At 53.4% G+C, this 131,074-nt stretch overlaps 33 protein-coding genes across 33 annotated transcripts; 14 read left to right on the top strand and 19 right to left on the bottom strand.

Moving 5' to 3' along the window:
• Window positions 1-9,623: 9,623 nt before the first annotated feature.
• Window positions 9,624-10,731, top strand: CkaCkLH20_04640 (uncharacterized protein; the record flags this gene model as incomplete). Its single annotated transcript, XM_038887359.1, has 2 exons — window positions 9,624-9,764; window positions 9,889-10,731. 2 exons carry the CDS (start codon window positions 9,624-9,626, stop codon window positions 10,729-10,731), a joined length of 984 nt encoding a protein of 327 aa, XP_038747525.1.
• A 3,626-nt stretch (window positions 10,732-14,357) lies between these two features.
• Window positions 14,358-16,549, top strand: CkaCkLH20_04639 (dihydroxy-acid dehydratase; the record flags this gene model as incomplete). The annotated part of the gene is made up of 5 exons (XM_038887358.1): window positions 14,358-14,516; window positions 14,707-14,804; window positions 14,856-14,863; window positions 14,914-15,021; window positions 15,078-16,549. The coding sequence occupies 5 exons, from the start codon at window positions 14,358-14,360 to the stop codon at window positions 16,547-16,549; spliced, it is 1,845 nt and encodes a 614-aa protein (XP_038747524.1).
• A 1,346-nt stretch (window positions 16,550-17,895) lies between these two features.
• CkaCkLH20_04638 (glycolipid 2-alpha-mannosyltransferase) lies at window positions 17,896-19,626 on the bottom strand (the record flags this gene model as incomplete). Its single annotated transcript, XM_038887357.1, has 5 exons — window positions 17,896-18,237; window positions 18,288-18,690; window positions 18,743-18,829; window positions 18,883-19,281; window positions 19,337-19,626. 5 exons carry the CDS (start codon window positions 19,624-19,626, stop codon window positions 17,896-17,898), a joined length of 1,521 nt encoding a protein of 506 aa, XP_038747523.1.
• A 2,125-nt stretch (window positions 19,627-21,751) lies between these two features.
• CkaCkLH20_04637 (uncharacterized protein) lies at window positions 21,752-22,702 on the bottom strand (the record flags this gene model as incomplete). Its single annotated transcript, XM_038887356.1, has 1 exon — window positions 21,752-22,702. The coding sequence occupies one exon, from the start codon at window positions 22,700-22,702 to the stop codon at window positions 21,752-21,754; it is 951 nt and encodes a 316-aa protein (XP_038747522.1).
• A 599-nt stretch (window positions 22,703-23,301) lies between these two features.
• Window positions 23,302-24,289, bottom strand: CkaCkLH20_04636 (uncharacterized protein; the record flags this gene model as incomplete). The annotated part of the gene is made up of 2 exons (XM_038887355.1): window positions 23,302-23,881; window positions 23,967-24,289. The coding sequence occupies 2 exons, from the start codon at window positions 24,287-24,289 to the stop codon at window positions 23,302-23,304; spliced, it is 903 nt and encodes a 300-aa protein (XP_038747521.1).
• A 956-nt stretch (window positions 24,290-25,245) lies between these two features.
• Window positions 25,246-27,755, top strand: CkaCkLH20_04635 (uncharacterized protein; the record flags this gene model as incomplete). The annotated part of the gene is made up of 5 exons (XM_038887354.1): window positions 25,246-25,738; window positions 25,874-26,668; window positions 26,715-26,854; window positions 26,902-27,495; window positions 27,546-27,755. The coding sequence occupies 5 exons, from the start codon at window positions 25,246-25,248 to the stop codon at window positions 27,753-27,755; spliced, it is 2,232 nt and encodes a 743-aa protein (XP_038747520.1).
• A 469-nt stretch (window positions 27,756-28,224) lies between these two features.
• CkaCkLH20_04634 (uncharacterized protein) lies at window positions 28,225-31,626 on the bottom strand (the record flags this gene model as incomplete). The annotated part of the gene is made up of 2 exons (XM_038887353.1): window positions 28,225-28,875; window positions 31,579-31,626. The coding sequence occupies 2 exons, from the start codon at window positions 31,624-31,626 to the stop codon at window positions 28,225-28,227; spliced, it is 699 nt and encodes a 232-aa protein (XP_038747519.1).
• Window positions 31,627-33,081: 1,455 nt separating this feature from the next.
• CkaCkLH20_04633 (nucleotide sugar dehydrogenase) lies at window positions 33,082-34,455 on the bottom strand (the record flags this gene model as incomplete). Its single annotated transcript, XM_038887352.1, has 1 exon — window positions 33,082-34,455. The coding sequence occupies one exon, from the start codon at window positions 34,453-34,455 to the stop codon at window positions 33,082-33,084; it is 1,374 nt and encodes a 457-aa protein (XP_038747518.1).
• A 5,191-nt stretch (window positions 34,456-39,646) lies between these two features.
• On the top strand, window positions 39,647-41,336 carry CkaCkLH20_04632 (polysaccharide deacetylase; the record flags this gene model as incomplete). The annotated part of the gene is made up of 5 exons (XM_038887351.1): window positions 39,647-39,858; window positions 39,926-39,990; window positions 40,042-40,906; window positions 40,974-41,141; window positions 41,276-41,336. The coding sequence occupies 5 exons, from the start codon at window positions 39,647-39,649 to the stop codon at window positions 41,334-41,336; spliced, it is 1,371 nt and encodes a 456-aa protein (XP_038747517.1).
• Window positions 41,337-46,681: 5,345 nt separating this feature from the next.
• On the top strand, window positions 46,682-48,778 carry CkaCkLH20_04631 (chitin synthase; the record flags this gene model as incomplete). The annotated part of the gene is made up of 3 exons (XM_038887350.1): window positions 46,682-46,852; window positions 46,900-48,477; window positions 48,554-48,778. The coding sequence occupies 3 exons, from the start codon at window positions 46,682-46,684 to the stop codon at window positions 48,776-48,778; spliced, it is 1,974 nt and encodes a 657-aa protein (XP_038747516.1).
• A 5,059-nt stretch (window positions 48,779-53,837) lies between these two features.
• Window positions 53,838-55,640, top strand: CkaCkLH20_04630 (uncharacterized protein; the record flags this gene model as incomplete). Its single annotated transcript, XM_038887349.1, has 5 exons — window positions 53,838-54,109; window positions 54,170-54,407; window positions 54,459-54,554; window positions 54,605-54,753; window positions 54,803-55,640. 5 exons carry the CDS (start codon window positions 53,838-53,840, stop codon window positions 55,638-55,640), a joined length of 1,593 nt encoding a protein of 530 aa, XP_038747515.1.
• A 2,536-nt stretch (window positions 55,641-58,176) lies between these two features.
• Window positions 58,177-59,446, top strand: CkaCkLH20_04629 (uncharacterized protein; the record flags this gene model as incomplete). The annotated part of the gene is made up of 2 exons (XM_038887348.1): window positions 58,177-58,412; window positions 58,471-59,446. The coding sequence occupies 2 exons, from the start codon at window positions 58,177-58,179 to the stop codon at window positions 59,444-59,446; spliced, it is 1,212 nt and encodes a 403-aa protein (XP_038747514.1).
• A 694-nt stretch (window positions 59,447-60,140) lies between these two features.
• On the bottom strand, window positions 60,141-60,821 carry CkaCkLH20_04628 (uncharacterized protein; the record flags this gene model as incomplete). The annotated part of the gene is made up of 1 exon (XM_038887347.1): window positions 60,141-60,821. The coding sequence occupies one exon, from the start codon at window positions 60,819-60,821 to the stop codon at window positions 60,141-60,143; it is 681 nt and encodes a 226-aa protein (XP_038747513.1).
• Window positions 60,822-65,777: 4,956 nt separating this feature from the next.
• CkaCkLH20_04627 (amino acid permease) lies at window positions 65,778-66,917 on the top strand (the record flags this gene model as incomplete). The annotated part of the gene is made up of 6 exons (XM_038887346.1): window positions 65,778-65,920; window positions 65,985-66,199; window positions 66,259-66,500; window positions 66,554-66,584; window positions 66,639-66,751; window positions 66,822-66,917. 6 exons carry the CDS (start codon window positions 65,778-65,780, stop codon window positions 66,915-66,917), a joined length of 840 nt encoding a protein of 279 aa, XP_038747512.1.
• A 795-nt stretch (window positions 66,918-67,712) lies between these two features.
• Window positions 67,713-69,422, bottom strand: CkaCkLH20_04626 (MFS quinate transporter; the record flags this gene model as incomplete). Its single annotated transcript, XM_038887345.1, has 3 exons — window positions 67,713-68,393; window positions 68,447-69,240; window positions 69,296-69,422. The coding sequence occupies 3 exons, from the start codon at window positions 69,420-69,422 to the stop codon at window positions 67,713-67,715; spliced, it is 1,602 nt and encodes a 533-aa protein (XP_038747511.1).
• A 1,058-nt stretch (window positions 69,423-70,480) lies between these two features.
• On the bottom strand, window positions 70,481-71,452 carry CkaCkLH20_04625 (acylthioesterase ii; the record flags this gene model as incomplete). The annotated part of the gene is made up of 1 exon (XM_038887344.1): window positions 70,481-71,452. One exon carries the CDS (start codon window positions 71,450-71,452, stop codon window positions 70,481-70,483), a length of 972 nt encoding a protein of 323 aa, XP_038747510.1.
• Window positions 71,453-72,166: 714 nt separating this feature from the next.
• Window positions 72,167-73,447, bottom strand: CkaCkLH20_04624 (uncharacterized protein; the record flags this gene model as incomplete). Its single annotated transcript, XM_038887343.1, has 1 exon — window positions 72,167-73,447. One exon carries the CDS (start codon window positions 73,445-73,447, stop codon window positions 72,167-72,169), a length of 1,281 nt encoding a protein of 426 aa, XP_038747509.1.
• Window positions 73,448-74,701: 1,254 nt separating this feature from the next.
• CkaCkLH20_04623 (uncharacterized protein) lies at window positions 74,702-75,775 on the top strand (the record flags this gene model as incomplete). The annotated part of the gene is made up of 1 exon (XM_038887342.1): window positions 74,702-75,775. The coding sequence occupies one exon, from the start codon at window positions 74,702-74,704 to the stop codon at window positions 75,773-75,775; it is 1,074 nt and encodes a 357-aa protein (XP_038747508.1).
• Window positions 75,776-76,251: 476 nt separating this feature from the next.
• Window positions 76,252-77,753, bottom strand: CkaCkLH20_04622 (transmembrane amino acid transporter; the record flags this gene model as incomplete). Its single annotated transcript, XM_038887341.1, has 2 exons — window positions 76,252-76,308; window positions 76,362-77,753. The coding sequence occupies 2 exons, from the start codon at window positions 77,751-77,753 to the stop codon at window positions 76,252-76,254; spliced, it is 1,449 nt and encodes a 482-aa protein (XP_038747507.1).
• Window positions 77,754-79,352: 1,599 nt separating this feature from the next.
• CkaCkLH20_04621 (uncharacterized protein) lies at window positions 79,353-80,836 on the bottom strand (the record flags this gene model as incomplete). Its single annotated transcript, XM_038887340.1, has 4 exons — window positions 79,353-79,776; window positions 79,839-80,255; window positions 80,325-80,491; window positions 80,765-80,836. 4 exons carry the CDS (start codon window positions 80,834-80,836, stop codon window positions 79,353-79,355), a joined length of 1,080 nt encoding a protein of 359 aa, XP_038747506.1.
• Window positions 80,837-82,006: 1,170 nt separating this feature from the next.
• Window positions 82,007-82,912, bottom strand: CkaCkLH20_04620 (uncharacterized protein; the record flags this gene model as incomplete). Its single annotated transcript, XM_038887339.1, has 1 exon — window positions 82,007-82,912. The coding sequence occupies one exon, from the start codon at window positions 82,910-82,912 to the stop codon at window positions 82,007-82,009; it is 906 nt and encodes a 301-aa protein (XP_038747505.1).
• A 3,422-nt stretch (window positions 82,913-86,334) lies between these two features.
• On the bottom strand, window positions 86,335-87,174 carry CkaCkLH20_04619 (uncharacterized protein; the record flags this gene model as incomplete). The annotated part of the gene is made up of 1 exon (XM_038887338.1): window positions 86,335-87,174. The coding sequence occupies one exon, from the start codon at window positions 87,172-87,174 to the stop codon at window positions 86,335-86,337; it is 840 nt and encodes a 279-aa protein (XP_038747504.1).
• A 6,965-nt stretch (window positions 87,175-94,139) lies between these two features.
• On the bottom strand, window positions 94,140-96,933 carry CkaCkLH20_04618 (uncharacterized protein; the record flags this gene model as incomplete). Its single annotated transcript, XM_038887337.1, has 4 exons — window positions 94,140-94,396; window positions 95,774-96,065; window positions 96,135-96,685; window positions 96,756-96,933. 4 exons carry the CDS (start codon window positions 96,931-96,933, stop codon window positions 94,140-94,142), a joined length of 1,278 nt encoding a protein of 425 aa, XP_038747503.1.
• Window positions 96,934-99,898: 2,965 nt separating this feature from the next.
• CkaCkLH20_04617 (cellulose-binding protein) lies at window positions 99,899-101,510 on the top strand (the record flags this gene model as incomplete). Its single annotated transcript, XM_038887336.1, has 2 exons — window positions 99,899-100,315; window positions 100,389-101,510. 2 exons carry the CDS (start codon window positions 99,899-99,901, stop codon window positions 101,508-101,510), a joined length of 1,539 nt encoding a protein of 512 aa, XP_038747502.1.
• A 4,014-nt stretch (window positions 101,511-105,524) lies between these two features.
• CkaCkLH20_04616 (uncharacterized protein) lies at window positions 105,525-107,036 on the bottom strand (the record flags this gene model as incomplete). The annotated part of the gene is made up of 1 exon (XM_038887335.1): window positions 105,525-107,036. The coding sequence occupies one exon, from the start codon at window positions 107,034-107,036 to the stop codon at window positions 105,525-105,527; it is 1,512 nt and encodes a 503-aa protein (XP_038747501.1).
• A 2,009-nt stretch (window positions 107,037-109,045) lies between these two features.
• CkaCkLH20_04615 (uncharacterized protein) lies at window positions 109,046-109,513 on the top strand (the record flags this gene model as incomplete). Its single annotated transcript, XM_038887334.1, has 1 exon — window positions 109,046-109,513. One exon carries the CDS (start codon window positions 109,046-109,048, stop codon window positions 109,511-109,513), a length of 468 nt encoding a protein of 155 aa, XP_038747500.1.
• A 702-nt stretch (window positions 109,514-110,215) lies between these two features.
• CkaCkLH20_04614 (uncharacterized protein) lies at window positions 110,216-110,452 on the top strand (the record flags this gene model as incomplete). The annotated part of the gene is made up of 1 exon (XM_038887333.1): window positions 110,216-110,452. One exon carries the CDS (start codon window positions 110,216-110,218, stop codon window positions 110,450-110,452), a length of 237 nt encoding a protein of 78 aa, XP_038747499.1.
• A 1,045-nt stretch (window positions 110,453-111,497) lies between these two features.
• CkaCkLH20_04613 (uncharacterized protein) lies at window positions 111,498-112,328 on the bottom strand (the record flags this gene model as incomplete). The annotated part of the gene is made up of 1 exon (XM_038887332.1): window positions 111,498-112,328. The coding sequence occupies one exon, from the start codon at window positions 112,326-112,328 to the stop codon at window positions 111,498-111,500; it is 831 nt and encodes a 276-aa protein (XP_038747498.1).
• Window positions 112,329-113,413: 1,085 nt separating this feature from the next.
• Window positions 113,414-116,932, bottom strand: CkaCkLH20_04612 (uncharacterized protein; the record flags this gene model as incomplete). Its single annotated transcript, XM_038887331.1, has 2 exons — window positions 113,414-113,492; window positions 113,544-116,932. The coding sequence occupies 2 exons, from the start codon at window positions 116,930-116,932 to the stop codon at window positions 113,414-113,416; spliced, it is 3,468 nt and encodes a 1,155-aa protein (XP_038747497.1).
• A 356-nt stretch (window positions 116,933-117,288) lies between these two features.
• On the top strand, window positions 117,289-119,351 carry CkaCkLH20_04611 (phytoene synthetase/ ribosomal protein S6; the record flags this gene model as incomplete). The annotated part of the gene is made up of 4 exons (XM_038887330.1): window positions 117,289-117,416; window positions 117,479-118,385; window positions 118,945-118,976; window positions 119,066-119,351. The coding sequence occupies 4 exons, from the start codon at window positions 117,289-117,291 to the stop codon at window positions 119,349-119,351; spliced, it is 1,353 nt and encodes a 450-aa protein (XP_038747496.1).
• Window positions 119,352-120,107: 756 nt separating this feature from the next.
• On the bottom strand, window positions 120,108-122,580 carry CkaCkLH20_04610 (uncharacterized protein; the record flags this gene model as incomplete). The annotated part of the gene is made up of 5 exons (XM_038887329.1): window positions 120,108-120,540; window positions 120,593-120,767; window positions 120,818-120,903; window positions 122,086-122,129; window positions 122,500-122,580. The coding sequence occupies 5 exons, from the start codon at window positions 122,578-122,580 to the stop codon at window positions 120,108-120,110; spliced, it is 819 nt and encodes a 272-aa protein (XP_038747495.1).
• A 2,208-nt stretch (window positions 122,581-124,788) lies between these two features.
• Window positions 124,789-127,747, top strand: CkaCkLH20_04609 (BRCA1 C Terminus domain-containing protein; the record flags this gene model as incomplete). Its single annotated transcript, XM_038887328.1, has 3 exons — window positions 124,789-124,893; window positions 124,984-125,311; window positions 125,361-127,747. The coding sequence occupies 3 exons, from the start codon at window positions 124,789-124,791 to the stop codon at window positions 127,745-127,747; spliced, it is 2,820 nt and encodes a 939-aa protein (XP_038747494.1).
• A 603-nt stretch (window positions 127,748-128,350) lies between these two features.
• CkaCkLH20_04608 (uncharacterized protein) lies at window positions 128,351-130,346 on the bottom strand (the record flags this gene model as incomplete). Its single annotated transcript, XM_038887327.1, has 2 exons — window positions 128,351-129,667; window positions 129,756-130,346. The coding sequence occupies 2 exons, from the start codon at window positions 130,344-130,346 to the stop codon at window positions 128,351-128,353; spliced, it is 1,908 nt and encodes a 635-aa protein (XP_038747493.1).
• Window positions 130,347-131,074: the final 728 nt, after the last annotated feature.

Here is a 131,074-nt window from a genome sequence, read left to right as displayed (position 1 = left end):
ATCTCCCCCTCCTCCTGCCCGGGCAAGTCCACGGTACGTACCGCCGTAGTCCGTACCTTCCCTTGGTTCCATGCGCAGCTGGGAGTGGGGGCATCTGTCAGGCAGCAGGTATTTCATGCAGCCCGACTATTACCCGGGAAGCCTGGCTTGCCACCCGATATTGCTGCACCGGGAATGGCTGGTGCTATCTGCCCAGGACGACCGAAAACCTCGTGATCACCGCACAGACCAAGAACCCTCGTACTGCACAGACCATCTCGCTTGTCACTCGTCACCTCGTCATTGCTCAATGCTCAGTGGCTGCCCCGTGCCCTGACCCTTTCCCTTCCTTCTCAGTCCGCCTTTTGGCCATCATCTTGACACATCAATCATCAGTCTGCAGTCAGTGCCAATTCCCTTCGGTGCGGTTGACAGTTGGTCCGTCAGTGCAATCGTTTGGTGCCATCTTTGCTGCTAAAAATTGACAGCTGCTGTTGGCTGAACGTGCTGCGTAGCTCTTCCTTCACCTAACTAATTCACCACTCGGCCACCTTGGATGACTGAGGCCGCGTTTCCTTCTGCGGGGAAAGTCCAGCCACGTTCATCATCCAACCCAACCAAAATCCCGAACCAAGCAATCGCACAATCAATCCGCGCCACTTTAATTCCTGCTTGCCTGGCCCGGGCATAAACGTCCTGGACCGCAAGGCACCAAAAAAAGACGACAAAACAACACGAGACCAGAAGGCGCGTGGAAGAAAAAGAGAGTTTATCACAGCCTCGTCCCCCGCAAATCCCTTGGTGTTGAAGCCTTTCCATTTCCACGATATCCTGTTGTCATGTGCCCTGTGCTGCGATTTTCCTTGGCACCGCCCGTACTTGTATCCATGTACCGTCTGCATCGCCAAAGTACCCGATCCTCCCTTCATGTACCTCCTGTTAGCGGTACGGCTGGTGGACACCGACCAAAACATCGGACCTCGGACGGTACGTACAGTACCTCTGCTCTCGACAGGTACATCTGCCTTGTGAACTGCATGTATCTTTCCGCCGGTCGAGGTCGACCTCATCCTCACCGACGACATCGCGAAACCCTCAATGGCATTGTATGTCCCTTGCGTGACGGAAATATCCAACGGAGCCAGCAATGCTTGCCTGCGTTGTCTACTTGTCACATGTGATGCTGTCGTGTTTCGGATGCTTGACTATGACTTGTCGAGTAGCTCAGCGTTACTGACGCCTCCATCGTGATGAGAGATTTGCATCATCGAGATGGACCAGCTCAATACCGCTGGAAAGTGCCAACGACGCCTCGGGTATCTCAGCCTCATATCACTGTCGTGGCCGGCTGAGGTTTACCAGTTCATATGATTCCTCGACCACTTTGATCGCATTCCACCTGTCTCTGTCAATCCTTCGGACTCGGCATGTCAGTACCTAGAAACCCCCGGTCGGAAAGATGACGGAGCCGAGGCATCACAGCAACAACTATCATTTTATTCCTTCGGGATCACACATGCAAACCGTTAATGTGACGCCGTCCATCCGACGATTCCGTAAGGCGGAACCCGCGGGTCTGTCTGCTTCCATAATCACGGGACACGGGGGAAACCCACCGGCCACGGCAACGGACCGAAGGCCCGATATTTCCCAGGTCACATCGGGCGTCCGGCGACACAGCCGTCCCGTGGGGCTGCAACCCCCGGCCTCCAGGGTGCACGGTTGTGTCGGGTTCCGGTCGGCGGATCCACTCTTGCCGAGGCTACGCTGAACCAGATCGCAGCGTACCGAGAAACGTGCCGAGACAAGCGGGTCCGGCAAGGCCCCTTCCAGTCCAGCCGATGCGGAACTCCGCTCCCGCCCTCAGCACCATCAGACACCGTCGCACCGGGTCCGGCCGCAACGAGAACGAACGAGAGACCGACCGTCAACCCGACCATCACGCCATCTCAGCCGCGATTCCCGCATGCAACTCGAGCCAAGTATGGAAAACAACAGAAAAACAAAGGCCACTCACCAAGAAAGCGCCCCAAGACAAAAATTGTTTCAAACACCGAAAGAGAGGTCGACGAAACAAGGTGGCTCTCCCGACCCCGGCGCCGCTGCCCCAGATCGTACCAGGCTGCAAGACACATCAAGAAAAAAAAAAAGAGCCCCATGACATGCCGAAATGGGCAGAACACCCCGGGTTGATTGTTCGCCAAGCTCATTTGATGGCGAGCATCAAGCGGTCAGCGAGTGCGGCAGACATCAGATTTTGGCACCTAAAACGGCCTCACAAACCCTGACCTGGCCCAGTTTGTCTACTGCCATCCGGTCTCTCGTCTTCATGCGGGCGTCCGCACACGTACTGAAAGCAGCGGGCAAGCAAGGCTCTGTGACGCCATGCACCTCTTTTTTCTTCCTGCTTGCCAGACCAACCATGCACGTTCGTTCCGAACATGGACAGAGTTTATGCCTCCTCGGCTGGTTCGCGATGATGCACCCCGGCACTGAAACGGTGCAGGTCGCAGGGTTCCGGCACCAGGCGTTTGAGACTCGCGGCTCTTCAGCGAGAGGGACACGAAGAACCTCAACGACTGTGCGCATGGTGACCCTGGTCTCGGCCAAGCCGTGAATCGGAACGCTGGCCAGTGCCCGTCGCGGCTCGTTTTGTCGAGGTTCTGTCGGTTCTGTGTGCGTGTTGTTTTTGGCTTTTCCAAAGTTCACTCAAAAACATGGGATGATGGGACTTTCATGCGAAAGCTGTGAGACAGCCGACGACCAGATGATCCAGCGTCGATCTCGTGGCAAGAGAAGCGCAGGGACAGAGGCGGTTCCAGAGATAGAACAACCAACGACTTGGAAGTTTCCGTCGCAACTATCTTCTTTCGCGCTCAGCCCCCTTTTTCCTGTTTTTCGGAATCCGTGGGATAACGAAATAAGGGAGCATCGCAAGGTACGCCCTGACGCAGGACAGAGTCGAACCCCACAAGGCTGGAGTTGGTTCACATCCACACTCGGCCGAGCGAGATGCCTCTTGCGGACACCGTATCTCCGGTCCTCCGGACATTGGCGACCAGAGAAAGTCGTTCAAAGGTTCACCGTTATTAGGCGACGATCGTCACATGCAGCCTCAAAATCCATCAGCCGTGGTTTCGAAGTCTTGGACGGCGTCTGCAGCGGGCTCTGTCGATGCCGGGACCTGTAATTTCGCAGTGCATCGCCTACCCGTTCTCTGCGAGCGGGCGGGCGCGCTTTGCAGGACAGGACCGTTGCATGTGGAGTCGCCCGAATCCATCGGTCGAGAGATCAGACGAAAGTTAGCGTCGCCAAGCTTCTGTCAGGGAACCAGGCGTGACGGTTCATCTAGTCGAGTCCGGTACGGTCCCAGCACCAGGTTTGGCGGGCGGATCTTTGACGCGAATCCGAACCAGACGATACGATTAATGCCGTGGTATCTTGTTTTCGCCTCACAGGCATCCCAATTCCACCAACCACATGCAACTCGAGCCACCGTTGGCATTTCGGTTGATGGGCGTTCCGAAGATCATCACCACCATCAACGGCGGGGAGATGAGATGGCAGAGCGGTAGGCAGGGGCCGTGACATTTGACGACACTTCTCACAACGGGGTCAGGATCGAGCCCCAGAGGCAAAGAAACTTGACATGCAGGCTGTCGGACAGATCTGGCAGCGGGCGGTGATTCGTGACGGTGTGCTCGTTTTCGCGGGTTGTGGGCGATCCCTTCGATCCCCCAGGTGTTCCGGAGGCGAGTTGCCATCGTTGGCGAAGAGCTTATTGCCCGCTGATGGCCCGGATCACGAAGTTCCCGCCCCGTGATGTGTTACTCTCCGTCTTGGTGGTTTGGAGGGGCGAGGTCCTTTGTTTCTGGCCGTTCTTGGCCGGAGGCTCTCACAGTCTGGGGTGATCGGGTAGCTCGATTGGTAAGGCGGCCCATGTTGGTTGCGACTTGGGTCTTGGATGTCGTTTGACCCCGACTGGCGGAACCAAATTGGTGCCGGGATGTTGGCGGCTGGCGCTTCGGGCTCTCGAGGACAATCAATTACGGTTTGTCGCTGAGTTGAGTGCTGTGTGGCTTCGCAGACGAGTATGACGGCACCAGAGTCGGGATTGGGCTTGGCCAGCGGCGGCCGGACGGGCGGGCGGGCAAATCATGGGCGCGCAATATCCGCAGTGGACGCCGCAAGTCAGGGAGTTTGGCCACGGGAAATTGGGGGCCGCGAAGTGCCGTTAGGCTGTGCAAAGTGTTTGGATCTTGATTGCCCGTTGGAGATTTTGGCGTATTTTGAGTGAAGCCACTCAAGGGACGGCCTGTTTCTATCGGGCGCCGTGGCGTGGCGCGGCGGCCAACAATGTTTCTGCGGTTGTAGGAAATATAGTATCGGAGGCGAGATCTGTGATGGATGGCGGCCAATATCCGCATCGTAGGCTGTACAGCACGGAACGGACGTAGTCTGACTCGGGCGACCCGTCCGTCAGGTTAGGCAGCGCACCATCAGACTGGTTTGACAGGCATGGCAAAAAAGGTCAGACGAATTTTGAGTGAGGACGAGCCAGGTCGAGGGTTGTGGAGGAGGCCCGAGACCGAGGGTTGGCTCAGACTTTGTTGGCGGTTGACTTTTTGGTGACTTTGAGACTCGTCCCGTCGACCCAAACTCTCGGCCGCGAGTGTCGGGTCCAGGAGCTGAGGTGACTTTGACTGGCACCCGTAAACCGTGACCGAAATGTGATAGGCGGCTGACGACTGAAGGCTCACGACGGGGGCACCTGAGAGAGAGGGGCAGTCGACGACGATGATGCAGTGTTCCAGTGGTCCAGCGGTCCAGCGTTCCAGTGTTCCAGTAGGAGGGGAAGGGGGATGCCTGGCAGGCCAAAGAAGGGGGAAAAAATGACCCCGTCAGACAATGGAAGTCCGAGCCAGATTCAGATTCAGCAGAGATCTCTCGAGAAACAAATAAGGTTTCCTGCATTAGGCCCCTCTGTTGTTTCTCAGAATCCATGTTCGTCCCGTCGAATGAGGAGGGGCGGTCGGCTGTCTGTTCGCATTTGGGTTGAAGTGAAGAAAATGTGTGGTTTTGGTTGTGCTGACTGCGAGGACTCGGGAAAAGGAGGGGTGTGGGCAGAAAAAACAGGAAGAGAAGAAGAGAGAAGAATGAGGTGAAGCAATTTGCTCATTGGCTGCCTTGGGCGGTGTGTGTGATGTTTGAGTGGCTCATGTCTACCCCACACTGCCTGAGAGCCCAGGTGGAGTGTCCACAGGCAGTACGTACCGAAGGCGGTCAGGGGCAGTCGCTGCAAGTGCGCACCTCAGAAAAAGGGCGACCAAGAGGGAAAGGGCTGATACGTGGGTGAAATTGCGCCTGCTTGCTAGCGAGTTTCAAGGGACGTGGACCCAGGACCGCATCACGCTGAGGAACGAGCCTGGGGATCCCTGAAGTTTTAAACAACCAGCCAGAAAAAGCCCCTTCTTGGGGGCCCTGGAGATTTTTTTTCTTACTCTGTACACTACCTAGGCAGGTGGTCCGTAGACAGGTGGGAAGGGGGAGGGGGACGAGAAACCGACTATCCTTTAATTGTGCTGCTGTTACGAAAACAGGTGAAGCGATTTTATTGCTCTCTCCACATCTTGGCGGCAAAGTGGTGTGTTCTCAATCTATCGGCGTTGATGACCGATGTCTGAAGGCTCGCTGGCCGGAAAGGCGGGGGGACGTTTCCAGCGGTCGAGCAGGGAATCATCGCATCTGTTTCCTGTCACTATATCGGTAATATGGGCGCAGTACTGCTGCATGTGTGAGATGAATGAAATGTTTACAGACAGGCGCGCATATTAAAAGACGTTATGAATAGCATCCGTGTGTTTATTCCTTGGGCGTTGGGCCCCTCTTCACTGCAAGTTGCGGCTGTCATGATAGGGCCTCACATAAGGTACGGAGACTTAATGACACCCGAATGCTATGTATGGATGCATATCGCATACGGTCCAAGGTTGAATGCTGGCAGGTGGACGTCGTAAGGTAGGGCAGCTAATATCGAGAAACATGCCGCCATGCCGTATGCCGTACGCCGCCGCCGCCCTAGGTGCTTGCCTACCTGGCCAGTAATCAGCCCGATAATTGTTAGTCTCAGAGCGCAGGTGCCGAGGCGTCGTCAGAGAGGGACGAACAAGAAACAGCCTCATGTTTCGATGCCGCTGCCAACGCCAATGCCAGTGACCGGTGCCATGCTCAGGGCGTCACTGACGGGCGGCGGCCAGGCAGATCATACACGCATCTCACCCTCCCTGACCGAAGTCTGAAGGTACCATACTGCGCGTAAGGTGACTTTCGGATACCTGGCCTTATCCGACCGTGTCTACGGATACGGATACCGCACCGTACCTGTCTTACCGCACAGAGGAAGAAGGGGCCAGACTTCAAACCAAATCGCTGGGTTGAGTGATAATGACCTTCTGTTAAGCAGCATCGTCTCTGGAGACTGGAGAGGCGCCTGTGCAGAATCTTGTGCTAACATCTGGCGGCTCAGGCGCTGATTATGGGTAGCGTTGCCCGTTTAGGAGGCTCTGTCCAGTACGGTGCTACGGATAGAGACAACGGACAGGGGTTCTCGGCCCCGCCGCACCGGTGTTCATCGTTTTGTGGTTCTGTGGCTCAACTGTGGGGCGGTTTCCTCGGGAGATACGTACCTCCTGCGGTCGCGAGGCTGACCGGGGCCACCGCGCTAGGCCGTTCCTGACTAGACCCGATATGGACTAGCCTTCCTACTCAGGTACGTACCCGGACAGGAGGGGTGTGGCTCTCAGGGGCGGCCGCGAAAACGGGCCAATGGCAGCGTCTGGCGCGCTTCTGTAACACGTACCGTCCATCGCTCGACCCCGCCGTCAAACGTCAGACAGACATCCTCACACAACCTTCAGACACGAGCGAGCAACCATGCGGAAAGACAGACGACACGAACAAACCACCTCACCTTGACCGACAACCTAAACCAAACCACATTAACAGATGATGATGACGACCGCACCGCCGCCCTGGACTGGGCTCACGGTTCACCATACCGTCCGTCATGACCAACAGGTTGACGACGACGACTACTGCACGGCCGTTGCGAAGTTGCCGTATCGTCCGCTCGCCGCCCGCACCATCACCACGTCTTTCCAAAGAAACCCGCGCAGTACCCCGTCCTTTGCTTGAACGGGCATATGCCGCGAATGTATGCAACCCGTACCCGCCCTCTCTCTACTCTCCGCTCTCATCAGCCTCCCATGGCCGACAAGACGCCGCTACGGCACCGCTGACGGTAGACCTCGGTTTCTCGATGCCATGATCCATCAACCGTCCAACCCTACGCGGCACCGACAAGCCCTTCCCTCCTCGCCAAACCTCTCCCCGTCCCCGTCCCCGTCCGCGAGATCGACACCGACAAGACGTATGCTTATCTGTATCGTGACTTGAGACCAGACGTCCACCGCAAATAGTAACACCCTCTTCCTTGTTGCGAAAACCACCCGACCCAGCCTGGCGGTGTCGACTTGTGTCGTGCTGCACTCCGAGATGGTTTGTCCTCGAGTCAAGAAGGCCCTGCCAGAAACTCTTCGGCCATGCTCGGCCATGCCATGCCATGCCACGCCACGCCATCCTATATGCCCCCATCTACCTTATACAATGCGCTTGCGGCTGAGCCGTCTGCCACGCGCTCGGCAACGCAAAGAATGGGAGCAAAACGAGACTGAATCTGTCCTTACCAGTCATGAACAGATCCACCGGCCATGTGCCGTGACCGAAACCAAAACCGGCCGGTGGGTAATCATGATGCTTGCAAACCTGACTTTTGGATACCAGAGCCCGTTGAGGCTCTTGCGAGTCTGCCCTGGAATGGAGTCTCGGCGGGTTCAAACCAGGTTTGCAAGGCCGCAGGAGAAACTAGGAGTCGACCAAATAAGGGAAAAGGAAGAAACAAACCGGAGGCGAGACACCGCTCTTTTCGGTACGCGGACGCTACGCTACGCGGCTCTCTTCGCTCTTTTCCCATGTTCCAGGTTCACAAGAGCCTCCTCTACTGTTGTCTGTTCTCGGTTGAGCCCCAGCTGGTTTTCGGTTTCCTGTCCTGTCCTGCCTCGGGATCTAGGAGGCTAGAGAAAGACTAGGGACTTTGTTCATCTTCAACGGGCCCTCGGTAAACTTGGTCCATGCTTTATTCGCCTTGCTTTGGTTTCCTTTCCCACTTCCCAGCTTGTCAACCCGAGCCTCCGGAGGGCTACATCTCGTTGCGGGCAATCGTCCACGTATTGGCCCGGTCGAGGTGGCTGCTCACTTCTCAATCCATCACCACCGCCGCCAATTTGAGACGCACGTTCGTCTCTCACCGGATCCATAATCTCGCACCTTTGCCCGGTCCTGGTCCTGGTCTGGGTTTCTCGTCTCCTCTTTCTGCCTCGAACAGGGGTGTGGCCCGGACAGGGTGTGGCTTGCACAAGCGTGCTGGGCGTGTCTTGTCTGGTCTTCTTCCCACTCCTCTCTCTCACTCTCTGTGTGTGTGTGTCTCTCTCTGTCTCTTACCCTCACCCTCGACAGAGAAATGGGATAATGGGGATGGCAGCAGGCCGGCGGATCAGACCAAACGTTATGCTCTGCTAATTCTGTCACATCCACCCCATCTTCTCCAGGGTCTGCTAGCATCACTGCTGAATATCTGCAACAGGGCTAGACTTGACGGTGTGCTACACCCCTGCCCTGGATGTACCAGCGCCCGAACATCATGAGGCAATGTTTGCCATGCCATGCCCGCCCGCTTCTTCTCGTCTCTTTTCGTGCGTGTGCGTGTGGGTAAGGCCAGGCCTGCTACGGATACCTTACCTCGTACCTTGACCTTGTTCTCTGCTGCTCCAGAGTGCCCTGGGCCAGAGGGAAAAAAAAGTGTGTGATGCTTGTCTCTTTTCTGCCAGTTGCCAGACCGGACGGGGACTAGTAGAGCTGGTAGACCTAGACCACCACCACCAACGGCTGAGAGGCTGCATTATTACTTTAGCCTCCCCTCTCCCCCGTCTCGATTGCTTCCCATTCTTCCTGTTTACTTTCTCTCCCTACTTGGGTTCATCATCAACATCCCTTTTTTTCGTCTTCTTGAAGCGCAGTTGCGTGTCCTTCTTTTCTTCTCCCGCAGCTAGGGTTTTACTTTCCTTCATTGTCCAACTGGCTTGGCTGCACACACTCATTTGACTACGCTTCTTGAACACCACCTTTTTTGTCAATATACTTGACCTATCCGGTTTATTCAAACGAACGACTTCACTTCTTTGGGTCCCTTTTTCTTCAACGCCACCTCTTCAACCAACAAACCGCTTATCCGTTTCCTCTCCTTGACGGATCTGCAGAAAGCCGACTTCGTTGTTGCGAGCTTCCGGCCTGGGAATCCCTCCTTTTACGAACAACCGATTTATACAACCTTCGATTCTTCAGCAGCAAGCTTCTGCTCCCCCTTTCTTACAAACCCAGCTTCCAGGACGACGCGAAGACGCGCGAAGATTTCAACAGATTCATTCCCAAGGGGCGAAACCAAAAACAAGCCTTCAGAGCTTCACGCACTTTTTTACACCAGATCACCCCATCGATTCACTGAACGGAAACGATTTTACGAGGAAAACATGTCTCCCACGATGCAACTCGCGCCCCACACCACCACCTACACTCCCACTTCTGATGCCATGGATCGTCACGAGTACGGCGTTACCAAGAACCGCAAGGCGGCTTCGACTGGAGGAGGCCGAGCATGGAGCGAGGACGAGGTACGTGTCACCGATATATGGCAGCTCGCACAACCACCTCCCGCATGGATGCGGTGGCTGTGTGTGTGCTCCAAGCGTCCCGTCGTCCCGGCTTTGAATCAAATGTCTCTAACACCCAAGACAGGAAGTTTATCTCCTCCAGACCCGTCTCCAGAAGATGCCCTACAAGCACATCGCCGCTCACTTGAAGAAGACCGAGCTGGCCTGCCGCCTGCACTACCACCAGCTTAGCCACGGCTCCAACCGCCGCAAGCAGCGCACGACTTCGGTCTCGTCCGGTTCCTCCGCGAACCACTCTCCCGTCATGCAGGCGACGATGCCCTCTCCGATCCGAGAGTCGACTCCTCGCTCCGTCTCGCCCCCGGGCAGCTCGGGAAGCTTCGCGCCCCACTCGCCCGCTCCCATGCAACTGCCCAGCATCATGGGCCACGGCGCCTCGCCGCGTCTCCCCGCCATCCTCCCCAAGCCGGTCTGCATGAACCTGCCGCCCCGTACGTCCTCGCCTTCGCGAGGATATCCCACCCCCCTCCCGGAGCCTCACAGCGCGGCCCTCCCCTCCGCCTCCTTCCAGTCCATGTCCGGCAGCCTCCCCATGACGCCCCCGCTGCGTCTGGAGTGCGTGCTGCCCCAACCCCAGCAACAACCCGTCAACCATCAGCACGTTGATATGAACCGCCTCAGCTCCGTCTACACTGCCCACCGTGCCTCCTTCTGGGCCGCCGTCGCCAACGACTACGGCCCGGGCGCCAATCCCGTCGTCCTCGAGTCCGCTTGGAAGAACGGCTCCTGCTGCAACCAGGCCAGCACGCCCATCACCCCGACGTCCAGCCCGGACAACATGGACCGTGACACCTACAACAAGCCCCAGGACAAGACCCGCATTTCTGCCATTCTCGGCATCGACGCCAACCCGCGGTCTCCCCGCGAGCGCGAGTTGGTGAGGCGCATGGAGGAAGAGAGAGTCTGAAGAGCTTACCGAAGCCTCAGACTTGCGTCTCTCTCTTTTCACTTCTATCAGTGTATTACTTCACACCTTTTTGTGTGTCTGATTCTTGCTTGAGGTTCTGCTTCTTCCTGATGTGAGCACAAGAAGACTACAGCATCGAGCCACAGCCCTGTTTATTCACTTCTGTCGGCTGCTCTTCCGGGAGCCCTTTTCGTTTTCTTTGTTTTTTTGTGGCTTCTTTTTTTTTCGATTTGACTGGTTCTTGTTTATCTCGCCATTTTCTCGAATTTTCACACATCGTACACGAACACAAACACGACCGGGGTGGTTGTTGGAAGGGGGGGCGGGTTGATATCCGGCGCAGGAAAGGCGGTGGTCTGCGAATTGGGGGAAAAGAAGTCTTCATTTCTTTTTTGACGTCCTGTTTTACGGACATTCGAGTCTCAACGGCGACTCATGCGAGGGATCTTACGAGCCAGCGGTATCTCGACGACGCTGTCGGGATACGGGGGAACGGCTGGCATGGCGGGGGTGAAGAGGCATCAATCTTGCCCTTCAATCATCTTCTCGAGGGAGGCATCTTTTCAACAACACCCATTGCAGAAATGAAGTGATGACACACACACACACACGCACACAACCACACCTCGCATACATGGCTTTTGTCTGACCATTCGTATGGCACGCGTTTTTTGTACATTAGAGCGACCCACCCGGGGTCCGGAGAGGGAACTATCATGCAGACGACGATATTGCGCATCTTTTTTTTTCTTCTTTTTCAAAACGGCGAATCGAAAGGAAATCAGAGTTTTGAGAAACAAATCTCATCGTGCCCATCCCTTGCAACAGTGATGCTACGCCCTACGGTAAGCCGTGGCGGGTGAGATGATGAAGATCATCACATAGTTGTCATTCCGTCTAAGCGTGGCGTTTGACACTTTGATCCTTTGATCCTGACGACACTGGATGATGAGCTGTCACTATATTAAGATCCAAGACGCGAGAGAGATCTGTGCCGAAGTTGACTTTTGTTGCTTTGATCGAGTTCCAGGACTTGCTTCAGAGGAAACGTCCATACATCATCGAACGGGATTGATGAGAATAGGCATGCGGGAAACATCGGCAATTATTCCTCCTCCAAAGGCAGCAAGCTACGTACTCTGTGCTTTCGTGTATGAGGTTCACCGTGAGTTCGACTGACGGGAAACAAACTCCATTATGGGGGGTGTGTGTGACACAGAGTTGCGAGATTCAGGACGAAAAAAGTACGTATCTGTGGCTGATGACCTTACTGACCGGTACCGAGGCGATTCAGGGCGTGTATCCTTTTTCTTCCTTCTCTTGCAATCCTGCATCCTGATCGCCGCCTCGGTTACAACCCGTCCCAAAGGTGTCCGTCCAACCCACCACACCACCACCCCCAAAACCTTCTTTTCTCCAATCTTGTGAAGCATAAACAGTTTTGGCCTTGTTGGAACACACACCCGCCAAGCATCGTCCCTGGAGACGGTTTGTCAACGACAAGAGGGAGGGGGAGGATGATGAGGGGCTTCGTAATGGGCTGCGCCATCCGTCTGGACTCCGAAACGTGGGAAGGGAAGAATGAGAGAGGGAGAGAGAGAGTTGCGCGGATAGCTCGGATGACGGCGTGCTCTTCCACTCAAGATTTCGGGAGAGACGAACCACCCCTCTTTCTTTGTTTTTCTCACGCTCAGCGCGCTTATGACTTTTTACATCGCCAGCCAAAAAGCGTATCTAGTTGTCGATCCAAACACAGATTCAAAACAGCGTGTCATCCCATCTCTCGCCGCTGGTAGGTTCTGAAGAAGTGGCTGCCTTCGACGTCAGGGAGATGGCCCGTTCGTCGTCATGGCACTCACTCAACTGCGGTGTCCAACTCCAACCCGAGCCCATGTCTTACGCAACACGACAAGGTCTTGGCGCGGATTGTGTTTCTTCTTGACCTTGGGATGGAGGTTACAGAGGGTTGCGTTGGTGTTGACGACGACGACGAGCGGCGTGAGCACAACACGGCATGCACGCATGGCGATGCTCAGTTGCTCACACCATCTGTACGTGAGGTGGTTGCGAGCAAGTCGTCCATTGACGTTGCGTTGGTCTCCACGCCCAGACAATCCCGCTTGATTCTTGGATGCGGGGAACGGGGAAGATTCCAAGAGGGCAGAGCCAGGTCGAGATGATGCACTTAGTCGGCAAGTCGCTCGTATGAATGAGCCCCGAAGATCGGACTGCCAATCACCGAGTCACGAACCGATCCGAGTTGCGTCTTGCCTCGGGTTCGATCTGGAATCCGGATTCTTTCCGCCCTCGGGCGGGACGATTGCGTTTCTCCGTCTCGGTTTCAACGAATAGCAGAAATGCCACCATCTGTTCACAACTTACTTGATAGCGCTGGCCGGCTTTCCGGGGTTAAAGAGAACATTAACAACACACGCAGCTGCCAACGCAAATACCTTTGCCGTGATTGGACCACGGCTGAGTGGGGGGAGAACTACATTGCTTCGCGAATCCCACAATTTACAGACGACAGACTGCATGCCCTCATGCACTTCGCTCAAGAATGAGCTTCAGCACAAGTCCATAACATATATCTACTGGCGCTCAGCGGCTCAGCGAACGGCACTAGTGCGAGGAGAGCCGGTTATGTTAGACACGCTGAACGGAAGATTTATGGCCATCTCTCTACGTCTATCGAGTATCGTCTCAGATCAATTTCATCCAAGTACGATACTTCCAATTTCCGGCTGAGCTCTTCCACTAGCAACGAGTAAGCGGAACAATATCACTAAACATAGTTGGCCTAAAAAAGCATTGGTGCCGGGGAGAATACCGTGGCTGTGATGCCGTAGTGAGTCTGGTTCCGTTAAAGGAATGGCAATGTCTTCTTCACTTAAGCTGTTTACCATTGTGAGAGAAATGACAGCATTTCCGGATTTCAACTTCCATAATTCCAATCTTTTTCCGTCATCTTAGTCTATGGCCTACTTCTGGCCATTAATTACCCCTCCACATCAACGACTCCCACCAAGAAAAAGTCAATTGACTCCGGCTTTTCTCCACTCAAACCGAGCGGCCAGCACCCCGATTCCCCTCCGATCCAAGCTGGGGTTACCCGACTTTCAGAGCCGCCTCACGGAAATCGCAGCGCTCTTCCAATGAAATCACTCACAATAAGCAGCACTCCGGGTTCCAGGGAAGGGCTCGTCCCGAGCGGATCTCTCCCCGAGGTTCGCAGCGGAGCGACGATTCCCCCCGTCCATAGCTTTGACGAATGTGAGAGGGAGGGAAGGTCAACCAGCAGCAAATAGCTACTGCCACCTGTGTTTCTCCCCCGCCCTTTTTGCCCGCATTTTCCTCCTCTTTCGGGAAGACAGCTCTAGAAACAAGACAAGGTTCAAAAAAAGTCATCGTCCCATTCGTTTCTTCCTCCGCCACATAACAGATCCCCTTCTTCGTCTCTACCGTGTCGACCAACGTCCTTCAAACCTCACGACGGGATTGCTCAGCCACAGCTCGTCAAGGCCAAAGATCATTCTGTCCTCCAGCCGAACCTACGCAACCAATTCCAACTGAAACACCCTTTCACAAGCTTACCACGAGACCGCCACCGAGAATCAACCTTCGCGATGAGCGCCGAGCAAGCAGGCCAGGTCCCCAGCGACCACGACGACACCGCCTACAAGGACAGCCACGACTACCTCCAGTTCAAGACACTGCCACCCGGAGGCCCGTTGAACCGCTGGTCGCACACCATCACGAGGGAACATGACTTCCCCGGCGCACAGGTACGCGAGACAGAAAGAACAATTATTCACACACAACACAACAGATTGAAGTCGTCATCTGTTCTTGTTGGGCTCTCTCTCCGAAGTTGGGGAATGCGGGGTTCTGGCCGGCTCCATATGCGGGGGGAGGGGATCGCGGGGTACTCTCAGAGCGATAGTTTGAGCGAGAAGGGCTCACCAGTTCGTGTAGGCCATGTTGTACGGCGCGGGCGTGCCCAACCGGGACATGATGAAGAATGCGCCTCACGTCGGCATCGCGACGGTGTGGTGGGAGGGTAACCCGTGCAAGTAAGTGCCTCTGTGAGAGCTGCGGTGGTGTCATCGACTAACACGACGCAGTACACATCGTGAGATGCCCCTTGAAGCAGTACTGGGGGTTCAGAGCTAATGAACACAGTCCTTGAGTTTGGAAGAATTGTGAAAAAGGCCGTGGAGAAGCAGGGCATGCTCGGATGGCAATTCAACACCGTGGGCGTATCGGATGCCATCACAATGGGAGGAGAAGGTGAGCCCTCTCTCTCTCACTACTTCGTTTCCAAAATCCCTTACTAAACCTCAAAGGCATGCGATACTCCCTCCAGACCCGCGAAATCATCGCCGATAGCATCGAGTCCGTCACCTGCGCCCAGCACCACGACGCCAACATCTCCATCCCGGGCTGCGACAAGAACATGCCCGGCACCATCATGGCCGCGGCCCGCCACAACCGCCCCTTCATCATGATCTACGGCGGCACCATCATGAAGGGCCACTCCGAGCTCCTCGAGAAGCCCATCAACATCAGCACCTGCTACGAGGCCCGCGGCGCCTTCACCTACAACCGGCTGCACGCCAAATGCAACCCCGGCGCCGAGGGACGCACCCCCTCCGACGTCATGGAGGACATCGAGCGCCACGCCTGTCCCGGCGCCGGCGCCTGCGGTGGCATGTACACGGCCAACACCATGGCCACCGCCATCGAGGCCATGGGCCTCTCGCTGCCGGGTTCGTCGTCCTACCCGGCCCTGTCTCCCGAGAAGTCCCGCGAGTGCGAGCGCGCGGCGGAGGCCATCAAGATCGTCATGGAGAAGAACATCCGCCCGCGGGATCTCATGACCCGCGCCGCGTTCGAGAACGCCCTCGTGCTGACCATGATCCTTGGCGGCTCGACGAACGGCGTGCTTCACTTCCTGGCCATGGCCAACACCGCAGACGTGCCCCTGACCCTCGATGATATCGACCGCACCAGCAACCGCATCCCCTTCATCGCAGACCTGGCGCCTTCAGGGAAGTACTACATGGAAGACCTCTACAGAGTCGGCGGGACACCGTCGGTTATCAAAATGCTCGTGGCCGCCAACCTGATCGACGGCTCCATCATGACCGTGACAGGCAAAACCCTCGGTGAGAACGTCGCAGACTGGCCTTCCCTAGACCCCAACCAGAAGATCATCCGCCCTCTCTCCGACCCGATCAAAAAGACAGGCCACCTGCGCATCCTCCGCGGAAACCTCGCCCCCGGCGGCGCCGTCGCGAAAATCACCGGCAAAGAAGGCCTCTCCTTCACCGGCGCGGCCCGCGTCTTCGACAAGGAGCACGAGCTCGACGTCGCTTTGTCCGAGGGCTCCATCCGGCGCGAGGACGGCAACCTCGTCCTCATCGTGCGGTACGAGGGACCCAAGGGCGGCCCGGGAATGCCGGAGCAGCTGCGCGCGAGCGCGGCCATCATGGGCGCCGGGCTGGACAACGTGGCTCTCGTGACGGACGGACGGTACAGCGGTGCGTCGCACGGCTTCATCGTCGGCCACGTCGTCCCTGAGGCGGCTGTAGGCGGGCCCATTGCTCTCGTGCGGAATGGCGACAGGGTGACGATTAATGCTGAGACGAACCGTATTGATGCGATTGACGTCGACGAGGCCGAGTTCGAGAGGAGGAGGGCGGAGTGGAAGGCTCCGTTGCCCCATGTGAGAAGGGGCGCGTTGGGCAAGTATGCTCGTCTGGTGGGTGATGCCAGCCACGGCGCGGTGACGGACCAGGCGGATCCCTCGTGGTAATATGACCGGAAATGAATAGGAGAGATTATACAACAATTGCCGCCTGTGAGGTGAACAGTCTGAAATGATCTAAGTATCGAGTTGCCAGTGAATGCATCCAAGGCGATGGTATGCCACAGCAAGCTGTCAAGATGCCAAAACGTGCGCCTTGAAGTTGATGCAAGAACACCTTGAGATGAGAACAAGTGCTACTTGTGAACCGTCTCCAGGAGAGTTTGCCATGCCTAGCCAAATATGAACTCGTCGCATGCACACGGCATCACGCGTCAAACCTAGACTAATACCTCACTGCCGAGAAACGATCTATGAAGAACTCCAGCTACGAGCCACAGCCTCAGCCAGACATTCCTGGTACTGAGACAGCACCATACAGGACGCAAGGAATTCCACCCCTCTGGTGACCGTCTTTGAACGCCGGCCGAATGTGAAGAGGCGCCCCTGACGTAGACATGAGTGCCGTGATAGTAATGCCATGAGAAGAATCGCAGATGCCTGTAAAAAAGAGCCTGGAAAACATGGGGATTCGCGAGGGCGTCGACCTCTGTGCTTGGTGCATTATTTGAGGCGGCAAGAGAAGCGAGTAGTTGTCTCGACGTCCGAAATCAAGTGTTCTGTTCTCTTGAGGCTGGACGTAGATGTGAGCATCCCGCTCAACCAAATCCGCCATGGAGGATGACGTGCGTCTTACCACACATTAACACAGGAAAAATAGACGGGTCGGCAGACAAAGCATATATACCATTCCGCTGGTCCGCCTTCGCGATCCAGCATGCTACTCTAACATTGAAACGTCTTCTCTCTGTCTCTCCAAAAAAACAAGAATCAAACATGTCCATGTTTGTTTGCGTCCCATTCAGCTGGTATCCTTTGCGCGTGTGAGAAGGGCCCTATCAACAGTCCCTGTCTCTCTCTTCTTGCTCTCGCATGCCCGCCGAAACAAAAACTCGCGATAAAAAAAAGATGTTTCTTTCTTGGGTCGAAAACTTATCCGAACCCAAAGCCGTTTCTGTAGCTTTCCCCCTCTCTATTTCATGCTTCGCAAGGTTCCCGTGCAGTGTAAAAACAAAAACTGATTATGGACAGAGGCCGGAATACGTTGTGAAACCCTCATAACTCCCAAAATAAGGCTTTGCAAGCAAAGACCGATACTGGCAATGCCGTTACACCCTCCCCGCGCGCGAACATTAATGAGACCACCTCTGAAGCCAAGGGGGGTCTGAGCGTCTCCGCTGTCATCAATATACAATTCCGTTTTGTTCTTCATTCCCACAACATTCGGCGCCAGTCTGTATGTGCGCTGGCCGTGACTCGTGACATCGTGAGCGATGTGTTTTCGTCGTTGTAGATTACGGGCTGGCCCATCCGCCGGCGACATCAACCCATTCGGCGAGGCAAGATCCTTCCTTTCCCTCGACGTCGACAATGTCTGTGTCGCATCTGCAACGGCATCCAACACCGTTCTCCTTCTCCGTGTCCCAGTGCTCCCAGTAGTCGTCTTCCTCGAATCGCTTCTTGTCGTCGAGCGTCGTCTTCTCGAGGTACGGTTCTCTGGGGAGCTGTCGGGCAGGGGCGTTGGCCGGGCAGTGCTGGATGGTCGTGTGTCGGTAGCCGAAGTCTCGGAAGTAGTGGATGTCGCGGGGAGACAGGAGGGCGCCGGCTGCCAAGGAGTGGATGGGTGCATCACCCCACTGACAACTGTTAGCTTAGGTCAGACGGTTATGCGAGCTGATGAACTTACGCGTTCCATCCAAAAGCCTCCACTGCGGTCCATCATCTCGAAGAAATCCTCGTATTCCTTGCTGCGGAACCAGCTAAGGCTGGCGATCTCGAAGTTGGACCAGAAATGACACATGTTGTAGGACTCGCCCTCCATGGCCTCGGGGTCGATCTCGGGCATGGCGTTATTTCTGGGATCGCTGCGGAGGACTTCCTCGGGAAGTGGAGTCTGGTCCGTAGGCTCCTCCTTCTTTTCGGGAACGGGGTCGACAAACATCTCCCAGAGGCCCTTGGACTTGAGACCCTTGAGGCGCTTGTAGGCAGAGGCATATCTGAAAATGTTGGGGACGGTTTCGCGGAGTTCCTTGACGGCGATGGTAAATCCGTAGGTCTTGTTGGCGTCAATCATGGCCAAGAACGGGTCGCTGTTTTTGTTTGTTAGCAACGGTAGTCGATATCGAAAGTGACGGGACATACTAAGTGATGTCACAGAAGTACTTGATCTCCGGCTCCAAGCGCCAGTACCACTCGTATTTCTGGAGGAGCTCGTGCTTGTAGAAGAATCTGTGATGTTTTAGCGAGAACCCCGGGTTTCTGCGAATATCGAGACCACGTACCCAGAGTAGAAACGGCACATGGCGTGGTAGCTCTCCAAACCGCCGTACATGACCGCGGCATCACCCTGCTTGGCAACGCCCTCCTTGGCGACCTTGTGGTCGATCCAGTCAGGGTAACCCCACATCTCGGGGCCGACCTTGCCAAACTCGACAGGAGCAGAAGTGTAGTTGGTGACGACCTCCTTGAAGGTCTCGTTGAAGTCGCCGTCGTTGAGGAAGACATAGGGGTAGTGGTACCATCGGTTGAAGTGACGCTCGATAGACTTGATGGACTGGATGACACCATCCAACTCCTTGTTGCGGGCCAGGACGACGAAGGCGCCGTTGGCCTTGGGCCTGCTCGTGTCAGGCTGGAGACATCCGGTGACGAAGACCTTGTCGTGCTCTTCACTGATTTTCCTGCGGGCGACCACGTCAGCTTTTGTCAATTGGTCACAGCGGGACGAGAACGTACCTGATGGCCGGAGGGGCGCCGGCGGGCATCAATATCCTCCCAGGAGAGCTGGGATGCCTGACGAAAAGGACCAGGATAAGGATGACGACAATCAGGGGGAAGAGAATAACGACGCCGAGAGGGACGGAAATGCTCGAGTTGCCCCGTAGGCGCAACGGTCTCCTGAAGAAAGCGAGGCGCGAGGTAAATCTGTTTTGGCGAGCATGCTTTGTGGTGGGCTTCTCGTCGGCGGTAGGAAGTTGGGGCGACGTCGAGGGAATGGCCTTCACGGCTCGCCTAAAGAGATCCATGGTTGCGGCGTATCGTCGCCGACAAGTGTGATGATCAGGAGGATAGGTTGGAGGGGAGGCGATAGCTGGAGGGATGTCGGGACGAGAGTTGGGATGGCTCCAAGGATGGCGTGGGCGGATTTGGCGCCGTGTCGATTACAGGGTGGTACCTTAGGATAAGGGGGCGGCGATCGAATCGAATGCGATGGACTTGATTACGCTTCTTGGACGAACACGCGAACCGCGGACAAAAGCAAAGCCGTGTCTAATGGAAGCAGCAAAACGGTGGGCGGCGGGCGATGCGAATTGCGAAGTAGACGTGAACGAGCGGCAGGGACGAAGTTTCCCTTGAGCGGTCGGGATGGACGAAGGTGTGACAGCGAAGACGAGCGGGCTGAACAGATTTCAGACTACCCTTACGCGTCGAAGGAAGCAGCTCTCTCGCACAGCGGCAGGACGGCGGCTGATTGGGGGGGCGGAGAGAAAGTCGCAGCGACAACGGTTCCGGTAATTCGGTGTCGTCTTTGTGCTTTGTTACGCTTCGCCGCGTCGAGGTGGTCGCAGAGACGGGAGCGAGACAGATCGTGTGGTGGTGGTACGGATAGGGACCGGAAAAGGACTCCCTCTCTCTGTATGTCTCTCTCTCCTGGGAGGTAAGATCTGACGGGTTGAGCCGAGTCGAATATCAATTGGGTCGGGTTGACGTCTCGGCAGGCGACATAGGTCAGCGGCGTTGGCAAGGCGGCCGAACGCTGGTGGTCGTCGTCAGATCGGAGGGGGTTCGAGCTCGAGGGTCGAATTCGAGGTCGGGAATCGGAGGGGGAGGAGGGGGTTCGTGGGAAAGGGAAGGGAGTTTTTAGTTGGTGAGGGAAAAGAACCAACTTTTTTTGGGGGGTGTGGGAGGGAAAAAAAAGCTGACAGATGTCACGGATGGGAGAGTAGGTGGAAGGGTAGAGGCGGGTAAAGTTAGGTTGGCATTTCCTGGTTGGTCTTTTTTTTTTTTTTTTTTTTTTTTTTGGGCGATAGGAGAGCACCTAGGGACAGGTAGCGAGATAGGGGACTGTCATGCAATTCACTTTTTGGAGAGGGCATTGGGCAGGCGGCAGACATTGGACACATTGGACACACTGGACAGGACAGGACAGATGGGATTAGTATTCCGTACCTTAGGGGCGCTGCCACGCTGGAGGACCAGTTGACCAAGAAAGAAGCACGACGAACGGGACTCCAGAGAGTCCAGACTGTTCGCGTCTGCAGACCGGGCAGTGGCTGTGGACTTCGCGGAGCAAACCAGGTTCACCAGGTGTCCCATAGGCCAAAAGGAAAGCAGAGTGGGGACGCGAGGGGCGTGAAGTGGACCCATGTTGGTCAAGAAACGACGTGTCATTGGAGGATGCATCCCGCCAAGACACGCGGAAAGGAGGAAGTGGGGCTTCTCCTTTCCTGGATGGAAGGCACTGTGGACAGTGGACACTGGACTGAGGCAATCTGGATTCGCAGTCTTCTCTGCATTTCTGCATTCTGGCATCTGCATTCTGGATTGCTGCGTGGAAGGTCCGAACTTGAGATTGAGAGCATGGAGCTTCCGTCCAATTTGCTTGCTTCCTGCCACGCATCGCATTGCGGCATAGAATTAGCAAGATTACCTACCCGACCTTCCTTCTTCTGCGCCACGCTTCCAACTTCCTGGTTCCTACCCTTCCATCTTTCCGTCCAATCGTTGCCAGCACCACTCCTGTTTATCCGATCATCCCCCGGCGGTGCTCTGGCATTTGAGCCAATCGCAACATGATGCAACATTTTAGCGCATGCAACACTCCCGCTCCCGTCATCTCCCAAGTTTTGAAAATAGAAACCCCGGATGACAGCTGGCACCGTCTGGGTCAGGAGCAGCTCCTTCCTTCGAGATCGACGTTGTCACGCGAGCAGGAGCTAGCATCGACATTGCTGAGATAACCGTGATTTCAACTTTGTGGATAACCATCATGTACACGTGTAAGCCTGGTGCACTCCCTTCTCCGATATCCGACAATGCCGCCGTGGATCTGGCGCCCCATCGGGCACTCCGGATGGCCCCCGTTCATGATCCTGCCCATGAAGCTCCGTTGCCATACATATTTGAAGAGAGGAGGAGGTACCTCGCACCTCACTGCAACTTGGAAGCTACTCTCCTCTCCTCGATTCTCAACCTGCGGAACAACATCTCCAACAATGGGTTTCTCAGTACGAGAGGTATCGAGTCCATGGCCAGCATCTGTACCAAGTGCGGCCAGTACGGGACCAGCACTGCACGCCCACAGCCGACTCGGTCCAAGATGGCTTTGGCGATGGTATCCGAGGACGGCCAGAACAGTCCCGGCGTCAGAAGTTCGGGTTTCGTGGCTACAGCCCCAATGCGGACCCCCATGACTTCCACGTTGATGCCGTCCATGCTCAGTTCCCTCGCCAAGGACGTCGAGATCGCACTGATATAGGCCTTGCTGCCCGCGTAGAACGACAGTAGAGGCCAGCCCCCGTCAGAGACCGAACCCACATTGATGATGAACCCGGGCTCCGAGCTACTCCGAAATCGCGGTATCATGATGGCGTTAAGTATCGTCGGGAAGAGCGCGTTCAGGTGGACGATGGATGCGATGTCCTCCATCGATGCCTCGTCCAGTCGCTTCATCATCGGCATTGGGCCACCTCCGCCCACATTGTTGACGAGGACCCTCAGGTTGAGTCCTTCCAGCGGCGCCAGCATCGTGTCCCACGGCTGGCTCCCTGAGCCCAGCACTCCCGCGTCTCCGACCATGATTCCGAACTCCCGTTTCGGATGCTTGCGCGCGAGGTCGTCCCTCACTCCCTCCAGCTTGGCCTCGTTGCGTCCATGTAGAACAACGTTGAAGCCTCTGCGGGCGAGCTCGTTGGCGAGTCCCCTGCCGATCCCGTCGCTCGCTCCCGTGACCAGCGCCCAAGCCGACTTTCCGTCGACGGACTTGAGGTAGCGATCAAGCGTCGACTTCCGAAAGAAAGGAATGGCATACCAGCTGATGTTGTAAGCTATGGCGAGAAGGGACGCCAGCCCTACAGTCCGAACAAAACTTTGATAATCCATACTGGGCCAAGAGAAGAAGAAAATGACTGCACGGGGGCCTCTGTACTCAAGTGTTCCACCCACCACCTTTTATCGTGTTTGATGGAAACGAAACACACGTGAAGGGCGCCATCAGGACGTCATATATTGACAGTTTCCGCTCGAATTGACTCTGTGACACAGGGATGGCTGAATGGGACCAAACCCTCGACTTCATGCTTTCCGGGTGGGAATTACCCATCCGAGAGTACGAAAGCGACTTGTCCGTAATACGGATACGCTTTCCACTCCGGACGACTGCGATCCCGGCGAGCTCCCACCCCCGGGCGGTCCGCAAGCTCTACCCGTGGCCTGGGCGGCACAATCCTCAGCAACGACGAGTTTGGCTGAACTTTGATTCAACACCCTTAAAGCATGCCCATGCCTGGATACTCAGGCGGAACTCCAAATACGCCGGAATCAGACGGAAACAGGAAAATGCAGCTTTCGCATCTTGAGAGAAGGTCCGGCGTAACTTTGCATGGGGGTAGTATACAATGTCCGTACATACATATCGCCGGGAAGTAGTATTGGTACAATCGTCTTTTGGCGCCTCATCCTCTCTCCTATCCTCGAGCCTCCTACCACAAGGTGTCCTCCTTGACGACCTCCTTCACCTCCTTCTTCGGCTTGTTCTGCTCCCGTTTCTTCGGAATGGGGACCTTGAAGTACAAACTGGGCGACTCGCCCTTCTCGAGAAGGTGGCTGAGGTATCCGCGGTGGGCGGGATCGCGGTAGTATTCGATATCGGAACGGCTCGTAGGGTCGGGCAGTCTGTATCTGTAGGGCCCGCTGCGATGTTTCGCGAGGATCGCGGCGACGTGTTCCTTGCCCTGAGGCAGCGGCTTGTCCGTGTTCTCGCTCTCGTCGCTCACGAGGCGCTTCATGGACAGCCTGGTGTAGAATCTCGTTATGACCTTGCCGCCGGCGGCTTCGACGGCTTCGATGGCCGAGCCGGAGGCGCGGGAGACCATAATGTCGACGGGCTGACGAAGGGACTCCTTGCCGCGTGCGAGAAGCTTGATACCGTCCTTGATGCTACCGATGAGACCAGAGTCGATGATCTCCTTGATAGAGATGCGCTTCGTGGGGTCCAGGCGACCTGCGTCGATCCACTCCTGGAGCTTGTCGAGGTTGACCTTGGACATGACGGGAGCACGCCTAGATCGATTAGCCAGCTGTACCGACGACTTCCGATACCAATTGCCGTTTGCCCAACAGCAATCGACGTGCGCAGAACACGTACTTGTTGTCGAAACCCTTTCTTCCCTTCTGCACAATCAAATGTGTTTGACCACCCTGGAACCATGGCTTGACGTGGCCATGCTGCTTCTGACCCTTGTGACCACGACCTGACGTCTTGCCCTTACCGGCAGAGGCACCTCGACCGACTCGGATGCGCTTGTTGTAAGCTCCCTTGTTGTCCCTCAAGTTAGCGAGGATGGAGGCATTGCGGGCGCCGATGGAGAGGCCGGCGAAGAGGGAGACGAGGCTCGTGGGGTTCGTCGCGGGTCTCAATAACCGGCTACAGCATGTCGACACATGCAAAGGGGTTAACCTTGGCGGCATTGTGAGTGGTGTTGTTTGGCGGCGGACGTGGGGAGTGGTGATGCTGCCGTCGGCCCAAGGTTCGAGCCTCCCAAAATTTCCAATGCCTGCGGACGCGGAATCATGCGAAGAAACGCCGACGTCAGCCACGGTTCACTTTTCGAGGTGTGGCTCAGTTTGAAGAGGTGTATTACATAAGACCTGATAGCCAGGTCAGCTCAAATGCAGCCCAACACTGAAGCAGCCCACTGTGGGGAGGTGCCTTGCTGGAAACAGTGCTCCACGGGTCCTGGTCTCGGAGCTGCCCCCCAGTTAGCGCCCCAGCCCCCCCTCTGATGCGCGTGTTCAGTACTTGCGACAGGCCCTGTTTGCTCCGCACCAGCGTGGTGGTCGCAGCCCAGGGCAGGGTCGCAAGTCAGGCACAGACCTGACCTGGGCGATTCGGGCTTCGGTTCTGTCGTCAGCGTTCCCTCGTCCACGGCCCGCCCGCCTTGAGGTTGTCTCAAGCTTTACAACATTTCTGCCCCCAGCTCCCCGAAGACGGAATACCAGCGAAAAAAAAGACATAGGCCATCCGTCAAGCTTTTTGCCTCTTGGATTGCTCGAAGACGACATCCGTTTCTCCTCGAGGAAAAGCTAATACTTGACAAGGCAGCTTGCTTTCCCCCATCATCAAACTTGATGTCGTAGCGATCGAATTGCGTCTCGGACTTTGCGATTGCTAATACCTTACCTTACCTGTACGCGCCGGCAAGCTTGACGTGCTTTCTTATCTGTCGCCCTGCACTACGCCTGTCGACTCCTATTACGCATCAATTACGAGGCCTGCAAGCTACTGAGCGTCCTCTGCTTCTCTCGACAGTAATTGGAGGGAATCCTATCGGCGTACAGCTCCTCAGTGCTACCTCGCCTCGCCCAAACCGATCGGCCGATACATACTGAATACCTCATAATACGAAGACCAATCCGTCGCCAACATGTCGCTCTTTGGATCATCACCACCGGCCGAAACGCCCTCACAAACTTCCGCCGCCCCCTCGCGATCTCTCTTTGACGAAGAGCCCATGTCCAAGTCCGGTTCCAATTCCTTGTTTACCGACGACGACTTCGCCGGCGCTCAAGGCTCGCCCTGGGACATGCCCACCCCGAGAAAGCAGCAATCCCGTGCCGACATGATCCGCAACCTGCTCCCGGCCTCCGACGTGCCCGACGCCTACATCGAGACCTTCGATACCGTCGTGCGCGAGGATGGCAGCGGAGGGCGCGTTCACGCTGGCGGCATAGCCAAGCTGTTCGCTGCGGCGCGCCTCGGAGCTGACCAGCAGGCGCAGATCATGTCCATGGTTGTGCCGGCTGCAGGTGGCGACATTGCTGTCGGACGCGGCGAGTTCAACGTCCTGCTTGCTCTCATCGCCTTGGCTCAGGAAAACGAGACAATCAGCCTCGACACTGTTGATGAACGACGAAGAAGTAAGTCTTGCCCATCAATTCTCTCGTTCCATCTATCCATGACGATACTCGGCCCCTGTTCGCCGAGCTATCGACTATCGACTTATCAGTGCGCAATCTGTGGGGTTCTCTGCTAATTGCCAATACACTAACCAGACCTTCCACTACCCAAGCTGGCCGGCCTGACTGCTGCTCCGGTGATGCCTCCCGTCTCCGAGCTTCCTCCCGCCAACCCTCCTCAGGCTTCCCAGACGCACACCCCCGAACCTCCTGCATCGCCGCCGAAGCCAAGCACCCTGCGCCGACCCCCGATGGACTTCCCCGAATCCGACGATCCATGGAACTCCCCCGACGTACACAAGGGCCATGCCCATGCCGCCGTTGAGTCTCCCAGCAGAACCAACGGCGCCAGCCCACAGCGCCCGGCCGCCAACGGCAACGGACATAGCAATGGTGGTTTTGGCACCTCCCCGAGTACTGCCATTGCTGGTCGCACCATGTCATCCTACACCGCTGGCAGCGCTGCCTCCGACACGGGTTCTGGCCGTCAGAATGTGAACACTGGCACATCGCCCGGTGGCTGGGGCGGTTATTTCGATGGCAACACTTCCGGCGGCGGCTTCAACGAACCCACCCCGAACCCGGTCACCAGTCCTTTCGGCAGTGCTGGCGGCGGGCGGGAGCCGACTGGGAACTCCCCAAGCGTGCCTACTCTGAGGAATTCTACAAGTGGACGCACGGGAAGCAGCGTCGAGGAGAGCATTGTCGTCAACCTGATGCCAGAGAAGGAGGGTCTGTTTATGTTCCAGCACCACAACTACGAGGTCGCAAGTATGCGTCGCGGCAGCAAGGTCATTCGCCGCTACAGTGACTTCGTATGGCTTCTGGACTGCTTGCACAAGCGGTATCCTTTCAGGGTGCTGCCTCTGCTGCCGCCGAAGCGCGTTGCTGGTAAGTGGTCATCTTGACATATTCCAGCTATCGCTAACAAGCATAGTCAACGGCAATCACCTCTCCAATGACGGCGCATTCATCGAGAAGCGTCGCCGAGGCCTGGCAAGATTCCTCAATGCCCTCATTCGCCACCCCGTGCTCAGCCAAGAGCAACTCATCATCATGTTCCTCACTGTGCCAACTGTAAGTCAGGACCATAAACCGACAGCGCCTTACACTGACAGATCCAGGAACTCTCCGTGTGGCGCAAGCAGGCCACAATCTCTGTGCAAGACGAGTTCAATGGCCGGGTTCTCCCGCCTGGACTCGAAGACTCGCTGCCACCTACCCTCGAGGCCTTGTTCGACAAGACTCGCTCTGGTGTGCGGCGTTCGGCCGAGATATACATTAACGTGTGCAACATCATGGATCGCCTTGTGAAGCGCACTGAGGGTGTGGCTGCTGACCATGCTCGCATCGCCTTGTCTCTTGCGTCCCTGACCGAGACGAGTGCCGACACGTACGCTACCGATACCAACGAGGTGCCCCTGCTCAATGACGGCCTGAACTCCATGAGTAGGCATCTGAGGACTGGTCAGAGTTTGATGGAAGATGAGAGCAAGGCCTGGGACGCGGGCGTGTTGGAGGACTTGAAGCGCCAGAGGGATGCCCTTGTCAGTGTTCGCGAACTTTTCGACCGAAGAGAGCGTCTCGATAAGGACAATATCCCGTACCTCGAGAGGAGGATCCAGACGAACGAGACGAAGCTTGCCAACCTCCGCAGCAAACCCGAAGGTATGGTCAAGCCCGGTGAGATCGAGAAGGTGGTGGAGGCCATCATCAAGGTATGTCAAGGTTCCCCTGTCTTCCCCACACCAGGACTGACAAGTCGCAGGACAAGGAATCCATCGTTAGCCAACACAACCGCTCCATCTTCGTCAAGGAGTGCATCCGCGACGAGCTCATCTACTTCCAAACCACCCAATTCCACATCTCCCGCTGGAACCAGGACTGGGCCCAGGAGCGCGTCAAGTACTCGGAGATGCTGGCCGATAATTGGCGCCGTCTCCTTGACGAGCTCGAAGGCATGCCTCTCGGCGACTAAGCTCGTGTCATCACATTTTTTTCTTTCCTGGCCGACTTTGCATATCAGCGATACTCACCCTCTGGCGTTCCGGTCTTTCTCTCCATCCGCCAGATCTGTTCAACACCTTCGTTGACTGTCAGCGGCAGTCCTTGGTCTTGTACGAAATTGTGTTGTTTCTTAGCGCAATGTTCCCAAAACATGATGTACTTTTTAGAGCAGGGAGACGTTGCCGAATACCCTTTGGTTACGCAAGTTGCTTAATACATGGTTCTTAATCTCTGTACCGTGCTGGGGGCGTTATCGTTCGGCTTTCTTGCGATGAATTTAGTAATCAGGAAGCACATAATCTTGGAAGCCATATCACATGTAAGACGCAAGAATGTAGCGAACAAGTTCAGCAGTAGGCCACGAGCGGGCACCATTCTCGGATCATTCGTCCTCGTTCGTTGCTGTCAACGTCCGTCCTCCTTGGAGTATTCCTCCTATCTCAAACAGTAATAAGCGCCCGGCCCATTCCACCACCCATGCCACCGGAACCATCGTTGTCGGGCTCCGGGGTTCGGCGGCGGCGGGCGGCGGGCTCCTCGTACAGGTCGTCCTCGTCCCCCTCGTCGTCTTCATCTTCCTCGTCGTCGTCGTCCATATCCTCGCCCCAGCCGACAAAGAGCGTGTTCTTCTCCTTCTTGGGCTTCTTGCTCTTCTTCTCCTGCTTGTTGGAGACGGGGGTGTGGATGCGGGCGGCGGCAGCGGCGGCAGCGGCGGGCTTTTTCGGGGTCACTGACTTGGTGACCCGGCCAGTCGCGGTGCCGGAGCCTTTGTACTTGGGGCCACGGGCGACAGGTGTGGTCGTGCGGGTCTTCGAGTTCTTGCCCGTCTTCTTTCCCTTGGTATCATATGATTGCTCATTGTGCCGACCGCACACCATAAACCGGCCGTTGCCGGCTCGGACAAATTCTCCGGGTGGGCGGCAGTGGCGGCCCCGGGAGCAGAAGCGATAGCCTTGGCATTCGGGATCACCCCGTACGCCTTCGTAGCACAGACGTACGGGGTCGTCGTCATCGTAGTTGGCCCGATAGCAGTCATCGTGTTTACGGCGAATGGGCTTGCCGTTCTTATCGACCTTCTTGGCCTTTTTATGCTGTATGGAATCGGTTAGCTGGGTGTGGAGAGGATGATGCTTGATGATGGTTATCGAAAAGGGGGAGGGGGGATGATGGAGGATCTAATATATTGACTTGGTGATGGGATTTTGTGAAGGCAGAGAGAAACTTGAAGAAGACCAACACAAGGCCCCTCGTGATCATGGAGCAAGATGAAGAAGAGAGAGCAAAGGATTACTTACAGGCATTGTGACGGTACCTGGAGCTGATTGTTCGATCTTTTCTTCGATGGTTTGATGTGACTTGACGCAATGAGAGTCCTTGTCTACCTTGTGGTGAGGTAGTGTCTCTCGCCGAGTCTGAAAGGGAAAAAGGAAACCTCAGAATGTCTTCAAAACAAAAGATCTTTTTATACCTGAGTTTCATGGAGCTTCACGACTAATCAAGGTCAGGGCTGAGGGCTTCACGACACGGTTGAGGGCCCACTAGAGACGGGGAGAGATCATTCACCCATGGGATGAAGACGTGGGAAGGACTGGAAGGCACCGAGCGGCTGTGCTTGAGATGGTCCGGAAGGTTCTTTCGTTGTGTTGAGAGGTCTGGTGATGATGAAAGCCCCGCCGGGGAGACAGGTACACCTCGGTCATCATGAGATGAGGATGTATGAAGCAAGCCTGCCCAGCGCCCTGGTTTGCAAGCTGGGGGAGGTTGTCTCATGGAGTTGAGAAGTTTCATGGGTCTAAATTACTGAACAAATAATGCACATGTTCAATCTTACACCACCCACATGCGGGAACGTAAAAAAGATAGAGGTCACATGTGTTCTTCAGAAATCTGTTTGTGTGTTGACTTGAGGGATGGAAAGTGCTCGCCATATCAACTTCGAAGATGTTGGGAGTTGGCTATGAAGCGAGGAGTCAAGACATGTTATGACCAAGGAGGATTTCAGAAGTAGACTGGAGTGTTTGGAGAAGCTTGCAAGATGCTCCAGCTATATTGGACATAGAGATGCATGAGCTTGAGAAACCCATGGAGACATTAAGAAGTAACCGTAGCTCTCATTCAAGAAAACACCAAATGCTCACAGCCCGAGCCATAGTATTCACCCGGTCGTGGCAGCATGTGGAAAATTGACAAAGGTTGGTCTGTCTGGCTGATCTGTGTAGAGATTGAGACCGGGTGAGCGAGTGAGCATGCGAAGTAGCTGCATTGGAGCCTTGGATGCTATCGATGGCCTCATAGGTGAGTTGACAAGACGCTTGAAGGTAGGTACACATGAAACCTTACCCTGGATACTCGACAATTCGTGGTTCTCTGGAATCTAGCATCTCTAGTTCTCGTCACTACCCTTCAGGTATTGCCTCTAGTCATGCGAGATTCTCTACATCACTTGGCTCCATGGTTTTGACCATGAGAAACCAGAGCCCTTTTGGACTGGTGGCCCTAGACATCTATGCACCAATGGGTGGCCCCGTTCAACACCTGAACTATTATGAGCTGCCACCTCTATTATATAAGACGCCTAGTCAAAGCATCTTAATATGTCAATCCAAGTAGAGAAGATTGATCGGCTTTATGACGGCTGCGGCGATACGCCAAGAGCTTGTGGTCTCGACTCGCTTGGAACTGCTTCTCGCGTCATTGGGTGAAGCCAAGAGGACCCGTCAGACGATGGCGTTTCTTGGAAGCTAAAAGCCGTGCCAGATGACGAGGACTTGATGCAGACGCCCTGTTACTATGCCAGCCTTACGAATACCCCGAAATAGCTGGCTTGGCTACTGACGACACTGACACGTGGAGCAAGTCAACGCTTTTGACTGTCAACTTGTGGCTTCAACACAGGAAAGGCGGGGTTTCTTGTAAGTTACTTAAGGGACTAGACATCAAGTTTCTCACTACAATGGCGAAGCTATTCAAGCCAAACAAGTCGTCATAATGCTGAGCCGATGATCGTTGACTTCCTCTCCTACTGGAATCTTGGTGATCTTTCAGCTCGCTACTTGTGTAGTTGAAACCCCATTTCGACAGCAGAGCGGAGTTTGAGATCTTCTGGGGCACTTCTGGCAAGGTGCATCTTATAATAAAAGCATGGAGTATTGAAAAGCGACATAAGCTCACTGAAGTTATCACCAAGCAACAAATACGGTACAGGTAAGCTCTGATTGTGTTCTCATCATGCGTCCTCTTTGTCATTACAATTATGTTACCACAAGCTCTCGTCTAACATCAGAGAAATACTGGTGATGGCGACAGTTTGAAAAGATCGGCAAGGAAATATCTAAATCAACTCCAGCAACTTCCCCAATCTGGTCTTCCCCGGACGGGATGCGCGCCCTCCGAAGCCACCGGCCCGACACATGCAGCAATGACACCGCGGATCCAGAAATCTCATGAATCTTGGCAAAGAGGACACATCATCGGCGGGCTCCGCGATGACCGTGAAGCCGGTCACGACATCCACATCACCGCCTTCCACCGGTATCCCGTAGTAAGGCGGCATTGGTCGTGGACAAGTCGTGGAAACTCGATGCGGTCTCGTTGGCCGACTGAGAGAAAAGCGCCCAGAAGCCACCATGCAGTCAGATGTGAGGATGTGTCTGATCAGCTGGATCATCGTTCCCTCCACCATTACGAGAAGAGAAACCGAGACTCGATCAAGCCCGCGGTCCGCGGCACGACGATTCCGGTTACCTCCCGCCGGGCCTCCGCGACACGTGAAGTATAAGTCACCGAGCACGTACGTCGACGTTCTTTCCCTTCTCAGTCACTGGAGCATCTTCTGAGACCATTAGAGGTAGTCCAAGTCCGAATCGGGAATGATGTGGCGGCTCCCGACAACAGTATCCGCCAACATTCCAGTCGCTTAAACCTCGTGTGCTCGTCAAACCCTCCCATCTTCTAGACTTTCGGACCAGTCTCCTGCTCAACGGAATTTCTCTCACCGCCCCTCACACCATCTTCGCCCAGCTTCGCTCCGTCTTTTGTCCATTTTTCGTACCATTTCCTCGCATTATCCCGTGTTGTTCTCACTTGCATCTATCACAGAACTATTGCGACGACCGTCACACCGAAAGCAACCCAGGAAGCAACCCTCTTATCTCGCAACCGGCATGACGGTCGACTGTAAACGGCAAGGCTAGCCAGCCAACCCCGGCCCGACGCCGATGCCTCGCAGATCATTAATAGATAACAAATGCAGCGCGATATGAATCAGGAACCAGACCGCCGCAGACGACTTTCAGAATTGATAACGGATCGATCAATCCAGGCGACTTGCATGAACGACAAAGAAAGACGAATGGACATGGAGGGGTATGCCGACTGTATATCAACCACCGCGTTTCTCGGCCGCCGCACCTCAGTTAGTTCTGACCACCTTCCCAAACGCCTCACAGAGACTATCGACGATTATGGAGAACCCGGAACCTCGGCACCGTTCGCGACAGTCGCGCATCGTATTTCAAGGACGGACTGTGAGAACTAGTTGGCTGAAGAGGCGTAGGGCATGGGCGATGTGCCGACTTTCCCGGAGCGCCCCATTTGGATGACAGCCCGGACAGGATACTAAAAGAGGCTTTGCCCAACGTTGTTTGGCCTCGACGAGGTCGACAAGAACATTTGCGACTGAGATGAGGGATGCGACGAGCGACATAGACACGATTGGAAATAGGGCATAACCGACCATCAGCGATACAACGAAGACCGGCAGCTTCATCGGGAGCTAAATGACGCCCTCAATGACGCCAACGACGTACGAAATTCGCCGCGACACGCACGATTTTACGGGTTGACATAGGTCTCGTGGGGGACAATTGGGAATGCCTCCTTTTGGTTTCCATTGACACGGGGACTTTCACGATCACGACGGAGCAAACTGATTTGAACTCATGAATCAAAATTAGGAACGAAGTCCCGAAAATATGTATGCGCATCTATCTCCAAGGCCGTCAATGCTCATCCTAATTGATCTCGTCAATACGCATTAGTCGACCTTTTTTCTACCAAACATATCCATGACACCGGCCGATGAGAGAAAACTGAGAAAGAGAAGCAAGGAAAGCTCCGAGATTACATCCGTGGTCGTCCGTTTGTTTCGTCCAACCTGGTTGCTTGCTTCCATATACACCTTTTGGCAAACAACCCAACAAGAGGCAAGCGACGGAAACCGGTGGAAACCTATTGAAGGGGAAAAGGACAATCGTGAAAACATGAGAAGGGCAGCCGCAAACCTCGGCCTCGTAGCCTTAGTTGCACCACATCTCAACCCGGGTGCTTTCCAGTCGGTTCAACACCTCGAAGTCCAGTCCCGTTTGCCGGAAGGCAACGATGATCATGTCGAAGCGTTGCTCCAGCGACTTCGCATTCCACCCCTCGACGTCGTCTAGGCGAGCGATCTGGGGCACCGCCTCTTGTTTGACGAGAGGATCGGCCCAGCAAACATCGACCTTCTCAGACAACACGAGGCTCTTCGCGAGCTCGAGGCCGGGAGAGTTTGCCAGATGAGACTGGCCCTTCTTGAAGCCCATGCCGACGACGAGGACGCTCGGGCGCAACTTCTCTGCACACAAAGTCTCAACAGCGCGCTGAGCAATGGCTGATGGGCGGGCGCGCATCCTTTCTGTGGCGTGCTGCAAAAGAGGGAACTGGTTGTTGGAGAGAAGGTAGTACGGGTTGACGGGAATGCAGTGACCACCGACACCAAGGCTGGGCGTGAACGGCATGTATCCGAAAGGCTTGGTCGCCGCCGCACCGGACACTTCGTAGGGGTCGACTCCGTGTCCGAGACAGGCATCGGCCATCTCGTTGGCGAAGGCAATGCACATCATGCGTTGGCAGTTCTCGTAGAGTTTTGTCATCTCAGCAACCTCGGGCCGCGACACGGGCACGACATTGTCGAAGACCTGGGAGTACAGACGGACAATCGCATTCAGAGAGCCGGGAACCATGTCATCCAGGCCGGAGACGATCTTGGGAATGGCGTGGGCGGGAGGCTCGACTCGGCCGGGGTCAACACGCTCGGGAGACATGCCGGCGAAGAAGTGACGCTCCTTCGCAAGGGGCCCGAGAAGCTCCCTGGTCATCCCGACGGCAACAGACGACTCGACGACAACTACTGAACCGGCACGAGCGTACGTCGCAACATTCTTGAGAGCGGACCGCAGGAAAGAGGTGTCTACGGTGTTGTCTGGGCGAAGGAGGGTAGGGACCGAGATGAGGAAGTGCGTGGCCGCGCCCATATCGCTGGGCTTGCTGGTGAACTTGGCCTTGCTGTCCGGACCAAATTCCTTCTCGAGGCTCTGGACTCGCGCCTCAGACACGTCGAAACCGAGAACATTGTACTTGCGAGCGAAGTTGCCGACAAGGTGTTCTCCAACGTATCCGACCCCAATGACGGCAACCAGGGGTTCCGCCTCGAGGTCAATGGAGCTGGCAACAGTTGCAAGCTCCTCGTCCGACTCACAAACCTCTGTAGGAGGAGTGATCGGGTAGTATCCGTCGTGAGAGAATTCCCAAGGCTTCTGAAGGTCCTTGGGAGACTCTGGGGAGTTGAAGGGGAATGCATCTCGGCAGGTCGGAGACCGCTCCGGAGTGTCGGGTGTAAGAAGTTGGGAGTCCATTACGACGATGAGGGGGTATCAAACGAACGATGGGTGGTTGCAGGGAGAAACGATTGGCGAAGAAGAACTATGATGGAGGAAGGTATCTTTGATATCTTCTTCTTGAAAGTCAACTATACTGCCAAGTAGGCTAGGGGGCTCAAAGAGGGAAGAGACGCGCGCGACGGGAAGAAAGAGAGCTCGTTGGAAGGAACAAAGACGGAGTTAATAAGAGATGCCAACTAAGGCACTGACATATGTGATGGGCAAGCAACAAGAGGAGACAGCCCACTCACGTCGGCCCTGCCCCTGGCGTCAGCGCCTCGAGGTTGCCCAGACTCTGGACTGGCGGCAGCCTTTCCATGCCAGCCGTGTGCAGAAAGCAAAGATTGAGACATGGACATGGCATCAAACTGGATGCCGCCGGGCCTAATCGGGATCCACGTTTGCACCACGACAGCAGCATGGACGCCATGGTGACCACGGTGGTGGTGACTCTGCGACTGAGGCTCCAGGCCGGCGGCAGGCGGCTGGGATGGCGACGGGGCCGTGGACAGATCAAAGTCGGGAAGAAAAGACGAAGACGAGATGATAGTTTCAGGTCCAGGCTAGCTTCCGGGCAGACCAGACTTGGAATCGAACAGACGACCATCAGCAATAGTCTGTCCAAAAACAGTCCATGGCAAGCGGCCTGAAGGTGGCTGAAGGGCGAGAAGAGAGAGGCCCACCCCCAAAGCGCAACCACAAACCACCACCACCAGAGGCGCGCTTCGGCAAGACGACGCTGCACGGAGAAGGAAACAGTAGCGCAATATGGCATCAGCAAAACGAGAATGGCAAAATATCTGCACCGGCCGGAATCCAGAACAACACCAGAAGGCACACTCGAATGGCCCGGTCAGGTTACTCCTCAGCAAGAACATCCTCCAGCGGGATCGCCAAGCTGGCAAGCCCGGATGCATGAAGCAGGCAAAGACACTCATCTCCCCTGCTTGCTCATCGTACTTTCGCCGAGGGCTTCTCCGACGCTTGATGTCATGCAGAAAAGCCCTTGTCGTTCTTGCTGAGGACCTTTTTTTACTCTTGGAAAAGGTTGCCTGCCCGGCTGACTGGGAGGCGTGTTATTTCTCGGAACTCTGAGAGGTTCGCGCGGAGTTTGAGGGTGATATCCGCTGCAAGGCAATATACAAGGTCGTAAGCGGCGGGCAGAGTGCTGGATCGAGATGAATCGACAAAGACCGGAGGATACCCTAGGGTTACCTTCGCATCTCGAGGCCGAGGGGCGCTTTCTTAGCCACCAATCTTGGAACCGACGATCACCTTCTGGCCGGCCAATTTGAACTTGGCTTGATCTTGAGGGAGAATTTTCACTCCTCAACCGGCGCGAATTCTTGGAGGCCTTGGAAGACTTCTTCGACGGAAAGCTTGCGAGGTATCAGCAAGGGGGCGTAGTCTGAGAGGGGGTGAAGCAGTGGGGGTCCAGGATCAACCCTGGTACATACCAGCTGAGCTGGTACGTATGCAACTCTTGAGGTCGCGGAAGCTATCGTCTTGGCAGAGGAATTCGCGAAGTTGTTATGGGACGAGGTTTTTTGTCGAAGCGCAGCAGAAGAAAGGACCGCAAGTCGGAAGGGGTTGTGATGGGATGATTGGCGCGAAGAACGAGACGATGGAGGGTGAGAACGGACGGAGGCACGGAAGTTTCGTTCAGTGAAGTCAGGTCGAGCGAGCTTTGGGTCGGTCGGGTCAGTGTCAGCTCCTCATGGTCATGGTCAAGATGTATGCATATGCACATGTCATGCATATGCAACACCGACGAACGGACGCCGATGCGGACCCGGAGACTCCACCCCCGCTCGATGCAAGTCTCAGTCCGTGCGGCGGCAGACCTGTTAATTGCATTCGCATAAAGGTGGGTAGCATTGCGTTTAGGCGGGGTTCTTCGCCTCGTCTTTTCTTCTTCTTCCTCTTCCTTTTCTTCTGCATCGACTTCACTTCATCTCACACACCCCCTCCATTACAACCACCCTTCCACCTCCGTCATCAATATCCCTGCCACAATCGCCCCCGGCTTTTTAGTCAAGGGTGCGAGTCCATCAAAGGCTTTCCGGTCCGTCCTCCACGATCCCGCCCCCGTCTACGCTGCTCCGTACTCCGTACGAGCCATACCGATCCAACCTCGCAAGCCACACTTTGCCCCTTGCACGGAGCGGCATACACGTGGTGGGGAGGGCGCCAATCGCCGGCGGTTTCTTTCAGGCGCGTCTGGCTGCCCTTCTTGTTTCCTCTCAAGCTCTTTCAGGACGGCCAAGTAGCAAAACGGTCACCAAGATCTCCTTCATCTTATCGGCCCCGGGACCGGCGCGACGCCACAGGGGAAAACTGTTATGCATACGCGGCCTTTTACTTAGCACACCATCTCATCATCTCGGATGATCAAGCCACAGCGGTTGGGCCCAGCCCGTCTAGCTGTGGTGTTCGGTGTTTCCTGAAGCCAGAAGCTGGCTCGAGCAGATGTCGTGGCATCACGCTTCATCCAAACAAGCAAATATGCTGCTCGAAATGGAATGGAAGGCCCTGGGCTGAAGAGCGGAATACCGCAGCGACCGGAATAGCATCAAATTTCGATCAGCTGGTTTGATCAACCGCAGGTTCCCTCGATACGGGCCTCGAATACTAAGAAAACATTTCACCAGCGACAGTAGGTGGCGAAAAACGGCGACCAGCGCCGGCGACGGCGACTTTGGGTCAAACCCCGACGACGAGAACGATTCCCGTTCTCACACCGCGAGACTGCATCACTTGCCGGCCTGTCTTGGAGATACCACAGTCGCAACGCTCACAGACGAGGCGCACTACTACCAGGCCACCAGTACGTGCACGGGATCAGCTTTTCTGCGGCGTGAAGGCATCTCTGAGCACTCCAAGAATCGAACTCGCCCATTTTGTCAGTGTGTGCCCTCGACCATGGCATGATTGGTGGGACTTTCTGCCATCATTGCGAGTTGGCGAACCACAGGTTGAGAAACCGAGGCCTCCGCACTGGTGCCATCTGCACAACGAATGCGAGATGCAATACAATTTTTAGAAATGCACAGCAACGTCGAGCGCCGAGTTCAGGTATTGGAGCCGCAGCCCTGCCAAGTTGTGCCAACAATGCAGAGAAGACGAGGTGCATCTCACTCGTTGTATGGGAGGGCCAGTACAATTGGCCCGAGCCATCATCGCACCGCTTCAGTCTCATGACTTGTGCTTCCTCGGCTTTTGGTAATACGAGGAAGCCGAGTCCACGAGGCTGCAGTTGTTTACTCGAGCTTTTCCATTTTGCCCTGGCTTGTCCAACACCAATGATCTCAATCTCCCGACGGGTGCCAGTGAGCAATTTCCGCCCAGGTCTGAGAAAATCAGTCGATGGGAAGCCCAAAGAAGAGCTTGCGTGCGGGGAGAAGGATCAGATGCTGACAGCATGAAGAACACTGGAGCACATGACGACGTTGTTTCGTGAGCCAGTTCCTCGTTTCCTTGGTATACAGAGGTCGATGAAGGTCCAATTAGGCTACCGAAGAACACGGTGAAGCATCGAGGTCGAGAAACAGTGGTTGCGCCATTGTGACACCCGGGAAAAACACGACCTCGAGTCCAACGGGTTGTTTTAGCCTCAAAATATGTAGGCGGCGCCGATAGTCGGCGTTCCCATCCTCCACTCCGTTACCAGATCCTCGGAGTCGAAAGGGACGGGCGCATCCGATGGATAACCGACGCAGTCCAACAAGCCCGAAGAAACACAAACATCTCAGCTCGGCGCCTTTGTTGGACTACTCGCCATCTGATCTCCCTTGATCGGCAACAATCATTCGCATTGATAACAGTTAAGACAAAGATGGTGTCGACAAACTCCAGCCTCAGATGCACATTTCGACCTCCATCAACCCCCCCCAATTTATCGATCTTGCTAGACACAATGCGGGGCAGCCAAACACCGGCAAAACCATTCAGGGTGAAGGGGGTCTCTTTGAGATGCCTGTACAAACACGCACTTGTCTGTCCTCGAGCCCAAGAGGCCCCCGGCCCCTCCCGCTAGGCCTGTCCTGGCTACGCTCGGATAACTGAATGTGATAACGACAAGGGTGAACATTTCGAAGCCAGGGGTTCTCGAAGCTCATCCACCCGGCCAACAGCCGGTTACATCCCAATTGCTGGTTATGATCTTCCTCTGGGTATCCCCTTGCTCCATCAGAAGTTGCAAGCACATCATTAATCAATCATTCAGGGCAGTATACGGGCAGCCGCCGCAGATCATCGTCGTGGCTGGTTGACCTGCTGGGCGAGCTGGGCAACCTGGGGGAACACCACCAGCATGCTCGCTCAGCTTCTGCAAGCCTGCAAGGGCCCAATTTGTCTTGTCTCACTCAGCCCATCCTATATTGACTGAAAATTTTTCTTTCCTTTGCTCGTTAGCCTGCCAACGCACACTTGGCTCTCCTGCAGTTGGGCTCGTACTAAGTATATGTGCGGACCCTAGCCTTTAGTCGGGCAAGTCGGGGTCGGGGCCATGGTCGGGAGGATCCTCATATGGTCTCCTCTGCTGTCCGATCAATGGTTGGAGCGTCTCGGTCCCGTACGGCTCTCGGCTTTGTGACTTCGTGTGGCCATCTGCTGATAGCCCAGTCCGATGATGACGGCCATTTCACGACGTTCCTGATGCCGGCCCCGGATATTCGGATCCAACAACGTGGTCATCAACGCAACACATGGTCGTAATGCTGGACAATGGAGCCTTGGTACACAACTCAGAGGGGCATTGCCTCGTATCGCGACAGTCAAGAGGCGCCAGCCTTCCTTTGGTAACTGCCGTCCGTCCCGTCTGACTCAATTGCTAGCCCAGAGACTTGTATTATATGCATATGGTCAGCGCCATGAAGCCAGCTGCCAAGTGGTGCACCTCCATCACACCGCAAGCCCTCTCTGCCTCTTTATTGCCCATTCTGAAGTGCTGGCCTCAAGTCGGCGTCCTTGGCAAGATCAGACCGATACATTGAGCCTCGAAGTGTGTGGTTGAAGAGAACAATTGTCGTTTTCGAACACATCTTGTAAATACCGCCCTTCGCCGTCCTTGTGCCGTCCCGGAACTCTGTTCCCCATCTCGCCCGCAGCTTCGATCGACCCGAATCATACCCTCTTTGCATCACGAACTGCCTCATATCATCTAGCCATGCATGCGCTACTGTCTCTTGTCCTCTCGGGGGCCGCCATGGCCGCCACTCTCAACAACAACCCGCTGAGGAAGCGCGCCGAGTGCGGGCCCGGAATTGGGTCCTGCGCCCCGGGAGCGTGTTGTAGTGACGCCGGCTGGTGTGGAACGACGGAAGAATATTGCGGCGGCTCGCAATGCCAGCTCGAATACAGCGACTCTTGCGATACCTTGTAAGTTGGATTGAAACGTTGGACGGCGTCTGGAATATGCCGCAGGCTGCTAACGCGGCCTTGACAGTTTTCCGCCTCCGGGCGCTAGTACGGAGAGCATTTCCCGACCCCTTGTGGGATCCGTGCCTTATGGTGTGTTCATCTGCTTATGCATCGTGGAACGGATCTAACACGCACAACTAGGCTCAATCATCACGACTTGTGCCAACCGCGGGGACTTGGCATTGACCTTTGACGACGGCCCGTACATCTACACCTCTCAATTGCTCGACATCCTCGAGAGCCAGAACGTTACCGCCACCTTCTTCGTCGCGGGTAACAATATTGGCAAGAAACCGATAGATGATGAGACCAACCCATGGCCTGCCATTCTTCGTCGGATGTACTCTCTCGGGCATCACATCGCAAGCCATACCTGGACCCACCGCAACTTGAACGAGGTCAACAGCACCATCCAGAGGACCGAGATCATCTACAATGAGATGGCTTTCCGAAATCTGTTTGGCTGGATCCCGACCTACATGCGTCCGCCGTTTCTGGAGTGCAACTCCGGCTCTGGCTGCCTGGGGCTGATGAGGACTCTTGGATACCATGTTATCAACGTCAACGTCGACACCAAGGACTACGAGAATGACACACCGGAGTTGATTCAGACTAGCAAGGACCGCTTCTCCAATGGCGTCTCGACAAACGCGGCCGCCAACAGCTACATTGAACTCTCCCATGATGTCCACTATCAGACCGTGGTCAACCTGACTCAGTTCATGATTGACACCGCCAAGGCGCGTGGCTACCGTCTGGTGACTGTAGGCGAGTGCCTTAATGATCCCAAGGAGAACTGGTACCGGTCCGCCGGTGGCGCTCTCACGACCACCGCCACTCGTGCCGCGTCACAAACCAGGCCTCCGGTGACCTCAACTCGAGTCTCGACTTCTTCCGTTCCTACAGCTTCAGGCAACGTATCACCAGACCAATCTTGCGGTAGCACCAGCGGTTACACGTGCCTCAACTCCGTGTTCGGGAACTGCTGCTCGTACTATGGATTCTGGTAAGGTTCCCGGGAGATCCTTAACGCAATGAAGAACACGGCTGACGATAATTCCCCCCTTACACAGCGGCTCCAGCATGACATACTGCGGAACCGGCTGCCAATCGGGCTTCGGGTCCTGCGCGCCGGCGTCGTCCGACATCAGCGACACGACCAACGGCCTTTGCGGCAGCGAGTACAATGCAACTTGCAAGAACAACGGTGAAAAGACGTGCTGTTCTCAATATGGCTACTGGTACGTTGTTGCCCTTTACCCTCGTGCCCCCAAATTGCCCGTCCCACGCGTCCCACGGGCATCAGCTCCACGGATATTGTCCATCCGGCGGCGATGATATGGAAAAAATCGAAATACTAACAGGAATGTAACAGCGGTAACAGCGACACGCACTGCGGAGCGGGCTGCCAGTCGCTTTTCGGCACCTGCAACTGATCGGGTCATGCCTGTAGTGCAGCATGTATTGCGGCCTGCGCTTAATCATGAGGCTGGGCGGGATACTTTGCACGACATGGTCGATCCTCGGAGAACCCTCCTCGCCTTCCGGGATCATTGCAAATCATCTCATCTATAATCTGTCACGCAAGAATGACAGCGAACATGAGGGGCAAAGTCGAAGAATCTTGATTAATTATGTTTTGTTTTTTTCGGGCAGGCGGGTAACAGAACCGTTAGCATCCCATCGTGCGTCCGTCTAACGGCAGCCAAGTCGGCGTCGGACGCACGCACTGCGGCCTACTGTTCTGCCACCTACCTCTACGATATATACGGCCGAGAAGGATACAGCTGAGGATGCGACTCAAGTGCGGCAAAAGCGCTTGAAAATAGTTTAATGATAACACCTAATCGAGAGCGTTTGTGTCTCACGCTTCTTTGCGACATCTCAACGGCCGGTCTCGTGCTGGCTGATGCTTGTCTTTGTCTCTGTTTCTCCGCCATCCGCAGCCAGGCCAGGCCTCAACCCCTCCCATGTCTTGGGTCGCAGGCTACCACAACGGTTTATTCTTCGTGGTTACCTTCCGTATACGAGGAGTTCCGAGATGTCTCGCGTGTGACATCGCCGAAACGTAATCGACGAGGGCATTTTCGCGATGATTTCAAGAACCACGATGCCCATATGACGGTGGCACGGTGGACGGCAGAACATGCCCCGAATGGCATGGAGCGTGTATTCTTTCCATCGACGAGTACGTGGGGTGCTCTCTCTACTCTGAGACGACGTATGGCGAGCTTTCGCCCAGACCCAGACCCCAGCGATCTTCGATGATTGGAAGGGGTGCCTACCGACCCTCGTCTTCGGCTTGCCAAGGCCAAGACTCGGGAAAGGACTCTTCCAAGACTCTACCCGAGCTTCATAGCTTACGTGGGCATTGGATGGCATGAGAATGGCATACGCAGTCAGCAAAGAAGCGAAGAACGCCAAAAAAGCTTGCCCACACGCACAACGGCGAAGTTATTACTCGAATGGGAGAAATGGCTGGAGAGAACGGGATCCCTGTGCGACATGCGAGCCTGTGAATACTTGGGCAAATGCTAAGGTGACGCACCAGACTGCCACTGTCGACGCTCAGACTCACGACCAAACCTTCAATCAGTTCTGAGTCTCAACGTTCTAGTGTTCGGTTTCTACTATTTCTTGAGAGCTTGAACTGCTGGACTGATCACGCCAGGCCGTGTTCTTTTGGCCCGACGGCTGCCAAGACTGACGGGTCGCCTAGCTGGAAGCTAGTGCCGCCCAGCGAACAGGCAGCGCCATTTTATTTTAAGGACCGTACTAACACAAGCTGTCATTCGATCTTCGAGCGGTCCGGTATTGGGATGCGCACACAAGTTCGGGATTAAACTAATCCCGTGCGTGCTCGGCTGGGAAGATGTGCTCGAACTGGGGGCGAAAGAGACGTGCCACACCGTAGCATTTCGTGGGGGAAATTCGATAGTGGCTCGACCAGCAGATGACTGCAGCGAATACCATGGTGAAGTCAGGCAGTTGTAAGGCGAAAAGGAGCGCAACGTGTTAAAGGCTAAGGATGGGTGAGGTACGGTGCATACACGAAAGCCACCTATTCTTGTGCCATTCTGTGTCTCCCGGGCGAAATGCGTTTCCTTCCCTAGCGCCGTTTCTTTCTCTTTCTCCATCTCACCTTAACCTCCTCTCGACGAGTCGAGTCGTCGAATGATCCCCGATTCCCCTAGCCCCCGACCCCAGAGGTGCCAAGAGTGCGTAACCTTGGAAAACAAGGCCCCGGCTACTGCAGGAACTGGGATGCCGCGTGCCTAGCGCGGCGCCAACCTCTCATCGGGGTCTGAAGTGGGGCCGCTTCCGCCGCCGCCGCTAAGGCTCCTTGACCCCACCCCTCCGAGTCCCCCGACCCCCGGCGACATACTATCGGGGTAAACGGTTATATGCATAGTGGAAAAGGTTCCTCCATCGGGGATTATAAGGTAACGGTTAACAGGGAGGGGCGTGAACTTCTCTTCCCGCTCCTTCGTCCTTCGTCCCACCGCCGCCACCCTCTCACACATCATCCTCACCCCTCCTCCATCAGCTCTTCTGCTCGCTCTCTCGTTTCTCACCTATTCTCATCGCCAACGACCATGCAAGCCTCTTCCGCATCTCGTTTCCGCCCCGCTTTCCAAATCTCACCCTCCCACACGGACGACAATCCGCCTCATGCCATCATCCAGTCACACACTTTCGTCCGGGCTGAAAAGCTGGGTCCTGGGGATTGACGCCTGTGATGCAACTCACCTTCTCCTCCTTACCCATGAAGCACGGCGCATACATCGATGGTGTGATGGCACATCGACGCCACAACCATTGCTTCTTGCGCCGCTGGCAGCCCAGAAAGGAGAGGACAGCCACCGAATCGACCGCGAGCTCAAAGCGCATACCGCTGGAACCTCTTGGCTTACCGGCAAACGTCCATTGTGTGGGAGAGGGACCGGGAGAACAGAAGCTTCCATCATGGAAGCAAGCTCCCCTACCCAGGCTCTCCTTGTTGCTACTACCCAGGGGCGCTGCAATGAACCGCAGAAGAAAGTATTTCTCAGGTTTGATTTCCCAAAGCAGACGCAAGGACACGAATGAGGATATTGTCAAAAAGAAGGGTCTTCTTGGCAAGTTTGTCCCTCGTCTGCGTATGAACATTGTTTTTCTGGTCTCGCCGCTTAGCCCCGATGATTCCAGACAAACGTTAATGAGGTTGATATTGCAGTAGGACAGACGAGCCGCGCCCTACTTGGAGTCTTAGTCAAGAAGAGCATGGCAAGTGAGTCAACACGACCGATTCAGCCCGTCATCCCGTCCCATCCAATCGTCCGAAGTGCCTTACAGACGTCCAAGAACCACAGGCGCAGCTCTGGCAGCATTGGCTCGATCCCACAGACATTAGGCCGCGCCGCCATATGCTGGCATCATGTACGATGTGCACGACGTCGTTCGCCCGGAGCTTTCGGTCAGTGTCCGCGTACAGACACAGCTAGAACGAAGATGCACGCATGCCGTGAGGTACCCAGTCAACGCAGAATCGTGTGTGCCTGAACGAAGGCGTCGCCGGCGGCGGCGGACCTGCCTTGCCCTGGCACCGCTGAAGCCTGTTCTGCCTCTCACCGGGGAGCCCAGAATTCAAGCTTACTTGCGTGTGGAGGTCATACATCTGCATGGGCAGCTCACCTACCACCTCTCTTCGTGCCCACTCTTGCAGCTCGCGAACCCATCGAGACGGCCTTGGCGCGCCGGGGTTGGTCTGATTTGATTCGATTTACAGCTCACTGCTGCAGCAACCAGAATGTCGACTTTTTTTCCCTTTCTTTCCTCGCCTCTTCGACTTCTAATTGTCTCCGCAGGGCATAGTCCTGTCTTGTTCTCGGTAAGAGGTTGGTTGGTTTTGTCTCTGAGTAGAGCAACGGGGTCTCAAGGCAATCAAGACCCCAACCCCGGCAAGATGCTTAACCCAACCAAACCCAGCCAACGCTCCCTCGCATCGAATCCATCTGCGGCTCTTTTGTTTCTTTCGCCCCCCAAGTTCTCGAAAGCGAAGATCATCCGCGAACACGGGGGCCAAGAGCACAAGAAGGCTTTTGTGGCATGTCTTGTGGCCCTCCAAACCCTTCGATCGCACCCAAAATATCTCTCGTAGCTGCACGTAGGCTGCACTTCACGACCACACAAGCAGCGGTGTCCTGAAGTTGAAACTGACGTGTATATTGGAGCAGGGGGGCGTCAGCGGAGAGCATCATCGCGCTAAAGTTGTTAGGGCCGGATCATCACCAATCGACCAGCTCAACCCCCCGGTCCAGAAGACGACGTTTCTTCCCCTTGTCCAGCTTAGCGAGCGGCTCCCGCCTTGGATGTCGCACCGGCCGTGCATGTCTGCTGCGCCAACTTTGAGCGCCTCTTATTTTTGGTGTGTGTGTGTGCCTGTGCGGTGCTGTTTTCTTTTTGTTCCGAATTTTGATGCTCGCCGTGGTTTTCTTCCGCTTCCACGCCATACCCAAATGTCGCCGTTGGGAGACGCCACATATCCTCTCGGACTCGGCCGATCCCTATTCTGGACGTCCTGTGGGCGAATTGGTCCTTTTCCAATATCACGCACAATGCAGAGCGACCCTCTCTGTACTGGCTGAATCCTGGTCCACCTGATGATGGCGATCATGGCGTCTCTCGGATTCAAGCGAATCTGCCGGGCATCATCAGCGGCGGCAACAGTAGTAGCAACGGCAACAGGAGAATGATCACACACACACAAATAGAGAGAAAGAGGTTTATACGACCTTCAGCCAAGACGACCCGGCGTAGGACCCAGGGGGCGTCCTGGGTGAACCGTCAAACCAGACAGACGTACTCCGTACGTACCGTACCGCTGGCTGTCCATCCAACCATCCACCTGCAGCAGCCGCAGTGCTTCTGCTGAAGCCTTTTCTTTTTGGACATGGATATGGGATGGCATGGTTGTCTCATCTCCACCACCCAACCGCACGTTTGGTGGGAAACATCGTTGGATGGCTTGATCCCCTTGCAAGCTCCCAATGGCGTTTGATGGACGGTCCGTACCCCGTGGCCGGGCCAAGTGGACATGATCGAACCTGCTTGCCTGCTTGTTGCTCTTTGAGTTCTTGCTTGCGATTGCTCAGCTGACGCTAGATTTGGCATCGTTGTCGCCATGCCCGAATCTGTATTCCGTTCGGCCCAGCCCAGAAAGCTCTCCTGCACTCAGGCAATAGTCCGTAATGCGAGACATCATCACCTGTCGTTCAGAAAGCAAGTCAATGTCAGTTCTTCTCCTAGCTCGGGGGAGGACCCTGGACAGTCCATGCCCACACCCCCAAGCGGCGAACTGGCCGCTGCCACCACTCTGCCACGAGTGTGAGTAGAGCTTTGATTCCGAACCCAGACAGCTGGTCGGGTCAACCGCCTCGTGAGGCTAGCCCAAGTCGAGGGAGTCCAGGTCCGCAGTGCTGATGCTACCCTCTTTTACCCCATGGTGGCCCTCTTTTTTTTTCTATCCTGTCGTCCCATCCGCAGGAATATAGATCCCCCCTCCACTCTCAACCTTCACCCTCTTTCTCTCTTCGGCAGGAACTTTGTCTGTTGCCTCCGGCAGTCACTACACTCGTTTTGTTGTTGGACTTAGCCAGGATCTTGATTAGATCCTTGACTTCCCCGTCGTCTGTCGTCTCTCGCTCCTAGCTTGATAGTCCACCCGTCTCGCCGTCCTCGAGAACTTCGTAGGGAACTTCATTCCTCTTCAACACCATCCGTATACTCCGTCAACATCAACATGCGGACCGCTCCCTCTCCTCCTCTCCCTCCACCGCCTCCCATGGCGGACAGGAGCCGTCCTCCCATGGTTCCCTCAGGCCCCTCGGGATCAACTACACCGGCTCGCAGCCAACGTAGCTTGTCTATCCCGAGGCCTTTCAACCCGTCCCGAGTCCAGTCACAAGGCTCTGTAAGTCGATATAGCCTCAACCAGCATAGTCAATGCTAACCGTTTAGTCTGTTGTTGGCTTCACCACCGATGACCTTCCTTTCGGTCAGCGCACACCCGGCTCCATGGGCCATCGCTCATGGCAGTCTCGCGGCGGAGAGTCTGCGGCATCTTTCGTGTCGTCCGTACAGCAAGAGGAGGCCAAGGCCAGGTGGGATTCAGACGCGGAGCTCAAGCTCGTGTCCAAGTCTCTGCTCAGATTCCAGAAGTGGTGTCTTCTCATCGGCCTGCTCTGCATCAACGCCGCTCTCATCTACGTGTCGTTCACCTACCATGTCGCCCACTACTTCTTCATCGTCCTTCTCAGCTCGAACACGGTCCTCCAATTCATCATGATCGTCTTCATCCTCGGCCACTTCCTCTTCAAGAACATCTTCTTCTGCTTCCGCCGCAAGGAGAATGTACCTGAGACACCCGAGCGCATGGTCATGCTTCTGCCCTGCTACAACGAGACCTTCGACGAGCTGACCCGATCCCTCGACTCCCTGGTTGCCCAGAAGAACATTGACGAGCACCCGCGCATGATCTTCATCGTTGTCGACGGCAACGTCAAGGGCCCCGGCATGGAAAAGACGACGCAAGAGTACCTCCTTCAGGATATTCTCGAGCCGGGCCCAACACGCTTCTTCGAGAACGGCTACCGCGCGCGCGACGGTCTTTTCATGCCCACCAAGATCCAGACCGGCTACTACAAGGGTCTCCCCTACATCTTCGTCGGCAAGCGATACAACCAAGGCAAGCGCGACAGCTTGTGCTTCGCCCGCTCATTCTTGTACCACTTCCACAAGCGCTCCGTCAACATTATGACCATGTTCAACAACGATCTTTTCGAGCACGTCGGCAATGCCTTCGTCGCCCAGGGCCTGGAGAACATCGAGTACCTCGTCGGTATGGACGCTGACACCGTCTTCGATGAGTTCTGCGTCTGGGAGATGTTGAGAGAGATCCGCAAGAACCCCAAGCTCGTCGGTGTCTGCGGACACGTCTGTGTCGATTACGATGGTAAGAACTGGGGTCTCTGGTCGTTGTACCAGTCCGTCGAGTACTCGCAGACACAAGGTCTTCGTCGCATGTTCCAGTCTCGCATCACCGGCAAGGTCAACTGTCTCCCTGGATGCTGTCAGCTCATCAAGATCGACGAGGCCACGTTTGGTGACGAGGTCCTCCGCCAGCGCTTCGGATACTGCCCTAAGCCCAACGATCTCATGACCCAGCACATCATGGGCAACTACTCCGAGGACTCCATCCACGCCAGCATCATCTTCTCCCTCTTCCCCCAGCGCCAGACTGCCCAGGCTCTCCGCGCCAAGGCCTTCACCATTGTCCCGCAGGACTGGAAGGTCTTCCTGTCGCAGCGCAAACGTTGGGCCCTCGGATCCATCTCCAACGAGTTCGTCATGATCTTCCGCCCTGGTATCATTCCCATCGAGCGTCTTCAGTCCATCATCGCCGTCTGCACCTGGTTCATCACTCCGTTCATCATGGCCGCCGTCATTGCCTTGATCATCATTCTCTGCAAACGTGGTGACGAGCTCGTCCGCGACCCGGTTTTCATGTCTCTCTTTGGCCTCCTCTTGGTCCGATACGTAAGTTTCCCCTCACGGATCCTCCCTGCCGCGGGGTCCATCGCTCGATTGAAACATGGCTGATGATGTGTCGCAGATCTACTCTTTCTGCATCGGCTTCTGGCTCCCGAGAAACATGCTCGAGCGCTTCCAGTACTTTGTCGGATACTTCTTCCATCTCTGCACGTCGCCGTTCCTGAACATGATCATTCTCGCATACTCTCTCATTTACTCCGACGACTTCAAGTGGGGTAAGACTCGCGAAGTCATCAAAGGCGACGACGAGAAGACCGACGCCGAGGGTGGCCGCGGCACTCATTAAACGAGAAGAAACGATCAGGCTTGCCAGCTCACCTCACGGGATCACGGGTCGGGTTCAGCTCACTCATTCTGCGCCGCCGCCCGGTCCGGGTTAGGCTGGGTACGGCCCTGCCGAATCGCGGGGTCCCCCAATCCCACCCGCCGAGACAAGCTTCTCGCCTGATCTTTTCATCCTTTCTTTTTACTTGTCGATATCATTCACGTGGCGTTTTTGCAACCTGTTTGTAGGGCTGAAAATGGGACTATTAGAACTCGTCGAACGCTGACGATTGGGAGGGTGAGACACGGCTTATGATTGGAGGATACGGAGGGCCGACCGAGGGGAAAAAAGTTGATATCAGATGTGCATCAGGGAATGGTAGTCAGTATACGGGCTGCCCAAAGAGGAAGAGCAAGGCTGGACATACTCACACAACCACCACCACCGACATCATCATCACATACGCTTGGAAGTTCGCACATAGTGGAGGACCTTTGTACAGATGGATGGAATAGGACGGGACGGTGATGAGGGCTAAGCTCTGGCAGGGCCTTCATCTTCTTCGATTCTCTCGCTATATTTCCGGCTTGACGTGTTCTTGCCGGATCTGCATCTTACTATCGCTCTCTTTTTTTCATCTTTAATGTAATGTTTAGGTCGGGTGGCTCCACGAATGACTTATGAGGCATAGATACCTTTCACACTAGTATCCCGCACAAAATTCAAACTACACGTACAGTTGCGCACTTGTTTCAAAGCTTTATGCATCGCATTTGATTTACGAAGAAGAGTTGCTATACTCGAAGGTGTTGTTGGTAAGGTCATTACAGCTCACACCGAAACGTAAACTCCAGCCCGATTTGGCTCACCGGAATAGGAAATGTGGCGTTAAGAGACGGCAACTGCCAATTCTTCAAGCGACCCTTCATTGCGACCAACACTGCGTCCAGTCCTGCTTTTACCCGGTGCCGTTCCGCGATGAGACGATGGCGCGATTTCGCGTACGTAACCCTTCACCCTTCTCCCTCATATTAAGTTCGATTTACCTCTTCGAAACGAGCTGCTTTAGCAAGTTCTATGGCTTCCAGCCTCACCCTAAAGGAAGCTGTCGCCCCGTCGCTCATTGATCCTCACCGTCTGCCACCCGCCAACCGTGCTCAATACCCGTGATGTGGGAGGAACAGATCCCGCCAAGCCCTGCCGCTGTCGCGAGGCCAGGCGCCGTCAATGGAGTTTACTTAGTTCCCGTCCGCCGGGCAAGGTTAGCGCACGAAAGACGTGATGGGCCCTGACAAAGATCGTCGCCCAAACGAACTTTCATTTCCACATCACACTTGGATGGCCCGCCAGCGCTAGACTTAGGTACCCGTGGGAACCGTCGAAGCCGTTTTACGCGCCGTCTTTGGTGAGGTCCCGGTGAGTTGGGGCGCTTGTCTGAGCTCTCACTCATTCCGTCACTCCCTCAAGTGAGAAACGTCATCGACCAGCCACAACACGTGGATGACTCAGCGATGGTGAGTCGCAGGGGGTGAGAGGAAGATGAAGTCTGAGTTTGCATTTCAACGGCAAATGTCTTAGCTAACAGTGTAATGGCTCAGATCTCGGCGTGTAGTGTGGACTTTCTCTCGAGTGGAGACCAACAACTTGAACGTCTTTGAGGAGGTCCACCTGGGGAAGTGATCCGGACAAGGGCCCATCACTCCCGTCTCTGCCCGCAACTCACCCCGGAACCCCGAACGTCAATCTCTCCATTTCGCGAGAAACATCCACAAAAGCTCCATCACGAAGTGGAGGAATTGACGCGGGACGAGCACAGGTCAGCGCACCAGCGCGGGCCTCATTTGACGGAACTCACGTCGGGCGAGCAGCAAGATGGATACACTACGCGCGTAAGTACCCGCCTTCTCTCCGTAGACTTCGTTCTCGCCCGACTCTCAACGACTTTCCCATGAGATGTCCACCCATCTGCATGGCAATTTAATTTGATCTTCCTCACACCCCCCCGGATATATTCGTTCAAGTCGGACAAGCTCTCTGGGATTTCGAGCACGTTCACCGCAAAGCCATTCTCCTTTACCCCTCATCTCATCCCGTCGTATTCCAGCCACCAATCTGCTCGGTGGCCGGTACGAGTGTCTTACACATGACAGGGCTCGTCAATGTCTTGGAAATCTGGTATGACAAAGACACGACGGCGGGATATGAATAACTGACAAAAGGACTGGACCCACGACTGCCAGCGCGCATGCACTCGAGCCCCTCATGTTGCCCGCCATCGTCATATCATACCATCTCAGCTTTCTTTGCATCAGCCTCGACGTCGAACAAAAGAACTGCCGGGCGGTGGAGAGGAGACATTTTGGAAAAGTTTTCATTCCTAAGCGCATATGCAATCCTGGTCTCCCCTTCTCCTTTTGTGCGAGGACGACCCAATGCGGCGGGCTGCGACCTGGGCGAAGCTGCGCCGCGATGCAACATATGTAAGCCGTGCGTGGATCGAAAGAGAGGTTAAGCCGAACCGGAGAGGGGGACAACGTCTCGCAGTCACTTAGACGACGGGAGTTGTGAGAAGCGAAGCAACCCTACCCGAACCGACGAGCGGGTACCAAGCCCGGACTTAAGGTTGTTCTCAGGCAGCTCACGGGTAAACTGCCACCTCGTCGAGTTTCGACATCCGGTGAGAGTCTGATGCACTCGTCCAATTCAGGTTTTGATATCCGCAACGCTTTTGTTAAGGTGTCCACGATGGCAACGTGGGATCGCAAACCTGGGTTCGCCTCAGAGACAGCCTCCCTAGCAGTGAAACGCGGTTGGCCAGTGTCTCAGGTCTGGGCAAACCCGTGTCTGCGGGAAACTGGAGTCGGCCTCTCCAAAGTGTGGCCGACGTTGCTGTCAATCGAGCGTCGGGGTCTTTTTTGGCGGCTTGCCGACATGATGAAAGAGGCTAACTGCGAAGGGAATTGTAAAGTAAAGTCTTTGCAATCCCACCGTAAGCGTCACATCATAGGAACCACGACCAGGCTCGGAAACAAGACACAGCCGCGCGCGAGACAACGTTGACTGTCACTGTCACAACCCCAAGCTGACCGCCAAGCAAGCGCCAGAAAGCTTCGAGTTAGGAAAGCTGGGTTTGGGTATCCTCAATTGCGACAGACCCGACAGTCGTCCCCTGGTCCATCGGCCCATCGGTCGTCTTCTCGGCAGAGATGGCCTGGAAAATGTCAGCATAATGCCCAAAAAGATGCAATTCGATGCTTGAAAATGCCAATTCAGAGGAGTCTGGAAGCACACACCGAGCTCCGCCAAGCCAATAAATCGGCAGGCCAGGGGCACTCGTGGGACGTGGCAGACGCGGAGCGGCTATGTTGAGCTTCGGTAGAGGATTTAGGGGGGTGAGCTCACCGTGGACCCGGCGCGAGAGGCAATAATCGGGGTAATTGTTCTTATGCGAGGTTTCGCTTCACGACTCGATTATCGCATGGCTGTTATGCATCTTCTCTTATGCGGGAAACACCTGCTCGGCTCTGCCCCACAGAATATGGATTGCCCCGCCTTCCGCCCCCGGCTCGGTCTTCGCTACTGCACAGCACTCTTCAAGTCGAGCCTTCCGGTCACATCATCAATCTCACTCATCACCTTGTCTTTTGCACCACGCCTATTCTCTCTCACTAACCAACTGCAGAAGTACGAGTGCATCTCATCATCCACAACCCATCCTTTCCATCTCACTCACATGAGAATAGATGGAGACGACCCCATCTTCGATATAGCCCAGGCTGTCGTGCATCATCAACAGCAGGGCAACAGGGCAACAGGGCAGCATGACAGCAGCCCCAACACCAGATTTCAAGCCCATCGTTCCATTCATTGCCTTCCACAACATCGTTCCTCGGACGATCTGCAAGGCACGTTGCTCTGCTGTACGAGGGCTCGGCATCAGCACGGACAACTGCCTTGCAACGTCCAACCTCGACCTCGTTTTCTCATATTGGCCATTATTGCTTTTCATGCACTGCTCAACCGATTCTCTTCGGTACTCCACAATAGCTGACATTGTCCGTCTTCGGAATTCACGTTTGCTTACTCCATGCATTCAGTCAGCCTGTGCTTCAATGAATGGCGCTGCTAACTTGCTCACGTTCCTCAATGAGGACCTCTGTACACCATCTCCTCTGTCAGATATACAATAGAGTCATGTAAGGATCCAATATTCACTGCGCCGCGCCTTGTCATTGCCTCCAGCACATAGTCAGGCACCAGAGTGCCAAGATTGGTGGCCGTAGTCGGCACCTCCATCACAACCTCAGAACATGCGCCTGACATCTCTAGATCGCGTCAAGACTGACCCTCTAACGCCCAGTGGCGTCCTGAATGACCGCGATTCTTTCCAAGGGACCACTGCCATCGCGTTGTCTGCTTGCAGGCTGGCTTAGCTACTGCGCTAGATTCATCCCCATATTTCATTCACGTTGCAAGTTCTTTGCTTTTCCCACGTTCGCCCTCGTATAATACCGAGTGCAGGTGACTAAAATAGCCACTCGCCGGCAGAGGACCCAACCAACGGGACGTCGCTGTCCTCAAAGACCCTGGTCGCTTGGAGAGCTCGCTTGAGCAGGCATCAAGTGCCATGCAGAAAGCAGCAGCCAAGTACCGGATCTCTGCTGTCCTCTCTCTCTAGAGGACCTGCGCTCAAATTGCTTCCCCTCCAAGCTGGATCCCAGCTGCGGCCGATCTCTCTTGCCGCCTACCCAGGGTCGTATTTTCAGCCCATAGCCTGCCTACATACCAAAGGCAGCTTTCTTTCCCGATCAGATAAACAAGCTCTTCCGTTATATAACACACTATCCGGCCCCGTGCCGTCTGGTCCGCCTTGCTGCTCTCCCGGTTCATGGTGTAATTAGTTGCCAAGAGCAGTGTTTTTCGGTAATTCACCTCTTGCTTTTGTGTACATTGTCTCGTTTGGCTTGGCCGTGTTCTTCATTGAATCTTGCCTTGCTGTAGTCCATTCGTTAAGCGCTGTTGCTTTGCCCGCGAGACAGCCATTCGTTACCACCAACGCGTGTTTCTGCGTCTTTCTACCATGCACTATTCCACCCTCGCTTTTGCGGTAAGCCTCGGCTTAGCCGCCGCCCACGGTGCTGATGGCGACCGTCAGGCAGCTCCCCAACTCATGGCCGGAAGACGGGCCATGCAGGAGTTCACCGCTGTGCGTCGTCAGGTCCAGCGCCGCGCCGCTCACGTCGAGCCGGTTCACGAGGCCTCGGAGCTTGAGATCCGCCAGTCTGTCGGCCGTTGCGGTCCGGACCACGACAACGCGGTCTGCGACGACGGCTACTGCTGTTCCAGCGCAGGGTAAGTCGCGATGTCTTTGCCCCAAAAGTTTCCAAGACTTCGATATTAAATTCGCGGCAGATGGTGTGGCCAGGGATACCTCTACTGCTCTGCGCCGTCATGCCTGATTGAGTTTGGTCCGGCATGCGATGCCAACATCCGTCCCGACGGACCGGATACGGCAAACATCGCGCGCCCCAGGCTCGGTTCTGTGCCTTATGGTGAGGCCATCTATCACTGCGAGGAGTACGGCGATATTGCCCTCACTTTCGACGATGGCCCTTACATCTACACTGAGGACTTGCTGAACAAGCTCAAGGTATGCATACACCGTCCGACGCAAGGGATGTCATATTGATTTTTCTTCAAGGCCTACGACGCCAAGGCCACGTTCTACATCACCGGCAACAACCTGGGCAAGGGCAAGATCAACGACCCGTCTACCAACTGGCCGGCTCTGATCAAGGTACGTCTTTTCCCTCCCGGCTATGAGATGCACGCACTCACCCTTTGCAGCGTATGATTGCCGAGGGCCACCAGGTTGCCAGCCACACATGGTCTCACCAGAGACTCACAACCGTGAGCGCTGAGAAGTTCCGCAACCAAATGATCTACAATGAGATCGCCTTCGCCGACTTGCTGGGCTACTTCCCGACCTACATGAGGTATGCCACTATCGAGTTCCCCGGATGAATCTGAGACTGACATCGACAGACCCCCTTACTCTGCCTGTGATGCCACCTGCGAGGGCTACCTCGACGACCTTGGCTACCACATCACCTACTTCAACCTGGACACTGAGGGCTATCTGCACGACAGCGCTCAGCTCATCCAGACCTCCAAGGATATTTGGGATACCAACGTCGAGGGCAAGGACCCCGTCAACACCAAATGGCTTCAGATCGAGCATGACCCCGTCTACCAGACCGTCTACAACTTGACGGACTACATGCTCGAGTCCCTCTTCCGCAATGGCTTCAAGTCTGTCACGGTCGGCGACTGCCTCAAGGATCCCAAGGAGAACTGGTACCGTTCCGTCGGCGACGCCCCTCCTCCCAGCGGTACCACCACCACGCGCGCCACCAACACCGTCTCCAGCACCTCCCAAGCCGTCTCTCCCACAGGCAGTCTCCCTGCCTCCACAGATGGCCGCTGCGGCCCTAACTTCGGCACGCAGTGTTTCTCGGAGCCAGGCGCCACGTGCTGCTCCGGTGCGGGATGGTGTGGAAACACGGCTGACCACTGCGGCGCGTCTTGCAATCCTCTGTATGGCAACTGCGCTGCCTCCAACCCGGGGGTGTCGACCTCAAGCGCACCTGTGAGCTCCGCGTCGTCGACCCCGGCGAGCGGCCCTTCCAGCACCAGCTCGGTTACCGGTCCTTTGGGCACCCCTCCCGCGACTACGAACGGACGCTGCGGTGCCACGCAGGGATACACGACGTGTATCAAGGAGCCTTTGGGCGCTACATGCTGTAGCCAGTACGGTTGGTGTGGAAGCAGTGCCGATCACTGCGGCACGGGATGCCAGGCTGCCTTTGGCACCTGCACCTGATTGCACGATCTTGACGACTGACTTGGATCAATGAAATGTTCCTTCATTGAGTTTATGACTTTTCTTCTTGTTCTTTCCCTCACAGTGATGAGAAGGAATACCTTTAGTGTGTAATGTTTTAATCTACGATGGAGTTAAGGGAGGGGGCGGAAGAAAAGGCACATATGGGTGACGCGTTCGTGCCAGGGCTGAATATTTAGCCTAATACAACTATATTACTTCCTACACTTTTCGAATTTGCAATGTGTCCCTGCGCAAATATGTTTTCTATGAGAAGAGGTTAGAGAACCGAGACTGTTGTGTCAGCACTCCCTTGATTGTAATCTGGATCTTCGGCATCGGGTTGATAACCCCTGGCAGCGACACCAAACCGAATAAGAAACTATCTGATTCACCCTCCGGGACTTTGTCCACTCTAAATGAACTCCATTCTATGCAAAAACCATACTGAGGTCTAGATCCTCATCACGGCGTCAAATTTGGAAGACTGCCAATGACAACACGACGGAGTATGAATATGAATCGCTATATAGCGTTCCATCCATGATTTGACTGGTCTCTCACACCCACGCTGCTTTTGATGTCACAATGTAGGGAGGCTTTCATGTAGATTTTTAAAATTGAACATTCAAAAGGAACTTCTGGATTGTATGCGTCAAGTCATTCGCATTATGGTCATATGGCTTTAGACCCAAGAGACTGCTTCGCCGCTCAATGCAGGTGTATGACTGAGTCATATGTGATGTGAACAGGATGAGGGGCGTGGTTTAAGTACACGATGTCTCGGTATTTCGAGGCTCAATTGATAAAGAGCATTCAGCGGGCGCCTTTTGGCGGAAAACTTGCATAGCGATGAGGTAGAGGCAAGTACTCAAAATGTGGTAAGAACCGGCTCATCTGAGTGAAGGGAGAGCGCAACAACAGTCTCTCGATGAAACTGAATAACTTTCACGGAATTCTCGGAAGCCAAAAAGGAAACCCGAGGAGTTCTGGCTTCAACAAGCACGTGGCAAAGACGAGAGACCAACCGGATCACGATCGGCCGATCGGGTCCGAAGTGGGTCCGACGACCGGCAGCACCGGCCGGGAGAGCGAGCTCCGGCGCCCGGGTGTGCTTGGTCCAGTGTAGGAGTGGCGCAGAACATCGAAGAAGAGCAGTCAAAATCATGGTGGAATACAAGCTATTTTTAGATCTCTTTCGGATAAGTCGAGTTGAGCCATCAAATGAAATGAAATAGTTCTCAACCAACTAGCGGGTGCTTCATTCACCACTGGATGCCCACCGGCACCGGCATGGAGGAAAATGCATCTACTCGGGACACCTGACAGACTTAAGATCAACTCATAAGGCCCCAAGAAAGTCTCAATAAGATGAAGCCCAAGCGTAGTTTATCCCACATGCGAGTCATGCCCAGGGACATGAGAGCCGCACGCTCTACGGTGACCGAACGGCCGAGAAACCGAAATTCAATCAGCGATTCCAACTCTATTTCCTTCACCGGATGCTGTGTCGGTGCGAACTGGCGGAATGGGGGCGAAAGGGGTGGGTTCGCATAGCCGTCAGGGGCTCTGACATGACTTACAGGCATGCCCCTCCATGGAGGGCATCCGTGCCTGTCCGTCATGGTGATGCCGCGCTTCCGCGCGAACCGCGGTCTTTGGCCTGAAAAGCTTCATTTGTCGGCATGATCTATAGAATATAACCTATGATATTGATCAGTAATTCCATTTGGTGCGCCTTCTACTACGTTCGTCCCAGCACTGTCAGAATCGAGTACGTCCCGATGACGACGGTAGAAGCCCAGCATGCTTATGTTTTGCAAGTATGCTCCAGAGGAGCTGAATAGGTCATATGCTGTTCAGCAGCCCAGGTGGTATGCGTACTCGTGCAAGATTCATAGACCAGCCGATGAGGTCATTTACCGATAAAAACCAGAGAAGCCTTCAGCCTTAATCAAATCCAAACCCATCCTATCTTTGGATCAGACGGACATCTGCCATGCCGTAGGGCTGTGCGCTGGCACGAACTGGGTCAAAGATCACTGGAACCCCACACTTGCACGCCCTATGAGCAACACCAACAAGGCATTGCCCTGCCACACGGGATGCTTGACTTGCAGAACGCTCGCGTGCAATTTAGCGCGTGCGTTGACATATCGTCCGCGTCTTGGTATGGCCTCTGAAAGATGCTCTGATATCGGCCTCGGGGGTCGTTCCAGCTTGATGGGTTTCCACTCAACGCATGAGTCGTACAGAACGTGGGGAGTGCTGCTGAATACGAACGCAATGCACGCAACCGCTAACTTGAGGCTATCGGAATTAGGAACCGTACCATCTCGCTTTCGGAATATTGATCTGAAAAAGATTGGCTATAAGATATGATTCTTGTCCCGGCCAGATGAAGATGAAGGAGAGGAAGAGACCACCACGCTTCTTTACGTTCCTTTTCTTTCTCTAACAGGGCTCAATCGTTTGCCCACGCCATTCTTTCTTCCGAAATCCCACGTTCATTCTTTCTTTAAAGTCGGCCTGCAAAATGAGAGCGCAACAGCTTATGCTGGCTTTAGCCGCACCAGGTGTAATTGCGTCGCCTCTACCACAAGACTCCGGGTCCGGAGGCTCATGTACCACTGAAGCACTCAATCAAGACACTTGGAAGAAGCTCGGAATCGAGGATTACCTGGCCAAGTGGACGACTTACAACGTTAGCAAGGTGGAAACCAACGCTATTCAGAACTTCGCCAGCTCTTTTGGAGCACCAAACTTCTTCTGGTAAGTCCGGCCCAGACGTCATGGAATTGACTGAGAACAAGACTAAGACATCCAACAGTGGTCTCGACAGCTTTTGCAATGCGGGACAGCCCTGCTCACCGGTCAAGCTTCCAGGGTGGTATGCTCTTGTCGCCGTCCAGAACTGGAACAGCTACATGAACTCTCTCAACACCGCCATTACCTTCGCCTCCAGCATCATGAGCCTTACTCTACCCGATATTGTCAAGGATTTCTACCCAGACCCCAAGGACGACGTTACGGAACTCAAGACAATGACCCGCGTGTTTGCCGGCGCTCTCTCTATCATCCCTTTCACAGGTCCACTCAGCACCGCTGCCAGCGTCATCGGCGGTACCTCCAGCTTTATCTCAAGCAACCTCAAGCCTCCTGAGCCTACAGACCTCTTCCTTTCATGGAGCAATGTTGCCTCTTCTCTCGGCAAGGTCGTTCAAAACTGGCAGTCGGCCGTCTCAACCAGCTTCCAGACCACCATTGACGCACAGGTCAACGTAACGGAAGGCATTTTCCAGATCATCCGCGATGGCAAGTTTCTCGGCACCAGCAGAAACGTCACGCAAACCGATATGCAGAAGGAGATCACCCGCAGCCTTCAACTATACACCATCGGGCTTGCCTTGCAGGCCCAGCGCGTCTTCATCTGGCGCTCAAGACCGTTCTCCGCCGACCAGGAGGAGTGCAAGGAGTACAGCGAGTCTGATCTGTGTGCGCAAGACTCAGATGGTCGGTGGAGACAGTATATTCTCATCCAGCGGACAGACCACAAGAATGCGGCTGGTCGCGATGACGTGATGAAGCTTCTGACGGAGAAGTACGGGATGAAGAAGGAGGAAGTTGTCAAGGATGTTGCCGACTGCGTGGATGCTGCTGGTGGGAAGCAACTGACGTATTCGTTTGGTGATATGCTGCCTGTTGATTCGTCAACAAAGTGCATCTTCAATCTGCAAGTCTGTACCGATAACGGGAGCAACGACGGTATCATCACAACTTGTGAAGGCATGGGCTTGACGGTATAAATGAGCCAGTGATGGCCACAACAGATAATCATGTTCCTTATGCCATCGACGGCAGGAGGATGGCGAATGAGAGAGAAAACTCAGATACCCTAATTCCACTGATGCCATTGATCTTATGAGTTGATGTACGCTGCTGAGATACAGTATAAAGAATTGGAACGTCGAAGCGCAAACAAAAACCATTCTCAATGCGACTCAGCAGGCTTGCTTCACGACGGGTGGTAAGCCTTCCACACCTGCATAGCTCCCTCGATCGACTGTACTAGGCCGAAAAATGCCGTCAGAATGAGTGCCGCCACAGTCACCAGAAAGGGCCATCTATAAAGACCCTTTCGGGTGTCGAACCACCATTGTCTCCATGTGGAAGGTTGCGTTTCGTCAAAAACTTGTTGTAATGTCGTCAGTCGTTCACGCCAGAAGTCGAATTTGTCTGCCCGGCGGTCTTTTGCCTGAAGCGGGAGACAGCAGTGAGCATTCGTATCCAGCTTTTTTTCCTTGGCCAAACTGGTGAACCAGTAGCTGCTACTCTTATTGAGCTTTGGCAGCAGAAGTGATAACGTTCGGAGGGTCTCCTCAGCGAACCCCAGTGGAAAGAGCTGTCTGGTTCTGGTAGTCAGCACACAGCATATGATGGATAGAATAACAGTACATGTATTGAGGCCTATAAATTGGCCGAAGCATGAATCCGCAGAACTTACGCATGTTTTGCGACCATCAGAAACGAGGCATGATGAAAAATAGCAACTTCGGTGTCATCTCTGAATAACCGCAAATGATCGGCGATGTTATCAGTCCAGAGAATCTTAAGCCCAACAATTCGACGCAGGTTTTGAGCTGTGAGTAATTTGCTGAACTGAATAGAGTCTCCTGAACTGGCGTCTCTGGAGTCGTTGAAGTGTCGTGCCACGGAGTCTTTGATAGACTCAGAGGAGATGTTTTCGTTGTCGATCCAATTGAAGTCAGTGCCACCAGACACGACAAGTGGCGCGGTGCCTATGCACATCATGAAAATCAACCTTGCAGTGAGGTTTGTAGACGCGTACAACTGAATCTCATCCATCTGATTGTTGGTGTGAAATCTCTTGATCATTTCGTCCTTGCCAAGGTTTTGTCGCAGGAGGTCATTGGCGATGTTGGCAATGTCTTGATGTGTCTTGAGAACCACGAACTTCCCTTCATCTTTTGCGAAGAGACTAATCTGCTTGTAGTAATACGTCATATAAGTCTCCAAGTTGTATTCGAAGTCGTCGTGTTGATCCCGCCGATGCGGGAACTTGATCCCCCAAAGTCCAAAAGCAACATCTGAGCTTTTGCAAGAGGACTTCGGCCCGAGAAGTATGGGCTGTTCGAGACCTTGGAGATTTGTTAGTTCCATCTCTGTTGATTGCAGTGACATGAAAACTGGACTGAAGGAGTGATCCAAACGGTCAGCTCGTGTCGATAGTCGGCCTCTACAGGGGATATCGCTTTCAAGAGTCAAGGAATACTTCTCAGCTCAGGAACTTACGTGGGCTGCAGGGCTCACGAAACGTGTATGAGAGCTAGTTTGTAGTCGGGCGGGCATGGCCCTGTGCTACGCCCCGAATAATACCTGGGGAAGCCGCGGTTTGTGGCTATGTTCTGATGTGAGTAACTGATTGGAGCGATTCTAGGCGAACTGTATCAAAGTATTGTGCTCATTTGTCCCCATGAATGACTGTGTTATGCGTTGTTCGGTGGCTTAATGCACGACCTATAATGATCGAACAAGTTGAGCGAATTGTGGAATTTGGCGCAGCAGCTGACATTGTATTATTGGACAGATGCGCAGGTCGCACGGCATGTGAAGGTTCGGTGAGAGAAGACCAGGGCGACACGAAGATTATCGATTGACGAATCAACCACTGAGGGGTTAAAGCCTTTTGCTCCCAAATCCATATAGTTGCAGCTTGATTGTGAGACTTGAGCTGGCACTATCAAGTGAGGCTGATTAGGCACCCAGGAGGCAAATCTCTCGGATCCCCAAGTAGCTCACTCTCTAGTATTCCTTTTAGGAGCCTACATGTAGTCGGAGCACAGCTTGACGCGCACACCCGGTTGAGAACCTTGATATTCAATGTGCCATCACGTCCGTCCACACCTTTCTGGGGATAAAGCAGCTTTGGACACCTTGAGAGTTAATGTTGTTGCGATACAACATCTCAGAGACATATCAAGTCATCTTTGCCTGTGTTATGATCCTTCCAAACCAATGTTCAACTTCCTCAGACGCAGTCAGGCACCATGCGTACATGTGCAAACGGTTGATGTATTGTTAATCAATCTTCCCCTCAAGCTTACAAGCACTCACAAGTTTCCCAGATATCCCAGGAATTTCCATTGTGCGTTGGTGAACGCCTTCGAACGCTTCCGCTTCTCCCGTCAATGCTAAATCCCTTACCAATTTATTGCTGGAGAGCGGAAGGTGCAGTTGCAGAGGTGTTCTCAGCACAAATTGTTCCAATAATTCACAGTCTTCACAAATCCCACATAGACGAGCGCCCCGGTGACCGATGCGTGGCACTGTGTTGTTACATGATCGGGAGAAATCGTCGCACCGCGAAACCGTATATTGGATTTGCATCAAGCGAAGAAGAGCCTCGCAAAGAGCTGAGGAAGCTCGTCAGACAGGAAAAGATTCTCGACAGATTTGTCGGTTTCATGACTGTTGACTGGACCGAGGATCCCGGATCCAGAAACATGACGATTCGCGGGCCTGGCGCAGATGCTTCCGGTCAGACATCATACCGCTTACGCATAGATTGCTCTACAGCGTCTCTTCAAGGCTCCACCATCCATGTTGAGAACGAAGACGCTGGCGGGCCCGGCGATCGTTTTTGTACCGGAGGTGGCTTGCTGCGCAACCAGGAAGGGGACGTGTTCCTCTTAACCACTGGGCATTTCCTGCCAGGGGCCCAGATGCCTATCCTTCCTCCAGCGGATTCTCCCGAAGGCTTTCAATATGATATGGACCTCATCGAAGACGACGAATTGGATACAGGTCACCAAGATATTGAGCCTACCAAACTGGAAGGTTGTCAACCTCCGGCATCGGGCTCTCAAACGACCGGCTACTTCCAAAGCGTCCTTAAGTTCTTCGTGAGTCGACTAGGGGTTGAAAGCTCTGGAACAGACATGGATGCTTCCACACCGACAAGCATTCATGATGACCACTCGCCGGATACGATGGAAAGGACCGCTCGAGCGCTCCGCCCAATACACGCACAAATCCCGACCATCACTTCGCAGGCAAGCAACAATCCCGGCTTAGACTATGCTCTAATTCAAGTCCATTTTCTTGGCGAGAACGAGAGTACAGCAACGTCAGATCAATCCGCCCGCCAAACACTTCTAGTGCCCAGAAAGGCTACCCGCCGAAGAGTGTTTGCTATCACCGCGGGCAACCGGCAGATAAGGGGTCTGTTGCTTGACGCATCTACATTTATCCTGGCCACCGCTTCCACAAACCCAGAAGAACTTTGGACGGCGAAATTTGATGACGAAATCCGCAAAGGCGACTGTGGATCATGGGTCATCGACCTCGACAATGGCGAAGTCATTGGACACATCATTGCATCAAGCGCGGACACTGGCTCAACTTTGGTTGTACCAATGTATAGAATTCTCGATGACCTTTCCCTAAGGTTTGGCGGGCAATGGGTTCCAACCGAGAACCACCCAGGCAATATCGTGGAATCTGTACCCTTGGAAAGCTTCGAAGAAGACGTCTCCTTGGAGTCGTACAGGAACCAAGTAGCTTCTTCAGGAATTAATCCAGGTTCGAAGACAGAAAAGGTGATTATACCCCATCGGCCATTTAATCGACAAACACGTCAGAACCTGGCTGAACCTCTTGCGCAGCCTGAGCCCGATGTCGATAACTGTGGTCTTTTTGATGGGACCACAGATCAATCGTCGACAGTTAAGACCGAGCGCAAAACCCCCAAAACAAGATCGAACGGCACAATGTATGCCTGTCACTTTTTCAAGAGATGGCCAGCCAAACACGCCGGCTGTCTCATGAGGAGTCACGAATCGCCGAGACACGTCAAAAGGCACCTGGTGAGGGCTCATTTGCAACCTCCTCATTGCCCTACTTGTTGGGAAGTGTTTCATGATCAGTCCGAGCTCGATCATCATATCGTAGCCAGAAAGTGTGAAAACGGTGATCAGGAACCATCTGACGAAGTGAACGACGGGATGATCGAAACGATTAAGAAGCTTGATGACGGCGACGATAAGGCAAAGTGGTACGCCATGTGGGATGTTCTCTTTCCAGACGTGCCGCGGCCTGAATCACCATATGTCCATATTGACGACACTCCGGCCGAAGTCGCTATCTCTTTTACGCAAGGAATTCAGGGCATTGACTTACAGAAAGAAGTTAGTAATTTGTTCCTCTCACGCCAGGATACAACCTCCGAAGAAAAGGCACGAGAAATGGCAGAGGCCGTTCTAGATCTTTTTTCAACCCTTCTGCACCGCCAGGCAGATTCAACCCATCCCAGCCATTACAATGAGCTCGGAGGAGAACGCATCAGTCAGGACAATCTCTCAAGCTATTCAATGGCCACTGGGCAAGTCCAGAAACTTCTGCATCAGACTGACTCAGCATACGGCTCCAACACGGGAGGTCGCAATATATCGCAACCAAGTTCAACGGACTACGCAAAGGAACCCCACGAAAACGAGTCGACTTTGCGACCAGCACCACACCAGTCGTCACAAAGTCCTCAACATGTCAACCCCTACGGCAGGCCTCCCCTCCCCTTACTCGGATACAGCCTGGTCACTTCCGAACCCGACGAAGTCCCTGCCGCAGAAATCGAATCGCCCCAACAATAACGATATCGGCCATGAGGATGACACGAGACTCACGCAAGGGACCGTGATGTTGTATAGTGAAATTGCGATGGCGTTTTTGTGGCGTTTGAAGTTGAATGAGAGAGAATTCGAAAGGTTGACTAACCAAGTCTAACTCTTTGTATTTAAATACGTCTTGTATGATTTGCTCCGTCCAGGCATAACATAATGGCTTCTGGAGACTTCGGGTCGTACTTCAACATTAGAATATGGTAAACGATTCCGTTGAATTGTTCATATGCTTTCCACAGAAAATATTGAAAGCCCTTCACCAATGTCGGAGGCACGAAGCTGTGACAATGCCAAGAGAGTCCCAGCTTTTCACTTATGTCTCGTACACCAAAAGCTCGCTCGATTTATGGGTAACGAAGGAATTTTAATCGATTTGCCTAGGGCTTCCCATCTCTTAAAGTCGAAAAAATGTCTGCGATACCAAGAACTTGTGTGGAAGCGGCCTTCGTGCTTACTTACAACAGCGGCACGGGTCGATACAGAAGTGAAAACGTTGGCAGTGTGTCCCGGCCCTAGAGCAGGAGAGGCTCTTGCAAGCGCTTCGAATGACTTCGGATGTCACTGTTCCAAGCGCTATTTACCTGGCGACTTAAGATGAGTTGAATAACCTATATCTAGGATGATACCACTCGGTGCAAGTTATCTATTTCGACTCTTCGTTAGTCTTTTGAAATTTTGAATCAGTGTCTGTAATGCCTCAGAGCAGCACTGGGCCTTTATGAGCAGCTGGCGGCAGGCGTACCTTACTAAGGTAAGGTAATGTACCTGACCTACCTATGGAAGGCAGTTAGTGCTACGTTGCCCCGTTGATTAAAGGATCAGCGCTGAAGGCTCGCTGGCCCCTACCTTATCTTAGGTACCTTAAGGAGTACGTAGGCGTTAATAGTGCATTCCATGCTTAAGGTAAGGTAGGTAATACAAGTGGAGTGGAGTTCCACAAGATTGGCCCGTGACAGAAACACGCCGATATCGCCGAACCAAACATACTCAGACCCAAAGTCTCTCGAAGCGTCGACTCGAGACTGGCATCCGCGAGTGTTGGCGCTCCCGCTAAGGTCCTTACGATCGTAACTTTTCGGTCATCATGTCGACGGATTCTGAAACTGCATTTGGCCCTGACTCGGTTGGTCACTCGAGGGAAATCTCGCATGCGCATGCCTCTCAACGCGAACACCCAAACAAGATTGGGAATTTCGATGATGCGGAATTGGAAGCATCAGGGTATCACCGAGAGATGCCACGGCAGTTTTCGGCCTTCTCTCTTTTGGCCCTATCCTATACTGTAATATGTACTTGGAATGGCTTTGCTAGGTGAGCATCATAGTTCCACACAACCGTGAGACAGTCCCAGTCCGAAGTGCCATATATCTGATCAAATTTTGCCCATAGTGCAATTGGAAATGGCATCAAACAGGGCTCAACATCTGGAAGCATCTTCATGCTCTTTCCCGCAGCAACCTTCATCGGCCTTGTGTCCCTGGGAATGGCTGAACTGACATCTGCCTTTCCCGTGGCCGGTGGGCAGTACTACTGGGCTTACATCTTGTCTCCTCCGAAGTGGGCACCTCTCATCTCGTACACGTATGTTTCCCTCAATGTCTCAGCTTTAGTGGCCTACTGAGTCTAACTGGACATTTGTTGGCAGTACCGCCGTGATCGGTGTCCTCGGTGCCTGGCTTGGGTGCGCAAGCACATGCAACTTCATCTCCAGCATGATTCTTTCCATCGTGCAATTCATACAGCCCGAATACGTCATACTTTCATCGCATAAGTACTTTGTGTATGTGGCAGTCATGAGTCTTGGTGCCGCGATCAACATCTTTGGATCTCGGATGCTGCCAGCTCTCAATCGTTTCATATGTGAGTATCCGAGGTTAGCTGAGAAGGCGAGATTGGCCCATGACTGACATCTTTTCGAGTTGTTTTCTCTATAATCACGCTCACTATCACCACCGCCACGATGCTGGCCTGTAGTTACCCCAACTATAATTCAGCGAAATGGGTTTTCACGGATGACACGGTTTCGAGCGGGTGGACCAACCGTCCCCTCGCCTTGGTGTTCTGCTTCATCAACAGCCTATACGGCTTTCTTGGAACAGACGCTGGAGTTCATATGACAGAGGAAATACCAAACCCAGCCGCCACGGCTCCCAAAGTCATCGTAAGCTCTTCCTGTAAGGAAGCAGAATCCGTTACGGTGCGCTGACCATATAGCTCTATCCGGTTATCATTGGGTTGATCACCGGTATGTTATGTGAAACTTGCATCCTGATAATCTCCGAACTGACCTATGTCTAAGTTTTACCATTCGCTTGCACCTGCATGTTCGTCATCAAGGACATCGAAGAGATTCTGGTTGCGCCGAGCGGGCTTCCCTTGATCCAGCTTTACTACCAAGCAACAGGCAGTCAAGTAATCACAGTGATTTTGATGGTTGCGTTCGCTACTTCATTTTTTGCATGTGTAGTTGCAATCATAACAGGATCGTCGCGGGCGCTATGGTCTGCAGCTCGAGATGACTGTTTCCCGTGGTCTGACCTGTGGAAGCAAGTCAGTCCAAGGTTCGGGATGCCTCTGAATGCTGTTCTATTGCAGGCATCATTTTCTGTCGTAAGATACCTCAATTATTGATCCGACTCATCTAGAAAACATGCTGACTGGGTTGGAGGCGTATGGACTCATCTTCTTGGGCTCGGAAACAGCCTTCGAGCTGATGGTGAGCGCCTCCATCATCTTCCTGGTTGGGTCGTATGTCATCCCACAAGCAATACTCCTCTTCGTGGGTCGAAACGAGCTTCTCCCGGGGCGCCCGTTTGACCTGGGTCGATTTGGCTATGCTGTCAATCTTATATCGACAGCTTGGACTGCCCTACTCATAGTCGCCTGCTGTCTTCCCACGGAGTACCCAGTCACGCGATACAACATGAACTATAATAGGTGAGCTATGAGGATGTCATCCTTATGATTCAATCTGATTTCAAATACCGAATCATTACGCTAACAGTCAAAGTCTTGTTACAACATGTCTCCTAGCATTGACTTGGCTAGGCTGGACGCTTTCGCGGAAGGCTGTCTTCCGAGGACCAAAGGTTGATAAAAGCTTGCTTGCTTCCACCAGAAGAAGACATCTACACAGTGATGACATAGATGAGAGAACACCGCTACTTTAAATTCCTTCTGATGTCAATGACAGGCGCATTGTTATAGAACGTTTCTACTTCAGAAGCTTCATCGCTGTTGGAGCCCCCTTTAAAGTCAACGCACTTGTGATGAGTCAATGTCATGTGCCAAGTATGTAACTTGTTAAGGTAGTAATAGCTAGTCACTGCTCGGGGCAACTCTCGAGGTTACTCAATCTACTTAGCGGCTTGATCTAGTGTCTTTCGATATGGGATACTACTTCCTTCTCAACCGAGACACGTCTTGTACGAATATCTTCTTCATCCCCCTTCTGCACAGCTGCCCGCCGCATTTGGTGCATAGGACGTTCGAAAATAGCATCCATCTCGTCAAGACTGAGGCCACTGGTTTCAGGGATGAAGAAGAGCGTATACATGAAAGCGAGAATGCACCAGCCAACAAAGAACAAGAAAGCGCCCCATACATCCATAGAGCTTAGGATACTCGGGGTCGCCTTGGTAATGGCAAAGTAGAAGATCCAGTGAAATCCCTGCGACAGAGCACCGCCGAAGGATCTGATACGATTCGGCCAGAGCTCAGCACCAAATAGGTACGGCAAGGTGTAAAGTCCCACAGCCCATCCCAGAGCATGAATGTAGATGATGCCAATCGCAGCATCAGAGGCCCCTGTGGGCACTGACCCCGGGTCTTTGATGAAGTATCTGAGGTACCCGCTGAGGTAGGCATGGCAAGCGGCTTGGATCGTAATGCCGATCATGAGAGACTTCCTTCTACCAAGGACATCAACAAAGACGAGCGAAGCAACCAGGCAACAGATCATCTTGGCCACTGCATATATGCCTGATGAGTATACTTTGACGCCGGTACCCTGAATACCAATATAGCCGAAGATGGTAGGGAGATAGTTGGTTACCTATATCTAGTTAGGACATGTTCCATCTTTAGGTCATTGCAAGGTCGACATACCGAGTTGGCGCCCGAGAATTGAGCGAGGATGTACGCAACGATGGCAAGCTGGACTCGGCGGAGATTCGACCGAACCGTCAAAGTCTCTTTCATGATAGACCAGTATCCTCGATCTCCAGCTTGTTGGTTCTCATCATCCAGGTGGGTTTCGATCAAAGCATATTCCTCCTCCAGATATGGGTGGTCAGCTGGCAGACCACGCAACGTCATAAGGGCATCGAGGGCCTCCTTCTGCTTCCCCTTGATGGCGAGCCATCTTGGAGATTCGACCGCAAAGAAAGACAAGCCCACGGAAATTGCCGGGGCAAAGGTCTGAACGAACCAGGGGATCTGGTACTGGAGGCTCCGCTCCGACGAAATGTTCGTGTTGCAGCCAAAGACAGTAAAAATGCCCAGCGCTTGACCTTCCAGCATACAGACGTTGAACCACAAGGTCATGAGACCACGAATGCTTTTCGGAGCCATTTCGGCGATGGCCATGGGTCCAACGACGGTAAGAGCGCCGATACCGAGTCCGGCAACGATGCGTCCAACGTAGAGTACACCATGATTTCCATATGAGAAGCAGGAGATCATGGATCCAGCGGCGTATACGACTTGGTAAAGCCGCATAGACCAGATGCGTCCGATCTTGTCGTTGAGGAAGAACGAAAGAAACGCGCCAACTCCTGCACCTATGTTGACAAAGGAAACAAGGTTGGAGATTGTCGTTTTACTGTTCGATCCATGCAGATGATACGAGGTCTTGAACGATTCGAGTTCTGTGATGGAGGCCGCTGCCCCTTCATCCCAACCTGGAACACACCGAGTTAGCTGAGTTTTCGAGCTTGTTGCAGTTGCGAGTAGAACCTTTCGGGCAACCACCAAGAGCGAATGCGGTGACAGTAACGGACAGATGCCAGTTGAATATACCAGCAGGTAATGTCTTCACTCCGCTGACATATTTTGCAAGAGATGATTTCTTGAACGCGTCCATGTTACTCTCTGGTTGATTGAACAGGAGGTTGCTAAACGCTGAGCAGATAACAACAATGGAAGCCAGCCAACCCGGATCGCTCTATTATAATACAATACTTCGCGGGATTGCGGAACTTCTCATTACCACGACTTCCCCTGACTTCCCCAGACCCACGGACTCATACCACCCCGCATTCGATCTCAGCTCCCCGTACCCCAGGTCCTACTTTCGGGGTTGCTCCGATAGCACTCCGCGGCGCCATACACCATCGGCTGCTGCCGATGGAAATAAGCTGAACTGAAGTAAATAAGTCATGAAATCAGGGAAGAGTCTCTTTTGAAGAACATTCATCATGGTTATTGGATGCATTTGATGACGACTCGGGAAAGCGGCAAAGTCATCGCCACTCCCACGACGCATTATTACAAACCAACACGTACACATAGATGGTTATACATCATGTCGTCATGTGAATATAACATGTTATCTTAGGTTTCACCACCAAGCCGTGTAGTGGTTGATGATGATCGCAGACTGTGGCTTTGAACCTAGATTTCGAATATGAAGCAGAAATGGGGCATAATGCTGGCGAACCAAGCTCTTGTGACATGGAAATGAGTGCCATGCTTTCACGAGACAGCCCGAATAGAACGTTTTCAAGTTGTGTGACTCAAGGTTCGTAATGACTAGTACATTACATGCTTGGAAGCGACGAGGCGAGGGAAGAGTCTTCGGAACCATCCGATAAACGTGTAACACATCGCAGCACGGCTCCATGGCCATTGCTACTTCATGAACGAACCAACTGCTTGTCATTGCGGAACTATAGTCTGAATTTCCTTGGTAAACCGCCGTAAAGATCATTCAGAGCCGGGCACCAGTCCGAAACGTAGTCTGAAGCTCAGTACGAGTATCTCTAAATTTCTATGTATCGGGGTGACAAGAGCGTACAACTATAAAGAAGCCACAAAGACCTAGCATGCTGAACAGATTCTATCAAACACCCTTCAAACAGGGCAGCAGATAAGGGCAAAAAAACTAGTTTTAGGAGGAGTTCTTAAGAGGAGTTCGAAATATCAAAGAGACGCCTTAACAACAGTTTTGGGGGGTCGCATAATCGACTGTTGCGTCATGTTCGCAACCATGTTGCCGTTCCTGTCCCAAAGCCTTGCCTCGGTGTAGGTGCGTCCGTCGCTTCCAGCAATAGTCTTTAGCTCTCTCAAGTGCCACTGATCCAAGTCCACGTCACCGGTGAAGAATCTCAGCGCAAAGTCGAGGCTGGAACATGCCGCCGCATCGTCAAGGAACAGCTGACTGTGCGTGAGCGGAATGAATGACAAGGCCCCATCCAGTACGAAACCAAGAGCAGCAAACCGGTCTTGAAGTTTCTCCATCGGATGGCGGGAGCGAAACCAGTCGGCGGACGTCTTGGATGTCAGAGGTTGGTCGTCCTGGGGCGTCTTGGCTTTCTTCGCCACGCCATAAAGGTTGTTGGATGCAACGCCTTCGGGCGTTGGACGGCTTTCGAAGAAGTGATTGTTCAAGCCAAAGGTCAAGAGGTAAAGTTTGGACAGCTTCTCCGACACGATGCCATTACGGACCAACTCTGCTGCGTTCTCGATCGTGTCAAGGCACTTCTCTGGCGGGGAGTACGACCTGGAGGGAGGGGCCGAGTAGAGCAGTAAAGAGGCCGCCTCTTTCACTTGGAAGTCGGCCATCATGATCATGCAGAGCCGCGTCTGCCCATCGTCCTGGTCTTGGCTGATCTCGACCAGCCTCGTGGCAAACGTCCTTGTGTCGCGGACTTTGCGGACAGAACACTTCAGCTTCCGATCAGTCAAGGCTGGACCCAGATAGTTTCCGGTCACTGAGTACAGAAGGTAGTTGGGGGATACGGTGTGATACGCTGCTGAGATGCCGACGCCAATGGCGCATCCTCCGTATGCGATATTCTGCGCATTTCCCATGCGGCCAGGGTTGATATGACTGATGAAGTTGTCGAAGCCCAACGCGTCAACGGAGACTTGTTCTTGCAGTGTCGCGGCCATGGTGGATGGACCGTGGAGTTGACTTTAGGTTGATGATATGAATTGAGTTCGTGGGAATTGAGTTCCACTCATCTGGAGATCGAATGCTTGTATTGTATCAGTCGGTCGATCAGTACACACTGCTTTGCCTCGAGGCTCTGGTACCTTAGTTGACAATTATGTTGACACCGCGCGCCAGGTGTTCAAGGGGAGGTAAGCCGCTGACAGCCGAGGTTCAGCGCATCAAGGCGCATGTGGGGATAAATCAAAGCTCCGTGGGTCACTAAGGTGTCCTCGAGATAACCGAAAGATCTGGCATGAACTTTGATGATAGGCAAGAAGAAAACAAGATGAGCTGTTGATTATCCCATGTTTCGGTCCGAACTTCATCTCATTTTAGTGCTTAAATTCGGCAGAATTTTTGATCACCTCATCAAAACTAGATGAACCCGTTGCTCGGAGCTGGTGAACCTCGGCTCAGGGATTCTAAAATTAGAACAGCTAGTCTCGGAGCAGCCTTCAAAATCTGACAGCCCTGAGCTTGAGGCTTCATAACGAAGAGAACTTGAAACGAAGTGTATTGATTGTGCTGCTTATCGCACCCAGGACCTCGCCGTGAGGGCTTCTTTCATGAACACAGACTTGCCTCCAACCCAGCGCCAGGTAACGATATTGTCCGGATGATCGGGTGATGGCAAAGTAGGCAGGTGAAAGGTCTCCAGGGTTGCCAGACGCTCATGCCTGTAGATTGCTGCTGTTGCCGAACTTCTCCTGCGCTTTGAATGCCGCCTCTGAAGCTCGCCCAACCAACTCCTCATAGATCTCGGGATCTGTTGCGCCTTCCAGGCTGAAAAGGAGGCATTGACTACGCTCGTTCAGACCAAGCTTTTCGCGCATGGGCGAATTGCCCCCGGACTTCAAGAGCACCCCCATATTAGCACCTGATGATTCCCCACAAACCACAGGAACATCCCCTTCGCTTCCTTCGGCCAGTGCTTTCATTCCGTCTACAGCGACAGAGTCAGGCACAGCGATGAAGTCGCTAGCGAGCCATTCCAGGAGCTTCCAAGCAGCTGGAGAAGGACTCCTGCAAGCCAAACCGGCCATGAGGGTGCGAGTGCTTCCTTCGGATTGGAGCATCTCCCCTGCTCTGGCGCTCTGGAACAAGCAGTCTGCTTCCTTCGGCTCGACGACAACACAGCGCGGAAACTTCGAAGACTTTTCGGGTTGTTGAAGTTCTTGGAAGCGCTTGAAGAAGCCCAGGAAGACGGCCGCCGCTATACTACCCACACCACCGCAGACGAAGATGTGAGTCAAGTCCTCCAGCGTGGATACCATGCCGAGCGCCTCTTCAACCACGACCATGTAGGCTTGCATGACATTCTGAGGAATGCTGTCGTCGAAGTCGGTCCAAGAGGTACTGCTTACGAAGTGCCAGCCATTCATTCGAGCGTCCTCCTTTGCGCGACTCACAGACGCTTCATATTCGCCGTCAACCCGGATGACGACGGCTCCGAGGCGCATCATCATGTCAGCGCGACCTTCACTGACATGACTGTGAATGTAATCCACACATCGGCAGCCGAAAACCTTGGCTCCGTAGGCGAGCCCACGGCCCTGATTGCCGTCCGTCGCAACGCATACGGTAACGTTCTGGGTGAGATCCTTGTATTTCCCCGAGCGCAAGTCGGCTGATGATGGTCTTTCGCCGATTTTGCGGTAGACCTCGTCGGCCAAAATGCAGTAAACGGCGTAAGGAGCGCCGAGGGCCTTGAACGAGCCGAGATGGGTGCCGAAGCGTCTGCTCTCATCTTTGACGAAGATATTCCCAATGTCTAATTTCTTGGCCAATCGAGGCAGCGATCGCAATGGCTGAGGCTCGTACTCGGGCCAACTTTGAATTTCTTTCACGGCGGGACCCCATCCGTTAAGATTGTCAGCGCACACGGCAGCAACAGATTGGGTTCTTTCCGTGAGACGGCGGTTGTTGAGGTAGTGGGAATAAGTGATGGTCATAATGGCGAAAAGATTCCTGAAGTGAGGAGTTTTAAAGTGTTTTTTGATGAAATCATGAGCGTAATCTCACAAAAGAATCAATTGATGTTCGAGATATATGGTCGTATGTCGATGACCGATCTTGAAGCTCACCGAGTCGCGATACGATTGATGGTTTGCGAACTCGAGACCCACAGACGGCGTCTTTCACACCCGCCGACAAGCCTAACTTTGGTGTATGGTTCCCGGAATCTGTCAGTTATCTTCATATGCCGAACAAAAACTCCAATTCGGTCTTCTTGGTGCTACCTGCCTCGTGTTTGCTTGCAAGCAAGTTTCGGTGTAGCATCTCGGCGCCGAAAATGCTTGTACGCCGAAGTGGGTCCCGGGTCCCGTCCGGACAACGGCCGATTGACTGTTTCGCCGAGACGCTACCAAGCCATAAGGAAGCAACATCCTTCCGGCAAACAGTTTGTTTTCCGATTTCGTTTCAATTGGAAAAGTAGCCATTCTGGACTTCTCTTTGAAAGTTTCCCTTTGAAAGCCCTCCGAGTACCTAAGTACAGGGCCGGCAAATACGAACATACCCTCAAAGTCCGCCGCGAGTTGTCGATCGACGCCATCTTTTCATTCTACCCAAATAAGCCCACGATCTTTGGCATAATGAGAATCACTCAAGTCTATGTCGCAGTCTTATCAAATGGACCGCTCGCTGTTAACCCACCCCCGCATAAGGTTGGGATCATGAGTACCGCATTGCCGGATAATCGGCAACTTGCACGCTAGGCCGGTAGGCAGCAACACCCAACAACGCGCCCCTTGTGCGCCCAAGCGCGTCAGGTTGGAGCAGCACCAACACCCAGAAAACAATCGTGCCGTTACAGCTAACAGCAAATGGCAACGCAGAGAACAGCTTGATGAGAAACCTCAAAGATCTCACAGCTTCTTACGGGAGACACAATGGTTATCTTACCACATACCTCAGCAAGGACCTCTTCTATTACCGGCTTCCTAACATTGCCCAACGAAATATTGGTCAAAATATTCGACCTGGGAGAATCGAGCAGCCCAGAAGAACGCCAGGATCTATCAAAACGCCTACGCCTTACTTGCAAAAGGTTCTGCGATGTGAGTTCTCACTGGCTGATTGAGAAAACCACAGTGGACATCACCAGGCCAGACACTCTTGAACGCTTCAATGGTCTTGCAAGAAATTCAGCCATCGCTCGTGGGATCCGCCAGGTGTACTTGCGTCTGCACTTTTACAATCCATGGATGGCTTCCAGCATCGACAACTTTGCAACGGCGGTCTTCATGGAGTGGCAAGACAAGCTCGACATCTATGGGAATGTTTGGGACACCAACCCAACCGGCGGGGTTGTATGTGCAGAAAGAGGCATTCAACTCTTTCTGAAGGAGTCTTTTCCAGAGCCACTCTATCCGAGGAGGGACGGTGTGCGAAACGTTGACGAAATCAGTCAAACCGTCCGTGTTCGAGTGGCCGAACTCGACGTTGCCACCCAACAGGTTTTAGCCAAGTCCTACGTTCGATACAGATCCAAATTCGAAAAGCAAGATGCAATGCTGCGGACTGGAGGCTTCTTGAAGGTCTTCGCAGAAAGCTTTGCAGCACTTCCAGAATGCACGACGCATTCTCTTACGCTATACGACCGCGATCTCCATACCAACCGCCCATCTTGGGGCGTCGAAGTGGACTTGGACAATCCAAAACTGCGACAAGACGCTCTGGTCTCTATTCTCTCCCGTCCCATGCTCTGGGAAGACGCACGCTGGGCTGGGACGAGAGATGATGTCTGGTGTCATGTTCCAGTTGAGATGCTCATCGATGTTCTTCTCGAGATCGGCAAACATGACGGGGCCATTATCGACTATCTCTCCATCAACCTGACGGCAGCACCGGATTACGCACTCATGAAATCCGATGTACATCGTCTTCGAGAACTGACAGAAGCTGTCAGATCTCTCGACCTGTTCCAGTTTCGGTTCAAGGCGGATAGACCTGGCTGGTTTCGGCTATCATCCCAGCGAGCAATGAGAAGCCCAAATGAGATGAAGGCTCTGAACGACTACTTCGGTGCCATAGTGGCTGCCAAAACCTTGGCTTCGTTCGAAGTCGACCTCGGCGACTTCTGGGAAAGCGCTGGGCTCGGAGGCACAGCAGACGCAACCGCGCCTCTGGGCGCACGCTTTGACTGGTCCTTTGGTCCGGAGTTTCGCTCAATAAGCTTGTACGCAGCTTGTATGACTATCAGGGACTTCGAGAGACTGGCCAAATGGTTACCGGAAGACGTCGACGTCGGCCTGGACCACGTCTACCTCCTCGAGTGAAACTGGGCTGAAGTATTGCATCTGTTCAAAAGAACCTGCAAAACTTCTGTCAATATTCGCATTGATTGGCCGTTGGGTGGACATATCGACGAAGAACAGCGCGAATATGCATTCGCATCCCTTGATGGACGTTCTCGAGCTACTGGATTTATTCGAGGAGACGAAATCTCGAATCCCTTGGAGTATTCGCAAGCGGCATAAACCAGTAACGAGAGCACTCGCTAACATTTTGTGCAATTACGACTTGCCGAAATCAAGCTGGGCTTCAAGTATGGCCGTGGCAGATACCGACTGGTCGTCTGTCGTTGAATCTCATCACGTGTAAAAGAAGCAGTTGCGCATGACGCTGATTGACGATAGGAAAAGTGTGAGGTTGTATGTAATCATCATGGCATAATCTTAGCCAAGGGTATCTTAATTCGAAATTGCTTCGACGGGCTGCCGCCAGTATCATTATGTACAGTATTATGCAGAACCTAAGAAGATCTGCAGGCGAATGGCTTGTGTGCAGAGCCAGTCGAGGTTTCGTGGATCTATTGACTGTTAGCTTCAACATCAAGATTCAGGAATGCATGTTTGGACTTACAATATCTACGATGGTGGAGTAGGTTCCAGCACCCAGGGTAACAGCGCCAACAATGAAGGCAAGAATAGCGCCAGCACTGATGAGCATGTTCTCGCGGGAGTACCACTTACCCTTGCAGAGCAAAGCAAACCACATGATAGCCGGGATGTAGAACGAGAAGCCGGAGACGAACAGCGCCGAAGCCAGGGAGAGCAGGTCGGAAAAGATGGGGATGGCCTCAGCAATCACCCAGGCGATAATCGTGAAAATAACAACAAGGATGATCCAGCTAGCCCATCCCATGGTTGTGTTGATGTAACGCAGGTGAGAGTTCTTGAACATACGTCCGTGGATATATCGGAGAGCAACAGTCGAGTTAATCGAGCCGGAAATGAAAATAACCGGGAGCGCTACTCCAAAGGCAATCTTCGAGATGAGAGGCCCGGCGGAAAGCAACGCCGGGGACTGCACGGTCGATCCAATGAAGGCATAGCACAAAGCTCCGGTCAGGGTGTAAATGCCGATTTGAATGAAGCCAGATGCCCAAATGGACTTCATGTAATCGGTAGGCGTGTGCATCTCATCCATGAAAGAGAACTGACCGATCGCGAAACTGAAAGCAAAAATGATGTTGCTCACAGCGACGAAGGCTTCCGAGAAGGTCACATCTTTCTGGGGCCAGGCGGACCAATCGACACTCGACATTCCTCCAGTAGAGTTGGTGGCCTGAATACCGGTGGCGATGACAGTAATGCCAATAGCGGCGAGAATGGAGACGAAGTCGATGTAGCCGAGAATCGCGACCTCAGTGAACGAGGGGGGGATGGCGAGAATGAGAAGGATGATGGCGGAAACCGCGGAGAAAGCAATGGAGCAAACCTTGCCACCGTTGATATCAACCAGCGCGATACTTCCAGTCAACGCGTGGGAACCGACGACCATGACAAGTTCGAGCACCAAAGCAGCACCAAAAAGCTCGTATCCGATACGACCGAAGCGGCCAAACAGAAGTCTTCCGGCATCGGCGTAGTTGGCGACGTAGGGATGAGCAAGCTTGACTTGACCGACCAGATAACTGGTGAAAATCGAGAGCATGCCGAGCGTGATGGTCAAGAAGACTCCGGGGAACATTCCGAGGGTGTGATAGGCCGAGGGCAAACTGAGAGCACCGAGGGCGACGGCCTCGACGATGGTGACGATGGCCAGGCGCTTCCAACCGAGACGGTGGAAGTGGGCACTGCCCTCGGCGGCGATTTGCTTGAGGCGGTCATTGTTGAGCTCGTCGCTGGTCTCGCCGAGCATCGTCTGGTCGTTCATTTCGGGCCACGGGTTACGCGGCTGAACCTGCTCGGCGTCGGTCTTGAGATCCTTGTTCTGACCAGCGTTGGTCGTGTTGGTAATGGCGTCCGTCATGGTGGTGGTGGGAGGAGACGAACTGTTTCAGTCACTACCGGAACTCGAGATTGAGAAAGGACGTGAGACGGTTCGGAGAGTGAAGTTGAAGGAGGGAGGAGGGAGGAAGAGATGACGACGACACCTGGAGGAACGAGAACCCTGGGAGGCAAATCCGACGCGAAAGTTCTGACGTTTGCTGTCTTTTAACAGTGATCACCAGGCGCGAGTCAGAAAATCCGGATCCACATGGACGACAACGGACTGGAGTGATCCCAGGCCGGAGAGGTTGTCGTCAGTCGCATGGCCGGTGGCAGCCGGGGCTTCCTCCACAGAATGATCTCGCCCCCATGGGCGCCCAGAGATAGGAGATATCCCGTACAATACGGGGAACGCTGTCCGAGTTGATAGATCTAATTGTTTTGTGTCATTTTCTAAGAATTGCCCCGTAAAGACAGAATTGCCAGGTGCGTGAATGGTCGTTCTTCGGCCTGAGTCTCACGGCTACCCGGGGTTCTTGTTGCGGAGGACGCCATCACCATGTTTTGATGTCGTAAAAGAAGCTTTCCATGGCATGTTTGAGCCGCGCTAGAAGGCCCGCTCGGCGGTTCTCTCTTGGCACCTTACTCTATCCAGAAACACAAGCGAGGTGTTTTTAGGTAAAGAATGGAGACACTGCGGCTCCATTTGAGATTCAGATGGATGCAAGAATTTTCCACTTGTTCAAAGCCGAGCAAAAACCGCCGCTAGCCACTGTCGTTGAAGGGCGCTGCCCATCAAAACTCTTACGTCCGAGGCGGTCCAAGCGGAGACACATTACGTTCTTGAAATCTCTTCATTGGATGGGCACGCCGGCAGGCAGGTCATCTTCGAAGGCTGGTCCTGTTCTGAGGTGGGCTTGCAGAAATAACAAATTGGATTTGGCAGTCAAGTGATAAATGTGCTCATCGCAAAGGGCGCGAATGAGAGATTGAGCGACTCGTGGCTCGCCTCGTCGCGCTTCCAGTTCCCATGACAGTTCGCGCGTCTGTAGACCCTGAAATGCGCCTCGTCAGGGGTCAAATGCGTACCTTGCAGGGTTTTGCCAGCTAAACTCGTAGCGTGGAATTTCCCCCGATCTCGAATCCTGCAACTCGGGTCAAGAGGGGCGAGTTCGGTGTGGGTCTCTCCGGCATTTGACGGAACACCGGTTCATCGCATTCGGCTTACGTCGCGACCCAGATTTGCGACTGGGAACTTGCAGTCCACGTCTTCCGGGGCCGAGATACCGCGAATGACAATTTCTGATAGTGTAAATGTTTCCTTCAGACAGGCGAGTAATAAGTGCTATCATGATCACATGTGGGTTGTAAGTCATTGACAATTGCATGCATACCGCAGTGCCGGGACTTGAACTTCGCCTACTTTTCGCAAAGTAGTCTGCCAATTGGAAGACAGGAAACTCTAATCCTAACCTGAGGTTCATGGGTTCGAAGTTGACCGTTGTTGGCCTTGAATTAAGCCACGAAAGACATGCCATCCATTTGGCCGTACCTAACAGACCAGACTGTTGTCTAAGGACTAAGGTACTCATTGGGCCAACTTCCATGTCCCCCAGCCATGGCTATTCTAGACATAATTCTAGATGTACCCGGCTTTGGACTGTGAGAATGGGCACGTGGCAACACCTCTAGCCTTGATGATTTCGATATCGGGCAGCATCTCGTCCGTTCCTTTTCCTTTTTGTGGCTCAGGTCCAATCGTCATCAGATCGTACCCTTGCGGGTAATATCTATCTCCGCGCGATCCCGGCGCTTTCGCCCCAAGCATCCGTAACAACATCGCACTCGGTCCCCAGGTCGACCAGAATGTTGGTTTCATATACCATGGCTGCAAGACCTTCCTCTGGAAATTGTAAAGCTTTGTTTCGGGGTTGGGTGCTTCGTCGACGAGCTTGACAGCCGAGTAAGAAGTGCGTGGAAGTGCAAGGTGTCGAAGATAGAATTTTCGTGAGTTTCGGATAACGGCAAGGATAGTCGATAAAATGATACCCGGGGACTCAAGACTATTGCAGATTATTGTTAGTTCGATGCCTATACCCATTGTCGTATCCAGAGTATTACGTACCCGAGGCTCTGCACCATAACGTTATTCATATCAGAGGCCAGTGTCTTTCTCAACGTCGTTCGCACAAAATTAGGCAGAGAAGACACCGCCGCATCCACATAGACGCTGACGTATTGGTTCGTTTGCTCTGACGGCTTCGCGACCTCTTCCTCATACCGAACAACCCAGTCCGACAGTTCATTCGCGAAGTGAAGACCGTCTGCCCAGCCCTCCCTGCTCGATGGCAGTACATCGTATGGGATCTTTAGATCCTCGCCTAGAATCTTATGAAAGATGCCGGCGGCACATTTCTCGACGTCGGTCAACTTGCGCCATTCGTCCTTGTCAACAACTTCGACGATAGAAAGCAGGCTGTCTCCTAGAGTGTGCAGAAGGTCGTTATCCGTGATCTTGTTCGCTCGGCGGTATCTCTCGTGTCTGAAGCAGTAGATAAAGCGGTCAGCCTCCAAAAACTTGATCCCATTGATGGCTTCGTATGTAACTCACAAGTAGTTTGTCCTTGCCACAGCTGTTGCATACCGATCCGAGTCTCTAGGCTTGGATTGAGCTTCGCGCAGGAGAATTTCTGTGTCAACGGCTCGTCTTCCCGCATTACGTTTGGTGTTTTGTCCCGTAACCGCAAACAGTCTGGACATGGTAGGAATTGCTCCGGCCTAGTCATGTTCATTCGAACGTCAGCAAATGTTTCTTGAACAATCCAGAGCGCTGGGCTAAAATTTGGATCTACTTGCCTTTAGGAGGGAAATCTGGCGAGCTTTTGCCATTGCGCGAGGGAACTCGAGCTCTTGTAGTTGATTCATAATGTGCTGGGCTTCTTGGACGGTCATGCTAGATAACGGCCTCTTCCCAGTGACGAAAGGGGCTTCAATTGAAGATCTCCGTCGATATCTCAATCTTCGAACGAGCAAAAGATAGCTGACAGCGACGAGTGCGGCCGTCAGGAAAGCCTTGTACCAGGCCAGCTGAGGCGCAGACGAAGCGATATTTGAGAAGAACATAGTGACACGCAGTGTTGTCGATTTAACTTGGTGTTTTCAAAGAACCCCATGATGACCTCTGTTGTCGAAACATATGGCTTTATATGAGGAAATAGCTTCACAGATCCTTCCATCTGCTCAATGAAATTGATAAGTCCCCTTTGGTTGCTTGAAGGATGCCCGAAAGGGTACTCCAGCCGAGGTCCAGAATTCGGTTGTTTGTGGGTCTCAAACTCAATGTTAAATAACTCGAAGGCTGCTGAGCCAAGAGATGGGAATTGTTGAGGCCGAGGCAGATTCGCCAAGGAAGACCGGAGACCGGACCCGTCGCCCCATTTTAAATCCGGACTACTCCGGCCCCGCAGCTTCCGTCTCATACACCTCGGTCCGCTCCAGTGGCATGCCAAACCGGTCGGATTCCGGGGGCCTGGAGGTCTCACGAAACCCGTCTAACACATGAAAATTCACAAGGCAGATGAGTGGCCGACTTGGGCTCCGAGGATCTACTTGGTCAATTGCTCCAGCTGAACCATTGCAAATTTACCTGTGATCGATTTGATAGCTCTCGTCAGTGGTCTTTGCTAAAGATTGATGGTGGCTCAAGCATTGATTCCGAGAAATTAAGTTCACAGACTCCGTTATGAGAGCCAAGCCAGGCTGCAATTTGTCAAGACATCATTCCACGTTGCGTGCGCCATGGACATGTCTCACAGGATGGACGGGGCCTTATTGGCATTATTTTTTAAGCTATTAGTACCCGGAAAATGCGGTTTTTTTTTTGGGAATTAAGACGCTAAATCTGCAGTCAGCTGGCATCGGAGCACGAAGAGGGAGGGCATGTATGGTGGATCGTTTGAGCTGACCACGGGGGGCTTCCCAACGGAGCCCACTGGCGACCGGAACATGAGCTTAGCTTACATGTTCATACAGATGCAAGAAGTTGATCATTTAAAACATCAAGTTAGATTGTGTACTGATGCATCTGTTTAGGTGTATGCAGTTACTTCAGCAACTCAAAGCACGTTTTATTCAAGCAGGTTCTCATCGGAAACGACAGTGTATCGTCCTTTCAATTTTGCCACAGATCAACTACGTGTAAGCTGCACTTTTTCGAAACACCCGATCCAAAAAGCTCTAACAAATTCACTCCATCTTTAGTCGACAGCTGAGAGTTCACCGTGCAGCCTGAAGTTAGACTACAACACCCCGGTTCTGTATGGCATCATCGTACACTTCAGCCACGGTCCGAAACTTCAAGTTCTTAAAGTACTTCTCCCTGTGACGCTGCACCTTGCCATCAGCAAAGGCGAGGGCTTCCGAGTGCCCCATGATCTCGTACATGGCAGCGGTGGCAGTGGCTTCATTTTCGTTGGCCATAAGTTGCTTGATACTCTGGGCCAGAGACTTTTTGACCACGACGTAATCAGGCTCTCGACTCTTCACGAATTCCCAAAGCTCCCTCCACGTCATTTGCTGGCCAGAGACGCAGGTATATGCTTCCCAGTCGATGGAATCGTGATTGAGAAGAACGGCGACCGCGCGGGCTGTGTCTCTGCCGGCAGTGAAGTCCACCTTTTGACTGCCACTGCCGTAAAGTGTGAAGACTTTGGTCTCATGGTTTTGGACCCATAGGTCTCCTATGTCGGAAAAATGGCGCTGGGCAGTCGGGACGAGGTAATCGGCTATCCAACCCTGGCAGACAAAGGTCCAACTAACATCTGTTTGTCTTTGAAGGGCCTCGCGAATGGCTTCGAGCTGGTTTCCGGCAAAGAGTGGTTGATCAGGAACGTCCTCGTAGTTTCCGGCCCAGGCTGAAGGGATGAATCGTTTGCACTTGGGAGACTGCTTGCAGGCTTCTAGAAGAGCTAAGTGCGAATCGGTGAATTCAAGGGCTGCTGCAGTGATCCCGCAGATGACAGCGTCGCAATCCTGTAGATGCCCGAGAAGATTGGAAACAGAATAATCGGTGATTCTCTGATCGACTTCCAAGAAGTCCTTGCGACTGCGGGTGATAGCAACCACCTGGTGGCCCTCCTTTGGGAGCTCCTCCAGTAGGTACTTGGCGACGTCTCCAACTCCGGCAACAGCGACCTTCATGATGCTGGTTTGATGAAGTATATGGCTTGGGCTTAAAAGAAAATGGTATGATCTGAGTCAAACAGAATCCATAGTGATATGAGGAACGGCGTGGCCTTTTTGTATTCTCTGTGCTCGAGTTTGAAGCCCGCCGCAATAGCAGGAAATCGGATCCCGAGGGAAGCGACAAAAGTCAATCACTGCTTGGCGCTTAGAAATCTAGCGGACGATACTTATGAAGGGGGTCGTAATTGATGCAATTATCTCGCTTGATTCGCTGGCAAATCTGTCCTCGCGATCGGGGCACCTTCGATCTCAGGCCTCCCGCCGACCTCACGGGACCGAAAAATCTTGGTTCGGCCCAGGAGAGACAACCAAGGTACGGCAGCTTATTCACCGACAACAAAATCTTCCATGTGCAGTCCTTCCGCCAGGCTCATGAGTTCTGTCGGGGAAAGTGCGAACCCTCCTGCATTCTCCAGAAGCCCCCACTCCATCAGAGTTTCGACGGACTCGGTGTTATCAGATATTGAAGTTTGTGGATCATGATACTCAATGGTTTCGTTGTCTGGGGCAACTGGTTCGCGTGCTGCCGAAACATTGGCTTCAGCAATAGCTTTATCGCTTTTCAAATATGAAGCGATAGTCTGCTCCAGGCGTTCGAAATCACGTTTTCTCAGCCGCGCAGCAGGGCTTCCTCTCGAAATCATGGTGTCAAATATGCAGTGTGCTTCAGCCAACCATGATCGATCAGGAACAAAGTCTGGTGATACGGCATCGAGTACTTTAAGGAGAAATGCCGACGACCAGGCTGCCTCTAGTTGGAACGGAAGGAAACAGTCTACAGCCAGACGGTTTTAGCAGCCTGTCAGAGTGGAAATCGGAGTAGCGATGAACTTGCCCAATAGATTACAATCTCCCAAAGCTTTGAGTGCCTTCAGCGTGTTTAAAGCCGATGCTGTACAGGTTTGGAGGAGAGAGCCGATAGGCCCATCTGGCGATGAATGGTTGTCGTCGCCTCTGGCAAGTCGTTTTTGCAAGACACACATTACCAGGGGTCGGGTAGTCAAGACAACACACTGTCGTTCTGCTCGTCAGCCTTCGTCATTGAGATGGAGTTCCTGGACTGGAATGAAACTTGCATGATGATAGGACAAAACCAAGCGGGTGGCTACTTTGGATGTACGGACATCAGATCCTTGAAGCGTTCTTTCCATATAAGAGTCCAGGTGTCTTGAAACGATGGCAAGCTCATGCAAAACGGATTGCGTCTCTTTCAGAAGACTCCCATCAAAATGCCGATCCACACCATATACACCTATATGACATACTTAGCAAAATGACTGAAGTAAAGGAGATGACAGAGGTGGGCTCACCATTCAGGATAGTTGCTGTCAAGCGAGAAAGTCGGATATGCAACTCCAACGCTGCAGCTTCCTGGCTGTTGCTGACCTCTGTTGGGAGCTTTGTCGTTATGTCTTCGTCCCTGATAGAAGACGGAGCTCCCACCAAAGTTGAAAATTCTCGATCGATGACGTATGCAGACCAAAACACTGTATTGCATCGCTGGGCATATTTTGACTCAATTTGCTCGACGGGCATTCGCCTGTGAAGACCATCAAGCACGCATATTCTCAAAGCTTGGCCCACCTTAACATCGTTAAAGTCAGCGGTATGTTTAGCAACATAGCTGTGTAAAGTTGTTTTACGAACCAATTGGAAGGACATCAGTCGTAAATCCAATGCTTGAAGGTACAAAGCGCCCAGACAAAGAGCTTCCGTAGCTCCTAATGGGTCCATCTCCATAGGTACAATAGTTGGCAGAAGAGCCAAGGCACGGGAGGCATAGCTTATGCCTGGAACAGACTTGGATCTTCCTGTCGAGTTAAAGGCTTCTCCAAAAGCCAGAACAAACAAGAACTGGCTGTACCAGTATCTTGAACGATTGGCCTCCGCAGTGGGATTCTCGTACAAGCGTTCCACTCGCTGGTGAAAAGATACGTGGTCGATGATCCTGTAGAAAGAGCCCAAATGATACTTGGCAGTTGCCAAGAGATACGTCGCATAGTCGTACGACGGTAGGTTACTCACATCAAGCTTTTCGTTAAGGCCGACGGGATCCCAAGTCAGATTCAATGTATCCAAATCCCAGGGATAACTGGGAGGTTCTGGATTAGGCATATTATTGCCAATAATTGTAAGCACTCGCCTGCAAAATGCCCACGATGATGTCGGCCCCATGAACCCTTTGTGTTGCATGAGTACCAGATTCCAAAGTCTAAGGTGCGGCAGAGTGAATGTCTCACAGTATTTTCCTTGGGGATCAAGGGCAAAGCTCTCCCCGTTGTCTACCAAAGGGTTCGTCTCAAACTCTATTGGAGATGAATGATCTTGGGCCTCCCCATCCTCTCTGTGGATCTTATCCGGATGATAAGGGCTCGACAAGTCTTAAGAATTGATCAAAACCATTAGCAAAGCGGTTTTACAATATGAAAGTATCTGAGAAGGTCATCATACTTGGGTATATGTCTCTACTATCACGCAGGGTCCCAGTAACATTGTCATTAGAGCTTGGGGACTGTCTGTTGATCTGCTGAGAGAGAACAGTCGACTGTGGCGGAGACGGAATCGATTCCCTTGTATGAGCCTGATGGCGACGTGGCGAGGATCTTTGAGATTGTAGCCGAAGACCTTCTCGGGGGCGGCCATTGCGGGTTTCTAAAGCTCTCAGGTAACTGTAACACCAAGTTAGAGTTGATGAATAACATGAATTGAGCGGAGAACCAAGGATTGAACGGTCGGCACTTTCCTTTCTGACACAGTAACGCGGGTCTCTTCTGGTCTGAAATAACAGCTTTCCTTCTTCTTCTGACATCGTGAACATGGCACCGTGCCTGAACATCGAACCTTCATATCACGGCATCGTGCGCAACTGACAACGTCAACATTGGGTCAGTGTAAATCACATTGAACTTGTCATTGAGGAGACTTACGCTCGATTGCATCTTCGATTAGCTCTGTCGGAATTGTTCATGGGCGTCGACATGATGTGATTGCTGTGTATGCGATAATTCGGGACGGCTCCCCGCAACCGACAACGCGGGGCATTCGGAAATAGGAGACATCGGCGGCCGGCCCCACAGACCGATATCGGCCCCACTAGCCGATTTCTCGGTCCGATTTCCAATGGAAGGTCTGGAGTTCAAGTTCGAGGACAAGATGCCTGTAGCGATGGCGCAGTTTCGGAAAGGAAGATTTTCTGTAACTTGTGCGCTCATATCTTGACAGCCTTTCGCATTCTGGACGAGTCACTGCTACTTCTGGTTGTCGTGGTAATCATTCACAAATTGGTATAAACAATGGACGAAGTGAAAAGCCATCAAGAGCCACGTTGTACTAGTAGGCGATAAAAAAGAAATGCTTTTTTTTTTGCTGCACAGTTACTATCTCAGAAGAAATCCCGGAAAGATGGGATCGGAAGGATCGATGAAGAAGCTCATGCGACCGACCAAATTGGCACTTCCCCGAACCCGAGGAATGCAAGCAGGAAAACCCTCGACTGGACTCTGTTCCTCTGATACGATGTCTCCCTGAAATGACGTTGAAATGATTGATTGGTGCAAAAGCTTTGAGCGCCCATGAGCCAATCTGCCCTCGGCAAGAAGAACGGAAAGCCTCGCACCCGTCCCAGAGCCACAAGGGCTGCGGTCAAGTTGACCATCGGCAAAGATGGTCACACTTCGCTGCTTCACCCCCTGCATCTCGTTTTTCATGTCCCCTTCTTCGTTGTAGAAAATGACACCGTACAAGTCATAAACACCATGGTTGGCTCTCTGACCAATCGAGGACTTGATCTCGCGCCCCAGCTTGATGAAGTCCTCATATCGACTTGGTTCAACCGTGAGACCAAATTGACTGGCATCTAATGTCGCGTAGACAGCCCCTGAGAAGGCAAGGTCGACATGGATGGTCATGTTTCGGGAAGGGACCTCCACGGGCAAGTCTTTGACGAGCTGGTAGCTTACTACGTTGACGAAGTCCGCGTGTACTGGCTCGTTTTGCTTGACAGCCACCCTGGCAACAACTCGACCGGAAGGAACATCGATTACAACGTCAACCTCTCCGTCATCCTTTTGAGTTTGGACGATGCCCTTTGTAACGGCCCAGAAGCCTAGAGCAATCGTTCCGTGACCGCAAGCAGTAGAGAAGCCATCCTTGTGCCAAAATAAAACACCAAAATGAGCGCCATCATCGTCGGGTGGTGTGATGAAGCCGCCGTACATATCAGCGTGGCCTCAAGGTTCGTGGCACAGTGATTGGCGTAAGATGTCCAAGGGGTGACCGGAATCCCGGATGACAGCAGAACGACGCTCAGCTACTGTCGTCTCTTCGGGAAGATGGTGTGGCGGGAGCTTTTGAATGATGCGAAAGGGTTCTCCGGCAGTATGCCAGTCTTCGGAGTCGATCCAGAAGGATCCTGATGCATCAACGGCCATTGCGTTTTCTGAAGGTAACGAAGCAATCAAGATGAAATATATAAGTAGAGGGCCCAAAAACTAATATGCTCTGAACCTTGAATCTTTTTTGAGGGAGACGGAAGCTTCGAGTCTGTATGGCAGCTTGTCTTCCGAAAGAAGTTGATCATTCGATGAAGGCGGGGTTTTTATTACTGGCTCAAGGCCCCGGGAGAGGTGGTTTGCCGAAAAGCGCATGCCCGGGACCTCTACCCACAGCAGCCCGGCCCGAGCAAGCCGACATAGAATATCACAAGCTTGCCTATCTGACCATCGTTTTCTAGGCACATGATCTCTTGTATGATTCCCAAGACTAAGGGTACTTGTCGTGAATCTCTGCTCACGACATATTCAAGTGATTCGAGATCAGAAAGATTCTTCGCTGTGAAAATTTTGTCATAGAGAATTCGTTTGCAATTCATTATTCTTCTAGTTGCCATCATGGTGCTATCCACCATACGAATCAACTACAATCTCTTTTGATAAGCTTTTAAACGGACCAAACACTAACGACTTCGTTTTTCATTCTTTTGTCCTTCTGCTAGAGGCATCAGACGCCATGTCTGCCTATTGGTTGTCTCAAGTACGGAGATAAAAGCAAAGGGAAGCAACTTGTAAGCTTTGTGTTTCCCATAATGCACAGTGATATTTGCTCAGCGGAATAGATCCATGTATATGGCTCTATCGACGACTTGTGAGGACCCAAGCTACACATAGATTTTAAGGTTTATCACCATGGCAAGCGAACATGAAGTGGACCTCACACCTATTGTCGGCTCTTATGCTACCATTGATAACCCTGTGGACATTAGGTTATGAGAATGGCATCAGGTTCTGTAACCCCGACTTCCCTGCGTTAAAACTTCCCTCTACATGCGAATACCGAACGAAGGACGGTTGGTCTAGTGATTGACTGCAACACTAAAATCTGACAAATCTTGTCAAGAATTGAAATCGAAGTTAAACCGGCTGCAAGAGCAGCAACGTTCTAATTTCATCAAGAAGGGATGCGGAACTTGAGCAGATATCGCTCAGCCGTTGGTGTCAGCACGTCAACACTTGAAAACTAGTCGAAAGCCCAAACCGGGAGCCCAGGAGTTAGTACCACGTCAAAGCAAGGATTCTCACAAGCCAGAAGGCGTAATATCTTAGATTCGATGCATGTATTGATGTATGCTTCATTTTCTTTGTGTTTAATGAAAGTTTTGTGGGCAAACGAAACTCTGGCATCGGTATTGAGGGGCTGAACTGGTTGCTCAATGAGACGTGGGTTCTATTGGGTTTGATATCCGTCGAGCGATCTAGCTTGAAGATACAACTTTGATTTTCCGACATCTCCATGATTGCTGACTCTTTCTAGTTAGATAAACATATGGTGTTATTCTCACAAGAGCAATGCAGCATTCAAGTTCCCAGCCAGCCGAACCTTACAAATCCATTCTTCCGGCTTTCAAAAGACCGATGCCGGTGTGTCGAGTCAAGGGTCAAGATAAGGGCGAAATCTGGGGTTTCGTTACAGGGATCGCGTCTTGGCTGCTAGAAGTAGTTTAGCGCTTTTCGCACAGACTGCCATCGTCCCGATCTCTTGTCAAGAATGACCCCGCTAGCAATTCCCTTCGCACATCAACTCCGCAACGTCTCTTGACCGTCGACTCGAAGTGCCGTCCGCAAAGCCACGTCAAGAAGCAAGCGGCCGAGCATGTCTCAAAAGCCATGCAAAATGCATTCTTTGCTTCCAACTCGTGCCGCAACTGCCGCCAAAAACGGGTCAAGTGTGACAGGCGGCTTCCTGGTTGTCTGCGCTGTTCCTCCCTGAAGCTTCGATGCCAGGGATATGAGCGGCTGAAAAAGCTGGTGTGGACCAACAGTATGGCAACCAGGGGCAAAATGATGGGAAAGTCTACGTATGCGACACCAGAAGTACCTACTCAAACGCTTGCGATCGGTAATGCTCGTCTTTCTGGCGAGGGTATGTCCGCGACGGCAGTACAGGCCTACCCAGCTGTATCGTGGTCACTCACAGAGCCCATTCTGCAGGACTTGTCACCGGAGTGCAGGAAGTACATTCGGTATTGTAAGTTGCATGTAAGACGGTCCGTCCTTAGTCTCAGAAGCTAATGGAAGCGGTTGGCAGTTGATCTGGATCTATCCCGAGACTCTGTCGTCTATGATCAGCCGTCTACCAATCCTTTCTTGGCTATGCTGCCTCTCATATCAAGAAGCCAGGCTTTATCTCACGCCATAGTCTCGATATCTGCGTTCCACCACACTCACCGTATGGTCATAAGCCATACACAAACCCTTCCCGGAGGCCTAGCTGCTCTTAAAATGGTCGACCCTTGGCATTGCTTGTCAAAACATCATGGCTGGCATATGTGTCGGTCAATGTTCTGCGATCCACTGCGTACGGCATTATCACACAAGCAGCAAGCTCTAGAACGTCTCAAGAAAGAGGTCCGAGATGACCCAATGATGAACAGTGACGCAGTGGTCGCCGCAATCATTCTCTTCGTTTGTATGGACGTGGTAGAGTTCGGAAGTCATGGGTGGAACCACCATCTGCGAGGCGCTGAAGAAATGGTTCGAAGCAGAAGACAATTTTGCAGTGACAAGGATAACATACCAGCGCCCTGGTTGAAGTACTTCGACACAGCATGCACAACGTATGTATTGACTTCTACAAATGATAACATCTATCACCTGGCTAACCGTCAAGACAGCTTCGGAATACTAGGAGCAACTCTTGCGCCTTCCATTAGCCCCTACGTGCAAAAGCATCCAGTCATGAACCCTTCTTTCCTGCAAACCCTACGCCAATCAGAAAACCAGACATGGGTCGGATGCCCTGCAGAGTTGTTGTATTTGTTATCTGCAATCAACTCGATCCGCTCTCTTCCTCCTACAGCCACTAGCCGGTCGGATGTGACCCTCGAGCTGTGTGAAAACTTGGCCAACTTTTCTCCTCTAGCTTGGGCTGAAGACTTCCCAGATCAGCAACACCATGAGTCGCGGTGCCATCTCGCCCACGCCTACAAAGCAGCAGTTGAAGTATACGCGTCTCGCGTGACCGGTGCGAATCCCGGCCAACACTATCTTTCAAGTCTCTACATCCGGGAGATATTGCAGCCTGCTATGCTTCATCTACTGGCAATATCGCCTGAGGATTTCCATATTAAGAGCTTGGTTTGGCCGGCGTTCATTCTCGGCGCAGAGACACGCAACGAGGAACTTCGAGATATGGCACGCACAGTCTTCCAGCGTATTTGGGTGTCTTCTTGTTGTTACAATGCGAGGAACGCTGTCGAAATATTAGAAACTATCTGGTCACGAAGTATCGACAGCGATGCTGGGGAGTCGTGGCTGGAGCATGTCTGGCGGTTGGAAGAGACTTGGTTATTCGTTTAGCCTATCAATGTGATGCCCGGAAGTCAGTTATAACACCACCGTACAGACAGGTTTTCTGTTGTTCATATTCAAAAGCACTTGGCAGGTATCTGTACAACATGTACATATCCCGAATCAATACAGGCGCGAGACTGGACACCCATGATGCAGAGCGCTTTTCCGTGTTCGGAAAGCTGCGGGTCGAAACATCAGCAAACCGGGATGAAGGGTCCTTGCCAAGCTCGTGCCAGCGCCGAATTGTGGATAATGACTGATTGTGCTGCAGACTGGGGCCGACCCGGAAGCTTTCCGGGTCGGTTTTGAGGCCAGCAACAAAGTCCGAAAATGATATGGGGCTGATAAATACGGTCTCGCCGCTCTCCAACATCCCGCTTGAGCCTACCACTTCTCATCCCCTCACCTTCATGCCCAGTCATCTCCAGCAAAGATGTCTCCAATCCCTCACCCCCTTTGTCCTCTTACGGGTTCAGAGATCCAATATGCGGCAAAACTGATTCAGGGTGCCTGGCCATCGTCCGTCTCTCTGCAGTTCAAAGCTATCACTCTCAGTGAGCCCGCCAAGCATGAGTTGGTCCCTTACTTGGAGGCCAAAGATAAGGGGTTGTCTCCTTCGCCTCCTGATCGTCGAGTATTCTCTGCGTATTACATTCGTAAAACTGTAAGATTCAACGAGAACGTCCCATCTTACAATTCGGCACTGACATGCATTGCCATAGGAACTACTCCACGAAGCCATCGTCAACCTCACCACTGGAAAGGTTGAAAGCAACGTCAAGCTCGGAGCAAACATTCATGGCAACGTCGATTATGATGAGGCTCAGATGGTCGAGAAGATTGCTCTCAAGGACCCCGCGGTTCTGGCCGAGATCAAGAAGCTTGAGCTGCCGGAAGGCACCGTTGTCTGTGCAGACCCATGGATCTATGGCAAGTTGATTTCCGGTAAGGGCATCTAACACGTACTAACGAAGATCAGGAACCGACGGTATCGGTGACGAACAGCGCTTGTACCAGGTTTTCCTCTATATGAGAGACCCCAACAACTCTTCCGAGGCCGACTCGAACCACTACGCATTCCCTCTTCCCATCTCGCCGGTCATCGAATGCACCGAGTACAAAGTGATCCGCATCGATGTTATGCCGACAGGTGCCGACAACACCATTAAGCCGGTCAGCCCATATCAGCCCAAGCCTCCCAACGAGTACATTCCGGAAAGCCAGAACCTACGGAAGGACGTCAAGCCTTTGCATGTCAGCCAACCGGATGGACCTAGCTTCACAGTCACGCCGGTGGGCGAGACTGGAAATGTTCTCGAATGGCAAAAGTGGAGTTTCTTCATCGGTAAGTCTGGGATCTCGCAGGACTCTGTCTAGATATCATAGACTCGCTAACTCTCGACTCAAGGTTTCAACCAGCGCGAGGGCATGGTGCTTTACAACGTCAAGTACGATGGCCGTCCACTGTTCTACAGGCTGAGCCTGTCTGATATGAACGTACCATACGCAGACCCCAGGCATCCGTTCTTCAAGAAGACTGCTTTCGACTTGGGCGATGCCGGAGCTGGCGCTACAGCCAACGACCTCCAGCTTGGATGTGATTGCCTGGGAGCCATCCAGTATCTCAGCGGGGTCATCTCCGATGACAAGGGACAGCCTGAGGTCAAGAAAAACTGCATCTGCATCCATGAGCAGGATGCCGGTATTGGCTGGAAGCACACCAACTACCGCACCGGTCGTGCCGCAGTGGTCAGGTCTCGAGAGCTTGTGCTGCAATCCATCATCACCGTCTCCAACTACGAGTACATCCTGATGTTTCTCTTCAATCAAGCTGGAGAATTGACGTACGAAGTGCGTGCCACGGGCATTCTGTCCACCCAACCCATCGATTACGAGTTGGACAAGGTCGGCGTGCCCTTTGGCACTGTTGTCCACCCCGGTGTTCTCGCCGGTCACCACCAGCATATCTTCTCTCTTCGTGTTGATCCCATGATCGATGGCCACACGAATCAGCTCGTTTACCAAGAGGCGCACCGAATGCCTAGAGATCCCGAATGGAACCCTCATGGGATCGGTTATGGAGTCGTCGAGACGTCCGTGGAGAAGACTGCCGGTCTTGATCTCGACGTCGATCTCAACCGAACTTTCAAGATAACCAACCCCAATTCTATCAACCCAGTCAACGGCAAGCCGGTGGCCTACAAGATCATGGCACCTCCGTTCCAGAAACTGATGGGTGACGAGGAAAGCTACAATCACAAGCGGGCCGAATTTGCCGACCACAACATCTACGTCACAACGCACCGCGATCGGGAGTTGTACGCAGGTGGTTGGTACACGAACCAATCCCGTGGTGGCACGGGTGTGAGGACATGGGCAGAGCGTAATGAGACGCTATCTCCCGAGTCTGACATCGTTGTCTGGGTTCAGTTCGGCATTAACCATGTGCCCAGGATCGAGGACTTCCCCGTAATGCCGGTTGAGATTCTCAAGGTTCACCTGAAGCCAGTCAACTTTTTCGATAAGAACCCTGCGCTTGATGTGCCTCCTAGCGAGCAAAAGTTCAATCAGAGCACGTTGGTGGAGTCAAAGAAGGTCAAAAGTAGTGCCGAGGAGGGATGCGGATGCGATTCCTCTGCCACACCTAAGCTGTGAGCAGCCTCGACGCATATGTTCAGTATACTTTAGGACATTCATTCATAGCTGGATTTGGATTCGAAAAATCAAGAAACGTAATGAAACTTGCATAATTCCCATCAAACGCGACAGACAGGACAAGATGCTCAAGCTGGCATTGGTCCGAGGCTCTACGGGTAAGAAAGACCTGTCAAAGTGACAGGTAGACTTTTTCTTCAGATACAATTGTACTACTTGCTGGACTGAATGCGAGGCCTTGCAAAGGCATACCAGTGTCTTTGAAATATCTGCCAACATGACATAAACAGACTGTGCACAATCATGTACGAATACTACTGTTCTTGCAGTCACGGACTCAGAGATGATAGAAAACTAATCAAATACTTGATTCTAGGGTTTCCCAGGACGATTCAACTCCATGGCGTATTCATCATCAACAGTTACTCCGGTCGAAAAGAACGACAGAAAGCAGGCTCGTCCAACCACCTCTCCATGCTGGCGTAAAGAGACGAAGTGTCTTCTCCACTGACTAACTTGACATCAATGTCGTATCCCAACATGTTCTGAGCCGCACCAAGGTATTTGTATCCCAAAGGATACTTGGCCAATATTTCATCGGTGAAAGTCGGCATTCTCCCAGTTCCGTCGACGGAAACAACCTTGTCTTTCTCGTACACCAGCTTGACGAACACAGCTTTCTATTCGTGTCCGTCGTCAAAAGTGGTTTTCTCGCAGAAGAACATAAACCGGCAATCGCAGTCGATATCATACTCGAAGCCTTCGGGATGCTTGAAGCGCTGGGTGATCGTGGCCTTCATCTTGCCGATGGCACGATTCGTTTTGGGGTTGAGCTCGACAAGAGTACCGCACTCGCGGTGCATGATGAAAGCACCAGACTCTTTTCCGATGATTGACAAGCGGATGAAGTCTTCGATGGACTGCATGCCACTCCAAGCTAGGTATTAGGGAGCTCTTGTTAGCAGAATCTGGGTTTGAGAATGGGTGTGAGGGCAGGGATTGGAAGACGGACTTGTCCAAACGTAGGCGTCGTCAGAGAATATGGAACGGTAGTTTTCCCATTCGTTCGCATCGCGATAAACCGGCCACCCTTTGCAGAGCTCTGACACGGCAAGACGATCGAGGAGTTCGGCAGTCGTACCTCCTGTGTGAGAATATTGGCGAGTGTGAGGATCAGTCATTATGGTGCTTATGTAGATAGAATGGGTAAGAAGCTGTGGCTTGGTTGTTAGGGTGAGCTGACGAAATGATAGATGCTGGAGAAGACGTTGTCGTTGGGGGCAATTTGAATGACGGGTCTAGGTTGGAAGGGTTCTGATTTAAAAAACATCTTGCAGATCTTTATAACTTTTGATCAGTCAAGAGCGCTGCATCTCATCGTGCCCTCCTTCAAGAGGTTCCAATGAGTGACCCATGCCATCTCTAACAGGCCGGTGTTTCGGCATTCCTGGAGCACTTGCCTTCTATGGCATCCATTGATCGCGACTGCGTTACCAGACGGGCATGAACTTCATTTGTGCTGGAAGCTGCGGGAAGCAACATTGCGGGAGACCTTTTACTGCAACTTCGAACACTTGGAAGCTTCGACTTGGATACCTGGCATGGACTTCCACATGCATTCGCTTGTGGCGAGTATCCTCTGACAAACATGCACTCGCCTTCCCCGTTGTCAACTTCCTGGGCAAGATTTCATTCCACCATTTCTCTAACTATTGCGCAGATGCAGAAAATGGCCTCAACGCTTGCTCCAGAGAAGTTGATAGCATTAACATCTTCCATCTGCAAATCTATAATCTATGACGTATTCCAAACAATGTTCCTGGTATTTTAATACCATGATCTCCACAGAAGTCCTTGAAGAACACCCATATTTCTATTCTTATGACCAGTCTCCGTCATCTGTGATCTTTTCTCCGCGCTCGGAGAACGCCAGGAGCTCGCTCACCGTCCAAGGCTGGAATATATGGCCAGGAGGGGTGTTCGTGTTCTTGAACGGCTCTCCGGTAAGAACATGGCTAGCGCATTCCGCATAGTTGTCATAAGCGTACTCTTCGGGATTATGCTGAGAAACCCATTTGCCTACTTGCTGAAGGATCGAAGAGGGATCCTTTGCCGCCGCATCCCAGTCAGTATTATGGAAGTTCTCTCTGTTCTTGAACCCCATTTTCTGAGCACATGTAACCCGCTCAAACCTGTGTATTAAGGATCAGCCACCAAAACTATGACGGTATACATGAATGCAAAAGTTGAAGACTGTCAAGGACGAACCTAAGTTTGTTTTGAATTCTCAGAGCTAGAGATGCATCTTTCTTACCACTGCGATGAAGCAGAGCTGCAAGGGATATCGCATCTTCCAGCGCCATTGTTGCACCGCTCGCTGAAGTCGGCAGAAATGTGTGAGCTGCATCGCCAATTTGAATAACCCTCGCTTTGGGGGATATCCATTTCTCTCTGGGATTCCGCCACATAAGCTTGAAGTCGACTACTCCGTGTTTCGGGGCCACTTTGACGAGCTCTTGCAACCACGGTGCCCAGCCTTCGACATATGGGAGAGCATCTTTAGGGTCTGCCGGCTTCGCCCAGTCTTCCGCTGCATTTCCATCGTCCTGGACTAGTCAGTTTCAATTCACGAATGTTCAAGATATGCGCAAGAACTGAAAGAGATCGGGTATTACCTTATGCGTGAGCATCCATATCATATCCTTGGGTGTCTTTCCCATCACGAGGTGTGCACCAGGACCGAAGAATAGGCGGCTGGCACACTCAACACCACCAATCGCCTCAGCAATGAGTGGGTTTGCCATCGCCAACTCGACTGGGAATGTGCTTCGGAACACGGCGAAGCCTGAGCTGATGGGTTCTTCCTTCACGCCAGTGACTAAACGCCATGACCGAGACCCAATGCCATCAGCAGCGACGGCAATGTCGGCGGTCAACCTTTCACCGCTTTCAAGTTCAACGCCGGCTTGATCATCAGTTTCGAAATAATCGACCGCCTTGGCAGAGTAGCGGATCGGTATGCCAATACGCAGCGCGTACTGATGCAGGAGCGAGTGGAACTCTGATCGACTCATCCCCAAGCCTTCCCCCAGCTTACCGATGATTTGGCCATCGAACTTGTACGCATCGTATGATCTGGGGAACGGCGTCTGGTAACAAGCCTCAAGGAAGCCAGGCCAGTGCTTCATGGAGTGCAACACGGAGTCCCCGATCCCAATGATATCTCCTATGCAATGTGCTCAGTTTGTATCCTGAGAGCCTTGGTATGTTCAGTCCAGGGAGAACGTTGCGCTTACCGTAGTCATCGAAGTTCGGGCGTCGATCAATAATGCGAATATCATAACCCTTCCGATATCCTTCAATAGCAAAGCCGAGACCAGCAATTCCGCCTCCAACCACCAAGATTGATAGGCCGGACAATGACCGGCGCTTGAGAGACTCAGTGTCTGCGAACTGGTTTGCGAGGGAGCCCATGTTGAAACTTCGGCATGAAAAGGAGATGGCGAGAAGTTGGAATGAATTAGTAAAATCCCCATCAAAGTGTTTAATAACGTGTAGGAACTGCAAACTTATACTTGTGAATGAGTAGAACATCTACGGCATCTATGGCTTTCCGGGCAATTCGGGCAAGTTGAGATGCCGATTTGACTGTGGGCCAGGGGCCAGCTGGGATTTTGACGATCCTCGGAATCGGGAGGCTTCAAGGTGCCGGTTCCCAGCAGATCAGCGAGCGAATAGACAAGTCTATTTTAACATCCATCGATTGTCGATTTTGAGCTCGATTCAGTACTTTATGTTAAGAAACACGCAAGAGACAGACGCAGAATAACCTTAGCTCATTCTCATCTAGTTCTCCCCAAAGAAGGAGTATGTTGAAATGGTCTATTGGCACAAACAGCGACAGCAACGTGATGACTGACTGCACGTAGATAAATCTTCACCGCTATATATGTTGACCTTGGGTGTCCGTCATGTCCGCTCCCCTGATTCATGCAGGAACCTGTCACAACGTCTCCATTGAAAGTAGCATCTGGTGTTTGGAAGTTCCTTACTAAGCGGGAGTTCCTCAACGACCCGCGTCAACTTGTTCATCCATGCAACTTTCGTTCACGTCGGAATCCTCTGCGAAAGCAGCATTGTGCCTACGACCATTGCATGGCCTAGTTCTCGAGGCAAGACTCTAGCTGGAAGCAAGTTCCTCGCGCACACAAGCCAGCTCGAGCTTTCCCTACGCTTTCCTCGTTTTTGACAGAGTCTTCTTTCTCTGCTTGATCATATACGTATACATCGTGTAGGAACCTCCATAGCAGTTAGTTTCAACGTGCAATCAGGCCGCTCATTACACTTACCTGGGATGTACAAGCATAAACAGAAATAGAATATAGGTGGAATAGCACCACTGATGCGGCTTCCTGGTTCGATGGCCTGATACAGAAGCCACCATTCAGACGCAATGCCGATGGGGTACAAGGGGTAAAACAAAGTATACCTAGTTCGAGTCAATATCAAGTTCCCATTCCATTTACTTCGCTACTCCCTATTGGCAGATCAACTCACCGCAACCAGACAAGACTGCTAGAGGCTTTCCCATGGAGATTCAATGCCAAGTACGTGTACCGGATGGTATCAGCAGTAGACCACGCCAACACAAGTGCCAGGTAGGCATGAGAGGTAGCTGTACTCTCTGGAAAGCTGAACCACACCATCCAGACAATGATAGTGCGTGCAACTACCTGAAGTGCCGTAGTTCCAACAGGTGACTTGACTAGACCTGGATATCAAACTTTTGTTAGAGCTAAATGTCTTATCAACCGTATACCTGTACCCGTAAGGCACTCACCAACAGCAGCATGCACAACTTCGATTAGCGTGAGGGTCTGAACCCATCGCGCTCGAGGTTCCGTCGCTTGAAAAATCCCAATCTGGCCATTGGGGATATTTTTCACGGCGCCGATGAAGATTGACGCCCATAGGCCTGCGAAAAGAGCGTTGTAGAGCGTCAGGTACATGACTCGCAGTCCCTGCGAGGGGCCACCGTTGCCGCCCGCCTTGACGTCGGCCATCTCATCCAACAACTTTGAGGTCGGTAGTCGGTAGGTATCTCTCCGAGTTGATGCGCAGAGGTATTTAGCTCGATCGGAAACTCTTCCAAGAAACCCATTTCTCCTGCCAAGAGCCCCGTCCGCTGACTAACGTGAACTCCACCAGTTGAATGAAGGTGCCGAGGCACAACGGACGGCCAGCTAACCCAGTCTGGATGCAAAGCCGATCGCTCGTCGCTTCACCGAGTCCACTTCACGGAGAAGCTACACCGAGACGGATCACAGGGCTGCTACACTGCATCTTGTGGATTGAAACGAGGGTTGAGGGAGTCCTCACGAGACTGTTTGGCTTAATTCAAATGCGAGAAAAATTCTCTTCTCTTTCACCTAAGCACGGCAGCTCGTTTAGATTCTCCAATCCTGTTATGTCACAGTCAGTGTAGGATGCGAGAAGAAATTAATGGCAGTAAGAGACTATAAACGTCATGATCTTCTAAGTTCGTAGCATATACAAAAGGCAAATCCGTTTTCCTCAAAAGGGGAATACAAGTTCACATATGTACTGTCAAGTGAAAGTATCACCGATATCATGCTGGCCGCAACTCTCACTCAGCGCGAGCGAGAGAACAGGCAACACGAGAAATCATGGTAAACAAAGCCGCGTAAAATACGAAAAAGGGCACGGAAATTCCGAAGGAAAAGCCGGCGAAACCCATGTGAGCAGGCGACCAATGTAACGTCACCCAGCAGCAGCATGCGGGTTCCCCGCAGTCTGGGGAAAGGAGATCGCTCTCATGATCCGAATCGCGGGGTCTCTAGCCACTCTGAGAGGTTCTTCGCTCAATTACTTCCTATTGAGGGAGTTACAGGCACATTCAGACTGCGGCACAGGAACTGAGGTGGTGGAACCATTTTCCGCATATGACCTTACTGGCATTCATCAGCGTCACTTTGTTTCTTTCGGCAAACATCCCAGACGGAAGTAGACAACATAACCGGCGGGACCAAGAGGTATAAGTAGGAAGATTGCCTTGTTTGACCATGTCTGATTGTGCCGAATGCTCATGATGCACCTAGCAGAGGGAAATCTGGCTCACAAGCGGCAGATAGTCCGGCATGTGTTTTCAGGCCCTCTGTGGATACTGCACTTACCCAAGTCCTCGGTCCCTCTACGGATGTTTCTATGGGGAGATTACATGACGCATGCACGAAATAACCAGTATCAACGATGGTAGCATGGGGGTAAACATTTCCACTTTCGTCGCCAGGACAGTGAATCTCTCCTGTTTACCGGACATCTTGCTTCTGCAAGAAATATAAGTATGGAATGAAAACACTCTCCCCATCGGCTCTTTCTTCTCCCCACCACCATCGGACAACATTGCGAAGTTGCAAAAATGGCCAGACTTCGCTACCTGCTGTACGCCCTGGCTGGGTTCTTGACTCCCGGAGTTTTTCAGCATGTCACTGCTGAATCAATCCAATGCAGCGCAGACATGACATCAACTGCCAACGCCCTTAACGGATCTTCGTCCTTCACTAAGCCCCGCGTTTTCATCCTGTCAGACATCTTGAACGAACCAGATGACTCAATGTCACTGGTTCGTCTGCTCGTATACTCGAATGTACTCGACATACGCGGTCTTTGCGCCACCACCTCGAACTTTTTGAGAAATGCCACTCATCCGGAGGAGATGGAGAGGATTGTTCAGGCATATGGAACCGTCGTCGGCAATCTCAACCGACACGTCTCTGAAGAATTCCAGTTCAGCTCCTCCGACAAATTGCTGTCTCTTGTGACTTCTGGGCCAAAGGTGAGCAACGTCACCATCTGGCAACGTCATCTACCTTGTAGGAAGGAAAATTTACTAACTTCATGGCTTCTAGGTTTACGGAATTGAAGCTTTGAATACTTCTCTCAGCGAAGGGGCTCAGCGACTGATAGACAGCCTTGAAGAGTCCGAGGAGCCTTTGCATGTGAGCATCTGGGGAGGAGCAAACACCCTGGCTCAAGCCCTCCAACACATTCATTCAGAAAGCACGTCCAGCCACGCAGCTTCTCTGCGGTCCCGGTTACGGGTATACGCCATTTCTGATCAAGACACAACCGGCACATGGATACAAACTCAGTGGCCGGACATCTTTTACGTCTCCAGTATGCACGGTTTTACTGAGTTCGGGTCCGCGACTTGGCTAGGAATGCATTTCGACGACAACGGAGTCGCCAACGTCACCAAGACCAGAGACACATGGGTTACCCCAAACATCCGCGTAGGTGCCCTCGGCGCCGTCTACCCGAAGATTGAGTTCGGTCTTGAGGGAGATACTCCAAGCTTTCTATGGTTGATCCCCAATGGTCTGTCTGATACAGAGTGGCCCGGCTTAGGAAGCTGGGGAGGTCGATACACTCGCGTCGTCAACCTAGACGGCTTTAACTGGTACGCGAATGCGGCCGATGCTGTAGCACTTCCCGACGGAGGGCAGTATTCGAGTGTCCAGGCAACTGTCTGGCGCTGGAGAGATGCCTATCAAGATGATTTCGCTGCTAGGATGCAGTGGACGTTGGATCGGAACGTCAGCGAAGTCTCCCACCCACCTTTGCTGAACGTGAACGGGTCTTCGGGCCCTGCTTCCCTGCAATTCCAACTTGGGGTCAACCAGTCAATCATACTGGACGCGGGAAAGACTTGCGACGCCGATCATCCCGAAGATCTAAGTCAGCTTGACTTCGAGTGGTTCGCATACCCTGCTCCAGCGGGATACAATGTTGCACAGCCTCTTTCTATCCGAGCTCTTGCGCCTCCCCCTGGAACGAATGGGACTCTTGCTCTCCAAGAGGCCGGATTTACGAACGTCACACTCGGTTCTAGAGTCGAAGTCTCACTCACAGACCAAGTCAGTGCTTTGGTGGATGGTCAGGATTTGTCTCTCATTTTGCAAGTTCGCACGACAAGAGGGCCTTACCCCATTCGCCGTTACAAGAGAATCGTCATCAAAGTAGCACCGTAAAGACCTCACTATATGTTAAGCATATGAATCAACCAACGTTTCAGAATGCATTCAGGAGTGCCTGTTCCGATCGTGTAAGGCGGCTTCAGTTAACATACTGCATCGCAACTTGCTTTCTAGTCACCTCTGCCGTATCAAACCAACATGAAAGCCCCATGTAAGTCTTAGTCGGTTGAAGACATCCAACCTGCTTCCGCGTCACTACGTGGTGTCGTATGTATCGGGAACGACTGATGGGCTAATCGATGACACCTTTAGTTCATTCCGCAATATCACCGTTTCTTCTCAGGTTCTACTCTTCCCTGGGCGATAATGTTGATGAGGAAATATTTTCTTGGTCTCAACCAGGCAGTAAGTTTTGATCATCTTTATGTGTGGACTATCACGATACATGCATGTAGGAGCTCCAACAGCATTCCCAATTCTAGTTTCAATCCTAATGGATAAAGTGACACAAGTACCGGCAGAAATGTTATCAGCAGTGGGCTCGACCCGGCTAAAGTTGTATTCATAATTAGAATCGCCCGAGGCGACTTTAACAAATAACGAGCGACGTAGGCAGAACGGATCGTTCTTTGGATTCACACACTTTTGCTCGAAGATCACTGGCCCACGCGGGTGAATTTCAATTGATGCACAACCGCTGGATGCCAGACCAGCTACACAGGCGCCTCCCTCCCCATCATCTCAGCGTGTCCTTGAGCCAGCGAGCCCAGTTTCTCATGTGCCAAGTCACCACAGCGCAGCGCTACTCAAATGATACATGAACAAAAAAGAAGACAATTGTTCTTATCTTGATTTGCCATTGTTCTAATCGCGCGTGGGTCTAGGCGTTCCCAACGGCCAAGCCAACAGGGGTTGTTTATGCATGTTGGTGCAGGTTTGCAGTCGACGAGCTCTGATAGGCCCCGGACGCAGGAACCGAAGATCCGCGAAGTATATATTGACTTGCCCTGCGTCTCAATTTCTGTCATTCACTGGGCTCGTTCTCTCTTTCTTTAATCCACCGCTGTGGAGCCCGATGGTGACATACGACCGTCGTCATGTCCCAACCACGGGAGGATTTTGAGGTTCAGGTCGCTGTCGACGATGAGGTATGCCAAAAACGACTAACGGTTTGCACGACTTTGTCTAATTCAGTTGATGTTTTGCTGGTAACAGGATGAAGGCCTTGGCAGCGTAAGTTTTCTCCCCGAAAATCATCCATCGCAGATACTCACCCATCGTCATGCAGAGCATCGCTTCTGCCAGCGGTAGTCTGCGCGCCTCAGTGATGGATTATCGTCGTGAAAACGGTCGGACATATCATAGGTACAAAGAGGGCAGTAAGTTCAATTCATGTGAGAAGACTCTCACTCGCGTCATTGGTTTCTGAATAGGTGCAACAGAATATCGATTCCCCAACGATCAAGCGGAACTCCAAAGACTTGGTAATTTTTGATGCTTCATCAACAGTTTGAAAATCAATTCTGACGATATTTCCAGACTTGGTTCATCAACTGTGTCTTCTCATGCTGGACGATAGGCTCGGAACTGCCCCGCCGTGTCATAAAAACGCCAAGGTTGGCCGCGTTCTTGATGTCGGCACAGGGACGGGCATCTGGGCTATTGATTTTGGGGACGAGCATCCAGAGGCCAACGTTAGTGGGGCTCCCTGCCAGATCTCTACGTCAGCAGCGTGTGACTCGCACGTCTAACACAACGAGACTTTCAGGTGTTAGGAATCGATCTCTCTGCATCTCAACCAATTATGTGAGGAGAGATAACAGCGCCAGAGAGTCGCTCATTTGCTCATGGTGGCCTTTCAGGATACCCGGTAATGTCAGATTTGAGATCAGCGACGTCGAAGATGATTGGACGTACTCGCAGCCTTTTGAGTACATACACAGTCGATTCATGACATCGAGCTTGAGCAACTGGCCTCTCTTTTTACGTCGATGCTACGAGTAAGCCATTCTTATTTTTGCCCTCTTGCAAACCTTCGGACGCCTTGGTGCAATGATGGCGGCTGTGGCTAACCCTGTGTTAACCAAAGTAACCTTGAGCCTGGTGGTTACCTCGAACTCCAAGAGACCGACATTTTTGCGCGTTCTGACGACGGCACTTTGAAGCCTGAACACGCTCTGAGTAGATGGTCTAATCTTCTGATGCAAGCATCGCTCAGTCTGGGGGCACCGTGGGTTAATGCTCCGGATTTAAAGAATCTAATGATTAAGACTGGGTTTGAAAACGTGGAACTGAGCATGTATAAGTGGCCAACAAACATGTGGCCAAGAGATATCAAGTTTAAGGAGCTTGGGGCGTGGAACCACGAGAACTTTATGACGGGCCTTGAAGCGATAACCATGGCTCCCCTTACGCGGGGCTTGAATTGGACCCCAGAGGAGGTGAGAGACTTCCTGGTCGATGTTCGATCAGAAGGAGAGAATCCAAGCATTCATGCATACTGGCCTCAGTAAGTCGTCCGACCACATCGTGATGAGTTAGTTCTGCGTCTCATATCATTAGGTTTTGCATCGTTGGACGCAAGCCCTGGAAAAGTCACAATCGGGCATGAGTTTCGGCCTGAACGGAAGTGGCCCGTTTCATTTCATGACTTGAATTCAGAAAATATTTCTGTCAGGCTTTCGGGGAACCTGGTAGAATTCGACATCAAGTCGCAGGAGCGAGCGTAATAGAGGCGCAGGTTGAAGAGTGTTGAAGCATACAAAGTCTATCAAAAGTTTTACGTTCATCAAAGATAATACGAGCCTTTTGGCCTTCGCCACCACAGCATTCTTAGCTACTTCTCCACATTTTATCGAGCCGCCTTCCAGCCAACGAGAAACAAGATGCAGCAGACCAAACTCACAACAACAGGAACAGCCCATGGTAACCTATACCGAGGCTTCATGCCATGACAGTTACCACAACAATCCAGAGGGACCCCCTTCTCCTTTGGGCCTTGGTCTTGTCCACCCTCATCGTCCTCCTCGGCACCCTTCCCCATTCTCGACCTCAACCCAACAGTAAGCCAACGAGGCGACCTCGGTGACCACCCAGAGGCTCCCGACATCGTCGCATCAATAGACTGCCAGGCACCGTCGATATCTTCCCCGTCGAGCGGCGTGCTGACAGGGGTGCGTGGTGATACCCGCCGATGGAAAGCTTCAGACTGCGCCAAGCCGAGGGGGTGCACGTCTCTCGCGGACTCGGGGCTCACGGGAAATACATCGAAACCCTCAGATCGTCCGCTGGGCGGCGTCGGCTCGGCCGGAGTCCACGGCACCGGAGTCCCAACCGGGACCCGGACGGGACCGGTCTGGTGTTGGCATGACCTGTGTCGGGGAGTTTTGATGGGCGTCGGAGGGCCGGCACGGTTGCGTTTGCGGGCGAGATGGTCGTTTGGCTTGTGGATGGCCATTGCGAATCTCTTGGCGAAAGCGCCGGGGGTGGTAGCTGGAGGTGGAAAGGCGAGAACCAGGACGGACTATGAGTGAAGAGTGTACGTGTTCTTGGAAATGCGCTGAGGGCTGACTTTATACTCATCCTGTGAGATATCAAGGTTGTGTTTGCCGCTCGTACGACTGCTCCCAGTCTCCGCTACAAAGCAAGGGCAGCTTTGATGCCGTGATCGCCTGAGGTTTCCTCTTTCGGTGCCCTGCGAGTACATTGCATCAAGGGGACAATACTCGCTTTGTGCCGTCTTCGATGAGCTAGGGACCGCTCGAGCCAGCGGGTGAAAGGCATGGTATAAGGTCTGGTGAAACCAACTAATACATGACATAAAATTGGCGGCAGCTCATATTGTGTCTCGATCGCTGTGGAGAAGTTTTGACGTTAAAAAGCATCACAGGACAAGTCCACGAGCCACGATGTAAACTCGAGAAAGATCAGTGAATTTGTCAACTACAAAGTACTAGCATCCAAACGCCGAACTGCCACAACCAGATGCGGCCTCCCGTATCTCGCACACAATCGAAACGTCTGGCTGGTGGCTCTGTGTTTGGCCTCAGAGACAGGTTGAGGCAAAAGCTAAAAGTCGAACAACTGCTGCTCAGGGTTGAGTTTACCACTCGGAATGCGAAGGTGTTCCGCTCCGAAGACAGGGTCCAGGTTGATCGGGGCCGGCCATTCCCCAAGCGGGTAGTTGTCACCGCACGCAATGCATCTTATAGCTCTGCCGCTGTCTACAGACCTCTTCTTTCGCTGAGCCTTCATCCAGCAATTCATCCCGACGTAGTGACGCGAGGGGCACCTGAATCTGACGGCAGCGTGCGGTTCCCCAGGGTAACTCATCGCTTCGATGCAAATCAAGCAGTCGGGCTCGTCCAAGGCGTCGAATTCTGCCCTGGTCAGCGGGACGACTGCGCGCTCAATGGCTCGCATCCGGGAATCCTCGTCGCTTAGTAGGAGGTCGCGATTCCGTCGCAGGTGATACGCGGTGTTTATGTTCTCATCCTCCGCCGTCCAAGCTGCTCCTACCGACGGCGTGGTCAGGTTGTGGTGGTTGAAATGAGGCATGCGAAGAGTAATGTGGTGCAGCGCCCTCTTAGTACCTTCGTCAAACGTCTGGTCTCGTGAAAGCAGATTTGGGTCGGGCGACATAATGATGGTGTGAACGCGGGCAATGGAAGCGGCGCGGTCGGGAGAGAGTCCTGAATCCACTGTCAGGAGAGAAAAGATTTTATGCACAATTTGCCCGCGGAAGTCCAACTCGTCGGCAATCTGGCAGTCGGGTAACGGAGTTTGTGGCGACATAACATCGTTGAAATCATTGTACCACACCTCTGGTCGACCCCAACTGAGCCAACAGTTGGCTTTGAAACTTTGCCGCATATGCATCTCCCGCTGTTTCCAGTCCCATGGCTCTACAAAGAAGTCAAGGACTCCAATATCTCCGATGGTTGTTGGCGCCTTCAAGTGATTCAGAGCGCTCAGTTCGGGCTGTTTCTTCAGACGATCCCCTATAAATCGAAAGCGTGGATTCTCCTTTCCAGGAAACGGAAATTCCGCTTTGTTGGAGGTAGTTTCCTGCCATTCCCAGGGTAAGAGGTAACATCGGGCGATGACCTGACGTAGCGCTGCGCTGATGTTGTGAAGCTCGGGGTGCGTATTTGTGTCGGAGCAGTCGCAAAGGTTCCCGTTGTCGAAGTGGTCCTTGTTGAATCGGCAGGCCAGCTCCTGCTTCACTACTGGATAGATATCACGCTTGGCGTCATCCGGCGTTTCTGGCCATCTCGGGTAAGTTGATACTGCTATAAGCGAACACATTTCTCGAATGTAGGATTGTTCGGCGCGATGTACTGCTTCTTTGTTTTCAGCGGGCGAGTACACAACGGCCGATGGCGCGACTGTGGGATGATGCCACTTCCCGCTGCAGTTGTGGCAGGAAATGTTGTAGCGTTGCGTCATCTTGGGAAGCGCGCCATCTGCGATGCAGTCCACGTAGAAGGGGTTCGCGCAGCGGACGAGGTATTGGTGAGTATGGGTCACGGTCGCACCGTTCTCGACGCAACTGAAATGCCTGGTGAGAAAGAAGCACATGGCCGAGTTGAATTGACAATTTGAGCCGATGGCTTGAGATGAAAGAAATAAGACTCGAGGAAGCCGAATAACAGATTTTCGACGAAGTCTCAGGAGCGATGTGGTCAACGTGAAGTACCATAGTGAAACACTCGAATCATACCGTCCACGTCGCCCGATAAGTACTCGGAAGAAAGAGACACATTTTGGTGTTTTGATCAAGAAGCTGAGCGAAACAAATAGAGCAAGCTTTCATGGAAACATGGTTGAATGACTTGAAGGTAGGCTCACAGACGAAAGCAATGCATTCATGGTTCGCCGGTCGGTGGTCGCAATAAGACATCTTCAATGAAGCTGGGTACCGATTTAGACGGATGAATGAATGAAGAAGAAAGCAAGAAAGAGTATTCGATATTGACACGGGCCCATTCATTCAGTCGCCATGAAAGCCATGCCAGTACGACTCGGACAGTCTCGGCAAACTGACAAAGGCCGCAGCTGCAAGTCATTGTACGGATACCGGGGAAACACATGGCACTTGCCCTTGGTATCCGGTATCCCTCGAAGCCGCGACCGTTTTGGCGAGACGAAGCGAATGGAAGCGTCTTCTGCCGTTATTGGAGGGTTGGTGCCCAAAAGCGTTGGAAGCGAGGGTCTGCAGTTCGCAGCTGCAGGCTGGATGTCATGGTGTACGTCGACTGGTTGGGAAAGCAGCTGCAGACTCGCCCTGTCTGTTCGGCAAAGCAATCTCCATTGAGGATGAGGAAGGGGAAGGGAAAGACCATTGGGCTCCCACGGAGGGAGGCGAGTGAAAGCCTCTCGAGTCGACAATTGCAGGGACGCAAATGCAACCATCCAGCGGAAGGAAGCCGGTGCTTCCTTGTCGTGGTGGTGAGATGATGAGGGAGGATGTAGGAAGGAGAAAACGCAGCGACGGCAGAGTTCAGGGCCACACTTCAACTGCTGCTTAGTCATGCTCCTCAATGGGTGCGGTGTCTCAGGTGCAGCTGCTAACTTCATTCCCTCGACACTTTTCCCAAGATATCAACTACCCATTTTCATCACATTCATCATGTTGTTTTCACCTCAAACGCATCCGCCATCGCTCCCAAGACCGTGGACAGCGACGCTCCACCGGCCCATCAAAGAAGCTTCGACTAGATCCGGGCACCTTGACGTGTCAGATCCCGCGATGGATGCCCATCGCACCCTGTACTATCGCTTTGATGCCCAACCAAGTCGCAACGACTCGAGTCTTTGCTGCCAGCAACATCGTCATTTCATCACTTATCAAAACTACCATCGCTAAGAAATGCACTTGGGCAACTAACAGGCAGTCGATAGGGAAGTAATACGGCAGTGCTGCCATTACAACTGCTGCAGTCAACCCCAAGGCATCAACCCATTGCAGCTCGATAGCCTCACCTGACATGAATGGCGGACCTCGTCTCCCCACGACACCACCAAATTGATCCCCCCAGCTTGGGTTATGAGCGGCCCGACGAGTGCGGGAACCGCTGCATGAGGTGACCATGGTCACGCCTTCAACCAACCCATTGGTTTAGCTGCTGCATACAGCCCGCATAATCGTTGCCAGCCTGCCTGTGCCCAGCTGCATCTCGCTCTCCTTTCGACCCGGATATGCACCCTTACACTCCCTCCACCTCCGCATTTGCTGCTCAGTATTACTCTTGCATGCGGCCTCCCCCTTTTTCAACCTCTCAGAATCATCGTCAAATGCTCATCAACTTAGACAAGATGCCAATGGACGAGCATGGCGCCCATCCATGTCCACGTGCCGGCCGTCTCGAGCGCAGCTCCGAGGTTAAATATGCCTCACGACCTTGACTGGACATCGTGGAGACGTCTTTGTTTGTTTTCTTCTGCACCCGTCATGTTTCGTAATGTCCCTTTCCTACACTTTCGGCGTCCATACTTCGTGTTTCGTTAATTCTTCCGCTGTACTCTAACCTTTTCATCGTCCATCTTCGCCTTGTCCAATTACACCACCAGCTTCTCTTCTGCCCTGGATGTATATCCCACATTCCCAAGCCCGAACCTCCGGGTCGGACATTGAACGACGCTCTCCCCCGACTGTACGTTGGTCGCAGTTCGAGGCACCTGGTCACTCGGCCCTTCTTACCAAGAGACAGGTTGGAATAGCCGGAGGCAACACTACCAACATCACGGTCGGCGTCACAGTCGGAGTGGCCATACTCATCTTCATCCTCGGAGGGGTTGCCTTCCTCTACTACTACAGGCAATCCCTCAACCGCATCAGCCGTCGACGACGCCGAAGTCGACGCCACATATACCACAAGACCGTCAGCTCGAGGAGCTCCAAGAGCTCAGCTACTGACGGCCCGCCGCCGCCGCCTCCCGGACCTCCTCCCCGGGGTCCACCCTCGGCGCCACCTTCCGCAGCTCCCCCGGCCGACCCTCCTGCCGACCCTCCAGCGTCTCCTCCGCCTGCCGCTGCACCCGCGGATAAAGAATAAAACGGACAAAGCTGGGTGGTTTTCGAATAGCAGCATGCTGTCCCAAAAACCAGAATGTTTGTCAACATGGCCGGCACACACAGTGCAACCCACTAACATACTCTTAGGCCTTGTTGATGTTGTACACTGACGTGATGTAAGTTAGGATGTGATTTGGTTTTGGGGTTTTCATTCAGCGGGAGTTTGCGGGTGTGAAGCAACGGCGATACCAGGCGCCAGATGAAAACAGCCATGTACAGTCGATTGCGATGTTTTCGGTGTCTTTGCAAGCTAATTGATTGCTTCTTGGTCTTTGATCTTCCACGCTCGAAACCGTCCCTCCCTTCGCGATAAACAAAGAGTATAACGTCTAGCAAACGCATACAACACCAACTCCAAACGCTCAAACAAAGATGTCTATTCCCAGCCCATCAGCGTGCCACTCCACGAAACCATTCCCATCGAGGTCAATGACCTGTCATCTCGTTCTCACCCAACGGAATCGGCCCATCATCCGCCGCCTCCCTCCTTAGATTCCGACTCGCCGGCTCAACACCACATAGCGCATCGAAGAATGAGTAACAGCACTCGTTACACGAAGCCTCCCTGTCACCGTCAGGATCGTCTTCTTCTGCAAACCGCGCTAAGGGAAACGCAGGGTGTAAGCCCCAACCCACCTCCAGCCCTGGATCATCCTGCGGCCCAGGCCCGGGCCCGTAGTCGATGAAGTCGTCGCCCGGCATCCCCGTCCCTATACCAAACCCCATGCCCATGCCCATGCCGGCCACAGGCGCCGGAGGTATCGGCATCCCCATCCCGCCATCGGGCATCTCCATCGGCGGCATCGGCATGAACCTCACGGTTGTGGATCCATCCCCAGCCGAGCGGGTAGACTTGCGTTTGTTCTTCGAACTCTTCGGCTTGGGTTTCTTCTTCGTCTTTGTCTTCTTCTGCTTCTGATGATTATGGTGGTGGTGGGCATGTCGGTGGTGATGATGAGTCCACCTATGGCCGTGAGGGGCTGGCGCATGATGAACGTAGTGAGCATGATGAGCTGGAGGAGCTTCCATGGGATGTGCGTGGATGCTGTGTCTATGGCTATGCCTGTGCTGCTTTGGATGTACGTGGTGATGGTGTGTTTCCGGCTGGTGTACATGTCCCTTCTCGGTCTTCTTTTCAGGCTTCTCGGACGAGAAATGACAGTTGAAGCAGAAATAGATGATGCCGACGGCGAGAACAGCCGCCATGAGACAACCAACAAGCATCCCAGCGATTCGGCCTTGCTCCGCGTCGCGGCGGGAAATGCGGTGGAGCGTCGTTGCGGCTGCGTCAATGTCCGCTGGTGGGATTGGTGCCATCTTAGCAGCAGACAATTCAGATCGTCGACGATCCCAGAATGGCTTGTTGAACACTAATGACAGTCACCTCATGTCCAATCACACGAGAAGCTCAACCTCACGAACACAGACTCACAGAGGCACAACATGAGTCTTTAATCAGAAAAGCCTCTTAACTCCCACGTCCGTTTGTCACCAGAACCTCCCATCAAACACTTCTAACAAGCTCATCAAGAAGCCGCAACAATCAAACCTCTTCACGACACAGCTGAAGTCCGTTTCAAAACAACCAACAAACGCATCAGACGGAACCCCGAACCAAACCACCGGGACCTGTGGCGCAACGTCACACGCCGCAGGCCCGGTATCCAGTCAATTGCGCTCATATGATACAAAGTCATCCATTTGCTGACTTTGCCGCGTCTCCTGCCCGTGTGGTTCAGCAAACATGACGGGAAGTGCATGTGTGCTCTATATAAGCTATCCTATCGTACAAACATCGCGGGTACCTGCCAACTGCCGCGTTCCGAAACCTGGGGCCTTTCCGTCCGCTGCCCCCAAACCACGCTTGAAGAAAATCACATCGTGCCGCCCTGGGTATCCTGTCGTCGCTTGTATGAAAACATAGGGAAAAGAAAGAAAGAGAAAACAAACGTCACTCTCCAAACTCAATCCCGTCTCCGACCCCTACGCGCCTCCCTCCTCTCCTCTCTCTCCTGAATCTGAACCATGACAGACCCGATGGCACTCTGCACCTTGCCAGACCTGTCCACAAACGCGTCGTAAAACTCGCAGTCGGGGTGTCCGGGCTGCCTCTCGTTGAGGGAGATGAGTGCGTTCGAGAGAGCCTCCAGCTCGGTCTTCAGGGGCGCGTAGTCGGTCCCGCCGTGCCTGCGTCGGCGGCGGCGCTGCTCGTCTTCCCGGTGAGACCTCGGAGCCTCCGGCGAGCCGCCCCTTCTGTAATCCTCGCCGTGCCCATCACGTCCCCTTCTTCCACGTTCTCCGCCACGGTCATATCCCCTCCGATCACGAGAGCGCTCACGGGAACGCTCGCGCGAGTGGTCATGCCGATCCAGGCTGCCTCCCCTCCCCCTCTCTCTTCCACGCCCTCCTCCACCACTCGCCCTCATCTCCTCCTCTCCGCCGCCGCCAAACTTCTCGATGGCCTTGCCTAGGATCGTCTTGCCCAGATGCTCCAGCATGTCGTTGTCCATGTTAGGGACGCCGCCTCTGTGTCTCTGGTCGTCGTCCCGGTGGTCTCTGGTGCGCAACCGATCGTCGTGCCGACCATCTCTGTCTCTGTCTCGGTCCCGGTTTCTGTCGTTACCGTGGCCGGGCATGTACTTGCGGACGGCATACTCCACGAGGCCTCTAGCGAGCGTTTCGAGGATCAGCTCGACCTGTTTGTTTCCGCCCTGCTCCTCTCGCCGTGTTCGGTTGCGGCCGCCGCGGTTTGGCGAGGAGTTGCGGCGTGTTAGTGTGCGCAGTAAGAGATCCATGGTAGACGGCGCATCGAGGAGGTGTGAAATTCCGTGTTATTGGGTGTTGGTTGCTTGCGACTTTACTTGCGATTTGGTTTCTTTGCGTGTATGCTTCTCCTCAAACCCAAAAATCGAATAGAAAAAGAATTTGAGGCCTTCGAGAAAGAAAACAAATTGACAACGATTTTCGCAGCGGCTTTCGCGACTCGAGCGACGGGCACTATTATTTAGTTCGTCTGGCACTGCCGCCTAGAGCAGTCGTCGGATTTTAGGTCATGCGGTGATGGCGGCCTCTGTCTTTTTTTCGCGGTGGTGTCTCTCATGTGATTCACTGCCCGTGAGTCGCGCGCGGGTGAGACAAGTCGGGTCAGGTAGTCAGTCGGACTCTTTTTTCTTCTCTTCCGAAGCCCTCTGCGCAAGTAGAAAAACCGTGTTGTTTTCGTGATTCAAAATGACCCGTGTCTGCTGCTTGCTGCGGCGTGTCGCTTTCTTCGCTGCGTGATGGTGTGTTTTGGTGAGCTGAGGAGGGTGCGGCGAAATGCGGTTTGAGGCGACTTGGAGGAAGGCAAATTTCTGGAGGTTCCTGCCTTTTCTTGGCTGTCGCACGCCAAAAGTTTTGATGAATTTTTAGGATGAACTTGAGTTCCTCGTGGCTCGGGTTGAAAAGCGAAGGTAATTTGGTGAGTGTTGCTTATGACTGTTGGGTGAAGAAGAGATGCGGCGGATAGGATTTTGCGAGAAGTCACTCTTGCCTGAAATATATTGATACCTGGTTGGTTGATCGTTTCTGTTTTGACGTGATTAAGCCGCTTTCTTTGTGGCCTCGAATTAGATTTCCTTTACGACAAGACTTCACCATCAAAGCAGCTCATCTCAAAGACAAAAGGTGGGCTGCACAATGGGTACAATAAAGCTCGACCGAGTCTTTGACAGTCGATTTCTTCAAGTTCTTTTTGACGCCGTACCTAGCCACCTTCATTAATACTGATGGCATACGTGCTACATTTACAATCATAGACGATTTGTCGTCCTAGGTGCGCCATACACCCATATGCTCTACATACAATACATACCAGCCACGGGCATTAGCCATACCTGCCCATTTAGCTGAGGAGCTCCTTGATGTCCTCGATCCTCTGGAGCTTCTTCTCTTCGTCACTCATCATGCCAAGGGAAGTCGCACTAGTAAAGGTCAGCAAAGGCACAGCCGTCAACGCCACTAGCGAAACTCACATGAACTTCTTCCGCTCCTGAACCTTCAACATCCTCTCCTCCACGCTCTCCTTGACGATAAACCGATAAACCTTTACCTCTTCGTCTTGCCCCATGCGATGCACGCGATCGATGGCCTGCGCCTCGACGGCGAAACTCCACCACGGGTCCATCATGAACACCCTCTTCGCCGACGTCAGGTTCAACCCCACGCCACCGGCGCGGAGACTGATCAGCAGCACCGTAAAAGTCTTGGAGTCCTGGAACTCTGCCAGAACAGCGGCGCGGGCCTTCTGCGCCATGCTACCGTCGAGACGCAGGAACTTGATGTTGGCCCGCGTCAGCGCCGGCTCGATTAGCGTCAGGAACGACGTGAACTGGCTGAACACCACCGACTTTACGCGCGGCTTCTCTTTCCTCAGTTCCCGCAGCGCCTTGATCAAGGCAACAACCTTGGAGGAAGAGTTGTTCACGCCCAGGCGCTGCAGACTGATCTTCGTTTTCTGGAACGGGTCTGGGTCGTCTTCGTGGCGAATAACTTCAAAGAGGTCGCGATAGTTGATCTCCGCGCGGCAGTTCGGGCATGTCGGGACTTTGTGCCGATCCGTCTGGTGCTTCATGTAGTCCAGCAGGCACTTCTTGCAGGCTGAGTGCCAGCACCCAGTGACCGTCTGCTCGATCATGGGCTCTTCCGCGCAAATGGGACACTCGTTCGTGGCTTCGTCGCGAATCTGACCGAGAATGTGTGCGCCGAATGCGTTGTTGTTCGACTCTGATTCAGACACAGCAGCTGAGAAATGTTCGATGAGCGAACCCAGGTCCATGTCGTCTGCAAGACCTGCTGCAATGTCTGCTGCTGCACCTGCTTCCGCCTCGTCTGCAACCAACTCCTTGTTCTTCACCAGAACAGGGTGACAGCAAGATTGACGAAGTCGCAATATGTTGGCAAATATGCTGGTGTAGGCCTTCATGACGGTGCCAGCCTCGACGTTCTCTCGGAAGGATTGCCTCGCTCGCGTAAAGATGTAGTCGTATATCTCGCGTTCCGTTTCTCCCAGTTCCACGTCGACAATCTCGATGTGCTTCGGTGGAAGGGGAACGAGTGGTTCGCCATTTGGTGTTTTCATCTCCTTCGTACGCCTGATCACCAGGGGCTCTAGCACGGTCTGCACGACATCAAGTGCCCGCATAAAATCTTTTGACTCGAAGGGAACAGTGATAAAAGTCTTCCAGAACGAAAAGTTGTTCCAAGGCTCGACTCGGAGGAAGCGGACCAAACTGAAAAGGTCCTCCAGCTTGTTGACGATCGGCGTTCCTGTCAAAACCCAACGGTGCTCCGCAGTAATCTCGTAGCAAGCCTTCGCGGTCTTGGACTGTCTGTTCTTGATGAAGTGTCCCTCGTCGAGAATAACACGGAAGAAGTTGAGCGAGAAGAGACCTGTATGGGCAGACTTGTCTCCTTTCTTGGCCGCAACTTGGTTGAACTCCGACAAGACCACTCCGTAACTTGTGATGATCACGTCGGGTGCAGAAGCAGCACTGGCCTCACAGCACATTGCCTGGAGGTTGCTGGCCTTCTCATTACCATAGTAAACCATCGCCTTGAGTGTACCCTCCTTCGAAGCCTTCTCCGCTTCACTATGCCACTGCGCCAGTAGCGACATGGGAGCAACGACGAGCGTCGTACATGGCGCGGGCAGGACATTGTTTGATTTTCCAGACAGCCTGGGAAGTTCGTTGACAGTCGCCGGTGCGCCACCTTCCAACTTGGCTCGTTGTGCGACGTCAGAGCGATGCGAGTGAACCAGACTGAGCATCTGAATGGTCTTGCCGAGACCCATCTCATCTGCGAGGATACCACCCAAGCAGTTCTGTTCCTGAACGGGAAAGTCCAGCGAAAGATCGCCTGAGTAGGGGTTGACGTAGAAGTGCTCTTGGCCCTCGACCTGAGGGAGCTCTTTATCGTCCGTGTCCTTCAGCGGCCAAACGTACTCCTCCCACAGGGGATGCATGCTGGGTTCCCTGTTGTTCTTTTGGTCTTTTTCTTTGGTCATCATCCAATACAAAGCTTGCTTCTGATATGGACGAAGATCCATAGAAAAGGTATCTGCGGGCTCGGCCTCCGGGGTGTTGAAGTCGAACGATTGGGCCTTCCGGTAGAGCGCATCAAGCTGATCCTGCTCAAGCTCCTGGCCATCTTCTTGGTCGTCAGAAGAAGGGGAAGATCCCGGCTCCTTAGCGCCAGACTTTGAGGATTCCTTCTCCTTCTTCTCGTCCATCTCCGCCGCCTGCAGCAACCCTTGTCTCTGATTTTTGGATGCCGCGGAGTTGGCTCGTGTAGGCTCGAGGTTGATGTCGTGCAAAAGCTTCACCAGAGCGACCTGTTTCAATCGAAGCTCCTTCTCCTCGGTGGACTCCTTCTCTTCGAAAAAGCTCGCCGCCCTGTTCTCCTCGATGTTGAACCCAGGGCTGTGGAACGCAGAAGCCAGGAGATAGCACTTGAGTTGTATGAAGATCGTATCGTTTGTCCTTAGCCGTTCCGGAGCGTATACGCAAGTGCCCTCGAAGCGGCATATCTTCTGGTCCATCAACGTCGACACCCATTCAGCAGTGTCCTTGGCCAGTCTCCCAATCTCGGACCCGCTGCTGTTTGTGAAGCGCACCATCACATCCACTCGTCTCGCCGCGGCAGAACGCGAGGAAGCAACGGTTGTAACACCGAATTTTGTAACCCGTGTCGCCTTGGGCGGTTGTATCTTTTGTCTGTCAATGTTGACGACGTCGCCATGCTTCAGCAAGTTGGCGCCACTGCGTGTAGCCCAACCTTCGACACCAAGGGAGCCAATGTATCGAGACTCGGGCATCGAACGGCGAATGGTCGGCTTCGGAGGGTCTTCCATCGGGACGTCTTGAGCAATCGAAGCTGAGGCAGTGGCGGGTGAGGGACGGGCGAAAGCGTTGACCGTGGGCGACTTCTTCTTCAACTTCTTCCATGTGCCATCGAAGTACATGTTGACCGCTCGTTCGAGATTGTTTCCACAGTTCTCTCGGATAACATCTAGCGTGTCCGCCGCAACTTTGTCGCCAACGAAGCTCTCGAAGGTCTCTTGGTCGAAGGTCATTGCGGCTTCTTCGCGTCGAAGGTCCGAAGGAGGGGCAGAGCGATTGGATGCATCTTCGATAGGCTGCTCGACCAGCGGTCCCCGATTCCTCAGAGGCGAGGAGGGAGCTTCGGCATCTTCGCTTTTGATTTGCGTGGTCTCGTCGTCGGCATCTTGGAAGAAGCGCTGCCTCGGTTGCGCTGGCGGGGTCGGGAGCGCTGGGCTGGAGTGGTGGCTCAGGGCATCGTCGTCGGAGGCGAAGAAGCGTCTTCTCTTGGCCGGATGCTCTGGTGATCCCGTGTAATCCATGGCGGAATCAGACTGTTGCCATGCACTCAGAAAGTCACACTCATAAGTGGCGCTCACTCGTGAGCAAGCAGCGAAAACCACACTGGGACCCAAAGGACTGGAGACGCGAAGGCGAATCAGTCAGCGCGACTGACCGCGTCGGGTCTTCAGGTGACTACGCGCATTATGTCAGCCAATTAAACATTCCCACCTCCAAGACGTCATAATTAAATAAAAATAATGGTCGACTCGGGCATTTTGGACATCCCGTCGCGCAGCTTAAAAAATAGATCCACATGCTTCAAGCTGCGATTTTCAGAACGACTGGGACCAGCCCCGACATGGCGCATCACACCAGCGCATTATCCTCCTCCTGAATGAATCGACCAAGGATCGTCGGCCATGGCCTGAGAAGGCTTGTACAAAATCCCCCTCGGGGGACTAGAGGCATCGTCACGGATGCGGACGTCGTGAAGGCGAGGAAGTACTGCCAGTCGCAGCTTCAGTGCGTACAACTCCATGCGCATGTATGTCCGCAAATACTCGATCGCTGACAATACGGCGCAGACACAGCCACTACGATGCCCACCTCATCAGCCGCCTTCTCTCCCCTCGAGCCCAAGACGCCTACCTCGCCCTCCGCAGCCTGAACCTCGAACTCGTCCGCCTGCCCGAAGTCGTCTCGAACCCCATGATCGGCCAGATGCGCATGCAGTTCTGGCGCGAATCCGTTGACAAGACCTTCGCAGGCAACCCGCTCGCCGAACCGATCTGCGTGCTCCTCCACCAGGCCCTCCAAGACCTCCGCGCAAGGTCGCCGAGGAACAGCACGGCGGGCTCGATGCGATTCTGGGCGCAGAGGTTGATCAAGACGAGGGAGAAGTACATGGACAACCGGCCGTTCACCTCGCTCGCCGCGCTGGAGGAGTATGCGGAGAACACGTACTCGACGCTCATGTACGCCACGCTGGCCTCGATGCCGCTGCGGTCGATGCAGGTCGACCACCTGGCTAGTCATATTGGCAAAGCCTGCGGCATCGTGGCAACGCTGCGCGGGATTCCGGTGCTGGCGGCGCCGCAGCAGACGCAGGTCCACACCCCGAATGGAACAGAGCCTGCGCGGCCGCGCGACCAGGCATTGCTTCTGCCGCTGGATGTGATGTCTGAGGTCAACCTGCGCGAGGAGGATGTCTACAGATACGGACCCGAGGCCGAGGGGTTCCAGGACGCCGTTTTCAAGGTCGCGACACGAGCCAACGATCATCTCATCACGGCGCGCGAGATGCTGAAGAATCTGCAGGCGGGACAAGGCGCAGGTCACGAATTTGAGCACCAAGGCGAGGCGGAGCATGTGTACGAAGAGGAGGACGATGTTCAGCGGGACATTAGGAGAGGATTCGGGGTACTGCTGGAGGCAGTTCCTGCGCAGGAGTACCTCACAAATCTTGAAGGGACGAATTTCGACCCCTTCACAGTCAAGTCAAGCTGGAAGTTGCCGTGGCGTTTGTGGAGAGCGACGAGCAAGCAACAAATCTGAAGCCTTCAAAAACAGGCGTGTACTACCAATTGACCAGCCGTGTAGGATATGCGTGTAAAACCAATAATGACCCCAAAGGCCGTGTAAAAATAGAATCTTCTCCATCCAAAACCTCGGGAATATGGTGACGACTTCAACTGATGACAATTGCATCACCTGGATTGGTGCAAATGATCGCGGGGACAGTGCGGATGATCATTCGCCATCACGCCCCCACGGCCGTGGCTCAAGCTCCACTTCCGGGGCCCGCCCCGGTCCCGTGCGGGTCCTTGCACGAACCACCAGCCACATCGGAAAATCCAACTTTGTGGCGCAGACATTCGCCGAAATAATTTGGCCATCGCAAGGTCCATCCAGCTCCGGTCATTGAAACCATCCCCAGTATCGTCAATGTCGGCCACAAGATGTTGTACGAACTCATAGGAATCGTAAGCTCTCACCCGCCCCCATAGACCTCCCGAAGTTCCAACGTCAATGGCTAACGAATCCCCAACAGGTGCGACCGGGCAAGCTCGCCGAGGTGAAAGAGTACGCGCTCCCCTCCCCCCATCCACCCCTCGAACCTTCGACGACAGTCCGCACCATAGCCCTCGCATCCTAACATATTCCTCCCACAGAATCGCCCTCACCGCCGGCCAAATTATACTCCGCAATGGCGGCGTCATCCGCGGCCTCTCCAACTGGGGCGTCTTCATGCTGCCCCGCCCCGTCTCGAAGGCCCAGATGAAGCAGAAGAACGGCCACTACTTCGTCATGCGCTACGACGCCTCCTCCAAGACGCACGCCGAGATGCGCAACACCATCAACCTCGACCCCCGCGTCATTCGTACCGCCCACGTGAAACTCGGCGACGGCAAGCTCGAGAGCGCGGCGCGGTTCGGAGAAGTCAAGTGGGATAAATGAAGGACTGGATGATTGAAGGGACGGTATTATAAGGTTGTGTGACGAAGGCGATCAGACTCTGAAAAGATCACGAGGGTACTCACGCCGTGAGGGGTCGAGGTCTGTTGAGCAACGAACAGAACGGCGGACGTTGTATGATATGAAGGATCCACGAGCCAGCGCCGGGGTATCTAGATGTGTATAAAGCTGATGAAAGCTCGGAGTGTACAACTACGTGGTACGCCATGGAAACAATAGAGGGAAAGACTCTCCAACCAAACTTAGCCAAACCTACGCCATCGGTCGTTACGACAGAGTGTGAAATGGCTGACTTCGGGGCTCCAAAAGGAATTGCAACTGAGGGGCCGGCGATGTGAGTGCTATAGGTGATGTAGACGTGATGGCGAAAAGTTCCGAATGCGCATATTTGCACTTTCAGGACACTCTGGAATAACCTCATCTTCTTAATTGATTCGGCCCAAACCCAGGCGAGATGGTATTAGCAGGGTGACTCGTGCACGTGCGAGGTGGTTTCGGGAGAGAACGTAGTGTATCAATCTGAAGTTCATGGCTCGTGTCTACATGCAGGCTAATGCTGATCCTATGTATGACTATGACTGTGTGCTGATCTGCTCCTGTTCCGCTGGTAGAGCTTTTCATTCATCACAGCCTCTACTCATGATTTGCTCTGCGCCGGGTCTCTCTCTTCCTCTTCCGCGTGATCACTCTCTGCGGGTGGATCATGGTCTCTGTCGGCTTCGTCTCCCCTTGTGATATCTAGGCGTCAAGGTCCATCGACTCGGCCTTACCGACTCCCTTCTCTTTGCACCAAGCCACGAAGTCGTCGATGACACTGGGCCAAGCGCCGTCCTCGTTCCAGAAGGACAACGTCTCGTCTGACATGGTCTTCGTGGCGAACTCGAGGGTCATGTTCCACATGTCGCGGTTGACAGAACGCGTCCACTTCTCATCGAGGAATGACGTCCACAGCTGCAGCCAATCCTGGGACTTGGTCTTCCATTCCCAGCCGGGGGGCGAGAACAGGACACTCCAGTAGACCTTTGCCACATCGAGAGCCACGGCTTTCTGGTTCTCCTCCTTGCTAGCGACAAAGGTGTAGCGATACACCTTTCTGAAGTAGGCGGGGTCGGTCGCGAGTTGGCCAACCAAAGATTTGATGTGTGCAGCGTGGGCTTGTCGCGACGCAGATCTACTCTGTTGTCAGTTAAGAACATCATGCCAAGAACGAGGACGCAACTCACCCAGTCGCTTTCCAGCCATCAACATAGCCTTTTCTTGTGATCGCGCCAATGGACGGCGACTGGAGGAGTTCTGCCACTACGAGCATCTCGGCATTCTCAATATTGACTTTCATGTCCTCGAGGTAGGCCATTGTTGACTCAACACCAAGAGCGTTCTTCTCATCCTTCGAGTCATCTGTAGCAAGTCAGCATGGGCTCGGTACAGTGTCAAGCCTTGTATCTTACCGCGAAGCTTGTCGAACATTTGATCCAACGAGCTGTCGAGCGCCGAAGTTGTGGGGGTGTTGCTACCACTGTTCCCCGAGAAGTACCTATAGATATGGCAGTCAGCTCATGGTTCTCTATGTCAACATCAGTAAGCATAGCATCGTGATTAAGAGACGAAGAGAGTGACCGTATTGGCCTCATTAAAGTCATTGGAAGGTCGCTGGCAACTTTGCACAGGGCCTTTCGGGACTGCATTAGGAGGAACGAGGCCAAGTTGAACGACGGATGAGTATAGTACCCAGATTGGTTCTTCTCTTCGCAAACGAGTCCATTCTTTGTAGATTTTCGTTTTGATGAGAACAAGCTCATGCCTTTGGAAGGCAACGCGCTCTTGACCCCCTTCCAACCCATCTTCTCGCACACGCCGGCGTTCTCGTTGTCAGTTGTATATCAGCTCTCGGTCTTGGATCGGCGGTACATGAGTTGAAGAAGTTCAAGTGGCAGCGAGGCTGAGGTGAGTGTAAAACCGGAGAAGAGACTGAGATAGTTGCCGACATAAACGCAGCGGGAAGCTCGGGAAGACGGCGCGAACGTTAAGATTTGGCCGGGACCCCTTTCAACAAGGTGTCGCGATCGCCACAAATGGGTGGCACCTGGGTGGCAGCCAGTCCAGTCCGTGGGGTGAGGCGCTGGTGCCAACTAGTTCGACGGGAGGACAAAAGCAGGCCGGTCGAAACAGGCCCGAGTGGCTGCTGCCATGGCAGTTCGTCGCTTTAAGGACCATCTTAAGTGCAGATTGAATGTTTCAGAAGCAATTGGCGATCGGCGTCGATTCGGCCTTTCTCTTGATTGTGTGGACAGCATGTGCCCCAAGGAGGGTTGGACTGTGCCTCGTAGCTGCGAGATGGACATTGTCCAGCAGGCGCGGCGCAACGGCAGCGGTAGTAGACCTGGAAAAGCAGCAGTGCATGGGCGGTAGGCCCCCACAAGGCGCATCTGATTCATCCCGAGCCGACGACGAGTGAGGCAAGGTAGGGAGTTGGGAGGTACCGATGCCGTCCGTATCCATGCGCTGCGCTGCGCTGCAGGCCAAATTGTCCGAGAAGGGCCGGCGCACCCTTCAGTCCGATTGATGGACGGACCGGAAAACACTTTAAAGAGCGGTAAACAGCCACGGCAAAGCGGCGGAACCGGGCAGAGGCATCGAGCCAACGAAGCGAGACAAAACGAAACCGAAGCGGCGAGACAAAAAGAAAGCCATGTCAAACATTGACAGTTTAACTTACGCGTCGATGGCATCGTTGATCTTGTAGGAAGCATTTTTCAGGTACTAAAGGTGAATCGTCGGTCAGCATTTCTTCATGTTGAACATTCAAGTGTCTGTTTGTTTCGCCGATTCGCCCTCCCCAGAGCCCTCCCCAGGATGGCCCCTCCCCGCCAAGGAAAGATTCGTCTGGATGTCCAGTTAAGCGCTGCGTCTAGATGGCGCATGGCAGCACAACGTCGCAGAGCACAACAGGTGCCGACGTTTCTCCGCCACCCAAAGACGTGGCCAACGACCTGGGATATCGGGTACGACGATGGGCGGGTTGAGAGAAGCGGGGAGAGTAACCTTGGGAAGACGACGGCAAGACACGACACGACACGACACAACATACGACGGGGTCGGGTGGAATATGGTCTCCCTATCTCGGACGTACCCGTTGCGCGGTCCTGTCACTGGCGCCAGTCAACTGGACGAACTGCGTCGTCATCGCCTTCTGCGAGGACGTAGGCGGCATCGTGGCTGGATTCTGAACCCCTCAGCTTTGGTATCGGTAGGTGTCGAAATCGGTATCGGGCGGCAGGCGGCGGGCGGTAAGATTCGGGGTTCTGATTCTCGCGTGACGCAATTATCCTCGTTAGCGACGGCGGGGAATCGTAACGAGAAGCTATCGAGGGCGAGGAGGCAAGCTAATCGAGGGACCGATAACAGCGGGGTTATTGGCGATGTATGCGCCGTTGCGGTCGAGGTGTGTTTCGCGGGGTCCTGGCGCGTTGTTGGACGTCAACGAGTTTGTCGTCGAGGGCAAGTTGTGGTTGATCGAAGGGAAGGCGACAGGAGAGGCAGTGGAGGATCGGAGCAAGGCTGAGGTTGAGATGGTGGGGTAATAGCGGCCACGGATCTGTGGCGGGGCACCTTCCCTCGTGGTGATTTTTTCTTTTTTCTTTTTTGGGGGTTCTGAGGCAGTCGCAACAGGTAGCAACGGATAAGGTACCTGAGTACTAGGTAGGAAATGCACTCACTACCTAGGTATTGGCGAAACAAAACCTCTGGATCAAAAGTTAAATATTTTCATACTTCTGTATTACTTTTTGAGATGATATTAGCCTTTATTCCCATCTTTACTCTCTCCATCCTTCTCTAAAATCTTCCAGAGTTGATTCTAGTTGAATACTCACTGTGCAAGGTAGGTACAAGCAGAGTATGGGTGGATTCCAGCCGATTCCAACACCGCTGTGGACGCTGATGGAAAACATCGCACTGGTCGCAGCACCTGTCCGAATGGCCTGCCCTCCTTGTACTCCCGCGACTCCCGCGACTCCCGCGTGGGACTCTCTATCTTAGCACATCCATGGATCCAGTCCAAGGTAATGCTTTCGGTAGGTAGAACCTTGATGCACGGTCAATCCTGTAATTGTCTTCCTCTCAAGCCAGAGTTTGAATCAACTCAATCATTTCCTGTCCCCAAGCTCACTGCCTCTTACTAAGCCGTTGTCACCCCTCTGCCTTGTGCCAGCTAAGCCCGTTGAATCTTTTTATTCGGTATGTTTCACAGAATCGCAAGTATGTTAGACACATGTTCTTCCCAAAATCTGGTGTTGTCGAGCATGTCGAAGCCTGGCCTAAACAGCCGCAAAGTATTCTGCCAAGTTTCTGACTTGGGTTCACTGGAAACCGGGCTATTGGCGCTGATATCAGGTCGAGTTGAAGAGGGACTTGCAGCTATAATACGAATATTCTTTACGCCTTTGAAACCTGGGCTGATGTGTCTAATTCTTGCCGGAAGGTCACGAGTGGATGGGTGAGCTTTGCTACTGACTGACTTTGAAATCTTTATATACCAGCGCGGCGTTGAACCTTATCATAGATGCGTCTATATCAACTATATCAACCTTATTCGCAGGCTCGAATCCGGCGACAGAGAGGGGAGAGAGAGAGTTAACTACATCAAGCAACCAGTTGAGTCCCGGCAGTCTATCAGCATCAAGTGCCCTAATCTACCTGCTCATACCTACACAATCATTTCTACAAGACGGTTGACTGTGCACTTCACATACTGAGGAATCATCTGTAAATGTATATGTAACGATTTGCTTCCCTCTGAACATTTTCCCCTCCTCTTGGGCAGCTGTTTTGCTGATGTCTCTACCTTAAAGGTATGAGTTGCGACTTGGCTTATCACTTACACCAACCTCGCTTGTTCGCAAAGTGGCATGCTATGACGCTCCTACCACTCCGCCCTCGACCTTCCTCATACCTGTTTGATTTCAAGATTTCGACAATTCTGGATCATCTTCTAATGAACATATAATGAGATACATACAAAAGAGCAACCTTATTCAGAGACTGTTGAAGGAATCCGTCACATTTCGATGGAACCCGTCTTAGCACGTCTACACCGGAATCACGGGCAGCGACTGGATCACTGACAGAGGTCCCTTCCAGGTTCTCAGGGCCCTAGAACCAACAGCACAAGCGGCGGGCTCCCTGTAGGCAGCTGCAGCAACCCCACAATTGGAACATGACGTCTACCAATAGCGCCCGGGCCGCTTGTGATTCACCAGATTGATTGGCACAGGCAGCAGACGCGACTTTTTCCTCTCGACGCGCCGCTGCCCTCGAGAACCAGATGCACCAATGATTCTAGAACTGGTCGACACAACTGCTGACCTGAGCATCGATACCTACAGCTCCCAGACGTATCCTGCAACCGACATGCTCTAGGATGGACTCATCATTCAGTCGTGAGGCGAGCGAGCCTCCGTTCGACCCTGCCCACCCTTTCAAGGGCGTCGTCGTGTGCTGCACAAGCATCCCGCCAGACCAGCGAGTAAGTCGTGATGCACATTTGCCCCTCTAGCACCTTCACACACCTCCCTCCACCAAACCTCGAGAGCGATTCCTCTGACGCCGTGCCCAGACAGAGATAGCCAAAAAGACGGAGGAACTCGGCGGCATCCACAAGTACGATCTAACACCCGACGTCACCCATCTCGTTGTCGGCGACTACGACACTCCCAAGTACCGCCATGTCGCCAAAGAACGAACCGACATCAAGGCCATGGATGCCACCTGGATCGACGCTATGGGGAAGCTGTGGATGGCGGACGCCAATATCGACTTCGCGGCACTCGAGAAAGAACACCAGCTGAGGCCGTTCGAGACATGCGGCGAGGTCCCCGATGCGACGGACCCTACCCAGGCGAAACGAGGCAGTCTACTACTGTGCATGACCGGCTTCGACGATCGTAGGTATATGAAAGAAGAAGTGGCATTACCATTCTAACAGCTGCGCAGCCGACGAACGTAATAAAATCATCGACCGAATCCAAGAAAGCGGCGGCACTTACACGGGCGACCTGACGAAACGAGTCTCACACTTGATCGTATACAAGCCGGAGGGGAAGAAGTTCAAGGCCGCCCGTAACTGGGGCATCCGTACCGTATCCCTGGCATGGGTCGACCAGACGATCGAGCGCGGCATGATTCTCGACGAGCAATGCTTCGACCCGGTCATGCCGCCAGAAGAACAAGGGCAAGGGGCGTGGAACAGAGTTAACCCAAGACGGGTGTCGCTCGGCAAGCGGTCGAGGTCTGGCGTCGGGGAAGACGGGCAGAGGAAGTTGAGGAAGACAGCGAGCATGAAGCTAGGCAGTCAGCGCGACAGCATCTGGAACGACCTTCTGGGCAGTAAACCTTCCGGGGAGTCCTCCGCTCCTCAGAGGAGCGAGCGGATCGAGGTGCAGGATTCCGGAGTACACGACGCCATGGCGCAACCCGCTCCTGACGAAGGTATCTTTTCAGCGTGCCACTTTTTCATGGCCGGCTTCGAGACGTGGAAATCCAAGATCTTGTCCGAGACGATAGGCTCCCTCGGCGGAAAGACGTACGCTGCCTTCGAAGAATTAGTCGCAGAGGCTGCCGGACCAAGGTCACTACACAAGTTTCTCATCGTTCCGCAGGAGGCCCAGCCCTCAACTCATTTCCGAATACCACCTGCGCATGTCGACAAGGTTCAGGTTGTGACCGAGTTCTTCGTCGAGCGGTGCATACACAACAAGACTCTTTGCGACCCGAATACCCACGCCCTAGGCCGTCCATTTCCCGGTTTCCCCATCCCCGGCTTCCAGGACTTGTCTATATGCACGGCAGGCTTCACCGGCATCGATCTTCTCCATGTGGAAAAGACCATCAGGCAAATCGGCGCCAAGTACGCAGCAAGACTCAACGAAGCTACTTCCGTGTTGGTCTGCAAGTCTCTCGCTGAAACGCGCAAAGAAAAGCTCAAGTTTGCCTTCGACAGCAACATCCCCATCGTCAGCTCAGAATGGCTATGGGGCAGTGTTTCATCGGGCTACAACGTTCCCGTCAAAAGATTCATGTTTCCCGAGCTGCAGCAGAACCCCGATTTGAAGGCCAAGCCAAGAGCAAAGGAACAGCTCAAGGAACAGACTAAACAACCAATTCAGAGGACGCGGTCTGAACCCATTCCTCATATGCCCAAGAAACCCGCCTCAAGGCATACTTCAGTCGCAGGAATCGACCCCACGGCATTCCAACACGAACAACAAAAGCCCGCCGCCCCAATGCAAACAGCGACGAAGGAGGACTCAGCCGCGTCCTTCCAATTCCAAACCGCCAAGACGCATCAAATGGACAGCTTCGGCGGCGGCACCGTTGCTGCGCCGCCGTCCAACTCATCCTCACACGCCCGCAACGAGTCGACTACGTCAGAACGGCCGGCGAAGCAGAAGCTGGCAAGGACAACAAGTGTGGCCGACAGCATGGACGACGCAACGCCCATTTCGGAAGCAGAAGCGGGGGGCGTGGTTGTGCGGCATGTCGTGGACGAGCCCATGCCGCCGACCAAGCATGGCGAAAAGCCCCAGCTCTGGATATCGCGGGGAGATGAGATTGCCGGTGAGATACAGCTTAACGATGAAGCCAGGCTGAGAATGGACGCCCACGACGACCGCATGCGGGAGGTCGGGATTGATCAAGCGATTATTTCTGCCGCGACAGGGGGGATCAGCGATGAGAAAAAGGCACAGCTCGACGCAGCGGCCGCGCTGTGCAAGCGCTCTCGTGAGCTCGAGAACATGGACGAAGACGAGAAAGATGAAGCTCAGCTGGAATTCCAGCGTGAAGAGCTGAAAACCGCAAAGTTCCGCAACGACTGCTTCGAAAAGGTCTTGGAATATCAAAAGGACGAGGACGAGGCGAGGGCGCACATGGAAGCCGAGCTCAAGGCCGACCGCGACGCTAAGAAGGCCGCGGAGAAGGAAGAGATCACCGAGAGACTCACCAACCTCATCGAGGCCAGGGCGATGGATAGAGACATAGAATTGCCTCGAAAAGAGGAGCATCCCCCACACCGACGCCCAAGAAAACGTCCCCTGGGCCGGGTCATCAGCAACGCATCGGCTGCTTCTAGCGGCAGCGCCGAGCTGGACATGTACGGCCAGCCCACGAAGGAGAAGCAGGAGGAGCAAGAACCGCCGTCCACGCAGATTCAGTACCAGGACCCAGGCGCCCAACAGCACCGGGCTAGGATCATGAGCAAGATGATGGGCGAGGACCCTAAACCCGCGACCAGCCAGGGGAAGACCAAGATTGGAGGGTTCGAGTTTGAGGGCGAGGCGGGCGGTATGATGTCCCGTCGGCAGACCAGGAGGAACGCATAAGAGGTGCGGGTAGGTTTTTTGATAACGAGTTGGGATCGTTCTTCTTGGTCTCGAGAGGGAGTTGGGTCGCATGGTTGAGCTCATAGCATTGCATAACACGACAGACATGGATGATGACGCCAACGGTTCGGTTAAATAAAAAGGCAGTTGTTTATAGCAGGAATCTTTTAATAGCATGAAAAAAGCCATCTCAATCTGGGTATCTTTGATTTCGTATATATACACTCACCCACGTACGTCTACAAAAGGGGGGGTCTCTTGGTATCATCCACTTTGCAGCCCCCGAGTACAGGTATCATGACGCTAACTTCTCTCCTCGGTTCCTCTGCGACAATTGACAAATGAAATGGCGGGATAGGTATCGTGCAGTATTCTTGTTGGTCCGACTTTTTCTTTTTCTCGTCTTGAAATGTCCTGTATTCCGATCTGTCGAATGATGTGATGTACGGGCGCAGCCCTCGAGAACAAAGAAGCATTGGATATAACAAAACAAACGACAAAAGCTTTGCTTAAACAGAACAGAAACGGAATTTGGTACAGAATCTCTTTTTTCAAACACAGATCATCTTACAACACTTCCAGAACGCCGGCAGAGGAGCTTGACTACAAGACGGACGCGGCCTCGGTCAGCACGCTGAGCAGACTCGCGGCGGCGCCGCCGATACCGACGGCGCCCAGCGTCTCGCCCCACGCCTTCTTCTTGTCTCTCCTGGAGTCGCGGTCCGCGCGGTCGCGGTGGTGGCCGCGGCGCGGGTAGTGGTCTCTGTCCCTGTCGCTCCTGTGGTCCCTGTGGTAGTCGCGCTCGCCGCGGTCGCGGTCTCTGTAGTCGCGTTCGCGGTCGCGGTCCCGGTCGTGGTCTCTGTGTTCCCTGCGAGACGGGCGGCGGGGTCTCCTGTCGCCGCCTCGGTCGCGGTCGCGGTCGTCGCGGTAGGAGCGGGGCGTGGCGTCGACCTCGTGGGGTTCCGGGTCGAAGTGGACGCGGTTCTCGTTCTTGTTCTTGAGGATCGGTTTGGGTTGGACGGTGGCGGCTGGGGAGGTGCCCTTTTCCCTGTCGGATGGAGGCGGGACGATGAAGTATTTGCCGTCCTCTCTTTTCCTGGGCTTGTTGTCGTAATTTGAGTCCGACGAGGCATCGGAGGAATCCCACAAGACGTCGTCTGAGGAAGACGTGGCGCCGCGGGAGTCGCCGCGTCTACGCTGAGATGGAGGGCTGGAGTTGGCGCCGTTGGCGTTTGGTCTGTTTCTTGAGCGGGCTGCGCGAGCTTCGGCGGACAGACGGGCGTATTTGGTGATTTCCTCGCGGGTGAGGACGCCGAGAACCGCAACGTAGTCTGGGCGTGCCTCGTAGCGGACGCCTGCTCGCTCGAGGATCTCTGGGGAGACCAGGGCGCGGCGGATACGAGTCCATTGTGCTTCGAGGGGAATGTTCATGCCGTAACGGTCTGGTGCGAGACGACTTGATGAAGTCCGGGGAGAAGGAGCACTACCAACGATGGGAGGTACGAAGCGCGGTGAGACGCCGAGGTTGTTGGCGACGTCAGGAGGCAGGTAGCGTGTTGACGGAGAGGCATCGGAGGGAGAGATGCTGTAGTGCTGAAGAGGCGGGCCGCCGATACGCAAGTTGTCCATGCCCGTGTTGATGTTGTCCATGACCATCAAGTCGCGGGTGGAGATGAGGGCGAGAGAGTCGTTGTGCTCGTCGTCCGTATCATGGTCGTAAGTCGAGAGAGCGCTGAATTGGTTCGGCATGTTGGGGACGGAGGTGCGCGGGTCAGCCATGCGGCGGGGTGCATCGTAAGACCCGTACGTCTCGCCGTTTTGACGGCGTTCTTGAGCGAGAAGACCGCGGACAGATGGAGGCGCCGTTGCGTCGTTGCTGGTTGATTCTTCCAGCTCACGAATGTAGGCGCGGAGGACCTCCTGTATGAGTTGTCAATTTGATGTTCGTCGCCGCCAAATATCATAGGACGGAAATATGTGGGTTTATGGGTTTTATATGTGAGCATACCTTGTTTTTGCGGAGGACTTCCTTGGAAAAGCCTTCCTTTTCTAATTCCGTCCTGAACTGCTGCCAGAGATCTTCTTCGTCGTCGCCGCCGATGCCACTGTCTCTGCGCGCAAAGAGCCTTGCGGCAATCGCGTCGACCTTGTCCTTGATGTTGTCGAGGTTGCCGCCCTGCTCGTCGACGACGCGCTGCGCCTTGGTGGGGTTGTGCAGCTGGACGGTGTCGAGGAACATGTCAATGTTTGTCTTCTGGGCGGCGAGCTTGGTGCGGATCATGTCGACCATGTCGCGCTCGCGCTCCTCGAGGCGGTCGATGCCGCCGTACTTTTCGAGGATGGTGTCGAGCTGCTTGAGGGCGAAGTCGCAATCCTCGATGAGCGGGGCGAGCTGGCGGGCGTAGACGGCGGCGCCGGAGGAGTTGAGGAGAGAATCCGGGTCCTCGGCTTCGACCTTGAGGTGCTTGAGGACTGTGTGTAGGCGGCGGACGACGGTCGCGATGTCTACGAACTCGGGGCCCGCAGTCTTTGCGCGGCGGAAGAGGGCGCGCGCGAAGGCGTCGACGGCGCCGATGTTGGGGAACGTGCCGTTGCTCATGGCGGCGGTTGGGTTGTGGTTGTGGTCAGTATTGGGTGGTGTTTGCTCGATGACGAGCTTGGTATTGTGTAAGAATGTGCCTTGGTGGTGAGGGTGGTTTGTGACTGAGATTGAGAGAGAGAGGGAAGCAGTGGGAGACCAGAGGATCTTCTAGTAAAGCCGCAGCGGACGCGGGTAGGCGGGAGATGCGTTGGGACGCTGCGAGGGCGGATCGACGGGTGCACGCAATATGGAGGGCGGGTTAAGACCAGGGAAAGTGATGAAGGTCAGGAACAGCAATAAAGATGTGGCATCAGAGGAGAAGCCGGCTGGTCTTGTCTTGAGTGAGATGTCAGGGGTGTTGTGGAAGGGAACGTGGGTGACGGAAGTGCGAGGGTTGAAAAGGGAAAGGCTGGATGTTGGTTTGGCAGGGGATGGATATGAGCAGAAGGAAAAGGTGCAGGTGGATGGATGGACAGGATAGAGAGGGAAATAGAGCAAGACTGATTTGTGATGTGCTACGTGATGAGGTCCGAGAATAACAGCAGGATCCGGAGTATGTCCAGGTCGAGGCGTCAAAGTGTCGAGTTCAAGGCAAAGTAGAGTACAAATGATGGTGACAGCTACAGCGACATTGACTCGGTGAGAGCAAGGTCAGGCAGGGTAATGTAAAAAAGCGCAGGAAACAATTAGTGAATCACGAAACCAAGGCGCTATGTTCTGGCAGGCGACCCGGAGTTTAGAGAGAC

This window comes from Colletotrichum karsti (assembly GCF_011947395.1).
Source record: "Colletotrichum karsti strain CkLH20 chromosome Unknown Scaffold12, whole genome shotgun sequence".
Classification (NCBI taxonomy): domain Eukaryota; kingdom Fungi; phylum Ascomycota; class Sordariomycetes; order Glomerellales; family Glomerellaceae; genus Colletotrichum; species Colletotrichum karsti.
The sequence above is the reverse complement of the archived record's forward strand: the minus strand, read 5'-3'. Positions and strand labels throughout refer to the sequence as shown.